Genomic DNA, 137,727 nt, shown 5'->3' with positions numbered 1-137,727 from the left:
TGTGCAGACATCCAGTGAGAGCTGGACAGACTGGAGAGCTGGGCACAGAGGAACCAGATGAGGTTCAACAAGGACAAGTGCAGGGTCCTGCACCTGGGAAGGAATAATAAACTGCACCAGGAGAGTTTGGGAGGTGATGTGCTGGAGAGCAGCCCTGTGGAGAGGGATCTGGGAGTCCTGGTGCATAACAAGTTAACTATGGGGCACCAATGTGCCCTTGTGACCAAGAAGGCCAATGGGACCCTGGGATGTATTAAGAAGAGTGTGTCCAGCATATCAAGAGAGGTTCTTCTTTCACTCTAGTCTGCCCTGGTGAGACCTCATCTTGAATGTTGCCTTACATTTTGGGCTCCTCAGTTTAAGATGAACAGAGATCTGCTGGAGAGGGTCCAGCAGAGAGCTACAAGGATGATTAGGGGACTGGAGGGTATGCCTTATAAGTAGAGGCTGAGGGACCTGGGACTTTATAGTCTGGAGAAGAGAAGACTGAGAGGGGATTTAATAAATGTTTATAAACACCTGAGGGCTGTCCAGGAGAGGGGGACAGGCTCTTCTCACTTGCTCCCTATGATAGGACAAGGAGCAATGGGTGTAAGTTGCAGCACAAGAGGTTTCACCTCAACACAAGGAGGAACTTCTTTACTGTAAGGGTCACAGAGCACTGGAACAGGCTCCCTAGAGAAGTTGTGGAGTCTCCTTCTCTGGAGACTTTCAAGGCCTGTCTGGATGCCTTCCTCTGTGATCTGTGCTAGATTGTGTGGTCCGGCTCTGGCAGGGGGAGTTGGACTCGATGATCTCCTTGGGTCCTTTCCAACCCCTAACATCCTGTGATCCTGTGAACAACATACAACTCCTCCTCAACATTTTCTTTCTATTTCATGTATACTACATCTTACTGAATGGGATACCAGATTATAGCCATTTCCACAGTACAAACAGCTGCTTGCTACTGTGGGATAGAGAAGTTGAATGAGTTGCTCAGCTGGAAATGTAACCTGTTCCAGCACTTAACAGCAGAAAGTCTCGAGGAAAACATAATTTGCCATTAGATTTTTCACTTTATGGCATGATGTGAATAAATTTTTAAAAAGTATTCAGTGTCTACATTATTCTCTTATTAAACATCAAAGTCAGGCATAGAAACTAATTTAATTTTCACTTTGACCTCTGCCTCTCTAAATGAAATTAATGATCCTTTTCTTCCTTTGTTCCCTATGTGCTAATTGGGTGTAGGAGTTTTCACTAGCCTCTTGCCCACAGGTGCTACCTGCTTTTTTTGCCATGACAATCTAATTGTTCACTACAAACATGTTTTACTAAGAACAACTGCTTCTAACTTGTGTTCATCTTGGATTTTGCTGTGAGTATTGAAAGTCTGAGATAAGTACTTTATTTTCGACTAAGGAAAGATGTACAGGGCATGCAATATTTTTTTATTAAATCAAGCAAGATATCCACCAACTTTAAAAAAATGCTTAATTACATTGAACATTCAAAAGTTGCATCTCACTTGTGTATCAGTAGCTGTTGTTTGGATTAAGTGTGGTAAAAGAACCACTAACATTCTAAGCAAAATTTCTTGGAGAGAAAACTGTTGACAGCAAAGGGACAGTTTCTTGCAGGTGTGATATATAAGTACATTAATTCAAATTAATGTCATATTTTAATTAACTTATTTTTCATTAAGATTTACTAAAGGATGGGGGTAAAGACCTGTCCCAGAACAATATTTGTTATTTATTTAGATATTTTTTTACTGATTTATTAAATAAGTTCCACACTATATATCTGTTTAACTTTTAGACTAATTTTAAAACTCATTTTTAGGATTATTTCACAAGAGTTACAGCTTAATTTACAAAAAGCATTTGGCACAAATTCTGGTTAGGAGATTACTTTAAATTGCAAGTATTACCTTATTTACCTTAAAGCTTTATACAGTTTCTATTAATACTAAATAACATAAACCCTTTTTTGAAACTGTCATAGATCTGATGGATGGGGAAGGAGGGCAGAGTCCTGCCAAGATTATGGCATTTATTCCTTTGACTAAGTTTGAAAATGTGAAAGAGGTCTTTTTCTTAGACATCTTATTTTATAGCACTGCACCAGACAGTTACTTTTCTTTTCCTTCTAAGTTATTTTAGGTAGCTGTAACATAGAAGTCCTTGATGTTTTCTAACTTCCTTTTCATTGGAACGCTAGCAAGCCCTGGCATATATGTTCCTGGAGTGGGCTATTCCTGCAGTTGTAATATACTTTAATAGAGGCATAAGCTTGGGTTTTTTTCTTTTCTGTCAGTGTAGATTGTACTATGGCCTGGAGCAGGAAAAGAGGGTATGTAGGATTTTTGCACTCTGGACAGGTTTGATATGTAGGTAGTGGAAATACTTTAAAAGGAAGCAGACGTCCTTTGAAGTTTACACAGAGGCCTCTGTAGAAAACCTAGACATAATATGATTGTAAATCTAATTATAGTAAGCTGTCTAAAAAGACTTCAGTCAATCAGCCCATTTTGCTGGGGAGTTCATTTTATCAAGAGGCTGCAATGCCTATTTAGTAGAATCCTCCTAGCAAGGCATTCTAGTGCCTAAAGGATCTCTTTACTTGAAAGGTGCTCTTTGCTGTCACTCACCTTTCTGCCTTAAAAGAGTTGGCCTCTTTTTAATTATAAAATTAGAAAATCTGATATCACTGGAACAAATATTTAAAATATTAATTGGGGAGAAAAGACCATAGATAATTGCTTTCTTGTTTTTGTGAATCACTTTGAGACACACATGCCACATGCTTTTACAGATATGCAATGAATATGAAAAAATGGATCCTGAACCATGTCTGGTTTTTATTTAGATGAGTATGAATATCAACATCAGTGGTGTGAAAATAGAACTAAATCAACTTTAAGCCAGTATTGCTGAGCAGTGTAAAATGTGCATAACAAAGTGTCTAAAATCTCTTTGCTAGTTTTGTCCAATTACCTCCAGAACTTTCTGCTTTCTGCTCCCTCTCTATCTCACTCTAAAAGCCTGGGCCCTGTGCAACAAAGCCATATCTGTAATTGTTCAGTGAAATGCCTGTTTTCTGGCAATACAGCTAACCCCAGAAGGATGGAGCAGGTGGGAACTGCAGAAGAAATTAACACAGCAAAGAGCTGGTAGAAGGAGTGAATGTCAGATAATAGGAAAAGGAAAGAAAGGGTGAGGAGGAGGGAAGGACAGAGGGAGATGAGGAATGCTGTCCTGCAATAGTGAAGTCTTTTGACACTACCATTACAGAATGCTTTCCTGTTTGCTTTTAAGACAGACGTTTTAAATTAATTCTGAAATGTCAGTATATCCTCCACACATCTGTAGAGCAGCAATTAAACAGGTTTGACATTTTTAGTGCTTCTGGAAGTGACTACTGCTCCAGCAACACTGAAACCTAAGTTTTCTGTCCACAAGGCTGTGAAACAAAGAGCTACAGGGACAGGCTTCCTTTCACCATACTGCTGATATCTCAGTCCTCGCCAAAGGGTTTAGAAAGATCTGAGACAACCCTCTCTCAGCCACTGCTTATTTTTATGTTTTTTCTGCAAATGTTGTCAGAAAATACTTGAATTTGTGGTAGTTTCTGTGAAAATCTTAAAGCATGTTTCAGCATTGGAACCACACAGGCTTCAGAAATCAAGCTGTAGTCTTTGATCATGCCTGACTCAGACTTTAGCTGGAATTTTACCAGGGAGGCTCATGGTTTTTATATCACGTTACCTTTTGAATATTTAATAATTCTGGAAATAAATTACATTGGGTGCAGTAACAGAAAACAATATTTATTTTCTGCTTTTCCTAGGTTTAAATATTTAAAATACCTTAACAGCAGTTAGAAAAATGGAAAGGAGTCCACTCTTTCTTTAGGCCATACTTGCCTTTGAATTTCAGCTTGTGAGAATTGTAAAAGGCATCTATTTGTCAGGCTCACATCTTTTAAATGTATAACCCATCTGATCTGTGCTGCTGACGAGCTCTTTAGTCAGGAAACTCTGGACTGTCAGTGCCAATTATAAACAACTTAAGATGCTTGTGTGTCATTTTCTTTCTATGTTTCCTGGGGTTTTAAGGACATAGCAGTATGCTTGGAAATACAATTAACAAACTCTGAAGCAAAGTAACCTATGTTTTTATATGTTTCTTTCATTCACATATATGTGTATATGTATATTACACACACATAGAATTCCATGATTTTGGGGGTTTTATGTTGGTCATTAAGCACAGCTAACATTGATTTTTGTACAAGCTTTTCTGTACCTAGCTATTGTCTTTTTGTACACAACCAAAACTACAGTGATAAACAAGAATCACTACATTGTGGGCAACTATAAACAACATCAGTGTTATGCAGTTTAACTGTTCCTTCCCAATTTCTGGTTAGATGTTACAATTCAAAATCAGTATTTCTAAATCTACTGAGCAGTGACATCAACTTAGTAAACATTTGATTTAGTTGCTTTTTCAAATATAAGTTTCATAGTTCTCAGATTAAGAGATCTGCACAAGTGCAGTTTTCTGAGTGTAAGAAAGCCACTAGGTGGGAGCATGTTATCTCAGAAGAAGGCCCCAGCCCTTTGCATTTGCTTTTTTTTTCTTTTTCTTTTTTTCAACCAGGTTGGAAGAGACCTCCAAGATCATCCAGTCCAACCTAGCACCCAGCCCTATCCAGTCAACTGGACCATGGCACTAAGTGCCTCAGCCAGTCTTTTCTTGAACACCTCCAGGGACTCCACCACCTCCCTGGGCAGCCCATTCCAATGCCAATCACTCTCTCTGGCAAGAACTTCCTCCTAACATCCAGCCTATACTTTCCCTGGCACAACTTGAGACTGTGTCCCCTTGTTCTGTTGATGATTGCATGGGAGAAGAGACCAACCCCCACCTGGCTACAGCCTCCCTTCATATGGTTGTAGACAGCAATGAGGTCACTCCTGAGCCTCCTCTTCTTCAGGCTAAACAACCCCAGCTCCTTCTGCCTCTCCTCACAGGGTTGTGTTCCAGGCCCCTCATCAGCTTTGTCATCCTTTCTCTGGACATGTTCCAGTATCTCAACATCTCTCTTGAACTGAGTGGCCCAGAACTGGACACAGTACTCAGGGTGTAGCCTGACCAGTGTTGAGTACAGGGGAAGAATAACCTCCCTTGTCCTACTGGCCACACTGTTCCTGATACAGGCCATTGGCTCTCCTGGCCACCTGGGCACACTGCTGGCTCATGTTCAGCCTACTACCTACCAGTAGTCCCAGGACCCTTTCTTCCTGGCTGCTTTCCAGCCACTCTGTCCCCAGCCTGTAGCTCTGCTTGGGGTTGTTGTGGCTAAATTGTAGAAGCCTGCACTTAGGCTTGTAAATCTCATCTCATTGGCCTCTGCCTACCCATCCAGCCTGTCAAGGTCCCTCTGCAGGGCTCTCCTACACTCCAACAGATCTACACCTGCTCCTAGCTTGGTGTCATCTGCAAACTTACAGATGCTGGACTCAATCTCCTGTTTCAGGTCATCAATAAAGATGTTGAACAAGACTGGGTCCAGCACTGATCCCTGGGGGACACCACTAGTAACTGGCTTCCTGGGCCTGGCCCTCCAGCCAGTTCTTGACCCATATCAGAGTGAACCTGTCCAAGCCATGAGCTGCCAGCTTTGCCAGGAGCTGCTTGTGGCAGACGGTGTCAAAGGCTTTGCTGAAGTCCAGGTAGACTACATCCACAGCCTTCCCTACATTCACCAAGCAGGTAACCTGATCATAAAAGGAGATCAGGTTGGTCAGGCAGGACCTGCCCTTCCTTAACCCATGCTGGCTAGGCCTGATCCCTTGGCCATCCTGTAGGTGCTTTGTGATGGCACTCAGGATGACCTGTTCCATGACCTTGCCTTGCACTGAGGTCAGGCTGACAAGTCTGAAATTTCCTGGTTCCTCTCTCTCTCCCTTCTTATGGATGGGCATCACATTGGCCAGCTTCCAGTCTTCAGGTACCTCTCCAGTGAGCCAGGACTGTTGATAAATGGTGGAGAGCAGCTTGGCCAGCTCATCTGCAAGCTCTCTCAGCACCCTAGGATTGATCTGATCTGGTCCCATGGACTTGTAAGGATCCAAGTGGCTCAAACTTACTTCTTCCTCCTGGATTACAGGGGAACTATACTGGTCCCTGACTCCATCTGCCAGTTCAGGAGGCCCACTATTGAAGATTGAGGCAAAGAAGGTGTTAAGTACCTCTGCCTTTTCCCCATCTTTTGTTGCTATATCCCCCTCTGCATCTAATAAGGACTAGAGGTTGTCCTTGCCCCTTCTTTTGCCATTTATTTTGCCCATTCATTTTGCCATTTTGAAGGAGCTCTGTGCTGCCCTTTTCCCAGCATCCAGAAGATGCTGTAACACCATTCACATCATGTCAAGTTGGGGATAAATCTGGGATTCCTCAAGGCTCATATCCACACTGGGTGCTGGGGAGACATTGCCTGCCTTGCTGCTCCATCAGCCCAGGAGGATTTGAGCTGCAGTAAAGCAGAGGAAAAGTCTTAATATTAAGTTATACCCTCCAAAAATATCTCATATCCAAATAAGAACCACAAGCACTCTGCTTAAGATAGTTATGTAGAAAGCCCCAAAGACCCAGATAAATAAATAAAATTTTAAAAAGGCAATATTCAATGCAATAACTACAGAGAGGTTTTCAAAGTAAGTCCACCTGCCCTTTTTTTGTTTGTTTGTTTTACAGGAAATACATCCTCACATTAGTGCTAACCTGAGGAGATCAGTAAGAAACATTGTAGGGCTGATGAGTAAACTCAGAGTAGCCAACTGACAAGTCTGTGTTTAGTCAATTCTAAAGAAACTCTAGGATGATATTTTTGGACTGAGGTGTAATGTGCAATAAATTTCTAAGGGTAGCTTTGGTACAGAGAGATGGTGCCAAATGAGCTACTTTCAGAAGAATTTCAGCACTGAACTGGAAAAAAAAAAATCTGACTTCCACAGCAGGAGTATCTGAGAGCTGGAAAACTGTACGTGGAAAAAATGAACACAAAATGATTTTTCATTGTTCCCTGGAGTATGAGAAAGGGAGGAACAGCTAATGTAATCATCAGGCAGCCAATGCAAATCAAAGTGCTTTTTCATACATCATAATTAATCTTGCCATAGAACCTGTCAGAGGTTACCAGACAGGTAAGCTGGAAAAAAAAAGTAAGCCAAGTTCACATAGGGTGAGATTATTAAACATGATGAAATGAATGCAAGCTTTAAAGCTGGAGGCTTGTGAATTGTTGCTTATGGAAATTTTTGAGACTATAAGCAAGACTATCTGTGCCTGTACCCTGTCCCCAGGTTCTTGTTGTTGCTTATTGGTGAATTATGACACAGAGCTAAACTGATGTTCAGATATTGCCAAGTTCATTCCTGTGTTTCTATGACACTGAAAATTTTGGCCCTTGTCTATAAGCTCCAAGGCACTCAAAGGTAATTAACAGTGACTGGTTGTCTTGGATTGTGAGTCTAGTACTCTTGAAGATTAATGGGAGTACTTGTGTTCAGAGAAAAAGATCTCAGAAGCCAGCTGAAGTGTGCATTGCTTAGAATTACTTAGAAATACTGGTGGCAGCACAGAAGCAACTACCCATAGGCAGGTGTCTGAATAAATTTGAAGAAGTAGGGGAAAAAAAAGCTGCATGGTTCATGACCTGTAGGACTCTGTAAAATTCTTCAAATCATAAATTTGGTATAAAGTTTGTAGTGATTGGTGGCTCGTTTCTGAGTATCATTATTAAAGTTCCACAGCTACAAGATTCTGTAGGGACCAGAGAGTGGCTGGCAAAACTACAAACTTAATCTTGCTCTGCGTAGAGACAGTGGCAAAGGTTATGCTGATTTTAGCTAGAAGCATAACCCAATGATGCTCTTGCAATAAAGCCTGGAGTACTGTGTACTCAATTACTGACAACCTGTCCTAATGGGATAATTTTAAAATATGCAGTACTAGTAAAGTGATTTTTAAGTAACTTCTGGGGTTTTTTTTATTAGGATCAAATATCTTTTTGTATCAGCAGATGTCTTGCTCACCTCCCATGTTCTCTTCCTGCCCAATTATATAGCGAGTTCACAATTTATTCACAAACTCAGTGTCTTTCCCATAAGAACAGACTGCAGTTGGATTGATCTGTAAGAGACCTTTTAGCAAAACAACAAATGCAAACTAGAAAGTTACTGAGGGAAAGTAATTTCTGTAACTGGTTTGGGTGGATATTTTCAGTTAGCTTGTAAAAAAGACCTCTTTGCAAGTCATAAAAACTTCATTATAATTTTGAAACACATTTCATGTCTGTGCATCAGGCCTACTGCCTGTGCAATTCTCCATGCTTTAACAGTATTAGTTACTGGAATTACTCAAGACATCAGAAATAGAAACACTCTGCTCCTCACTGGAATTTTAGTTCATTGGACAAGCAGAATTACTGCTTTCTCCAGGCAAGTTTTTGAAATGTCATTCCCAGCCTACACCCTATCAATAAATGATCAAATTGTCATTCTGAAATGCTTAACTGTACAGCTGATTGATTTTTCCTTACATACAGCATGACTAAACCTACTGTCAGAAATTTGGAGTAATTACTACAGCAAAATAAAAAGTTGTCTTTTCTCTGTGATTCAGTGCTATGTGGCTGATGTGCTTGGTGAAGAACTGTTACTTTTGTCTCTATTCTTCAAAGCTTTGTCCTAGTTTATTACACATTTGGATTTCCAGAGGAACTAAGTTTTGTGCATGTCCTGAGCTTGATGAAGGACCGTGGGAAATGAGACATGGCAGTATGACTATGGATACTATGGGTTACATCTTCATATCTACTTTAAGCATTGCAATCTTACATACCTACCAATCTGAAGTCATCCTCAGGCTTTCAGGTCACTCTTCCAAAGTCTGGGAAGAGTTAGATGCTTCAGGGAAGACTCCTCAGGAACTGGCAGAGCTGGAACCTCTGTGAATTAACCTGTGAATACAATGAGGCTTGGCATGGAATTTAAACAGTCTGGGGCATGTCTGTCTATCTGCTTCAGGTGAATCAATGTGACTGCAAAAGAGGACAGGATCATGAGGCACTTCCTATTCAGGCTCCAACAGTGACAGAGCTGTAACAGCATGATACTGAACCAAACAGCCTTTTTCTCCCTAGGGCTAAATGCAGTTCTGATTCTTTTTCAGTTATGCCATTTCTGGTTCTGGAGGCAACCAAGTCATTGCTAGCTCTAGGCTACTCAACAGTACCACATCGCTTACACAGACTCCAAATTAATGAGGTTGAAACCAGATGCTTCCCTCCTCCTGAGCATTCACTTGGAGCTACAATCTTGTCTGCAGATAACAAAAGTTACTCTGCTTAATATCTATTTTTAGCACCAGGGCTGCAGGAGACCTGTTGTTATCCTCACACCTATCGTTCTTTACTTATGATTAGAATTACCTACTAACTTATTACCTACTGTGTGGCAGTGGCAGACCCACCCCTCCCTGTGTTTCTCTGCATACTAGAAGAAAATGTCCGGGCACTTTCTGTAAAATTGCAAGAAATGCAGGTGCAAATCTAAGCTGAGTCTTAAGACTTTGTAGAAGCAGAGGATAAAAGGTGGCTTGGCAAGTTTAGCAGAGCATAACCCTTCATTTACATATATTCTTCATTACACAAAATAGTGCACCTCCTTAGCCTCACAGCAAACTCTGGTTTCACAGGCAGGGAAGCTGCCTTCTGCTAAGGAACCACATATTATGTTGATTTGGTACATCCAATGTGAGGGACCTGCAAAGGCTAACATAGTCTTGCAGCTAGCCAGAAAAGAGAGACAATTGTTGTCCCAGGTACAGAAACAGGAAAAAAAATACAATGAGAAACTGTAGGCAATAGAGACACAGCAGATATTTGCTTTAATAAAAGGTGATTGCTTTAACTGAAACAGCACTGCAGCAATGCAGCACCTGACTGTTTCTCCTTTTATTTTTACCTGAAAGTGTTCTCCGTGCATTTTGTGTTGTGTCAAAGGCAGAAATATCAGAATTTTAGCATTTCTAATTCCTGGCTGCATCTAGGGATCTGGCTCCAATCAGAACCTCACTGAGGCCCATAAACCATGAGAAGTGACACTTCCCTTGGAGGGAAGAAGTATGTGAAGCCCACAAGGAGTGTCCAGAGCCACTTTTACCTTCAAACTCGAAGCCACAGGTGTTGCTCAACTTGATTTAAAACAAAACCAAACCAGACAAAACAAAACACTGTTCAATAATCACTGTCCTAATAATGAGGTAAAATTAGAAAAGGTGAAGGGGTCACCACCTCCTAACATTATGCAAAGGCTGGTGAGTCTGCTGCAGGATGAACTGAGAAGGTCACAGGAACAGGTCTCCCAAATCCCCAGAAATACTGTAGCTGTCACATTTTCTCTTTATAAAATGGCATTGCCGTTTCCATTCAGTGTACTGCTCAATCAGGAAGAGACTCAAGGCTTTGGGTAAAAAATGGAGATGTCTGACTTACAACTCTGGCTTGGTTAATCAACTAAACAAGGTCACAGAATAAGTTTGCACATCCATGTGCATGTTCACGTGGATACTGTTTGCAGGATGCCAGTTGTGGCTGCTGGTAACCAAGTGCTGTCTTGGAGTGCGGCTTAGGGTAAGGCAGGCTGGGGACAAATAGCCACCAGAGGTGAAGCTACACTGTAGTGGTGAGGGAGTTCAGCTATACAGACATGAGTCATAGTGCACACCACATGGAAGGAATATGAACCCTAGCCCATTCTATTTACTAGCTTATATTACAGCTTGTGTCAGTGTTTAAGGGAAGGCGAGTTGATCCAATTAATCTCAGCCCCAATGCAATCCTGTCTGAAGTCCCCTAAACTCCACCTTGGAGAGGACAGCAGACACACCACTGTGCACAGCTAAGCAGCATCTGGGCCTTCGCAGGCACTGCTTCTGCATTCACTGGCTGGTCTTTCAACATGATATGCCCTACCCTTGCAAGTAAAACAAATGTACATCTGTGTGTCACTTTTCACTGCCTCATTCAAACCAAGCACCTACTTGTAGGTATTGTGATGTGGTTGTAGGGGACCATGAGGCTGATTTGCTCCAAACTGAGCACAGAGAGCAACCACCAATCATTTTCCAGTTCACAGATAACACTATAGAGAAGAGGAAATTACTAAAACAAGGTGACAGGGCTAAATAAAATTCCCCAATAAACAGGGAAAGCATTTTAAAGCTATAGAACATCCTACAGAAAGTTTTCCATCCTATGAGAGGCAGAAATAGTAAACATAAATCATCACTTTCAAGAAACAAAATTGTGGTATTGCAATCAGCCTAAAGATCACCCCACTTCCTCTTTTCTCCCAGTCTCTGAGCACTCAGAACTGTATCCTACATGTTCCTTGACTTCAGAAGTGAAGCTAAGACACAAAACACAACACAGGATCGATTTTTAAGAAATTATGCCTAAAATAGCCCTCAAATACTCTTAGTAGTCTATTCTTACAGTTTATTTTACCAGCACAGTGTTCTGAAAGACTTACAGAACAGTACAATGCACTGAAAAGCCTCAAGACTACTAAGCTTTTGTATCATCATTTCCTCTCACAAAGCCCACTCAGGACAGTTAAGTGCTCAGAGGAATCAGGTCTTAAGCTGTCACAAAGCTTAAGGTACTCTGAGTCACCTGAGAATTGTTTATTTAAAAACCTAATCGATGGATAAAGGGTGTGCTAACTGATGACTGCCTAACACAGTTCTGTACCATTCAGTGGTGTGTGATGCTTTATTTAATGTGAGAACATGCAATAAATAACACACCACCATGTCATTTCTAGAGATCACAGTTGTAACGTTTCTTGTTGCTGCAGCTTGCTCTCTAAAACCTGTCTGGATGATGTCAAGTCACACACAAGTTTAATTCCCTCTTCCCTACCCCCTCAGACTTTAACAAGTATTGCTATGATTTTGTTTTCATTAAAAGCCTCTAATGGTATTTATATGCAGCATTCTTCTTCAGCACAGGAGGACCCAAAGGTGAAATCAAGCAGCAGAGGACTGTTCACCACAAAATGAGTAATCATTTATGTTCCGAGCTAAAACAAATACAAACAGAAAGGTCACTGTTCTAATGTCATTTAGCAACTTCAGGTTTTGTAAAAACATTTCAAGCCTTGTGAATGCTCATTTTGTTTTCTTTGGAAAGCCTGAACTGAAACATCTATGCTTTTAACTTGATGTCTTCACTACTTTCCTTTCCCAGTGGCACAGGGCTGACAGTTATACTCCTTCATTACGTATTCTGGTTCAACTTTTCAAAACAGCCCTACCACTAAAATGAGCTGCACCTCTAGATTTACACTCCCCATCACCGTCACTTACAGTTACCTACAAACAATTAGCTCACACAGTTCTGAACAGCTGAACTGCCCCAGTTTTCTGTGTTTTTCTTATTATAACTAGTTCCTTCATTTCAGTGGCATCATGGATGAGCTCAAGTACGAAAGGCAATGCTCCACCTAGGGCAAGTGCTTATTTTTACTCAAGTAATTACAGAAAAAAGTTGACACTGACATTTACCAAAATATGTCAGAGCACAAACACCACCCGCTGAGCTGAACATGAGAATTCATGCCTGCCAGTCTTGTTTTTCCCCTCAGAGTATGACTGATTTTACTTATGCCTGCTTTTAACAAAATTTCCAAATCTCTGCTAGAATTCTAGTTGGTAGGAAAAACTCCTAAACATGCATCTGAATTTGTTGCTGTGCTCGCATTACTACCTGTCTTTGATGAAAAGATACTTCAAAACATTCTATATTATTTCAGTGTTTCATGAAGATTCACATGTTGAAGGAAATTTATCTACTAATACAGCTGGATATCAACTGGAACTCAAAATTTTAATTTCCTTCACAGGCACCTATGAAAACCCCAGTTTAGTTCCCCAACCTCAACGCATTTGCTCAACAGCATTAGCAAAGCATTGGTCCTTTGATATTGAAGCTACGGCACAAACGTTTCTCTGCCTTCCAACAATCCCACTTATGATTTGGTTACTGGTCATGACCCTGTTGTTTATTGTATAAGTGAATTGTAAGAATTAGTGGAATTCTTATAAATCCCAAGTAAATAAAGAGGAAAAGCAAAGCCAACCTGTAATCAGATACCATGTAACTGCATGTTAATGGACTGTTCAGTGCCCTACTGGGATATGTTAGTGAAATGCTACAGCATTATACTCAGTTTCATCAGGACAGTAAATGTTTTCAGTGAATAAATTCTATTTATATAATTACAGTAATGACTAAGTTCATACCTTACACATAGCAAGTAAAGAACCCACACTGGAATGGATGTAAATATTACTAAGGCATACACTATAAAAACATAATTAATTTTAATTAAAAAACATCTTAATGTGGAAAGTTTACCAGAAACAGTTACACTCAGCATTGCAGCCTTTCAGAGCAGAACAGAAGCTGTTTACAAGGATCAAACAGTAATTGATATCCAGCTGCTTGGAGCTGGGCTGCTGACTGAACGTGTACTGAAAGCTGGGCTGAAATCCCCTCTCAGCTGATGGCAGTGGTCATGCTGCTGTTTCCTATGAGTCTGGAATTTCATCCCAGTCTGTACATTCTTTGTCGTTTATAGTGGAGCAGCCAGAAGAAGAAAGATGATTAGAGAGCAGTCAAGTAGACTCATAGTTCAAGAATCCAATCTTCAAGCAGCTGTATGGTGTAGAGAAAGAGGTTTGTAGCACAGTTAAAATGAGTATCTCTAAAAATGGGGTAAGTGGTCATGTCATTTAAGTAGCAGAGCTGATGATGGGATACTGACCACCACTCATAGAAAGAAGTAAATCAGAGATTCAATCCTTGGTGATGACATTGTATTTGCCTTTGACTAGAAGGCAGGCAAGCATTGCATGAGACCACGTGTAAGTGTGTGTATCACACACAAGGCATTCCAGAAGCTGGTTTCTCTGCGTACATCATGAAATTGCTAACAGAAAACACAGCAAAGGTTTTGAGCACTCGAACAATTGGCTAGATGAACTTGAATTCAAATCCAACTTTACATGTTCTTTATAAAGAAAAAAGCCCCAACAGTGAAGATGAAACATTTTTAGCACCAACTGCTGGCTTGCAAGTGAATACTTATTCACAACAGAAGAGTATAGATGGACATCATCTCTCACCAAGAGGCATATTGTGTTAAGGCAATATCCAGAAGGACGATATAGCCACTACAGAAACTGCTCAAATGATGTCTGATGCTTTATGGCACCCAGAGCTGAGGAAATAGGAACTAAACTGGCATCTGTCTTCCTCCTCCCCACCATGGGCCCTGGAACGCAGGAAACTTATCGACATTTGTGTGTCACCAGTTGTCATAAAACAAGATTGTTGCTTCCTGTGTCCCCTAAAATCTTCTGTAGCTGTTTACGTTAGCCATACTAATTACTACCAGTAGCAAGAAAAAAGGCTGAGGAATTGTCTTTCCTCACCACTAACCAAATTAAGACGTTGTTTGATATGGTAGCAAGTGCTTAAGCAATTAATATGAATGAGTGATTTGCAAACATTTCCCAGAAGGGAAATGACTGTAGCCATCCTGGCCAGATGTGCTCCTGCAGCACCTAGACTAGGGTTGGGTTTATTTCTTTGTTATCAAAACCAGTCATTTTACTTGTGTCTCCACTAAACAGTATTTCAGGAACAGAGACAATAACTTCTAAACATACACTGTATCTATAAAAGGAAGTAGTACTGTCTCAGTATCCAACACTTTGAAAATTCCATCATCCATCTTTATTAATAGTTACAGCACCTGGGTATGCAGCTAAGGAACTGAAGAACAAGAAGGATATTGCTGGAATCACGGCAAAAGAAAGGCAAGGAGCAGAACTGCATCACATCCCTACTTTTTCATGATTTAAAAGTGTGTTAAAATGTACCAACTGAGATTTTCAGGAAATCTGTTATTTGGCTTACATAGTAAGCTATGCCCTGTGCACTGTATTATAGACAAAGTTGCATTTAAACGTGGCACACAAGGTTAAGACACCGATGAGTAATCTGTGCTGTCATAAATACAGTAGTATACATCCTATATACAGATAAGCTGTGAACTTCCAGGAAGGCTGTTAGCCAGCCATCCACAGAAAGAAGGGAACAAAGATAGTGGGGAGTGTGGTGGAAGGTGCCAAACCGAGGCAGACTATTGATGCTAATCCCACAAGCATCGAAGCAAGAACACTCCTCTGGTCCCGAATAATCATCTTCACAGTCTCACAGAACTGAAACAGAGAAAAATAAAAAAAAGAAAAAAAGGAACAAAAAAGAAAACGGTTAAAGAGAAGAGCTCTAACTGGACAGCTGGAGAGGCCCACACCCTGTTACAAGCCAGCGGTTGCTACCCAGGATCTCAGGCGGGCTCTGCACGGTGAAGTCTGGCACCAGCTCATGACCCAAGCTGACTGGGTCTAACCCAGTACTGCCTGCGGCTTCGGCAGTAGTTCCTGAGCATTTTGAGAGCGTTTGTCCTAGGAATTCAGCTTCATTTTCCTCGCCGCTTGAAGCCACAGAGGCCAGCCCACCCGCCCTCCCGAGCAGCTCCGCGGCGGCGGCGGCGGCAGTACCCGCTGCGGGGAGCGCGGCCGTCTGCTCCGTCCGGGAGCGGCATGCGGCACCGGGAAGCAGTGTCCCGGACCGCCGCCGGCGGCTGCCCGAGTTTCGGGGAGCGGAGCGCCCAGCAGAGCCGCCGACGCCTCCCCTGCCGCCTTCCCAGAGGAGCGGCTCCTCGCGGGGCTCCCGAGCGCCCACAGCCGGGCCGTACCTTGTCGGTCTGGAAGCTGACGGGAGCTCCGTACCGGCAGTAGGTGACAAAGTGCTCGCAGTTGTTCCAGAGCAGGCTGTAGGCCGTGGCTCCCACCAGCTTCTCCGCCCGGCGGGCCGCCTCCTCGCTGCCCAGCACCTGGTCCTCGAAGAGCCGGTCCATGTGGTTGACCAGGATGCTGCCGCCGTAGGCGAAGTCCTCCACCGTGTCCACGCGGATGCTGGCCGTTTTGGTGATGACGCCCAAGATGAGCCGCTTGTTGGTCACTACCTGCTGGATCTGCTGGCGGTCACCGGTAACAGCGGGCAAGATATCGGGCATCAAGTGAGCGACGCGGTTCTCGCCCAGGTAGATGCCGAAGTGGATGAAGAGGGTGCGGGGCACCTCTAGCAGGTCACCTCGCTTGAAGCAGCTGGTGTCGTAGTACCCAGGGGCCGGCGGTGGCTCGTCGCGGGAGCCCGCGGGAAGGGGCCGGACGTGAACGAGGAACAGCAGCTTCTCTAGCAGCGACGCCGCCGCCTGCGCCACCGGGTTCTTCATCATCGGCGAGGGGCGCCCTCGCTGCCGCCGAGCAGCCCCCACCCTCCGGGCCCGCTTTTCTAGGCTACCGGGCGGGGCGGGGCGGCCACCCGGGCCAGCCCACCGGCTGAGCGGCGTGCGGGGAGCGCCCGCCCCGAGGAGCGGCCGCATTTTACTGGGAAGCACGACGGGGACACTGTGCGCACCCCGCGGGTCGCGGCCCGGTATCGGCGCTGGCTCGGCCCTCGCAGTACCGGTGTACCCGCGGCCCGGACGCGCCCGCCACCCAGGGCTCTGTCCGTCCCTCGGGGCTACCCAGGCAGAAGGGCAAGAAGAGTGCCTTTAAAGCTTTTATCCGACCCAGCCACCTCAAAGAGTGGTCCACGGGCTGCAGGCGCTTCCTTTACCTCCCCCGGGTGACGGGAGCCAAGGAGCTCTGGGCACTGGCCCCGGCAGCAGCCCCGCGGGGCGAGTGGGACAGGCGGCGCCCGTCTCGAAGACGAGCGGGGCACTGACAGAGCTGCCGCAGTAGTCGCTTGGCGGCGGGAGAGTGGAGCGACTCCCTAGCTCCGGAACGCGCTTTTTCTGCCTCGGAAGAAAACAGGGTTCCGAGGGAGAGAGGGAAGTCACGTTTATAAATGAACTCGCCCGAAAGGTCCGCCAGCTAAGAAAGAGTGGGAAAAGGCGGAGAGGCATTCTGCGTTTTGGTTTATGCTAATCCATTATGTAAATGGATAAATCCTGGCAACAGAGCACACAAAAGAAGAGCCCTGTCAGGTCAACAAAGCCGCCCCGTCTGAGGCTCAGAAGTTTCAGTAGCCAGGCAAATTCTCGCCGCATAAGGGACTGCGAGATGATGAATGGGAAAACATTCCTCTTACCTGGAAGATGGCAAGGCCTGGAGAGTCGCAGGGGAGGGGGCCGCCCTCCCGACCCCTCAGCCGCCGCCGCCAAAGCCTTTCACCGAGCCATCGCTGCTACTGCCGTCTCGCCCCGTCCCGCTGCCAAGGGCTTCTCTCGGTGCCGTTGACGCTCCTGCCCCAGCGCTGCCGCTTCGGCTGCGAGGCTGAGTTTCTGTGGGGAACTCGGAGTGGGCGGGGAAGGAAGCAATACGGGTGAAGTGTAGTGTGTTAAAACATCTTCACCCAAAACCAGGCACTAAAGCTGCCAACTTGCCTGATCTGCCCTACAAGTTGTGGATGCTTCGGCAAACACGGCAACATACTCGATACCAAGCACAAAACAGGGAAGCAAGGAGAGGAGTGTGTAACAGCTTGGCATGTCTCCACAGTCAAACCGTGTTTAAACACCACATTATTTTTCCCACCTTAGTCACGTTTAAACCCGAGAACCTGTGGATCAATAATGAGATCCCTAGATCACCCTTGAGACGGTCACACCAGCAAAAAAAAATATTCACCATCCTTTTTCTTTCCGTCAGGGATCAGCTCTGCTAGGACTAGAAAGGCTAAAGGGAGGTGGTGGACCCAGCAGGTGAGTCATCCTACCACCACGGACGCTGAAACAGGGTTCTGGCAGGATTTTGTGCACAGGAATGATGAGGCTTATCAATGACCAATGACCCAAAGCAAGTGTTCCACTCAGTTAAAAGTATTTCAGGGAAGCAGGTTACCTCACTGCTTGCCAGCATGAAAAAGGATGGCTGGTGTGGCTCTCCAATTTCCTTCTGCTTGAAGTAGAGAGCAGTTTCCTAGTGAAGTACTCTCTGCAGAGAGCCCACCATAACCTCTTGTATGTTTGTTGGTTGCAGACCAGAGCCTCAGTACTTCTTAGCAGGGAGATCAGGCATTGGGGATTTTCTCTGGAGCCTCAGCCAAATTTTTATACAACAGAGGCTTAGCCCTCTCAAGCCTCCAGTTCAAATCACATCACTTACAAAAGAGAAAATACAGATACAGCTTATGATGCTGCCAAGAACCCTGTGGATTAGCCATCGGCCATGCATAACACTACCTTTTAAAATCCCAATTTTTAAGTGTATTTGGGAAGTTCAAAGCTTTTCCTAATAGTCAATAGAAATGGAGAGGAGGGGGAGCTTTTCTCATTTTTAAATAGTGCAGGGACAAGAAGAAGAAATATATACTAGAACCCTTCATCATGATAAAGGGGTTTACCCATTTGGTGATGGTCACAGCAGCTGGTCCAGACCTGGTGCACTGTGCCACAGCGAGGTAGTTTGATAACAGATTCCACAGAAAGTCCTGGCACAGAAAGGTTCACCTCTCCGTCTTGTGATGCAAGCACTGGGCCTGCCCTGGGCCGCTGTTTCAAGACAGTCCCCACACCTCCCCCAGCCCCCCACTTCCTCCTCCCCAAAGCCGTCAAGGGAGCATCTGGATGGCCCTTTATTGATTGAAGTAGGTGTTAGAGATGCTTTGGTCCTGCAGTTCAGATTCCTCTACCCTGCTCTAAGACAGGGAGATTTCAGCTGGCAGAAAAAGGCATTTCCCAACGGGATCTTTTACTTCGAGGCATTCTTTGTTCTCCTGACGCCAGTTAGCTTTAATCCCAAAATCACCAGGGTCCATTTCAAGTAAATCCGTAAAGGAAAACAGGATGAAACTGAAAAGGAATCTCCATTAAGAGGACACTAAGAGCCTTACTGCATGGGCGTGTTTCAAAGACCTAAGGTGAGAGGTGTGGCATTTCTTCAGTGCAATTTCCTCATACCTGAGGCACTAATGAGGCTCCTTTCTCCCTTCCCCCAAACCACTCTTTCACCACCAAGCCTGAACACCCCAATCCTAATGGAACAAGCACAAAAGGACACAACAGACAGATCTGTGAAATGGCTTCACTCCTCCAGCCAACACATGTACCCAGTTGCAGTTAAGTGAAACCCACCTAGGTGATGCTTTGCCACTAATTTGCAGCTGTTGAGCATTACTGCCTGCAAAGCACTTAATACAACATCCCAGAGTCGTTTCTGAATGAAACTATTGAGGTTTTTAAAAGCTAATCTGCAACCCAACATTTTCTGCTTTCAGACCTTAAAAGGCTGCACTCTATTACTTTCAAACTTGCTCTGAAGAGGAAAAAAGCATTTCCCATATTTTAGTGGAAAAATTATAAATTATTTCACTGGAGATGGCTAAACAGAAAATACACCTTGTGCCTCAAACAGGCTGGCACACCCTTTGTCTTGGAGCACTTTTGTAAAAACTGCTTTTGTACCTTTAATACACAAATTGCAGTGGGAAAATCACTTTGAAATGTTAAACAGCAAACATTGAAAAAACATGTCTATACCACTAGCTGTGTGCAGAATAGTTTAATGATAACCCTCATGATTTGAAAGTTAGGCAGGATGCAGTAGGAAAGCTGTGAGGTAAGAGAATGCAGCCTTTGTTTTGTAGTGCAGAGAAGGCAAAGCACAAAAACTTCCCAGGTAAGGGGTGAGCCAGTTTCCATTACACTGAAACTCCTGTATTAGACGGAACCTTATTTAATATGTTAGGAATTGTCACTATTTCCATCCTGCCCTCACAGCTAGCACAGTGGGGAAAAATCAGGAAAGAAAGGCAATTGGAAGCAGCCCTAGTTTAACAAGCAGACAAAATGCATTTTTTTAACTGACTGAAGGTTCATGGATGCAAAAAACATGTTAAGGAGGTCAAGGAGAATAAAAACTTTGGATAGGGATTTTTAGAGGCTGTAATTTGCAAGAGACATTATTTGAAAAGCAATGCGACTTGCTTTTACATAGCACACTGAAATAAACAATAGACAGAAAACATGCGTGTGAAGGATGGTTTCACTGCATCCAAAAGGGCAATTCCAGAGATAAAATGTAATACATACCTTTTATTCCCACATCAAATCCACTTGAACACTGTACCATTCTTTTCATCAAATTACAGCTTCCACTGTGGAGCTGCAAATGACCATCTCTGTCTAGATTGAAATCTTTTTTGATTTTCACATTTAACAAAGGCTATGGACACACAAAGTCTGAAGGAAAATAAGAACCAGCTAGACAATGCACAAAACTGCAGGCAAGCGAAACAACCTCAAAACAAATAACCTTTAAAGTATCATTATTCCAGCAGAAGAAACAACATAAATGACTAAAACAAATTTACTCTTTATAAATGTTCACTTTTATTCAAACATTATTGCATATGCATTTACAGAGTCACTTAGGCAGCATATTGAGTGAATTGCAAATATTTACTGTAGTGTTTTTATCCCTGTAGGTCTGCTGCTGAGGTCTACCACATTATTTCTTCTGAATGCTTTTCTTTTGTTAAACTAACAGGCTTCCAAATTATTAACAATGGTTTTCTAACTAAGACTGTAAACATCATAAAACCAGTAAGATGATTTCTCTTCAAAGTTATTAAACTGTCTATTTTTGTGCAGTGATGGCTCATTTTTTACAACTAGATTGATCTGTACTGTATACACAGACAGTCTTTATGACTTGCTAAGAGAATAGTAAGCTTAGATGGATCTAACATTCACTTATGATACCTTCACTTCAAATTAACAAAACCACAGAAAAGATGGGAATACTTCCTTGTATAGTTCTCATTAGCAAACAAGAGGCTAGGAAACCAGTAATAATGGTAGCACAGATTGAGATTTAGGCATGACTAAGAGATGCTTCTGGTGACAATTGAAGAATACTTCTTTTCATAAATTGATGTTAATAATGTCTCATTTTGTCAGCACTAAACAATTACCAGACTGACCAAAATAAAGACAGATATTAATTTCTGAATATAAAATGCCTGAGCATGCAGTTTAATATTTATACAGCTTCTGCAGAGGAAATACTGACAATTATTAGCCTGTGATTTCCACCTCAATATTGTCCCAGTAAATACAACTCAGATTTTTTAAGTCTCTGCTTTATCAGGTGCAGTTTAGGAGCATCCTAATTTAAAGATGTTAGTCATATTCTGCAGGAAGGGAGATGGAGAGATGATAACTGGGAGTCAGAAGAGAAAGGGAGCACAGAGCATTCACCATGGTATTTGTTCACAGCAGGAGACAGATCTTTCTGTGGCAGGGATAATGCAGGACTCTGCCGCACAAAATGAGGACGTACAGCCCTGAAACAAAACAAGGTATTCTTCCACCACCCAGCCCCCACCCACGCTAACAGGATTGCACTATCACAAGAAAGTGAACAGGCAGGCTAGATCACAGCACTCTCCTTTACTCCCATGCCAATATCTGCAACTTACTACTAGTGCTTTCAGCAATGGATTAATTAATAAGAGATGTGGGAAACTGTAATAATAAAGTCTGTCATTAATTGGACAAAGTGCTGGAAGTTTAATGGATCACCACCAAAGGTCAGCATTTACTACTCGTCACTCTATAACAGTAACAATTATTACTTTATTGCCCAATGGTGAAAGCTGTTCCCCAGTATCAGGCAGTGCTAACTTCATAGCAATGCACAGCAGGTTACTCAGTCTCACAAACACAGCCAAAGGAGCTCAACAATATTGGTCCATTTGTTTTTCAAATAAAGACTGACAGAAGAAAAAGAAAGGTGGACTAAGCAGGAGGGGATTTCCATTTTGAAACAAAGATTATTTTGTCTCATAATTAAATGTTATGTTGCAATTTGAGTAATTCTACTGTACAGGAAATTAATTAATTCTTCATCCAACGTACTATCTAGACAGGAAGTGTTATCAGTCACAGACAAAGCTATTAGACTGATATTACTCAAAACATTTGCTAATCTGTGCCATACAGCTAAGACTCTGCAAGATAATTGTCAGTAATTTCTTCTCTTTGACTTTAAAAAACCTCTCACTCAAGAAACCAGCTCTTGTTTATAACATGTTTTTCTACCACTCACTGTTAAAAGCACATATAATAAACACCTGTTACTCTATCAGTGATTTTAAATCAGGAACATTTTTAATCTGGAAGTCCAACAGCATCTGTCCAAATGCTTTGCCCTGTAAGAAAAAAAACATTTTCAGGTGATTTTTTTTCCCAAACCTTGAGCTGTTGGTTATCCAAAGTTATATATACCTTTTCCATTGATTTGGCTTTCTCACCTGTGAATTGATATACTTAAGAAAAACTCTACAGTTGAGTTTTCAAGCATCTAAACCTGAACAGATTGAAGAGCTTCAATTTATTTGGTGCCTAGTGCTAAATTACATTCATTTTGTATTCAGTTCTGCTATCTGATTCATACATCAGCCTAAATAACCATCAATCTTATTAAATAAGCATAATCTCACTTTTTGAACAGTCTTCTTGACTACGCTGAGGTGATTTGTACATGTAAGCATTCTCAGCCTAGGGTGGCAAAACTGTGGTCTCATGGAGCCATAGGATTGCTACATTAAGGCACTTCTAGGTTTACATGTTTAAAATATTGAATACTCATTGCACAATTGCAAAAGAAAAGTTGTTTCAGTTTCACCTAATGTTACCAAGATAAAAGGTATGTCCTATCTATCTAGTTTTCTCTTTCAGATTTATATTAATTATCAGTAGAATAATTAACATAACTGTTAGGAGTCACAGGCTGAGAGGTGCTGTCATAGAGTTAACAGTTCTGTATGCACAAGGAGACACTTCATCAGAAGTGTCTGGTAAATCTGTATTCTCTAAGACACAACAGCTTTTCCGAGAAGCTGATTTTGCTGGTCAATCTAGAAACACAGGTAGCACACAATAAAGAGCACAACTGATCTGAAGACTCCTTAACAGTTTCTTGTACGTATCTTTTTCACTAAATACTCTAAATCGACTTTCTACCTCTCTGTGTTAGCTGTTCAAGGCAAGGTTGGACGTGGCACTTGATGCCATGGTCTAGCCTTGAGCTCTGTGGTAAAGGGTTGGACTTGATGGTCTGTGAGGTCTCTTCCAACTCTGATGATACTGTGATACTGTGATAGACAATGTATATTACCATGAAATTTAAAAGGAAATAAAGAGTCAAAACCCAAAGTTTGCTGTTCTAGCTCAAAAAGTCATTATAAAGAGACTGTAACACACAGTTATAAATGGTAACTACATTAAACCCAGGGGTTTGATACATGCCTGTGGGTCACTTCTTAGCGATGCTACGCCACCACCACCAAGGGCATTCTTCAGAACGAAATTTAATCCATGGATTCCTGGCAGCTCATATCTGTAAAATAAAATCTACACATTGTTTTTCAGGAGATTTTGCAAGGTACTTGCACAGAACATCAAATCAAAAGACAGCATGCAAAAATGTTATGCTTCTGATGGCATTCCACTGCTGAGTCAAGCCTAGAAGTTAACTCAAGATTTAACCCACCGCCATCCCTGCCTTCTTACGCCTTCCCCTTTCCCCAGATCAGCAGTCCTTAATAGTTTTAAGCTAGGACCATAACACAATCATTCTCCTCTTATTCAACTTCAAAATCCATTACTTTCTAATCAGACTGGTTTCTACATTGATTTATTTATTTTCTAAGAGGTAAAGTTCCATAGACAAGAAGTTCAAGATCCAATATGAACTTGGGCAGAGGTAAGTATTTTTAATATTTCTTGTTCCTGATACTGAAAAATACTATCACATAATTCCTAGAACTCGCCTTTGCTAAAGAAGGTTCCCAGCTAATTGGGAAGGTTTCCTCTTCATTATTGAGAAATGAGTCACTAGATCAAACTATTAAAACTAATTACAGGTAAAATTTGTAATAAATTAAAAGCAGAGCTGTGTTTCAGTGCTTTCTTGGAGCCAGGTACTTTGTTCAGATAAAATCTGAGTTTAGTGTGACAGACCTATTTTTCCTGTTCCATTGCTACTATAAGCATTTTTCCATCCTTGCTTTTCACTGGTACAGTTCCAATTTGGAAACTTGTAGAAGTTTAGCAAATGGCTCTGTGGTTTCCTCACAAAGCTCTTTAAAATCCTATAAATAGGTCTATGGCATATTTCCATTTGCCTCTCCTTGCACAGGTTTTCAGTGTTTTGTCATCTTCCTTACATTCTTCTTGTTTTCCTTTGTTTTTGTTTTCCTCCAACGTTTTCTTTGCCAAAGGACTTGACTCCTTTTTTTCCATAGGAGAAGATTTAATCAGAACATCAGCAAAACATGGTGAATAACAGTGAAAGATGATACCCAATTCTTGCTCTGTTTCCAGATGTTTGACTGCTGTAATTTAAATCAAGCCTCCTCCAACACTACCTACTTTCCTTCAGTTACCTATCTGGATCTTCATCTGTTTGGGACAGATTCTTCAAAGCTACCCTCTGAAATGGCTGGAATTTCTTGCAGTGTCCTTGTACTGCCTGCTTTGTCACTCTGAGGATTATCTTTTCCAGTTCCTTTGTAGCATTATGAAAATTATGTCTGTTATTGATATTCACAACTCTTGTATCTTAGCCATGTGACCCAAACCTATTGGAGGAGATCATCCTGCTGAGTGGCCTGGCAAAAACTAGTTTGCTCTTGCAAGCAGTCAAGGAGTGTCAGTGCCTGTCTCCCAGGCAAGGAGTTTTCACTGTTCCTTCTACTCTTTTCATTACCACACTGCACTGTAGCATTAGAATTATTAGTTGTTATTAAGAAAAAAACCTGGTATTAGCATTCTGTTACCTTCCTTGAGAACTAGTTTGCCAGGCAACATTACCATGCTTAAAGGATAATCAATGGGAAGTCAGGAAAGTTCAATGAATCCAACAGTGCTCTACTGGACAGCAGGAATAGAAAGAATAAAGCAAATTCCACAATAAGCTTTCCACACAATTTACTTAATTTAACAGAATAATCAGCTACATAGCAGGATCAGAGTAGCCCACAAACATTTTGGCTAAAAAAGAAAATCAATACAAATTACCAACAACCATATACTATGAGAACTAGAGAGATACCAAAACACTACAATGTAAATTTTGCTCTCAAAAAACCTGACCAAAACTCCCAGGCAGCAGATTTCATAATTGGCAGATCTCTCCACAACAATTAGACTACTGGAATATGCACCCTACAAGCTAACAGCTCTCAGAACAAGTTTCATGAAAATCCATCATTAAAAAAGATCAGGAGATAAACTGAGTAATCTACAAAAGCAGAAGCAAATGGCAAGAGTTGAAGAATTTAATTTCACTTTCTTCAGTTAATTCTGCCAGAGTATGTACCACAGGCAACAGATCTTAAATTGGAACCTTACAGAATGGCACGCTGACTTCAAGTACTTTGAAGAAACAGTTGCAGTGAGATACTCTATCTAAAACTAGGGTCATGAAATAACCTACAGAAGGTCAGCATTTTCAGTATTTAAGGGCTGTTTGAAGCACCTCAGCATCTAAGATACTTCTGCACACAACAAAAATACACTCCCACAATAAAACAGAAATCCACAAACACCATTATAACCACCTTACCAGTCTTAAGCAGCAGCAATATATTAACCAAAATGCTGCCATGCATTTACCCAGCATAATTACACAATGTAAGTTTATTTAACTGAGATCTAAAGGAATCGAATATTATCTAATTGTACAATTCAATCACAGGTTTTAAGAGCTGCTTTTAAAAAGCACAGAAAACAAATAAACCCTTCAAAGAATACCAAGTCTGTGACAGAAGCCAGTAAAACAAGGAAAATTCACTGTTCTAGCTAAACTCCTATGCTTATGCACAATGGGGTGCCTGCTTAACTACTTCCTTTGAAGTGCTCTCTGCACATACTCAAAGAAGTCAGGTTTCTCTGTGAATTTCCTGTTAAAATGCATGGAAATAATAATGGAACAAAAAACTGTTTAATGCATTTGAATGAAGGAAAAGATAAGATTCCTCCTATCAGAGTGAAGCAGAAACTGAGTCCATAGGCTTAAAGAGGTGTTTGAATATGAGATACATGGTGGAGAATTCCTGTCCCTATCCCCAGATATACAAAAGCAATCTATCCACAGTTCTTTTTCATCAACTTTTAGTAAAAATATCCCATAAGAAGAAAATCAGAATACTCTCAAAGCATAAAGAAGATAATCATATTTCAGAAGATGAAACAGCAAATTCTCACAGGGTAATTTTACTGTCCTTCTTAAATGACTAACTCAATACCACCAAATGAAAAGTTGTTTAACTTAAGATGTATCTTAAGATATCAGATGTATTAAGAACGTACTCCACACAAGGAAGGAAGCAGTCACATAAGTTTGGGCTTTGTGAATATGAGGGAATTATCTGAAAGTCCATTTTTTGTTAGTATGTTATCTGAAAATCTGAAGGTTTATGAGTTTTCAGTGTTCTCTACCATAATAATCCCACCTTTTCTCTGTTTACTACACCTATTTAATAGCTTTAATGAAAAAGATTGAAAGGGAGCTGGCTGACAATCTCTATTCTGTAGAGGGGCAGAACCACAGTTGCTATGGTTTTAGTAGCAAAACTAATACACATATTTTAGCCAGTCACAATTTAAATAAAAGAAAGGAAGGGGAATGAAAAGAGTGAGACAGTTCTTTCTATGACAGTCAAAACTAAAAAATAAACAAGCAATTTAAAAAGAAACTATACAATCTGAAACACATGAGCATAATCCTTATAATCCTAAATATTTCCACAAAAGGGTTTATTCTTTTTCTCCAGTAGTTTTTCAATTCACTCACAGAGCTCCATTATCACATCATTAAAGAGCCAAACCCAGGAACAGATAATCTAATTAATCAAAATAAATTCGCTTTATCCAGATACAGCAAATTTCAACTTGTATTAAACAACATTAAGTAACAACAACTGATCAATTTCTAGAAGCATCATTATGAGGCATAACATTTTTTATTCCTTTCTGTGCCCTGTTTCAGAGGAAAATCAATTATGTGTCTTGCTATGGATTTATTAGATACATAGATTTGTTAGCACTTAGGAAACAGTGTGTGAGATTTGCACTGAGCTGCTTATGAAGACAAAGAACAGCACTTACAGCTAAAAGATCAGGGGTCAAAACAACTCCGAACTTGCTCTGAGGTTGGAGCTGCACCTTTCTGACTCAGTCTCTTTGAACAAGCAAAGAGATACTTAATAGTTTATCCACTACCCATGGAAATACAGAATGATGTTGGCAAAGACTGTATCTGCAGAACAACTTACATTATATCTAACAGGTTTTAGAAGAGTGAATGCTTTGTTGCAGTACTAAGCTTTTGTTTGTTTCTGAGGAGAGAGAAAGGTTTAAAATCTGTTGACTGATTAATTGGAGAATGAGTTAGGCCTATCACCTCATGCTAGGAGAGCAGTTTGTGTCTCACTTGCCAGTCCCCAGGAAGGACCCTGTGCATCAGCTGAGGATACCATGAAAACAAGAATGTAACATATCCTGACTGCTGGCAGAGGATATTCTTTGGAAGAGGAACAGCAGGTAAATGTGTCCTGGCTAGGGCAACTTCTCTTTCATACTTTAAAAAGGGCAATTAGCTGTGGTTTTACCTTTAAAATTGTGTTTTAGTATACGTCACAAAAAAATCAGGTGAGAGTGAATGCCTTCTCTGAGTGAATTTCATAAAGATTAAGATGTTTTCAGAGATAGGGATAGGCATGTTTCTGATGGATCATCAGGTAAGTTTGGGCTCCAGTCTATATTGGCTGTATAAATGTTTTTCAGGTGATGTTTCAGGGATTTCAAACTCCCAGTTCTGCAACGGATCTGAGGCTTGGGAAGCTTCACTAGGGATGCTGCACTCTCCAACAGTGTAGAACCACTGGAAAGATAAGTTTCTCAAAGGACATTAGAAGCTATTGCTATTATGTATTTTGTATTACTATTCTGTGCAGGAACAAAATGAAAAAGTAACTCCAACACTAACATGCTAATTCTGGAAAATGCCTTCACTAACTGGTTCACTGCCTTTGTTCAGCTTCAGGAGAGGTCCAAGTTCATGTTCATTTTCAATGCCCACTGCTCAAGTTGATATTTAAAAATGCAAAGGAAAATACACAAAAATATTGAAGATGAGACACACAGGTTTGCAATATTGATGTTAACATACTTTAAGATAACTTCTGACACCATCACCTATCTACCATATAAATGTGGACTACACAGTGAGCAACTCACCTTGTTACTAGTTCTTCTTCAGGTGTTCCTTGCTCTAAAAGATGTTGGAAGTAATTCTGCAGGGCTTCAGCGGTCAAAGTTTTCTTCAGGTATGGGTAGTAGAGGGGATGCCGTGCTATCACACCTGTTAGGTGTACATGGTGTTAGCTGGAATAGAACCTGTTAAAACCAATTTGTATTTATCCTTTCAAAACTGATTTGAGATTCTCCTCTTAACTAACACTGTATGTATGGATCCTCTTTTAATGAGCTCCTGAATAAAAAAGCCCAACAGTGTAACAGCTTCCCCCGTCCACAGAGAGAGAGTGTGGGGCATGACATGAAAGACTGCTCCCAGACTAAGCAGACTTTTTTCTTGCAGTAAAAAGTCCCTGCCACCAAAAGACACCTAAAGGACAACATCGTAACAAACAGCCCACAGGTAGCTGCCTACCCCTCAATGGTTTGCAAGACTTAGGTAAGTAATTACAATTAAGCATAACAAGGCTTGATGAGTGACTGAAGGACTGGTCCTTGCCCCAGCCCTTGCATGAGATCCTGACCTAAGTGTGAGAAACTGCAATTACATTTTTATTGCTGTAAATAGGCTTTCATAAGCTTCAGATAACTTTATGCTGAAGTTCCACAACAGGATCAGGAAAGTAGATTTGTGTCACAGGGATCTTTTTATCTGTGGACTTCAAAGCTAAATTAACCTTGAAGGTCAAGTTTGTTTTGTTACTCTTTAATAAAGAAATAGTGTCTTTACATCTGAGGAAGTCTATTAGCTACGCATCTTTCATCATTTGTCAATCCTACAGTGCAACAGTGGTTAACCATTGGGAAACAAAATAAAAAAGAAAAAAACAACAACATTCCTTCATTATTCAACCCAAAAAGTTTCAAACAAAGACAAGAACACGATATTCCTAAATGAACATAATTCATCCATTTTAGCATCACAGCTAATAAGCAAATCAAGTCCCAAACGCACCTTTAATTCATACTGAGCTTTGAACACCACACACTCTCATCTTCCAACAAGTGAGAGAGCCAATTGTTGCATGCAGAAGTAAGGAACAGAAGGAATTATTAAACAATGCAAGAAGCAGCAGAATCAATGTAAAGAGACAAAGAGACTGCCCACTGAAATACACCATTTGGATTAACAATGTAAGAAAAGCTTTGTCTTACATGCAAGGACACCATTGGTATTTCCCAACACCATCAATGTTTTAGCCATATACATGTATGGAAATATTATGCATGAGATCAGACAACCAAGAGATTATATAACATAACACATACACAAGAAGGAGTGGCAAGTAACATTTAAAGGAATCCCTAAGCATGTCTTAACCTGGGGGAGCTTGACTTTGCAAACCTCAAGAAAAATCTTTATAGCATGACATGGAAGTATTTTTTCTTAAGTACCTTTGATTCTAACAGCTGCTAGACCAAAAACTACAGATACTTAATTAGTAAAGCTCTTGGTTTATAACGATTATTTTTTGTTTTGGCACAAACACATAAAAAAAACAAATCACCTGGCATGAGATTTCAAAAGAACTAAGAGCACTTGATATGTAGTAACTCTTAGGTGAAAATCTTACATCACTTCAGCAAACCAGAAAAAAATACCTATGTTTGCAGAGTTGCCTTTGTCTCCACTTCTAGTATAGGCAAGGTCTTCTAAGCGGTAAGTATGTGGACCACTTGGGAGATCTGTGCAGTAGATAAATGAATGGGTTTTAGTGATAACTACAGACAATAGTGCATTTTGAAGAAGTTAACTGTCATTTTAAATAAATACCTTCTGCACTGTTTGTAGTACTCCTGAAAGCATTTCCAAAGCTTTCTTCCCACAAGAAAATCCAGAGAACGTGAGGTGAGGCTGGAGGCCAAAATTATGAAACTGATCTCTCCTGCTCCATCTCCCAAATTCCTTTTACCTTTTTAAAGCTGAATACTATGACAGACATCTCTCTTCCACCACCTCTGAATGTGAAAATTCATCTTGGTCTTAGCAACGTGGTATTTCTGAAGGATGCATAGCAGCTACTTGTAATCTCTAGATTAGCTGACAACTTTTGTCTCCTACACACACCCATCTCCCTGCTTCCTGTGCAAGTGGAAAATACATATAGTTGCTACTGTCTTGGTAATTCTGTAATGTTTGGTTATTCTGATAATGTCTGTAGAAAACAGTCACAATTTAAGGTTCCATTTCAAGGCAACATGTGTCTCTCATTTTCATATGCACTGCTGTAGCAGTTACTTATTCACCTGCACAGAATAAAATCAAGATTTTTTTTTTCCTGAGTTACTAATTTTGCAAATATCTTAGTACTATATAAGAAGAGGTCATAAGTGGTCATAAATGTATTCACTATAGGAAGTCAATCTTAATTTGTTACCTTGTCAATCTCTAAGAAATAGACTTTCAAGCCTTTAGGAATGTTGCAATTCACCAAACAAAATCTGTATTATTTTAATCCATATACACATAAAAAAAGCCAACCCTCTTCCTGTCCAAATCTTGAAATTCAGTCTTGTGGTATCCACACAGTTTATACTGAGGTATGATGGTTAAGACACTGAGCACAGATGCCTTGCAGTCACTGATTACTACAAGTAGTAGGCTGTCACTGCCTAGTTTCTGTCTCCTAAAACTGGCAGAAGTTGCATCTCTCGCAGTCTCTGCTCCTTGAACACCATCAGGGGGAACATTCAGCAAAGGGAAACGACAGCCTTCTTGCTTTCGTCTGTGAAAACTGCTGCTGCTACAGCCACAGAGGGTGAATGTCCTCAATTTCCTTTTTTTTTTTTTTAGTAAAATACAAAAAAATGTGTGCTCTGGGCACATGCTTGTCACAGACAATTTATGTCTAGTAAGTTAACAGCTGTCAAATTTAAAAGGAAGTGAAAAGAGGGTCTCATAAATCAATTATGTTGGATGAATACATTGTAAGCCAACAATGCAATTTGAAAATGCATCAGTCTGTCTTCTGCTATGGATACAAACTATTGTTCTGTTTCTGTGATTTGTTCTTAATTTTAGGGATTAAGAGACCCATATTAATGATGTTATGCTCTAAATGCTGGCCAAAGACAGACCGTACTAAGTAGTGTAGTTGTATCAATTTAAATTAATCCCCAAGATGCAAATGAATGCTTATATGATACTTAAAAATATAATTAACACTGTGACAAGTTCAAGTACGATCTAAAATGCACCTACTATTAAGGCATGGGTAGATACTCTCCCTGTGAACTTTATTAGGCAAAAACAGAGCTATCCAAATCAACATTATATTTAACTCTTTCCTGCCCTTGACTCCTCAAGACATGAGAAAAGCTGGCCTGAAGAGCTTTGGCAAAGGAAGAAACCATGTCCAAATCATACTGGCTGCATTTTTCACCATTCCCTATCAGAAAGAGTGGCTGCAAATCTATGGCAGTGGAAGATAGACAGATCTCAGAAGCTCAATTGAGTATGGCATTGAAGACACCATGGATGCAAAAATGCCTCACCACAAGATGAGGCATTTGTATAGTGCATCCTGTTACTTGGTTGAAACAGATGAGGCAACGCCTATGAGAACAGATTTGCTGGCACATCTCAGCAATAGTAACAGGGAAAACAATAACCAACAACTAGAGGCTTGCTGCAGGAGCTGCACAGTACTGGGGCATAGCTAGATCAACCCACACACCAGACAACAATATATCAGCATTAAACTGCTTTAACTAAGACCTAACATTTTAGAACATATACTAGGATGCTGCCAAAGATTATGTGGTACAACAGTTCATCATTGGTGTTTGTGTCATAGTAGCATGAAATCTGAAAAGGTGAAAACATACAATGAAAGAGGTGACACGAGGTGTTTGCTTTGAGTTGGATGCCCAGTCTTTTCCATGTTCACTCCCATGTGAAATGCAAACAGAAATGTGCCATGAAACTCTGCAGAAAATATTAGAGTGTATTTATTTAATTGGAGAATATTATTTTTTATGAAACATCTCCACTGACAGAGGATCTGAAAAAGTCTGGCTAAAGCTCACTGTTAATTTTAGACAAGACTACCACACTTCACACACCACAGAAATCACACTATTTTAAATAATTTCATTCAATCCAGAATTCAAGAAAAAAAATTTAGTGCTTTCCAAAGTCTGAAAGATGGCAATGTTTAAATTGTCTAAGATGTAGAAGCCTTTTCTCCATGAGACACTTTACACAGTTCTTGACAATCTCCCTTTAAACAAAACCAGTTCAAGAGTATTCTGGTGGTCTTATTTATTATTACCCTAATTGATTTATCTTTCATGATCTGTTTATCAGGAAATTGTTTTAATTTAATAAACATCTTAAATGAATCTACAAAAGAATTCCCTTCCAAGCTAGGGCAAATGGTAAATTCAAATCCCACTCTCCCAGAACCACATCTAGCAGCATTTTTGAAATCCATTTTCACATATTTCTCTTATCTGTTCCAAGACAACTAACAGTCCCTCACACTTGAGATAATCATGAAACTAAAAATATTTCCCTCTTTACTAAATGCTGACAGAAAATGTTTTGGAATAAGTTGCTCTTTTTACAACCCAACCCATTTGTCTCTTTCTCATCCCTGCTGGCCATGTGTTAAGCCACAGAAGTAGGTAAGCTCTTTTTCACATACAGGAAACAATTCTATTTACAACTAAGAGCAAAAGTTTAGAGAACCTTCACAGGGGAAGCAAGCAGGGGAGCTGCCCCTCAGAAGTGGTGTTTTGCCTGCTTAAATGCTGATGTCAGGCATCTCAGAAAGTCTTCTCAAACAGTACAAAAAAGGGAGTTTAATAGCTTTTTGTTTCACCAGTAGCTGGCATTGTAGTCGTCTTGAAAAAAAAAAAACAGAATAACAAAAACAAACCAAGACCTTTGCTAACCTCTTTATTAAACAGAACAATGACTTCCTATTCCTTAACCAGTCTAATGCAGCAAATTCCCCACTGCCCTCCTAGGAACTCCCAGGTATCAAATGTGACATTAGATTTGCAATAGATGCAACAGCTGAAAAAATACTTAAGGGTTTGTTTCTACCCAAAACAAATCATTGCACTGAAGACATGTTTGAATAGACAGGGAAAATGAGCTTGTGCATGGCCATCAGGCATCCAGGATCAGTGACTTTCAAATGGCAATAAACACATAGCTATCTGTGTACCACAAAATTTGTCTACATGATAAAGACCATTCCCCATTAACTTACAGGCAATTGTTACACTATTTCATTGCCAGTTTTGACATATACTACTCAGTTATATCTGGGAGTCAAAATAAATCTTAATACTGTGAAGGCTCCAATACATTAACCTTTTTGAGTATACACAGACTTAAATGACTGAATTACTCTTTCAGCATCAGTATTGTTTTTAGAACTATTTCTAACAAGTAATCTTTAAGCACAGTCGCCTGATTTAGATTTGAAAATAGCTATCCACAGCTTTAACTTAATTCTCATTTTTCTCGTGAGCAGGAGTAAGGTAATTAAGATTCTGTCTGAACTAAAAGGGAATTATGAAGTGTGCTATACATGAGGAATTAGTGTTTATAGTTCTTCCATTAGAATGAATATAAACATTTTCAAGTGTTTAGCACTTCTAAAAATCCATAATGCAGTGCCTAGCTTGTATGAACAACTCTGAACATTTTCTTTTCACTACAGACAACCTGATATGCTCTATTCAGTGCCTTGGTTTACTCCTCTCAAGTTTCTCATTTTCTTTCTGCAGAGAATTTAGTTAGACAAGTCTAACAGCAACACAGAAATTACCATGCTGGATCATTACTCAAGTGCATTTGTCTTGCTAAGTCCCTAGTTCCAGGTTGATACCATTCTTGTTTTATTTGTGAAGGCTGCCATATGAAATGAGGCCAAATTTTAATTATTTAGGTGTTAAGTATTCTGTAAGTCTGTCCTCCACACTGAACATGATTAGTCTGATATAAGGTAAAGCAAATATTTCCCAGGATTAACAAAGATTGCAGTACACTTCGAAACCATGTCTCAATTTCAAGGCAGTATTCAACTATCTTCAGTTCTGTCTAACTAAGGCTTAGGATTTTTGAATCACAACTTCCTTGCATACTCATTATAGTCTCAAACACATTTTATACCGCATGATGCTAACCTCCTTTCTTCTGAGGAAAGTATTTTATGTGTTTTATAGCATACTTGAAAATCTATAGTATGAAGAGGTAAAATGTATTTCACAGCCAAAAACTAGCCCATGTTCCAGGTTAAAGATAGCAAATAGATTCACAAATAAAAAGATGAACATACCTTTCAATTCACTGCTTATCTTAGGTGGATCACACGAAACAACTTTATCTGCTGTAAATGTGAGATCCTCCTCAAATCTCTCGACGTGCTGCCCATTTAAAAACAGGTTGATCTGGAAAAGGTACCCATTTTCAAATTAAATTAGAAATCCAGTATAATAGCAATAAATATGGCTATTTCTAATTAAGTAGTACTGATCTTGCTTTCAGTAGGCTTGTTGGAATTTTTCTCCCTAGGGAAAAGTTTGGGATACTTTTTAAACATGAAAACACACATGCACTGTAAAACCACTGGTTGATCTATGATAAAATTGGGACAATTGCATAAGAGCAGTGGAAACAACAAACAATTTACTGAATCCAAACTGATACCCTGAAAGTTGTTATCAAACACAAAACAAAAGAACCCACTGTAGCAATGTTAACATACCTGACAATCTCCTTACGGAGGCTTTTTGGTTTTAGGTCAAATGCAGAACAAGAGCAACTAGACTCTTTATAACTGAAATTCCAATCTAGAAAAGCAGATAATTCATACCTTACTTTGTAATATCTAGCTAGGCCGTTGTTGTTAATACGTGGCTAAAACTTTCATGCAGGACTTGAATCACTTACACCACATTTTTACACAACCTTTATTAGCGTAGTATGACACTGATGGGTCACATGGCTTGCTGCTAATAGTGTATCAGTGCATTCATCACATTAGCTACATAGAGCAAAGGCTTTGATTTTCTGAATGGGAAAGCATACATGAGACATTGCTTTCCTTCCCTGCTAAATCAGGTTACTAACTGGATCACAGAGCTAGTTAGTAAGATCACATTTAATGACCAAAGCGTCACTAGGCTAAGCTTCCATAACAATATTAATTTCACACTAAACTTGGCAATGACAGCCCATTTGTGTAATGCAAAACATAAAGGACCATAAAAATAACTACCTGAACCTCTTTTGTAAGAAGAAAGACTAAGATTTTAAAAATGCTTTTCTACAATACCGTTTATAATCTTAGTTTTAATAACTGAATAGCATCTCCTCTGTGAAATTAACCTTAAATGATCTCCCACTCAAATCTGGGGCTGTACATGCATGTTAGTAAATGGAGATGAAACATGCCTTTTCTAAAATGCTTAGAACATGTCTATTGACTGCTGATGATAGTTTTGCACAGTTGTTTTTTTAATCAACTGTTTTTTGTTTGTTTCCTGTGCTCCTAAGGCTTCCATTCACCACTCTAAGCAGAAGCCTGTTACAGTATATGTGGTTCAACTGTTGTAAAATGTTCTGTGTGAATAATTTTAGTCTATGGGAGAATACTCTTTAATCAAAGTTACCAGAATCATTTTCAGTTCTAGAATTCAGAGCCACCAAAAAATGTCAAAGTCAACAGAACTTTTCATGTTACTTCAAATTGAAAAGGGAAGGCTTTAAGCACTAAGTCTTACCTGAACATTGCTTTTTGGATAATAGAAGAAAAACGGCCTCAAAACTGGAGACCTGGACACATAAAACAAACATAAATTCAGAAATTAATTAATATAATAGATCATACATCTTTGGACTATTCACACTCCATACAAACACCTGGGAAATCAAAAGCTGTGCAGCCATAATTAGCAATGCTTATCCAGACAATTCTGGGAAGTCTGAGAAACATTATTAAGAAAGTAAATATTAACTGAGGGGAGAGGGAGGAAGAGTAGCCAAAACAGCGAAAATATTTTCTTGTCAAAGGATGTACTTCATGACAGTGAAGTCTATTCTATCATCAGCCCCACATTAATAGCTAGGGTAGTTACACAGAGCTACTGGATATATATCCAGAGTCTCCTCCCCAACTTTTACATGCAAGACATGACATAATAGAGAAAACAAAACATTTCAGATGCTCTCATGATTAACTATGAAAATGTGAGCATATATATCAACAGCAGATTTTAACCGTATGTAGAAAAACACTGTAACAAACCAATACTATTCTTTTTTCATGTTCAACATCATTATGTTTAAGATCACTCACATAATCGGTTCATGCTAGCTATTTGTAGGATGTTTGGGGAGATTTAACCTCTAATTTCTGGGTGAAGTGGGCTGGTAGAGATATAAACTTGCCATAGCTATATCCCAAACTAAGTGATTCAAGAGATATCCCAAACTAACAGATCCAAGAGGTACCTGTTTCAGAAATCTGCACGTGTTAACATATGCTCAAGCTACTGCCCTTCCATAAAGCCACATTTGAAGCTCTCCCTACAGTTCACTAAGCCAAGAGCTGATTGGAAACTTACATAAGTCATACTCCATAAAGAATTTTATTATTTGCATACATATCTTGTAATGCTCACTATTATCTTCCCATCGGTTATTAAGCAAAGGAAAGACTTTAGCTACTTCTGTGGTTGCAGTTTCAAGGTGGAGAAGCCTATGAGAGTGAGAGGTAAGAATATTCCCACAGTACATTACAAGTTAATAATGATCAGGAGTTGACTCACACTCTGGGGCGCCCCCCAACAACTGCAGTGAGGCCAGGTGCTGGAAATGGAAATTAAAGAACTGTTAAAGCCATATTCAATATATAAGCACTAATAGCTTAACCATTGCTTGAACTGCTATTATAATATACATTTAATCAACAGCAGGAAATCTCTAACGAATAATTACCTATGCTCCCATAAATTAATACATCCGAGCATTTTATACAACAACTACAATGGCAAAACATGAAAAAGGTATTGTAAATTAAAAACAAAAGGAAAAAAACAATCTCTTTCAAAATGTGCAAAGTATAAACCAAACATTTTGGGTTTTTTTTGGTGAGCATTTTGTATACCTATGTCACTTAACAGAACTTAGCTTTGGGCTTTTTGTTGCTGTTTTATTTACTTTCTAAAGAAAGCAAAGAAACAAGCTGAACTTGAACCATGGTCTTCTTTAGTACTTGTTTAATATGACTTCACTTATAAATTGTTTCTGAGTGACTTGCATTTTTTCAGGATTTTCACTGGCTAGCAGCTTTTTTAAGGTGCTGAGTACTGCAGATGACACTGCCTCTCTTTGGTAGATAGGAAATTTAGGGGCTTAAGTCACTGGCATGATTCCAGATTTGCTGTAAGTCAGCACTGTGATTAGATTCTGGCTTCTCAATACCAAGTGGCCAGGCTTCACTGTCATTCTACTCCTTGCAGCATTTCTGAAAGAAATAGTTCTGCTCTCCTCATCCTGAGCATATCATCTCAGGCATTTTCTGGCACGGAAAGCAAGCATACACAATACACCAGAGCTCCATATAGTACTGCAGGAGAAAGAAATAGTAAAGTGCATAGATTAAATCAGTCTAGGAATTAACAGGCATGTTAGGCAGTCCCATGAAAACAAAGTATATGTAAAGCTGCCCACATTGTATCCTCAATTTAATGCTGGCTAAAACTGGCTTCATGCTTCCTCCAGGTATGAATTCTCTCTGTGCTCCAAACAGACTAGAAGCCATGTAACCATGCTGCTGTGGTGCTCAACTCACACTGACAATCTCTGCTTCTCAGCTTCAACTTGCATTCAATGCCTTGGTAATGCATACACAGACTAGTGGCAGCACAGATGGTACAACACAGCATGGATTATAGAGTCTTACTGAATTCATATTCATTGAAAGTGATTTCCATGAAATAATGGCTAAAAAGGCATTTTAAGGAAGTTTTTGAAGAGAGATGCTGTTACATTGTCCTTCCTACCTTGATCATGCTGCTTTTTAATTGGAGACGTGTTTGGAATCAACAAGACTAAAATTCAGTGTACATCTGAATGCCTGATTCAGAGATGGTTATTACAGTGAATCAACCTATACAGAAGAGGTCTTTTGCCTGAGCCTAGTCCATAATCACTCTGCTAGCCTGGCTGGTGTGCTAGTACAGTACTCACACACTGTAACTACTTCGCAAGATAAACAGACCTCACTGACTGTATTTGTAGCCGGATGCTGGAAAAAAACAAACCAACCAACTTCATAACACACCAACCTTTAAAAGGGGCTACAGTTGAGAACAACTGGAAAGGATTAGAGGTATTAGTATTAATGCCCTCTCTTTTCCCCTGGAAGTCTATGTTCTTTTGTGTAGGAAAAAAATAATACTGACAACAGTAACAACAACGACAAGCGATGAAGAACCGCCTCCCTACCTACTAATTTCTGTTGCAAAAAATGTAGTAGCAGATAAAATGTGAAATAAACCCTTAGTGTTACACAATTTTAAATGTCTCAGTGAAGACTGACTCCTATACCAGAGCAGCCTGAAGCAGAACACTGCCATTCAACAGTAAAACCAACTGGAATTATTTTACTGAATTACATGCTTTGTTTATTTAGGTTGTTGGAGGACAAGGCTAGATATGGTAAGGTCATGTTGAAAATATAGGTTCATGAAGTTAGTTAATTTAAATTATCTGTGGATTGTCACAGGGCTCACTTCCTGCTGTGCAGCTGACCTGCTCATTAAGGATACCAGATTTTGCTCTAACATCAATTTTAACTTCCTGAAAGGTCTCAAAGAAAGCTCTTCACTTGCCTGCTCTCACACAGCAGAACTTGCTTCCTACAACAAAGCACTTTCCTAAATACTGACAAGAAAACAATCTATGTAAGAGAAACCACTGCTTACACTTCAAGGTTATGATAATGTAATGTTGCCTGCTATCAGTAGTGTTGCAAGTAGCACAAGATAGCAGTAACATCGGATCTGCCTCTGGACATACTACAGCTACCCCTGCGCATATATGCAATTGCAGAGCAAAGGTACACCAGTATTCCAGATGCAACAGTATTAATTTCTATCTTACAATTATCCAATCCATGTTTTATGGTAATGTAAGTAAGATGTAGTATCTATTTAGAGTTCAGGCAGAGAAGATGAAGCAAATTTTAAAGGGCTTATAATCAGTGATTGACTTGTGTAGACAACTCTAGCCTGCAGCACCTCACCTCAACCCAGGGCTCAGATCCTCATTACATTTCTCTAGTAAAATTGAAAGAAGGCAATGGAAGGTGAAGCAAAGTCAGGTTAACAGTGAGTTTGTCACTGTGGTCAGACCTACTTCTCCTAAGTTAACTGTGATACCCTTAGATCAAGTGTTGTCCCAAGACACCTTTTTTGAAAAGACCTACCTGTGCTGTACTTCTTTTTTACTTTACATTTTTTGCTTAAATACCTGCACAGACACTCTACCACCTTCCTTTCTGGAAAAAAATATCTTTAGCTACAATGACAGGAATAATTTGTGATACTTGTAGTATGAGTATCAATCAGGCTGCAGTATCAAGTTGATTAGATTATCCACTAAATTGAAGATCTCTCCCAGACACTTTCCATGATTACTGTTTCCTGCTGGAGCTCCTGTTCATTAGTTTCTCAAGACAGATAAAGTATCACTAAGCACAGGGTCATCCTCTCTGTCACCACTCACTCTCTTGAACAAGTTGCTTCACTTGGAGCTGATGAACAACTCACCCACTACCTGCCAGCTTCTGTGCTTCAAAATGGCACTAGACAATGCACTGCAAAATAAGCTAAACGACTTTGAGACCCTCCTTTTAATCTGTTTATGTTCTGACCATGTTCATCTGTAGGTACAGTATTTGTCTGGTCTATATAATTATGTTTACTTTGCTTCAAGTATACATGATCCAAAAGCTCACCATTTCCAAGAACGTCTTCCCTCACAGTGCCTGAGGAGCTAGCCCAGAAACTGCAAATTCTTCAGGTGACTCAGCATTTGAAAGCAATGAGTCAGTACTGGGGGTGACGGCTGATGGCCATCTGAACATAAGCCAGACATGGGCTCAGGTGACCAAGAAGGCCAACAGCATCCTTGCCTGGATGAGGAATAGTGTGACCAGCAGGAGCAGAGAAGTGATCACACCCCTGCATTCAGCATTGGTGAGGTCACACTTCAAATACTGTGTTCAGTTTTGGGCCTCTAACTACAAGAAGGACACTGAGTTGCTGAGTAGTGTCCAGAGAGAGCAACAAAGCTGATAAAGGGTCTAGAGAACCAGTCTTAAGAGGAATGGCAGAAAGAATTGGGATTGTTTAGTCTCGAGGAGACCTAGCTGCTCTCTACAATTCCCTGAAAGGAATGTGGATGGTAAGAACGCCCTGTGTTTTGCCTCCTTGATAGATGCTCTATCCCATTCAAATTCTACTTTAATAACCACACCCAAGTTTGCTTTATTACTTCTTACTTTTTAATCTATCTATGTCTCTACAAATCTCTGTATTTTTCAACAGAATAAAAAGCTACACAATATATGGGAAAAAAAAGACTGCATAAAACATTTTGTAAAGTGTTTTGGAATAAAACATCAGAAAAATGCTATGACTACTAGAAATCTAAAAAGCTTTAAGTACTTTAAATTCAACAGGTGGCACTTACTTATTTGAGACTTGACTGAGATCCAAAATCTCTCCTGCTCCTCAGTTTACAGTTTTTTATCCTAAATGGCTTATTCCTTTTATTTCCAATAGCTATATTAAGTCTACCAAAATGTTATCTATTTACTGCATGTTCTAAGGAATTATATATATATATATATGATGTCTTTATATACAAAGAAACAGATAAAGTAGCAGAAGGGTTTTTAAGTGATTAAACCAGACAAATCTGAAATCCACTGTTTTCATTTCTTCAGTATAGTTGAGTACAGGCACGAAATACCTAACATCTTTGTTATGTGCAGGGGTCAATTGTGTGATCTTAATTATTCTACGTCTTCTGAATACAACAGATAAACTATTCCCTGAAATATTATTCTAAAAAAAATAAAATAAAATAAATAAATAACTGCAGCAAATGCTTACTTCCAGAAATGTCCTTGTTCTATCTTCCAACACACTTAGGAGATCAGTCATAATATTTACATATACTCAAGCACTTTAAAATCTCAAGTTGTATTAAACAGCTGTCATCTTAGTGTCAAACTCCGGTCATTTTAATGTGAAATAAGGGTCAGCACATGATTTTAGCCATTAGTAAGACACTACTTTGCTACTGAACCCCTATTAAACTACAAATTCCAGTTTCCCACAGAAAGTGTCTTCTTGAGCCTCTTCTATATTGCATTTTATTCAGGAAAAAAAAATCTGAATTTTAAAAAGACAAAATAAATGCACTGCATCAACACAATTACTTCAACACTAACTATACAGTTAACTGGACAGTATGTAATAACATTTTCACTGTGGAATACAAATCTGGTGTGTGACTCCAGAAACAGGCTCTTTCCCATTGCTGCTCATTAGCAGCAGTTCTACGAATTGAAGCAGACTTATTTTTCCTTTTAGGAATACATGTTACAGGATGTTAGAAAAAGTTTAAGCTGTTCCTTTAGGAAACAAAACCAGCACCCTCAGCATTGTCCACAGAGACTGCCTGATTCTTCACAGGAATGTATCTGTTTCATCAGAAAGAGCTCTAATAACATGAACTGTAAGCTTGCTAGCCACATTAAGACATATTCTGGTAACTCAATTTCAGTACTGGACATAATTCACCCAACCCAGGTAGCAAAGATTTTTTGATGATGAAGAACAATAAAGAAAGGGAAATAAAACCTTAATAAACATAGCACTTTCAGACTTCAAACAAAGTTTAAATGCACGCCAGTTGCTTTATGCAAGAAGAGGAACAGATTAAGAATTTGGAGATACAAACCTGTGTCCATTAACACCCATTAGGGTCAATGTAGGTCCACTGCTAAATGTAGTGGGTGCCCTGATGACAAAGGACACAAACAAGGCAGAGCTACTGAATGTTTTCTTTGTCTGTCTATATTGCTGGAGATTGACCTCAGGAGTTGCAGACCACTGAGGCACTAGAGCAAGTCAGGATAAAGTAGGAGTTTGCTTTGGTTGATGAGCCCTGGGCTAGGGATCAGTTGAGCGACCTGGACATCCATAAATCCATGGGTCCTGATGGGATGCACCCACAAGTACTGAGGAAGCTGGCATAAGCCATTGCTAGACCACTCTTCATTATCTTTGTTAAGTGATGGGGAAAAGGAGAGGTGCCTCAGGACTAAAGGAAATGTCACTCCAGTCTTAAAAAAACACAAGAAGGGGGGCCCAGGTAACTACAGACCAGTCAGCCTCACCTTCATCCCTGGAAAGGCTATGGAACAACTTACCCTTGGTGCTGCTTCTAGGCATATCAAGGATAAGAAGGTCACTGGGGGCAACCAACGCAGTTTCACCAAGGGGAAGTCATGTTTAATCAACCAGATAGCCTTTTATGATGACATAATCAGGCATTCCTCAGTTTTAATAACATGCTAAAACAGAATAGCAAACTTTTGCACATCAGTGTAACCATGGATAGGAAAACAAAGAAGTGAGGAAACAGAAAAAAAGGCAGGGCAGGAGCAGCAAAAGGATAGTCTCAAAGAAATAAAAAAATGGAGTTCCAGAACTTTCATTTTATCATTTTCTTCATGTCTGGAGGTCTCCCTTTTGCATCAGATACCTTTTGAAAAAAGTATGATCTCACTATATACAGCACAATGAAACTGAACACAATTAGTTCCCTGGGTTCTAGTCATGTTCAGGAAAAAAAAATTAAAAATGAATCCTTGTAAGATGGTGTGAATACTTACCCATGCCAGTTCCAGCTGCTGCTATCTCTCTGGAGAAGATTTCTACAGCTTCTTTCTGTTTATGGTGCACAGCAAGCCAAATAACAGCTTCCCGAGGACTCTGCTTCAAAAAAGTAGAAATGAGATTAGCTTTTGTGCCTCTCAACTAGACTCCGCTGCACAAGGCTTTATCCAACCTGGACTTAAACACCCCCAGGGAGGAGGCAGCCACAACCTCCTGAGGCAGCCCATTCCAATGTCCCACCATCCTCACAATGAAGAACTTCTTCCTAAAATCCAGTCTAAACTTACTCACCCTCAGCTTAAAACCATTCCCCCTTGTCCTGTATCTAGACACTCTTAGGAAAAGTCCCTCTCCAGCCTTTTCATAGTAACCATTCAGGTATTGAAAGGCAGCTATGAGGTCTCTCTGGAATCTTCCCTTCCCCAGGCTGAACAACCCCAGCTCCCTCATCCTGTCCTCACAGCAGAGGCAGTTTAGCCCTCAGACAATCACTGTAGTTCAGCATGCAAGTTAAATCTAATGGAAATGCTTGGTGCTTACTGCAACAGTCTCTAAATGCCCTCTAAAAATCTGTTGAAGATCTGGAAGCTGTTCTATCAAAAATGTAGAGAAGTAAAAGCAAAAGTGATCATATAGCTGGTTAGGATACTGCAGAGGACATCTTCCTGTTGGAAAGGAACAGCTGGATTTTGGAAGTTCCAAGTCCTTCTGAATCTATGTCAGATGCTTGGAGTATCAGGAAATGAATATGCATGACTAAATAACCTATGTTAGTTTATTCCAACTTTTTTCCTTACATGTAGAAACTTCAGAAGCATTTAATAACTTCCTAGTTGTGCACAAAAATCACAAAGAGTATTTCAAAATACTGTTTTTCTTCCTTGGTAACATTTTAACAGATGTTAGCAAAACCCCTATTTCTTTACAAATACATAAACCAGTGACATTTCTGAAACTATGCTGCTAGAATTCCCTAGCCCCCAACTTCAAAATGTAGCAGCTGAGACGTGGAGCAGAAGGAATATGGGAGATTTTTAGTCAGATGAAAAGAATGGAGCCGTGACTCTACAGGAGTTCCTCCTTCCTCTGGGGTAAGAAATAGCATTTTACAGAGCACCAAATTTTGGATGAGTTAACACTGGATATGAACTGTTAAACTGCCAGTCTTTTAAATCACCTCCTAACTCTACTGCTAATTAACTGCCCACATTTCTGTAAAGCTGCATTCTTTACAAACACTACATAAACCTGCAAATTGAGTAACAGCCTTTGAAATACTGAGATCTAGCTTGCATATTAGCATCAATTTCCTGTATGCCTACAATAGTTTTTTTTTCCCAAAAGTAGTACTGCTGAACATGTCCACATTAGAAAATCTTAAGCCAACTTCAAGAATTTGAGTAACTTCAGCAATGCAGGAACATGGATCTATTTCCTAGTAGCAGTTGCTGAAATGGTGTTTATCATAAATGTAATACTCTGCAACAAGCATTCTGGCTACTCTAAAAGTATCCCAAAGAGACCATTATGCTAACAGAGTACTAAATCCTCTATTCCAACTCAAGTACATAACAAAATCCCAATGCAAACAAGCTCACTTTGCCAGCTTACACCAAGAGGAAAAACTTTCTGACTTTATAGCTGGTGCTGAGCTAAAAATTCCATAATGAAGAGCCTAGTTGTTTTAGTATATTTAAATCAAAGTCCTAAATATTCATGAAGTTGAAAAATGACTTTTCTCTCCTTCCTATTCTAGTAGCATATCCAAAGAAAGGTACTCAGAGGCACCATGACAATAAATGTAACTGTTTTCATCTCGTCTTAACTACCCCTGTGTAGCCATACTCACAGGGAGACACACAGTTCATTTGTCAGCCTCCAAGCTCCCAGACTGGAACATATCTACCACAATACTACCACGTAGGAAATACTGCAAACTTGTTTCACATTACTTTATCTTGATACTCATGTAAGCAAAGCCTAAAATAAAACTTTATCAGAGCCACAGCAGAAGAGGTTATATTACTCCAGCAGATCATGTATCACTAAAAGTACAGATATTTCCTTCTGTGAATACAGAAACAGATGTCCTGATCAAGATATTATAAATAAGGAAGCAATCAGCTTTCCAACTGAAAACAAGCTTCACTAGATTGCTGTAAAAAACCTGTTGCTACACAGAAAATATGCAACCACGCCACAAACTCAACAAATGTTTTACTTTCTTTTAAAAAACATTCAGTGTTCATAAAGCTACCATCAGCTTCATTAAATTGCTCTAAACAGTCCTTAATAGGAAATATTGAGGAAAACATACTTCAGCATTCACATTTGCCTCCTGGTTCTAAACTGTACCATGTCTTCAACGTTCCCTAAGTTCTAAGTTTACTTCTTCACCCAAAGGGGTAAGAGACAATGGTCTATGAAAACAGCAAGCTCAATCCTGTCCTGAGTTTGTGAATTCAGTATCAAAACTAGCTATATAGACTATTTCAAAGACATTTCTCTTATGGTATCATAATTGGGGGGGAGAAAAGGCATACCAAAGTTACACTTTATCACTTCATAACAATGTGTTGTAAATTGATTAGCAAAGGGTAAGTAGAAAACTAAATACCTAGCAGACTAAGTTTTTCTACAGCAAACACTTATACCTTATAGGCTGCCCTCAGACACTTTCCACATGAAATACACCCAGTATTTCTAAACCATTAACTCATTGACACAGTGGCACTGTCATAACCCCTTCTTCCTCCTCAACAGAAAAACACAGAGCAGGAGGTATTAAAAATTAACTACCACTAGGGTTACCCAGTGTAGATTCAGGTCCCTTTCTTGCTTGAGCTGGGCTGCAAGATATCAGCAAGAAACAATTGCATAAACAGGTGGGGAAGGCTGAGAAAAGAGTCAAGCATTCCTTGATTTCTCAAGGATACTCTGAGTTGCCCACAGAGTCAATACTCTACACAGCAGCTCAGACTACAGTATAAAGGCCTAGATAAGTCTAAGATATACAATGATTTCACCCAGTCCAGCTACACCAGACACCTACACTGAGCCTCAGATACTGCTCAACTTATCCTGCCTCTGTTCTTATACATATTTGCTTCTCCTCTTTAAATTTAGATGGTACAACCTCCAAAGCAGGAACTGCTTCCCTTTTGTGTTAATATGCTGCCTAACATAACACAGTTCTCATTTTGAGCCCTCTTACTGCAACCCAAATAGCCATGTCCCGTTTGGTATGCAAACATACAGTAGGAAAGTGTTTCAAAGCCTACATGCTTTCTACTTGAAGCCTCAACAGGCAGATGTTTTCCTTAGGATACTACAACTTTGTGTTTTAAATGGAACAGCAAATCCCACTTCTCATTCATTTTTCTCAAGCTGCTGTGGCTGTATTTCAGATCAAGACTTTCTGGTTAGTTTCTTCTAAACTATTGGGAGGAACCCAGCAAAGGTGATATAGCCACTTCTTGTATTTCAGCCTTAGCTCTCACAACCCACTCCAGGCATGTATGGGAAGCAAACCACAATAGAAGTAACAGCCTATTCACTTTCAGTGAAGGACCTGGGAGTTGAGGCTGGAAATACAGGAATTCATACAAACAGTTAATCTCATTTGGAAAATTAATGCAATGAATTCTGTAAACAAGGAAAACTGAACAATAAAGAAGGAGAAACTGCTCTTTTTCAGGTCATTATTCATTCCCTACAGTGAGAGAGAAAAGTTTCTACGCAGCAATTTAATTGAAGAATATATTACAATGCAATAATCACAAAGAGTTGGTACAAACAGAACATGGACAAGTTCAACATATGGAACATATGTTCCCTATGCTTCAAAATTCTGATTCTGCAATCTAGGCACCACATTTAACATTGGAGGGTTTATGGGCCTAAAATGAAAAGTGACCACATTATAAGGCTTATTCCTTAGGAAGCACGTCTTGTTGCTATTCAGAATGAAACTGAAGCTTTAAAATGAACAGCTGCAAACATAATTTGCCTAATTTCTACGAACATTTCATTTCTACAGTAAGAAGCTTGCTGTCTTCTACTCATTATGTTCTTGTTTCATATAAACATTCAGCTCTCTGAAGTGTTGGCACTCTTAAGATCAAACTCTCAGCTGACTTGTGCCACGTGTACCTTAAGAGTTTTGCAAGACTACCACTGACAAAGAAGAATTAAATGCTACTGGCTTGGAACAAACTAAACTGTCTAAATATTTAAAGTGCATGTAAGCAAGGACAAAATTTACAGTCCTCTCCCTTTAGAAAAGGATTTCCATATTCTAGATTGGGTAAACAGACCATGGATATCACAGCAGCAGTAGCTACAGCTATCATTCATATTCTTACAAATTAATGTACTATGTAGATGAAGAATTACTTAGTTGAGAAGAGAATTTCACAAATGGTGCCCACAAATAGTTTTAAAGTTGGCTGGCAACAATAATTATGCCATTTCCTGACTCCCTAATCTCTTTAACGTGGTCTGTTAGAAGTTACATCTAATGCAATTTAAGTCTCCATCATAATAACTTTTGTAAGAAGTTATTTCTTTAGACAAGCAAGATCAGAATAGACTATAACAACATTTTTGTAAGATTTCATATCAATGTTTCTGGAAGATCCAACACTGCAAAGACCTTGTCAGTGTTAATTCTGACACTGAATTCTCTGCAGAATAATGGATCGAAATTCCCAAGATTGTGGTGACTTTCTTTGAAGTTGTGGAAAAGATAACAATATGAAGAGATTAAAAGAGGTCAGAAAAAGTTTAAGAACACTCCACTGAATACTTACACCATCTATACTCCTTCTAGCATGAGGTCCATATGTATCTTCAGACCCTAAAACCTGTATGTTAACTGCACTGTAATCTTCATACCCAAGCTGACTGAAAATGAGACGAGTCCTGCAACAAATGATTTTTTTAATTAGTAAGCTGCCTCAAAATGATTATCTGAAGTAGCCCTGTGGACCACACAGAAATTAGCTCTGTTATGTAAACTGGACTATGAATACTTTACATTAAACAAATACATCTGAATACTGCAAATCAAGCAACTACCAACAAGGAAGTTTTATGCCTCTGAATTTATCCCTAGGTTTCAAGTTGAGCCTTTTGTTTATTCAAATGGTTTGAAAGATGACAGGCAAAAACAAGCTCTATCTTTAAAACAAATACAGCCTGAAATGTTATTACAGTATCTGCAGCCTCCCTGGTTTTTATACTGATAGTTCAGTTCTTAACTTTGTTTCTGCTATAAGGCATTATGAACTACCAATAAATAAATGAAAATACTTCATTACACCACAGGCACCAACAAAGAAAAACTGAACTGAAGAAGGAACTTTTATTCAAATCTTCAGGGTGTATATTTGGGGTTAATGAATACAAAACTCAAATGTCTGAAATTTTTAAAGAGAACATTTCTTCATTATTCACAACTTTCCAGTCTGGCACTGAAATCACTCCAACTCTATAAGGATATTTCCACTAAAAGCACACTGTATCAAGAGTGCCACATTTGTCCAATCACAATCAGTAAGAGGGATGAACACTGCCTTCTTTTATACACCACAAAAACCACACACTGCTTTAAGAGAGGCATAAATTAATTCTGGGTTTTGACAAATACTAAATTTGGATTAAATAGATGTCTCATTGTCAAAAACTCTTACTAAAACCAGCTCAACCTTCAAGCACCAAAACTGAAAATGACCCCTGTAATTTAAAAGAAACCAATAGTATGTGGACTCTAAACTAAATGAAAACAAACAAACAAAACCCACAGGAAAAAAAAAAAACTGGAAAAAAGCTGAAAAAGAATTCAGCTATTATAACCAGTCCAACTTATTAACATGTTGCAGATCGGAAAAAGAAGTTTAATTCTGAAGCACCTAAACTGATTTCCCAATTATCCTAATCTGTCATCTTTTTATCAGTGTAAAAGCTTTTTTCAATTGAAAAATCTGAATTATGTTAGGATGAGAAAAATACTTTCCATCAGCAGAACATTATGAAGGCATTGTTAATGTCATTGTTGTTGTAAGTGTTAGCATAGTATCTGAAAAAATAAGCAGCACAGAGGACTTAAACACAGAATGTAATTTTCTACTTGTTGCAAAGAGATGAAGGTGGCCCATGTGCCACAAACGTGGCCATCTTTATTTTGGTAACCAGAAAAAGACAGATATTTGATTTAATGTACATAAATTTTCAAGCCATGTCTGTAAGAAGTTATTTACTGTATCTATAAACATTGCAGTTCAAGATATTAGAGTTCAAAATACATTCTGTGGGTAATTTTTAGCCCTTTCATCTGTCTTTGTCATCATCAAAAATGAAAAGGACACCAACGATTCCTTCAAAGCAACTTCATCAGACATACTGCCTTGCATTCAAAAACAAACAAACAATTAAAGAAGCATGTAAGAGAGAAGTTACAAGAAGTCACATTGCAAGCAAAGTGACTTAATGTCTTAAGCTGCCAATTAATTTCACCTGTACAACTGAAGCACCTTAAATTTGAGCACCTTAATTCTGTACTTATTGCAAATAAGACTACTGGACTAGAATGTACTAGAAGCTGGATATCTGCAAGACCATGTCCTCACAACATTCTCCTGGAAAAGAAATTAGCAGAAAGACTGAAATCTCCTTAGGAGATGCAGTTCTAGATGCAGTCAGTATTAGATGTAGTCAGTTTAGTATTAGATATAGTCAGATGTAGTTAGAATGTTGATAGAGCATTCTCTGATAGTGATCAAAATACTATGATTCTTTATCTGTGCTGCCATACAAAAATCTTTCAAATATGCTGAATAAACAATTCCACACATAGAAGCTGTTTAAGACTTTCTTTAGAGGGAAAATATATTTATTAAAAAAACTGATATTTTGTGAACTTTAATGCACAAAACAAGCCATAGCTGCTCCAGGCACATCTTATAGCATAGAGACCACTGATTAAGCCAGTTAACCAGACTGCCTGTCTCCCATCAGCCCTCTTCAGATGATCACTTGGGACAGCACAGTAAGCAGGCTGAACTAATGTTCTAATGGTCATGGAGGCAGCAGCAGTACAAGTTGCTTCAATCAGCAGGACTGTTATGGTCTGGTCTGAAATAACGTCTAAGAGAAAACATGAAAGAAAATACACCATTCTACTTTTTTTTTATACTTAGCTTTCAGAATGATTGCTTTTTGAATGATTGCTTTTTGGAGTCCTCTGAGTCTGTGTATTTAACATCTCTTGACTTCTTTTTTAAAATTTAATTCATTTTCTCAGTAGCCCCTGAACATGTAACACATCTAGCATTTGAACACCTCTGAGGAAAGGGATTCCATACCTTAATTATGCATCCCCAATCACCTGCTATTTCTTGAGGGAAGTCACACAGCTCCTCCTTTATCACAGTATTGTACATGGGGACATGAGCATTAAATCACTCTAAGTCCACTGTAAACCATGCACTTCTGACAGGTGTCCATCCTAATATACTTGCTGCATAAGTCTGTAACAGGGTGGGGGTGAAGTTTAATATGATACATGGCAAAAAGTATATCTCTTCCATGGAGTAAATGCTCAGAGACTTTTGTGAAGATATGGAATTATATTTAAAAGAAATCCTTCCTCACTCAAATACACTGGCATGGCAATATGACTAGAAGTGTATCAATTCTACAACTGATTTAGAATTACCATGCTAAAGTTTTCCTAGCAAACAAGGTATTAAGATACTCTTGTTTAAAACACAGATTTGGTAAACTATCTACATTTTAGAACATTGTGATTTTTTGTAAGAAAAGAAGGTCTGTGAAGTCAGTGAAAATTAGTTTTGCCTGGGTTTCTTCTTGGCACTTAATAAATTGAGCTTGTCCCTGCTATCCAGCCATGTAGCCTTAATATTTGAGACTCTTTTTACCTCTGCCAAATGTAGCTGAATTGGAGATTTCATTAACAGGCTACTTAAGTCTTGAAATGTTCCTCCTAACTGAAAGATTATCATCATTTAGTGTTGTTAGAAGGTTGACATGGTTGCCATCATATGTCACTGTTCTACTTTCATTAACTCTGAAGAGAAAAACTTGAAACAACCTCACAAAACTCAAACACTAACCTTTGCAGAATACTTTCCGCAGTGCGTTTTCCTTTTAGTACTGCCCTTGGACCTCCCACTGGACAGACAGCAGTAGCTCTGAAACCATCAAGGTAAGTGGCATTTACCTAAAAACAAGAGATTATGAAATACATGGGATTCGGTACTGATATGCTCTGAATGCTCTCTGACAATCACTACCCATACCTTAAGCAGAACTGGAACAGAGCAAGAAATCATCACCACAAAAATTACCTCATTATTTAAAATTAAAAATTCTATTAGAGGAAACAGATTGAAATTTGCAAACCTGAAACTGAAATAGTTGTTCTTGTCATCTTTAAATTCTCCTGTACTTACATACTTTGTTACATAGCACACATTGAAGCTGAAAAGCTGAGTAATGTATCCCAGTGAAACAGATCAAACATGCTTCCCACCAGAATATGGGAAACTATCAAATACACACACAAAAGAACATGCTATGCACTGCAAACACTTGACTAATATGCATTTTATTAGACTTCTGGTGCTATAGCTGCTGAACAGAGTACTAAACTAGTGAAAGTAATGACCATAATGCATGGCCATAAATAGTGGAAAAGCTTTAAAAGATCTATCTAAGAAGGATGAGCATTTTTAAAGTTTGTCACCTAACAGAACAACAAAACAAGAAATCACACACTCAGCATAACTCTCTACAACCAGAAATGGTTTTCCTACAGTCAATTTTCAAACACCTTACTCAGTTTACTTTTCACTGTTGCAAAACACAGTGTTTCAGCAACTTCTTTTGTGAAGCTATTTCACAGGTAATTTAGTTCTTTTTCCCTCTCAAATTTATCTCATCTCTCACAATCTCTTATCACTGTTTTACTACATTTCACATTTAATGCAGCAATTCTTTTCACCTATGCTTACTGTAAAGATACCATAAGGTGTAACACATGTATTTCTAGCTTGTTATGCCTATTCAGTCACTTCCTAGCCAAGCTAACATAGAAAGTTCATTTCATAAAAATTATCCATATATCCATTTATCACTGACAGTCAATTCAACAGCTAAAAAAAATACTTTGCAGGAAGTCTGAAGTGTTTCAGAACATAATTACACTGTTTAATATACAGAGGATATATTTTAAAAAAATACTCTTAAACACTTAAATTTCAAGTGTCCTACTTAAGGCATAACAATAAATAAATTAAAATTTGTTTTTATTGTACTGCTACGTAAAATCCCAAACTGTCATTCTGTTTTGTTTATTTCATTTCATAGTTCGACAACTAAGAAATCTCAAATCTCACTTATTTCCTTTAGATATGCAGAAGTATGGAAATACGAAGTCAAGAATGAAAACTGCAGAAAGGCAAGTCTACTGAACACATCAGTTTCAGGAAGCTGTTGAGAAGCAGCAACCATTCTGCTTCAAGTCACACACAAAGTCCAAGAAAGAAAGAGTATTTTCTGCTTCACACATTCCCTCTCTTCTGTATCTGTTCATATCAAATTCAACTATTCACTACAGGAATACTAAAAGCATTAGCAAAGTTATCATTTGCTTGATGGAATCAGATTTTTTGTGCAGAAGTATATTCTTCATTCGATGTCACTTTTCAGAAGTTACTTCTAAACTGCCTTCTGTCAATTCCACAAAAATCCATCTTTTAGCAATGTGCTTATAATTTGAGTTTTAAGACATTTATGTTGTTGTCTCAAATACAACAAAAACACGTTTTCAAATTAAAATAGTTATTCTCAGATGCAGATAATGCAGACAGATCACTCAAGATAGAGGAAAATTGTTGTTCCAGTATTATGTAACTAGAACTCTTGAACTAGTAACTAACATGTTGAGGAAATGAAAAAAGGCAACAAGACAATACTGCGCAGAAATTGCAGACAGCCTGCTCCCACTTCCCAAAAAAAGAAAAGGTTTAGAAAAAGTTGTGTTCAGGTTACAGAGTAATTTTGAAATATCAAAGCCCCTTTCCATAAAGCTGATACAAACATGATTCCTATAAAGTTGACAGAAGTGAAAAACCAAGAGCATGAGAAGTGACCTGTGGTCTGCCACTCGATTCCCAAAATGCTGCTGTCAGTATGCTTCAATTACAGAGACTTTAGAGAGCTCTCTTATTGTTGACTTCACAACTCGGTAAAAACAAACCTACTTGGTGATATTATTACTTACCTTTGAAATACTGTGTCTCTACTGAAACTCTATCTTACATAAAACCTGTTTTTTAAACTGTGATCTTTTTTATTTCTGTAACATTTCAAAGAAAAATTCTGCTCAGACATACATTATTTGAACAGAAATATAGTTACGTCATTATTTACCTTTTGAAAACTACCTGGCAGATAATTTTCACAGTGAAACACAACAAAAATTAACAGGCTAGTAAAAAAAATCAGCAAGTGTTAGTGGTCTAAGATGTTTTAGAAGTTACTATTATTCTCTAAAAGAACTATGCCAGTCTTGCCTGAAGACTTGTGGATAAGCCTGTTACACAAATTTAAATGGTTTTGCCTATCAAATAAGATTTATGGTTTTTTCCTCTCCCCTCCTCTTTCTTTCACTCTGAGGGCAAGAGAAGTGGTAGATTTTGGTAGAAAACCTCCCTCAAAAAAAAAAATCAAAAATACTTTAAACTCCACATAAAAAGATAGTACCTTATAAAACTTTGAAGGAGGCAATCCTTTTGCTCCATGAACTTTCACTGCCCCACCATCAAAACCTATAGTGGTTAAAAAAAAGAAGAAAATGCCAATAAAAATCAAGCTTCCTCAATATAATTTCAAAGTAATTCTTCTTTGATATGTATTAATCAAATGCACATCATTAAAAAGCAAATCATTGAACGCTGTATTGACACAGCTCTCCCTGCCTTAGAAACACAAACGGTAAATTAGTGACTAAATTTATGACTTCAATGAGCCTTTTAAATGAGCACTCGAAATGTTTATTCATGTACTTAAAAACTACTTAACACAGAAAGTAGCCTTAGGACTTCAGACCCATTTTCCTCTTAACAACCAGTTATTACACACACACAGAGATCATACGATTTACTATAGCTGGTTGGAGTGGACTGCACTCCTCCACTTGGTAAAGAAACAAAACATGAAAGATGAGAAACCAATAAGAGCTCAATTGCTGATAGCTTAGTAAATGAAAGGGTAACTTAAATTCAGCCTTCTTCTCAATCAGAGAAACAAAACAGTGTGACTGTATGTTTTAGAGCAACTACTATGTTCAGTATTAGGAATATTAGTGCCCAAAAAAATGGAGAAAATTGCTGTCATGGCATCAGGTTCAAGCTTGAACTGGAGAAAATCAATACATGCAACAACTTGCAGATTAGCAGTGCAGGATCAGCATCTCATCTCAGAGATTCATAATGTAACTCACCTGTATCTAACCTGTGCTTCCAAATATTTAGGAAGCAGATCAAAGCTTTACACAGAATGTAACTGAAAAAGTGATTGCGACTAGCAGAAATTTTACACATCATTCAAACATGAGCAAGATGGAAAGAAGGTTAATTTAATTCTTCCAATACAGAACAATACCCATACAGTGACAGTGAAGAGTTTTGTGTTCCAGGTGAAGGAGCAACATAAACAAAAAACTCTGTGAAACGAAATGCATAGCATCCATTGACAAAAAGAAAACAGAAGCACCTCTCTGTTCGAACATTGCAAGTAATCCAGCAATAAAATCAACAATGTAAACAGCAAAAATAGATAGCTTGCCTGTTTCAACTGGTGTGCGTGTCAAAGCACTTCAAACTAAAAATATTTGAGAAATCTGCCCATTTTCCATCTGTTATATTTCTAAGAAGGCTAACTGAAAGTTCATGTGAAAGTTCATTTTAAGTTCAAACATGTCATTTTGGGTCATTTGCAAGCTAAAAGTTCATAGGAAGGTTAGGGCTTCTTTTTTTTTACAGAAGACGAGTGGCTAAGAACAGCAAGCTGGCCTTATCAGACTGCCATTTGCTTGCGTTGCATGAGCAAAAAGTTCAGTGCACAACTTTTTAAGCTATGTAGTACTTCTGTTACTGCAGCAATGTTTGATGCTACAGTGCTTTGCATTTTATCACTGCAAGTCAATTTGAGATTTTAACTGTTTTCAGTTTTATAAAGATGCTCAGCATATTGTCACAGAAAAGTTTCATTAGAATGAAAAAGAGTAATACAGATACAGTAAAAAAGCCTTCGAATTACTTCAGCTAAATGTTGGGATTTTTTCAAGCTGTTTTATCCAACCTACATATCCTCAAATCTGTTGTGCCTGGGGTTTTTTGTCTGTTTTACTGTTAAAGTTAAATCCAGACCATATATTATTTTCATCTTTAGTCTACTAACTGTTGAGAGTTTTGAGGATAGCTAATGCATTTTTCAAACAGAGATCTTCTGGTGAAAATCTTGTACCTCATCACGCTTCTACCACTTAAGGTCATTCACCTAGATGCCTAAGAAAAACACCATTACCAAGTAGTGCTTTGAAAGACAGTTTTCCATTGTTGTTAATATTTCAAATCTTGTATGAGAAAATATGTACAAAGCATACTTTTTTTTTTTTTGAGCAAATAAATTAAACTGCAAATCTAAAATATATCAAAATCGTAGTGGAGCTGTTTCAGTGTTCCTCACACAGAACACATAATTGAAAGATGTGGTAGGTACAAGGCATGCATTAAAATTAAGGCAAAAGGAGCAGTGATAAGATTTATGGTAGTCAGCTAGCAAGGTAATGACAGTACAGTTAAAATTACTGAAGGCAGTTCCAGCAAAAGCCCTTGAAAAGACCTGTTTAATACATACTGTATCACACTTGATGGGACAAAGTTAATATGAGGTATGCAGAGAAAAGATGGACATTAAAATAACTCTGTTAGTTTGATAACTCAGCTTCTTTACAGAAATCTCTTAACATGTAACATGACTTACCTGGAATTTCAGTGATGGAAACATTAGAAAAGTCACATGTGACATCTGGTAAAAGATAGCACTGAGGATTGCCCAATTCATACACCAACTGTTCTGCTACAGTGCCAAAAGAGATTAGCCCCCCTGTATCTGGTGCTTTGGAAAGAATAAGGTCTCCTTCAGAGGAACATTCTACAATGGGAAAGCCTATGTTGTGCCTAGAACAAGAAAAACATTGGAAAAAAAGCTATAAATAAAGGGAAAGTGGAAAGAAAAAATGAGTTCAAATACACCAAAATGTTACGGTATTGACTAACAAAATAAAACTGTCCAAGAGTTATAACATATCTGGCTGTTTCTGCAGAAATATACACATGAAAATGCACTGGACAAACTGCTCAAGCTAAACAGCAAGAGAATGCATTTTAATCACACCCATTAAGGACAATTTCGGGTTAATAATTAATTATACATAGAAAAGTTATGAGAAAAGAGAAAGCCTTATGAAAGTTCAGCCCAGAACAACAGTAAAAGATAAAATAAACATAAAATGATGAGACACAGCAAAAAAAAACCAACAACCCAGTACACCAGAAAATTATATACATATTTGTAACTTAAAATATTCCTTCTCACACTCTCACAAGAGTAATACAGGAAAAGTGAACAACTCATAGTAAGAGGCACATGCTGTTCATTACAGTAGCACTGTAGAATTTCAGGGTTATGTGAGATCAAGATACCTGCTTTCCCAGCTAAAAAGCTTTTATTTGCTGACAACGTGAGAAAAAACAAACAAGCAAACAAAAGCACAAACAACTCACATACACACATGCCTTCTAAAAAAAGACTTCAGAATCTTTAAAAATACCTGAAAATTAAAATAAAGCCTTAACACTCTAAAAATGCTACCTGGATTGCTCCCCTCTTTCACAGCAAGATGGAAATTAGTCCAGAGACATAAAAAGAGGTGAGAAGAAACAGCCCCTTGCAAAACCAAAATTGTTTTAAACATGTCCTAATAATGAAAGGTGGTGAACATTGCCACTCTAAAGTCAATGACCTTCAAGTCCATCCTTGAAATTGTTTTTGTGTGCTAGTGGTAACAATGTGCTGAACATACAACTAAACTGGTTATCAGTAAATGTTAGATTAACATGATTTGTGTAACTTAAATCCACAACATTTTGAAGGAAGGAAGCAAGGAAACCACTGAACTTTTAAGTGACATCTGTAAAAGTTCATGGAAGTTTGGACAGATTCCTTATCATTGGGAAGCTTCAAACATAACCCCTTTATTTAAAAAAAAAAAGGATTAAGAGACAAGCTCTGTTGCCAGAGATCAGCAACTTTAATACTGATAGTGTACAAAACTTGGTAAGTACAGTAGTTGTAGGACACCTAGAAAAGCCCACATTCAATCAGTAGAGATAATACTTCATTAGACTGCTCTTTGAAACTACTTAAACAACTAAACAGATAAAGTGAAAAACACCCCACACCCTACCCTGGTAAATACACAGATTTGCATGGAATCCATGTTTTACACAAGTTATTCCGGGGTTGTTGGCTTTTTCAAGGGGAAGTGGAGAGAGAAAATACAGTGGCAAGAAATATATAACTTATAATGTTTTCAAGTGTGACAGAATAAAAATCAACACCAAAAAAACCTCTCCAATCTTGGTCTTGAACATTATTGCAGGTAACAAACTAGCATATATGATTATCCCAGTTTTACTGATACCAAGACACATACAGGAAGCCTCAGAATTTGCTCAGGATCAATGACTGAACAAGGCTAGAATTAAGGAGCTATGCTTGTGTGCTTTGACCCTACCTTGCCAGCAGGCTCAACACAGCTTATCTGAATCACCTACTCGAAGAAGAAATCAATTTCATCAAGGCAGATTACTCAGTACAGTCCATCCCACTGAAGTGACAACTGGTACTCTTGCCCACTTTATCTAAATCATCAGCACATGCAACTTTTATGACACATTCCTGCACCTACTCCCCAGTGACCTTTGTTTTGAAGGAATAGGACATAAACTGCAGACACACAACTTTCTACTCTGAACCACTGAGCCTACTAACATTGATTAAACCTAAGTTAGTCCAAGCACTCAAAAGACCTGAACTACTTAAAAACAAAAACCTACACCGTAGTGAGGCAAAGAGAAAAATTCCACCCCCTAAAATGGTCAAAACCTGGCAAACATTTAAGTCATTAAATCACCACTCACAGAAGACAGCAGATAAACAATATCCATGTAAATAATTTTGTTATTCAGATCTCTTAGTATGCACAAGGAAGGGCAGACTCTGATTTTACTGTTATCTTGAGGCCAAAGTCAGAGATCTGGTGGAATTTTTTTATCCTGCCAGGATAGCTGGAAGGAGACCATAGAGGTACAACTGTGCTTTCAGGAACAGCTTCTAAACAGCCTGTAAGGTTGAGACATACTTGCTATACAGAAAAAGATGCTCAGACCTTTTTTAGCAAAGTGTTGACCCAAAGTTTCTAAGAAAGTTGTGTGAATGACAGAACGACATTCTAGCACACAAAACCACTCCTGAACAACAGACAAAACAAGCTTGCCCTCTGCCTCCCCCTGAAACCTCTCCACAAACCAGAAAACAATGGAGAAACACAGAAGACTTTCTAGGAAAGGCATGCTGACACAAGATGCTAGCATGTATTAGCAAGATAACCATTTCTAGATATATTTAAACCATTCTGAAATCCACAACCCGGGTCAATGAAAAGCACATTAAGTGACTCACTCTTCCGTCATCCCCTTCAAAGTTACTCTGTTACCAAAGGCGTCAAGGAAGAGTTCTGCCCTTTTAAGTGCAAGGGATGGCTCCTCCTGAACTACAACACCACTCAGTGAACTTTCTTGAGCACTCAGTTAGTTGCAGAAAATGTGCTTTGTCCCAGGTCACATCAGCTCTGAAAGCTTCCCTTACTTTTTAACAATTCCAAACAGAGATGCAATGAATCATGCAAGAAGCCTCTGGATTCCATCTGTATTGTAACTGGATGACTATGAAAATACACACATCCTGCACTACCTCATAGCAAACACCAGTAAAAAAACTACATTAAGATTTGCAAGCTTAGGAGAAAAATGTATTCTGTATATTGCCAGAAGTCAATACTTAAAATTAATTTTCAGCTTGGAAACAAAACTGGGTAAGTCACTCCTACAGCATGATTCAGTAAAGGGACAGCTACTTAAGCCTGGTGTTGGAGCTCCTGAGCAGCAACAGCTACCCAGATGGGGTGTTACAGCACATACCACAGGCACTGCATTCAGCACCTTATCAGCACTCCCACCGAAGGAATAAATCTCTTCCCACTTCACCAGTCTGTAACTTGGAACTTTACGCTGGGCATAACCCATAGCCAAGCTGCAGTTTTGTGCAGTGTAGCAGGGGAGTTAAACCATAGAAGTGTTTACTTGAATTTCATCAGCAACAACAATCATGGCACACAAAGTGGCACTGTAGCCAAGTGGCACCCTTCAGTAATAAAAGAACTGCACCAGTTTAGTGCTAAACTACCCTAGTAGGATAGGGCAGTATCAAGCGATGCAAATAATCCTAACAGGAAACTACTAAAATTAATTCTAATTAAATTCTGTGATTGTGAAATTAATAGAATACTGGAGAAAAATATGGAAGAACTACTTCTAAAATATTTTTAACAGTTTAACAGTTCTTTTAACACAGAGTTAAAATACTGGAAGAAATATACCTCAGTTTGTGAAAGGATGTGACAACTACCATTCTTTTATCCAAAATATCTGGTTTGGTTTGCAGGTTTGGTATTTAACAATTAAATAAATTATGTACATTAGAGCACTGAATACATCCAGGCCATGATTAAACTTCGAAAACATTCTCCAAGGTTAGGCTAGGTGAGGAGTTAACAGTTGAAACAGGTCCTCCACTGACTGCGACACAGAAGTAACCAAGCTCCAAAGCTAGATTTCCTGCTGAAACCACTTTCTCAACCACCACCTATGGCTGCTCTCCTACTCCAGCCAAGAACCAGGATTCTGAAAGTCAGTCTCCTGTCAGTCCTCTGTCAGCCAACAACTTACTCTTGGGTTATTTTCTCCCCTGTAAGACGCTGGGGTTTCCTGAATTTTGACTCTCAAAAATGTTAGAGTTTCTGGGCATGCCACAGGTGATATAACAAGAACTTCTTAATCAGAGATGTCATATCTGCCTGCTCTGAGACAATGCACTATTCCGTCTCTGGCCAGCTGTGAAGATAGCCTTCCCTCCTGCTTTGCTGCCTATCTTACACCATTTGCATCATAAAAAAAGCAACACCCATGGTCGCACTAGATTCTGTTGGGCCCAAGGAGAAAGACGCTGTCTGAGATAAAACGGGCATTTTTTTCCCTCATTATGGCCACCAGTGATAGAATGATGATATTACTGGCAATAAAAGATGGGGCCATCAGTACAGTACTTGCAGAGGAAGATGTTGAAAGAAAGAAAACAAACAACAAAAAAGCCACAGCAGCATGTGTGGTATGGAACTGAACCAGGGTCCAAGTACACTGCGGTATGAATTCTTAAGCTTTATAGCTAATGCAGTTTTCAGGGATGCGTGACTCAATGCATGTCACACAGAAGAGAGCTCTAAGCCATGCTTCTCAACTCCCTAAGCAAGTACTTTAACCACAAAAAGTAGGAACTGCTGCCACTACTAGCACTGTCTTTACAGTGAATTCAAAACTGCTAACAGATGTCAAGCAAATATTTGGGTGAGTTATATGCATCTCTTCATGTACCAGCATCTTTCTTAACACATGCTGCAATTCTGATTTAAGAAAAATCTACTAACTACATCACTGATCTTCTCTGACTAGAGCATTTCAGAACATGTCTTGAATGTAAACTCTTCATGCCTAAACCAACTGCACTGCAGTCAGACTGCCTGGTATTTTCAGCTGCCTGGGATAAATGGTGCTAAAGAGAAAAAAGGATTCCACACTGCTGAGACTGGGACTCACATGATGATTCTGTTCAAGTCCCAAATTAAGCAATCTGGATCCAGCCCTTAAAAGAGACTACAACTATTGACTTACCCTTTTGGTCATCCTCGGCCAGAGGATTATGAAGTCTCAACCATTGTACACTCCTGGCTTAGGGCAAAATGTCAGTGTTTATCATCTCCTCAAAATGATTACTCTACTGATCAGCATTAGCTTATTCTCTCCTGCATTTCAAAACAAAACAAAACAATGTTTTGGCACTAAATAGTCTCAAAAGACATGAATGTCTGGGGTTTAAAGACAATTAAAATACAGAGATGTGCATTATCAATGTATTTCTGTCACCACACTTCATTTTTACACATTACATGATTCCTCATTGAATGCTGTAAGCTAGACATTAAATAGGGAGCAATGATGGATTATCACTACTTCTGCCATCTGCTGATATATTTTACTACACAAATAACAGAAAAGGGTAACACTTTGATAACACAATCAGTCATTCCAGAATGCTTATTAATCCTCTATGAACTGTAATCTATTATTTCTTGTGGGGGTTTTCTGCTAAACAAATAATCCACAACAAGCAGCCTTCCTCCCACTGGAAGAGCAAGCATCTGTTCTCTCTACCTGTCTGCCCATTTTCAGGAAAGCTAGATGAAACTTCACAGCTTTAAGATTCCTGTATTTAAGCCAAATATATTACAGAGATACACCCAGCACAATTAAAGAAATCCTAGAATTCTAACTTGTCTTAGGTCAGCAGACTGTGTCCAGCTCTGGGCTCCTCAATTCAAGAGAGATGTTGAGGTACTGGAATGTGTCCAGAGAAGGATGACAAAGCTGGTGAGGGGCCTGGAACACAAGTCCTATGAGGAGAAGCTGAGGCAGCTGGGGTTGTTTAGCCTGAAGAAGAGGAGGCTCAGGGGGGACCTCATTGCTGTCTACAACTACCTGAAGGGAGGCTGTAGCCAGGTGGGGGTTGGTCTCTTCTCCCAGGCAATCAGCAACAGAACAAGGGGACACAGTCTCAAGTTGTGCTGGGGGAGGTATAGGCTGGATGTTAGGAGGAAGTTCTTACCAGAGAGAGTGATTTGCCGTTGGAATGGGCTACCCAGGGACGTGGTGGAGTCACTGTCCCTGGAGGTGATCAAGTAAAGCCTGGATGAGGCACTTAGTGCCATGGTCTAGTCGACTAGATATGACTGGGTGCTAGGTTGGACTGGACGATCTTGGAGGTCTCTTCCAACCTGGTTGATTCTATGATTCTATTCTATGGTAAGTCTAGATTGTATCAATAAAAGTAATTAAAAGGTCACAAGTTGGACTAGGAAACTTTGCTAAAAACTTCATTTTGACAATAAAAAAAATACAGGTTTCCATAGCTAAGTATTTGATTGCTACAATATACCAACACGAACATTCCTGAGACATAAAGCTCCCTTCTGCACTGGAACTGAGCTCCCTAAAGTGGTTTACACCAAACATTTCAAGAAAACTACGTTAGAAGAATTAAGTGGGTCCAATCCAGTGCCTTAATAATTACAGACACATAATAATACATGCATGGAATGCCAGTTCTGGCTCTGAATTTCCTGGCTTTACTCAGTTTAAAGTGCTCCTGTTTACACAGTTTATTATTTTTGCTTATGCATAAACTGTACACAGATGTGGTTTATGAGCCTAAAATTTGCTAAGTTCTTCCTTTTTTTGCTCACAAGTTAGAAAAACTCATACCCATCCGTCCTTAAGAGTACACTTACATCTTTTACAGCAGCCAAAGACAGAAGAGCAGCATGGACTACAGCTCTTGGGGAGGGAAAAACAAACCTGAAAAACAGGCAATAAATGATCTAAATCTAATCATAGCCAAGCCTACCCTCTGCAACAGGATGTGAGAAGAGACACTGCCCTCTAGTGTTTCATCACCAGAGCACGGCGTAAAAGCTGTAAAAGCATCTGCAGAACTAAATGACAAGTGGTCTTGGCTGCATGAACACACCCACGGCAGTGAGAAACCTGCGTGTGGAAGGCACTTTAATGGCAAACACAGAGATCTGACTTGGCTTCCTCCCCCCACATTAACCAACTTTATTGGTCTGGTCTGAATTTAACATTTGTATCACAGATACTATGATAGATGGAAGTCTCAATTATGCACACTTGCTTTCAGGAGACTGCTAAAAACATAGCTTTTCCTAAATGAGGGAGAACAACTTCTGCCAACTCTGTCAGAGCTTTGTTGACCTACTAGTAATATAACTGCCATCGGTGGTAGCAAGTATTGCATGGCTTGGCCATCACCAAAACTGAATTATCATATTATTACTGTGCATCACTATGCAATGTGTTATCTGCATGCACTGAAGATGGATTTGGACTGTCTAAATAACAAAAAAAACCACTTTTTTTAACTCAAGTTAAAAAATCAGGTCATCAAGTTTTTTTTAACTCAAGGAGTCAACACGTTGTTACTAAGCTATCAAATGGAAAATGGATTTCTCTGCAGCCCAAAAGCTTTCACAGTATTTCACTTCTGTGCATTTGAGCCTAAATACAGTAAAAAACTACTTATAAGGGAAAGAACTAAGATTTTTTTAAAGGGAGAGGGAAAAAAAAGGCAGTAAAGCTCTCTAACAAATCACCTTCTCTTTCTCCCTCCCCTATATCTTATACAGATGTGGCTAGACCACAAGCCCACTTGTTCAGTAATTCTCTGCCTCTCAAAATGCATTAAAGCTCACAAACTATTTTGTGTTGGACTGGTTTGGAAGCTAACACATCAGTCTAACAAGCTTTTACTTCAAGAATGTCATTAACTAAATGCCCAAGATGTTTTGAATTTGCCATCAAAATCACTAGTTCTTAAAGGTACCATGATTAATTCTTTGGTAGACATAACCTAAAGGAAAATAATTACTGTTATATTAGCACAGAGACAGTCATGCATGATTCAGAAGTATGCATGCATATTGATGAGGACAAGATATTGGGTGCTAACCCTCTGTATTTTTTAGCAGTGATTCAGGTCAGCACCAGGCAGCCCTAAACCACAAGAATACAATCTTAGACACAGTTACACAGCTTTAATAAATATATAGATGAGTATTAGCTATGCATCTGTAACATAAAAATGTCTGTAAAAGTGGCTACTCCCACTTTGGTAGCTCATAGTTTAATATACACTCAAACTTCCTTTTACATTTTTATAACCAGACACTGCCACTTCTCACAGAAAAAGCCTTAAAAATTAAGAACAACAACACATGTTACTAAGAAAACTAGTATTCAATCTGACCCTGACCTTTCCAAGGCTTTCCGTGCCTTCACCTGTAAATAAGCAATGTTCAGGAACTCAGAAAAGCAACCCACTCTGAATTTAAAAGTCACTACAAGCAGGAGGAAAAAAGCTTGGCAGCCCTAGGGAACTAACTCAGAAGAGCAGCTCCTCTACTGAGCCCTCCTCAAGGGCACAGTGTCCTGCTGGTTCAATCACCAGGGCTATGGGCTGGCCCTGGTGGCCTCCTTCCTGGGGACAGTATTTGAGCAGGAACACATCTAATTAAAGCTTCAAGCTTCCCTCTTGCATCACTCCCATTGCTCTACAGTCCTTTTATCCATTACGTAAAGGAAGCACTGCCATTCTCAGAACATCACAGAACAAGATTCCTCCCTTTCATCCCGAGGAAAACAGGAATAAACTGCAGCCAGAATTACTCATTCTGCACAAAACACATTCACTGACTACTTTTAAACTACTCTTAATAAAAGAAGGTGGTCAACAGTAGACTATATTAGTCCTTCCTTGTGGTATTTCTCAGCTGGTGGAAAGACATTTCTATATGAAAATCTAATTCAGCATGCCTGAACTCAAGATAAGCATGTAAGTTTCTGTAAGGACTGACAGCTCAACACCTTTGTGGAGATCAGGTTATACAGCAGGAGAGCACTGTCACATACACTCATACTACCCAAAGCAAATGGCATAAAATTAGTGACTGAACAGTAGTAGATCTGACATAATAGAAGAAACAATGTTCAAAATATGCATCCTGTCTTTTCTAATATAATCACACATGAAAGCCAGTAATAAATCCTTTTAAAAAGCAGAAGACGAAAAACAGGAACAGAAATCTAATGGGAAAAAAAGGAAACAGAATCAAAATCAAGGGACTTTTTTTTTCCAAATCATCTGTTTCTTATGTTAACAAAGAAGAGTCTCCAGTCAAACAGAAAAGAACACAGCAATAGGGTAACAGACTTTGTAGAAAAACAGCATTAAAACAGAAATCCATCAAGAGGCACATACTGACTACTCCAAAAGAATAAAGTAAAGGCAGTTTTCACAATTGATGCCATTGTTACATACCAGTCTGGTACTGCATGCCAGTCAGTGAATATTCCACCTGTACACTGAGCACCACATTCAATGAGATGACCTGCAAGGCTGGGAAAGTGGCATTCAAATAACTAAACATTCCACAAAGACCAAGCTTCACAAATCCAGCTTTAAAATATAATAGCACAACAAAGCTAAATAGCAGAACAAGCAGGGGTTCTTTTTTTCCTTTCTAACTCCACAGGTAACCAACACATTGATAAAACACACATTTAGAGATTCTGAAACATGAATTTAAGAAGAGTAGAAAGGAGTAACATTTACATGAGGAATCAATTTCCTGAAAATAAAAATGAACACCTAAGGATATCAAGGACATAAAACCCCAAGTCTCATTAGTCTTCATCTAAAGTCAGTATCTTAGTAGTCTACACTGTATGTAACTAAATATGTAAAACTCATTTTTAAACCAAAAGATACAAAGTTTTACTTTCAGTTATTATTATTAGAAATTAGGATTTTGAATCCTTCATTATGATAGTCCATACATCATCCCCAATTCAGCAGAGCTGGAGTTTCTCTCCACATTTATTCTCAAGCTACAGAAATTCAAGCATAGGTATTCTCAGGTCACCTAAATAGTCATTCATTTTTATGGACTTTGAATCAGTCAGATGATGCAAAAAGTTGGTGTAGGTGACAGAATTTTACCCTATACTGTTTCAGATGCCTAACTTCAGGACTTATGACTAGTGTTTGCAAACAGGACAGAAACTGAGCTTCTGCAAAACCATGAATCTTTGAGGATATGACCTGTAACCTTTTCAAGTATCAACAGTCAGGTCTAAACAGAAAAAGAGGGCAATTACTGGTCTGTACTGCGAGGTTTCACCCCTTGACACAAAAAGGACAGGAAGACAAGGATAACTTGTTAAAGTAATTCACTTCTTTCCTTGTTTTGTTGTTTCAGAATGAAGTTTCTACAACTTCAGTCGCAAATGAGAAACTAGTAAGTGGCCTCAAAAACACAAACTCTAATAAAAACATTCAAATAAACAAATTCAATAACAATATGCAAAATCACTAAGTGCTTGGAAAGTTCTCTTATGCTTACATTATATGGTATGCAACATAGATTTAACCATTTCCTCTTATATCATTTACCTTCCTGCAGCTAGCAAGTCAAATTCATCCCTATTCCAGCCAAACTACAAGAAAAATACAAGTATGTTACACATATAAAAGTTTCATACAGTAGATAACATTGTACATATTATGTTCACTGTTGTAACAACACATCAAATACATTTTTACTTAACTGCATATACCTAAAGGACAATAATTGACAGGTGCTGTACATGGATTTGAATTGCTATATGGTAAATGAGTAGAAGCACTCTACGTATTTCAGTGTCACTCTTACTGATACACTCAGAAAAGAAGAAATTCTCAATCAGATCCTCTTCAAAAAGCTCTATGTACAAGGTACCTATTATTCAAAATTTGCATAATCCCAAGGTTTAAAAGTCTAGCACCTATTTTGTGTTGTGTGAACAAACCGCTGTGTTTTTCAGCTTCTGCAAATGATCAGTTCCTGGAGTACAACCTGTCATCCTTAAAAACCCCAAGTATGTTTTCTGTTTAACTAGAAATTAGTTTTCCCAAGTCCAAGCAATACATTGCTTCTTCTTTAGAACCTAAAATCTTTATCTGATTTATTGAAGTCCCTCAGGTGTAAATAACACAAACTGAAGACAGTTTTGAGAATGCAAACAGCCAGGAATAAAACAACACCTTGAATACACAGGTGAAAGTTTAATTCTAGATTAGGCAATGGTGGACACACATGAAATCACAGGAGTATGAAGTTTGAAAAAGTATGTTTGTAACTAGACACTATCACATACCCTCATATTGTTCGAGTACGTCCCCCAAAAAAGCTTCTACATTTCAGTGTAGGTCATTCACCTACTCAAAATACTTCAGAAAACCACACATCCTGCTTGTATAATTTGGTGAAATTCAAGGAATTTGAGAAATGTTGCACTGAAACTCAACGACTTAAAACTGCTTATCCCCTGAAAAAGACCAGGGGTTTAGAGCACCTCATGGGCTTCCCCTCCATCAAAAGCCACCGGAGCTCCGCTGTCGCCACCTTGCGGTAAAGGAGAACTGTTTCTTGTTAACTTTGCACTCTACATTTTAAAGGGGGTGAGTGGGTGGGAAAATCAAGACTGAAACACTGGTAAAACATGATTAGGCTTCCTTAATCTTTACCAGAACGCCTTCCTGCTTCATGATACACAAGTTCATAAATACTCCTGCCATAAATTCAGGAGAAATGAAAGCTGGCAACTTTTCACACATGCAAGGAGGGGAAAAGAAGATAAACAAAGATGCTCATTATTTTAAATTTATTATTATCTGTGTTTTCATAAGGAACAAAAATTGTTCTTTTGTCCATATTCAGCAGCAATGATTGCTGAATATGCATCCACATATGTTCATTATCATTTAGAAATTAACTTGTACTTACAGAATGAATGAGTGGGCCTAATACAATCCCACTGTCAACACATCGACCTGTCACAACAATATCAGCTCCGAGGTCAAGAGCCCTGCTTATCGGTCTTGCACTGAAGATTACAAAAGGCAACACTAAGTACTTTTACTTTTTAAAGCACTGTTTAAAAATACTGGTTCCCTGCCACATATGATAATCAATCACACAGGAAATCAATGAAAACATCTTTAGCATACATATATACACACATACATAAAACATATATATATATGTATATACAACAGGAGTATTTTTAAAAGCAATCAACAGATTTGATCACGCTGTCAAATTCCAGTACCTAAATGACAAATTAAACACTTATCTTGATGCTCACAGAAACAGGTAAAATGACTCAGTCTTCAAAATATTCACCCAGGTGATTTGCTAATCAACTTTGAACAGCATGTGTGGTCCCTGGCTTCTAAACCCATGCTATCTGCAGAAGCCTTCTATTCTCCATGAAATGGGCATCTTGGAAACACAAACCATATAAGCCATGTGTCTTGAACAGCAAAAACAGAGCAGTGTTTTCCTATAGTTTCTATAGACTTATCCCTGGTTAATAAATCTTGAATCATCAAAACTGGAATGAACACTTTCTCACAATTACCTATCTCAAAACATGAGCTTTTAATTTACAGCTACTCATGATCTGCAAGTGTTGCAATCCAAAGTTTAACAAACAGAAATACCAGCAACAACAGAACAATTTAAAAATACTTGCCTATTAAAAGGCTCTTATCTTACAGATACAAATGCATGCTATGTTAGGTACAGCCTACTCTGTGTCTGCCAGTGATGCAATTTTGGAAAGAAGTACATAGCATTTTTTCCATAAAGATTAATGTAAAAGATGGGGAGCTGTGTGCACAGACTTTAGAAATACACCAAACAGAAATGCATGAAGGATTGTATATATGCTATGGAGGATGGAAAAGCAAAACCAGGATCACCATCTGAAGAGATACTGGCTTTTGGGAACACCTGACCACTGTCCCTTTTCTCAGTCCTTCCCCTGACAGATGTGACTGATTCTTCTGAAGAAGTTGTTGGTGACAATGAAAATGACAACTGTTCATGATCAGGTAGCTACAACATCAGTATTTAGTGATTTATGGAAACTCTTTAGTGTGGTAAAGGAGACAAGTAAGATATTGTAAAAAAGTGATCCATCCTGGAAAGAGTTTCCAAAATTGCAATGGTACAAAACCTGTAACACAACGCAATGAAACCAAATGGATCCTCCTAAGTGTGTCAGAGCATCTCAATGCTTGAATTTCTCTGTTGCACATCTCTATCTCTAGTGACACACCCTGAATAACTGCTCCATGCATCCTGCAACAGGATACTTATCATATGAGAAAGGATTTTTGCCGTTGTTGTTGTCGTCACTAAACTAAAACTATTTTGATTTGAACGAAAAACTGAAGACCCACAGGAGATGTAATGCTAAGGAGTCACAACCAACAAGGTTCTAACTTAAGAGTTACAATCAATTTTTTTTCTTGTTTTCTGAATAATCCAAAGGTGAACCTCACATACCAGGTAGATCTACTTGCAAACAAAAAAAAAAAAAATGTAGAAAATGTGTTATAATTATTTTTCCATAATAAAAAATAGTTCAAATAACTCACCCAAGATATACATTCATGCTGTGGATGCTCTCTGGAAATTGTTTGCCACTCTCTATATCAGTGATACCAGCTCCTTTTAGATTCTCTTTCTGTTACAAAACAAAGAAAAGCCAAATCTTTTAGTATTATTTATTTTCTACTACAAGTTTTTCGTTAATTACAAACAACACATCCACTTCATCACAACTCTAAGCAAAGTATAATCATTAAAATTATCAGTGATACAAATCAGTTAAAAGGCTAAGAGCTCTAGACAGACTTCAAACTATAGTTTGCCAACAGACACAAAAGTACATCAGTCTTTACAGAATGCTAGCTCGCTCAGAGATGATTAACTACAATGAACTGGTATATTCTATTCCCTGTGCTCCTCATCTGTCTTCAACTGCTCTAAGACTGCATAAATCAACCCCTGCAAACAGAAACACGTCTTCCACAACTGCAGTAGTGGTGTGGCCAGGAAACAAGGCTAATTCTGCAGCTCCAGGTGATACTTAGAACACACTGTGTTTCCAGAGAGATAGGTAGGGGTGCAGGTGGTTTTGATTACATAATAGGCAGCTTGGGAAACCAGTGGATCCAGGGACCAACGACTGCGTAGAGTCAATGTCTAATGCTAGCTACAGGAGAGATCTATAGCATGGTAAAAAACCTTCTACTTCAAATTAATTTGGTACCCTATGGTAAGGACTAAAGTGTTCCAAAATACAAATAACATTTCCTAGTGTAATTTATGATGTTTGGTATCAACAGTTCAAATTATCTGTAGGCAGTAGAAGTTGCTTCATTTTGTTCCTTTAAGTTAGGTTCTGACAGCAGTATGAAAACTAATTCATTTCATATCAGAAATGTCCATGCCAAGCTCAAACTGTTGTACCAATAGTAAAATTCCAGACACTTATGATAAAGTAATTTTAGCAGGGGAGAACTTTCTTGAAAGGAAGTTCATACATTGCACATAATTTGCAAATGAAAAAAACACAAAATTCTTACTTGACTACCTTCTACACTCAATAGCATGGAAGGAGTAACAAAGCTTATACATATAAATATTTTTAGAAGTTACAAGCAGAGATTTAATTATAGTGCAAATCTATTTGCATATCATGGTCATAAACATTCTTAACAACAGAAAAACAGCTACCTGTATACTAAGTAACAAAAAATGCCTGGAAACTTCTAAGAAAAGCTAGAAATGATGAATATTTGAACACATATAACTACCTCACGTTTAAATTTAAGACATACAACATTCAGGATTATTTAGTTTAGGCAGAAGCAATAAGTAGCAGCACATCCTAGCTCCTCCTTAAGAGCATGCCAAACCTAGACTGGACTTGCTTCAAAACAATAAACAGCAGATGCACAGCCTGATAAAATTCACCCCAATCACACACCAAGACATATGCTAAGAGAAAAAAAAAATAGAGAAAATTAAGCAACATTTTTTTAGATGTCTTTGAGGGTAGAAGGCTACTTGCATGAAGATATACAAAATAAGCTCCAATAGACATTAAGTGCCACCTCGCTATACAAACTGTAATTTCCATAATGCTATCAAGACTTAAGACAAAGCAAAATACCTCACTCATTAGGTCATCTCCAGCAACAACAGCTATTTTCAAATCAACATCTGCTTTCTTCGCCACCTCCTGAAGAGCAGCTGCACAAGCAAGTGGATTAATTCCACCAGCATTACTGATGACACGAACACCTAAACAAAATAAACAAATAAAATTCAGCAGCCTCAATCACTTCCACCAGGTACTACCTTTGCAAGGTGTCAAACATCTAATCAAGTAAAGCAGTAAAAATCACATCATATTAAGAACACTGTTTAATTTGTGACAGGATCAGAATAAGCCAATGCAAAAGTGTTCACTAAAAAATATTTTTTATAGATACTCATCTGTCCTTTATGCATAGAAACAGAAAGTGACCAAAAAGACATAGATGATAAGACAGAATCAAAACAACTCCTTCAGAATGCCATCAGTCATTCAGGCACCCATGCTCTCTAAATAATCGCATTTTTGCAGAAATACACATCTATCTCCATAAATTCCAGACCCTATTAGCAAGGTACTGGGTACACAGAAGGAATTCCCTTTCTTTTCTCAACCCCAGAAAGCTGTGAAGCTGTACAAACAGACCAAAAACAAGCAATGAGAAAATAACTGTTATTCTAAAACTACATGGGAATGTTGCAAAACTTTTAGATGGCATTGAAAATGTCTTTTAAGAAAGAACTGTAAAGCAAGCTTCCATTCACAAAAGCTACAATCAGAAATGCATAGAAATACATGTAGATAGTCTAATTATAGCAAACATTTCAAATTAACCCAATTTAAATGTCACCATTAGACGTGAACTTCACGACGGGATTTTTGCTCAAGTTTAAACATTATTCCTAGAGGACAGCAACACACTGGGGTAAAATACCCCAGCTATTTATAGCAATAAAAGTCAGCAAAACTCCTCTAGGCAAGTTAACTCAATTTTAACAAACTCATGTGAAGAGTGGCATACCTTTCCTGTGAATATCTTTTATATAGGGAGCCATGGCAGTGGAGACAAAATCTGGAGTGTAACCCAAAGCCTGGAAGAATTAAAAGCTGTAACAGTTTGTTACGGTTAAATCAGCCCAATCCCTGTTCTTGGTTAACGGAAAAGAGAAATCAAGGAAGAACAACTACAATGCTATAGAAAAGCATGTGAACGCTTTTACTAGATGAAACACAATATACGGAACTAAACACATTCAAGTAATTAGAGCAGCAAATGTGCCCACATAACCTGTGTTAAAGGGACTCGCAGCGTGATGCGGGTCAGATGAGAGACGGGCAAGTACGTAGGGTACTTACGGGAGACCGGGCTTTGGCAGCCGTCAGCAACGACATGGTGATCTCGGAGAGATAATCGAAGACGAGGAAATCCAGCTTCCCTCCGTACAGCAACTGCGGCACTGTCGGAGAAGGGACGGACCCACCATTAGCACCCCGGTACCACGGCCCGGCCGCAGCAGCACGCAGAGACAAGCCGGGCTGTCCCGCCTTTGCCACTCTCCAGACGGCCCGCCCCGTCCGGGCGTGCGGCAGCAGCCCGGCCCGGGCCGCTTACGCAACGGGGCTGCTTGCGGCGCTACACAGCCACCGCCCCACAGCTTCGTTAGACCAACTCGCCAGGCCTCGGTGTCCCGGCGACCACCGACCGGACAGGTCACCCTGCCGCGCCTGCGGACAGCTTCCGCCGTCGCTGGCCCCGCGCCGCCCCTACCTGCGGCCGCCGTGTCCCCCCAGAACCCCGAAGCGCAGCCGATGCGCACCGCGGCGCCTGCGGGAGGCTCGCAACCGGCACTACGCCGCCTGCTCCAGCGGGGCTGGCGAGCCGCTGCCCCCAGGAGCCGCGGCCCCCGGACTCCCAGGAGCGCGGTGCAGCTCATCGTAGTGGCGGCGGGAGGGCTCCTACGCGCCGCCCCTGGCTGAGGCCCGAGCCCGCCCAAGCCCAACCCGCGGCAGCAGTGCGACAGATCGCCGGGAAAGCGCTGGGGGCGTGTGCGGGTGATTAGAAGAAGAGGCTGAAGAGAATTTAGAAACCCCGAGATTGCTGGGGCACTGAAAGTACCTGTTCTTCCCGACTGGCTTGCTTAGTTCAGTGCGTAACGTCTGGCAGATGAATGGCAGTGGTGGCTGTGCTGCAGGACGTGCTTAAATGATTTGGCGTCTAGTTTTATTCCAGACCACGCCGAACACAGATCAATGCCAGGCAGGGCTGGAGCTACCGCATCTTCGGGGTGCTGCAAGGCTGACAAAGCGCTCGTGTTCTTATGGCACTACTGGGTACCTTAGGTGAAGCGGTGGGGTTAAAAGTGCAGCCTTCTTTGAGGGTCACAGAATTCTAGAACCACAGAATCAACCAGGTTGGAAGAGACCTCCAAGATCATCCAGTTCAACCTAGCACCCAGCCCTGTCCAATCACCTAGACCATGGCACTAAGTGCCTCATCCAGTCTTACTTGAACACCTCCAGGGACGGTGACTGCACCTCCCTGGGCAGCCATTCCAACGACAGATCACTCTCTGAAGAACTTCCTCCTAACATCCAGCCTATGCCTCCCCCGGCACACCTTGAGACTCTGTCCCCTTGTTGTGTTGCTGCTCCTGGTAATATCAAAAGCATGGCAGATGGTCTGCTTACGAAATGTTTATTGAATTTCCCCCTCCTCTCCTAAATGAAAAGTACGTTTATTTAAAAAAACCAAGAATTTCTATAGGGAGGACGTGTAAAGGAGGGGTTTGAATCTGGGTTAGGAGTGAATTGTGACAAGGCCGATGCCAAAAATTATTAATTAGTTTATTATACAAAGAAAGCTTCCCCAAATTTATTTACAATGAACATGCACAGATTCTATGATGCGGTTGGTAGAACTGTTTTTTGCAGAATGTGTATATAGGGAGTCAAATGATTTAGGAAAAATCTTTAGAAACGTTTTTAAGTAGAGAGCCTTGCAGCACAAACTGCCGCTGAAAGTTTATGTATAAACCTTTACAAGCTTGAGTAAAGCGGGTTAGGCTACTCACTGGTCAAAAGTCTCAGTATTTGCGCTCCAAGAGCATGACCAGGAAAATCTATACAGGGAAAGCCGGGTGGTGGACTTCACGTGGAAATGATGTGATGTGGCTGTGCTGCCTGTTCAGTCCAAATTGGGCACGCCGTCTGATGAGAAGGCCCACGGACACGAGAGAGGTCTTCCGTGGCTCTCAGGAAGTCATGAGGTGGTCAGCAGCTCCCTGGGCAAAGCAGGGTCCAGGTTTGCGGGCTGGAGCAGTCCGGCTGAGAGCTGTGTATAGCAAGGAGTCGGCCCTCGGGCGGGCCGGAGCGGCGGGCCGGCAAGTCGCAATGACGAAACTCGTTGCTAGGTCGTTACCTATCTTCGGGCTCGATCAGGCGGGGTCAGGCTGCCGGTCCTAGGCAAGTCGCTACGTAGGCGCAATGCGAAGTGTCGTGGCACACGAGGGTAGCGAGCAAAGCAAAAGCAGCAGCGGCAAACGAGCAAGTTTGCTGGAGTTTTAAGCATTTTGGCGAGCGTCTTTGAGCAACAGCAAGAGATAAAAGCACCCCTAAACCAATCCCGCATTATTTCTCCCAAACAGGAAGATGCACAGGCCTAGCTGGGATCGTGAGCTGTGTGTAGCACAAAACAAAGCAAGCTGGAAAACAAGGCCAAATGCGGAGTCTCTGACAGACTGAGAGGCGCCAAAGCTTTTGTCTGCTTTCCTGCTTCTTCCACACGGGAAGAAAAAGCGGGAAAGGGAGGCCCAGAATGGGTATTTGGGCAGGTGTTTAGGGCGTGTGATGGAATATGCGTTCTAGGCATAATTTGGACCTTCCACCACAGCACGTCTCAGTTTTGACAGGAAGGGTTTCTCAGATCCCAGACTAAATTTCTAAGTCAATAGACATGAGGTGAATGTCACCAAATTCCCAGTTACATGTGGAGGAACAATAGCCAAGTCCTGAGCTTTGAATTAGGGGCCTGTCTTTGAACATCTCCACAGAGGGCTAATCATGCAGAGATACTGGAGAATGACTCACTGGCTAGAGAAAAATCCATGTCAGTCATCTGATGTGACAAGAAGTGTGACTAAGTCACAGCCTGATGCTGATCTGATGCACTAACTGCTAGCTCTAGCTGCTCTGTTTTTTTTATTTGAGCTGATTCTGAACAATCTCTTGCAAATGAAACAGCTGTAAAATGTGGGGTGTCTGCAGGAATGCTGAAAATAGGCTGTCCAGTGTGACACAGGTGATGCTAAGTATATGACAATGACAGGTGGTTTTACATGTAGCCATGTTGAAATGATTTAAGTAAGTACTTTTGAAAATTATTGATGAAGTGTCCAGTTGTCCTGATTTCTAACTGCACTTGGAAATTATGCAGTTGAGAGAACAGAGAAAATAGTCATGCTGTGTGCTAAATAAGCAAGCTGATTGCTTATTTAGGGTGCTGCAGTGTTTCCCTATTGCAAAAAGGCCATGAAGCTCCAACTTCTAAGTGCCAAGAAATTATGAACACTTACTGCACTAAGTTATTAAACAGACTGAACCAAGGAGGCCACAGAGAAAGAAAAGCTGTTTCCCTACACACAGAGAGGGCTAACTTTTGATTATAAAACAATGAGTATGATGAAAGCTTGCAGGTTTTGAAGCCCTGTAAGCTAATAAACATCCAAATAATCACAGTGGAGGGAAAAGACTTAACTTGTATACACAGCTGGCTCCAGATAGCTTTGTCCTAAACATACCAATGTGTCTTTACTGTAGCTCCTTAAACTTGAAAGTAAGAACCAGAGGAGCTCTTTCTGATACAAAATACACGGATATCAGTATAGCCAAAAAGACAAACACATTCTGCAGCTGAAGTTGAAAGTGTCATCTATTGCAATATGGCATTTCAATGGGGAATACATTGCAGTGAGATTTCAACACACTATAATGTAGCAGAAAACATGACTCATCCTCAGCAAGTCTTGCAATGGTCTCAAATCCTGTGGTGGAATTCAAAGGCAGTTTACCTTGGCTGAGACTCCATCATCAGCATCACTCACATCTGTGCTTAAACATATCAAAAATAAAAGCCAATCAATATCAAACATAATCATTTATAACCCATGAACATAAGTAAGACCCCTGATGAAATGAGTTGGGCCAAGATGCTGAAAAACTGATTTTCAGGACATGAGAAGACAAGGTTGCTTAAACAACCAGTGGAACCAGAGGCCAGCAGATGGCTGTGTTTCACCACTCTGCACCTGCCTCTTTTGCAAAGCTATCCCCAACTCCAAGAAGCGTCATCTACTCCTGCTAGCATCCCCTGTGCTGTCTGCACTATGCAGGGAGGTAAATGTGTGCATGTTGCCCTGTGTGAACAAATACATTTTATCTATACTAAGATATATAAATATTCACATGTGCAGGTGTAACTTGGTAGAGCAGCCTTGGAACATAGAAGGTTGTTTATTCTTCCAATTTCTTTCAAGCATTTTTGTAGAGCAGATTTTGACAGCAACTGCTCATGGTTCTGCAATAGGCTGGATCTTGCTTTGTCAGAAAACATTTTAAAGCACTTATGGAACATTAATACAATTAGTAGACTTGTGTAGGCTGTTTACATGTGTGTGAGAGAATGCATGTCCAACATGTAAGATACAAAGACAGTGCTGCTGTAATGGTTAGCTCAGAGCCCATCGTTTCATAGGAAATGTTAGGATTGTTTTGATGAAAGCAAAGGCAAGTTGTTTAGAGGCTCTTTTCCGGGTAGGCTGTGGGAAGCAATGTTCTGTGATGGTCAAGTTGTAACTGAGATTTTGACCTTTATGTGATTTAACAGATTTTATAAGACGTTTATTACTCTTTAAGGACAACAGATGGCAGTGTGAGATTGTTGATGAAGCCTGGAAGAAGCTACAGATGGTAACAAGCCTATGAAAAATTGATATGTGAAGGTGCCAGCAGGAAAAAAAATAAGTGACTGTGTTTGTGGCCTAAGTAGAGAGGGTAAGTGTCAAAAATAATAGATGCCATAAGCTATTGCATGGGAGGAATCCACTTCTGTTGACTTAATATTTTTAATTCCTTTCACAGATTTTGAGAAGGAAAGGTAAAAAGAAAAAAATACTTCTGGGTTTAATTTTTGTGTTGGAGAAAGGAAAAAAAATTACAAGGTAAAAAAATTAATTAAAGAATACATTTTTCCTCCCCTTGGTCATGGTTCAGATGTAGTTCACTCTGACTTTTGGTTTCTTCCGTAAACCTACTCAGATTTAGTTTTACTATGCTAGTGCCATTAATGTCCCATATGTAGGCCTACACTTTTCTCCCTGTGAACAGATTTGTGCAGTATCACAGAACACAGATGATGTGTAAAAGAAATGTGAAAGGCATTCTTCTACTACTGCCATCCTGAATTCATAGTATTCAGAGCTAATCCTGCAAGTCAGGGGGGACAATACAGAGTACATACACTTTCCATTCTTTTTTCTAGAATTTTTTTCTAACAACTTTCTTCTGATTGCTTAAAAAAGTACAAGCAAAGCATATCAGTATATACACAGGCTTTTATTGTTAAATACATTACATTTTTTGCTACTTTCTTTAATGTCACAGTAAATAAGTTCCTGTCCTAAGCAATAGTATAAGCAGACATTTGAAAATTTTTAGTTTATTGAGTAGGCTCTGTTTAGTTTATGGAGGCTTTGTACTCCCAACTAATTACAAAATATTCAGCAAATATTTGAATGTATTACTTATCTCATTCCCACAAATTAGTGCATCTCTTTGTTTAACAAATGGAGTTCACTGCTCTTGCCCTCAAGGTAAAGCATACATTGCAATCTCTCTTCTGCAGACAGTCTGAAAACCAATCTTTCCTAAGTGAATCAACAGTAGAAAAATATCTCTGTAAATCAGTAAAGGAAGAGATTTGCCATGTTGTATCAAATACCCCAGTATAAAGCATAAATAACTCAAAGATCAATAATGATGTTTGACTGAAACACGAGGTTTGGAAGTTTTGTAGTAGAAGATTTCTTCTGTATTCACAGTGTTCATGAATCAAAATATCCCATTAATTCTTTCCAACACAGGAAGTTATTGCTTACACAAGTACTTCCATTTCCTACTTTTTCTCAGAAGAATTCGCAGCTTGTATTCAATTTGCAGGATAGCAAATGTCTGTCCTGGTTTCCTGAGTGAAAAGAAATAAAATCTCCTTCCATGCAGAGCAACTGAGAGCTGATTTTTGCTGACTCATGAATCCTCCAGGCATTTCACTTCAGGAAGGGTGGCAAAGAACTGTTGCACTGAGTGGACTATCAGATTGGCAAAAACGTTGCCATTTACCTTTTGTCCAAGTGCTGAATATTGAAAGAGAAAGAGAAAGATGAGTTACAAAATGCTTTTTTTTTTTTTCATTTTCACTTTTTTGCCTTTGTTCGCAAAGCAGTTGGTGCAGGAGGTTTTGCCCACTAATCTGTATAGCTTGCTAATGCTACAAGCAGGGTAATGCATATTGATAAAGGATTGAAAAGCAAAGTAGACATTTTTTTTCAGTATTTAGCTTTGAGTGTTTTCAAAATTTTTGGTGTTTATTTTTCCATATGAAAATCAATATTAAAAACAAAAGGCAAGTTCCAGTCAGTTAAAAAAATACACTGATTTTTCAAGTTAGATTCTTAAGACATTTAAGTATGGCTCAAATGTTTAAAAAACAGCTGGTTTTCTGACACCTGTAAGAACACTCTGATATTCAGGAAACAGTTTACAAACACAAGCCTATTTCTTCTGATTTGTATTTCTGAGAGAAGTTTTACCATGAATAATGGGAAGGTGTTGGATAGTCTCCTAGTAGCTGTTTGAAAAAAAATAATCAAAATGTAGCTGAAGTGATTTTAATCAAATAGTAATTCACCTTTGTGAAGGGCAAGAAAACATTGAACCAAATTTGAGAACTCATCCTTCTGCCTGTGCTACACAAATTGTTCCTTGTTTGTTGCCAAATCAGCAAACAGACTTACTGGAAAGAAAAAAACTGTCCAGAAAATCAACACAGTTGAGTTATGTTGGTCACATCTCAGGGTACAACTAGGTCTCTAGCACATTTGTTTGGTAAATGGGTTAGCTGTTTTGGAGCCAGAAACAATACTACATAGCCATTCCACTAAGAATGCATCTTGTTTTCAACTTAACAAAAAGATTAATTTCTAAGGTGCAACCACAGAAAGTAGAAGGAAGGGAAGGATTATCCAAGACTAAATCATGACCACGTAATAAGTAAACCAAACAAAAATATGAATTTTAATTATTTACTTCTGCTAAGAAATAGAAGAGGTGGGAATCAGAAATACAACTAGGCAACACTGATAAATACAGCGTACAGAGGTTGGGATAATCATCAATTGAGTGTTTAAAATTGATTCCTTCATCAGTGTAAATCTGCACCCTGATTAATTTTGTTACTGTTTTTAACTGTGAAAGAGTTGCAAACCTGTATGAACTATTATTAGTGAAAAAAAGGGAAGGATACGCTCTTTACTCTGTTAAAGTGGTTCACTTGTGTCACACACATTGTGTGCCCATCTACACTCTTGAGTGTGTACCTCTGTGATTGAAACTGGGCCAGTTATTTTACTAAGTTCATACTAGCAACCTACTCATACTATATAATCATATCTAAGGGAATCCTGGTGGTGCACAGCCACTGATATTACACCTCCAGGATCCACTGGGCTCTGTGTCATTTGTATGCCAACAAATAGCATGCAGCCAGTGAAGCTGCAAAGCAAGCCCAAGTAATGAGTGGGTAGCAGTGGCAGGGAGATTCACTGGTAGTTTCTTGAGTCCATGTTAACAGAATTAATGAAACAACCACAGAAGACACAATAGCAGATAGATTTTTATTCAGTTCTACTTACTTAATTTTCACTCTTTATGAAAGAACTAACCATGTAAAATGTGGATCCGTGTCCTATTTGTATCCCTAAGGACAATAAAAGCACATTCAGCACATGGATCTTGAAGGTAATTGATGCCAGATTTGGAAGGACAAACTTCTAGTATTGGTCATTCTTTGGAAAGAACTTTTGGCAGCCTGACACTGGTCATCAGTACAGTTACTGGAAAGCTGACCTTCTCATGAATAGTGCTTCAGTTTCACATAAGTGTCCCATAAATTTGGGGTTTACCGACGTAAATGCTAGATTTTCTTCTAGAAATATGTGTCTGGATCCTCAAAGGTGATGGGAACCCTCAGTTTGACCAGATGTGACCAGCTGAAAAGAGGATATACAGACATTCCACATTTCAGGACATAATCTTGTCTAATTTTGTAGTAATATAACTTCTACCATGTGTATGTTTTTTTCTGTCCATTGGTTTTAAATACTGATTAGGCAAACTAGAAGCACTGGTCCTCCTATGTAGAGGTGAAATTACAATGAGAGCTGGATCTTGCTTTCTCTGTAGAAGCTACAGACTAAAGATCAGGTGCAGGAGATGAGTAGAAAGCTGTTAATGCTATTAATACAGATAGGAAGCAGAAACACATACATAAATATTTTGACTGGGACAAAGCCCATGGCAGAAAGTGGAGCCTGTCACCAGTTTTGCAGATCTGACAAGATTCAATCTCCAGCAAGGAAGATTTCACCAAAGTAGTTAAATTGAGTTCTTGAGTGAATTATAGGGAAAATTCCTGCTTTTGTTGCCTGTGAGAAATACCACAGGCTTCTTTTCAAGATATGCCACTGCCCAACATGACTTTTACCTTTCTCAGCCCTCATTTTTCCATCTACTGTAAAAGGAAAATGATGCTGATTCTCTTTGCAAAGCACTTTGAGTTCAGTGGTGAGAACGTATACGTGTAACCACAAAGCAGTGTTAATCATTAGGCTATTGTTTGTTGTTACGCATAATTCAGATTGCTTCTGTGATTCTTCCTTGTGCTGTTTGAGTGAAAATTCTGAAGTCGTGTAAATTTTGTTATGCTCAAGTTACTAGAAGTAGCATCTTCATGCCTTGTTTCACGCCTCTGCCTCTATTAAAACTTCCTAGCTGGAGGAGAGATCAAGTGGGTAACTGAGAAGCAAGTTCTGAAACTGGGAGGAGTGAGAGGTGTGCAAATTCTGGGAATCCACCTCAACCCTCTACCCCACCTCTTCCCACCACCTCCCAGTGCCCGCCCCCAGCTTCAGCCTGAGCCCTTTAACTGCTGTCACCCTGTGCTGGGTGGAACATTTTCAGCTGCTAACTGCACGACTGGTGGACAGACATGATGGTGCTGAGATTAAGCAGCTGGGCTCCTCTGGGACCTTTCCTCTCCCTGCTCTTTTCCACTAGCATGGCGGTAAGTGGAGAGACAGTGTTATAAAACACATCGGTGTGGAAAGTGCTGTCAGAGAAAATGGTCTGAAATGTCACTGAAAATGGTCTTCTTTCTTCTCTTCAGTATGTTGCTACCAGAGAAAACTGCTGCATTTTAGATGAACGATTTGTAAGTATCTGAACAACTTAATCTTTTATCTTAAGGGTACAACTAAAGCTTTCCTATGCTGATTATAAACTACCATCATCACTTGTACCTTTATGCAATCTTCACTGATATTTTGATAGTCCTTAAATGTGCTGAGCTTAAGCCCCTTTCCATTAATAGATGTGTGTGCTGGTAAAAATGTAAGGGTGGCTGCGCTGTTGACAAAAGAATATACCTTGAAGATGCTATAAGTAATAGTATGAACTATTTTCTTTCTTTGTATATGTACATAGTGTGAAAGTTAACTGCCTCTGTAAATTAAAATACAGCAGGCAAAGTGGGAAACGCCTGCACTTTTTTATATACAGTAGTTTGTACAAGGGACACCTAAAAGTTCCCCTGCCCACATATTCTGCTCCCATTTTTTGCTCCTGAAACATTGCCAATTATTATTCTTTCCACTTCAGGGTAGCTACTGCCCAACGACCTGTGGCATTGCAGATTTCTTTAATAAGTACCATCTCACTGTGGATGGTGAGCTGCAGGAAATTGAGAGAATGTTGCGGCAAATTACTAACTCTACAGGAACAACCGAACATGTGATTCAGCACATCCAAGGCCTCTATCCTGCAGAGAAGCAGACACTACCAAGTGAGAATATAAAAATTACACAACTGAAAAAAATACATTGTTTTCTTGCTTTTTAATTTGCCTAATCACAATAATTTTATACCTTTGTTTTACAGATTCAATTGATGATTTTACTAAAAAGTCCAAGAAAATAATTGAAGAGATTATCAGATATGAAAACACTATTTTGTCTCATGAAAGTACTATACAGTAGGTATCTTCCACCTTTTATATCACTTGACAATCCAAATATTTTTCTTTCTGCTCTTCTATCAAGTGCAGCTAAGTCTCCCTCAGAAAGGTTTTTATGCTCATTTGGATCATTGTGTCCACACTGTTATTAGTAGACGCCTAGCTAGGATCACAATCTGATATTGCATTCTCTGCTCACCTTCATAAACCACTAATTGTGCAAGAAGTGCAAGGCAAGAATGTTAGGAAGCACAACAGTATATATATTTTTGGGGGTTTTTTGCTGCTCTATCTGTGCCTAACATTTTTTTCATGACATTTGGAGACTTTTGTTTGTTTGTGCTGTAATGCAGAGTGTGGAATCTTGGTACAATCCTTCATTCTGACTAATTTTACTGCACCTGAAAAATGAGCTCAGTTACATTAAAGTAATAAGTAGGTGTAAAGTCAGTCTTTTGCATATTGACATTAAAAATAAAATTGAAAACATCATGACCTTTTTTAAATCTTAAGGATTTTTTTTTTAACCTGAACATAGAGAAATCTCCACTTCCATAACATTGTATCAAAATGGATTCAGGTGTTCTGACACTTGCAGCATTGTGTGCTTTCCCATTTTGTCTAGCTTCAGTAGCTTTACCTATCAGTGCCAATATAGGCACCTCCTTTTACAGAGGTGTATCATAGCAATGTGCTACATAGGAGAGGCATGTATGCAAGGGAATGTGCATTACACATTCAGAAAAGGCTGAAACAACAAATGATTTTTATGTCTCTCTCTGTGCAGACAGTTGACAGATACACATATACTGAACAGCAACAAGATTGCACAGCTGAAAGAGAAGATTTCCCATCTTGAGACACTGTGTCAAGAGCCTTGCAGAGACACGGCTGAAATCCAGGAGACAACTGGAAGAGGTACACAAAACGCTTGTTCTGTGGTGGATGTTTCATTCAGTTACAAGTATTGCAGTGCCGATGAGTTATTTGCAATCTGATGGCCCATAGACTTCTGCAAAGATACATAAGATTGCAAGTTTTGGAACCAGTGCTTGAATCAATAGGAGTGCTAGGTAGATGCTCTGCAAACAAGGCATTCAGATGGAACAGAGGTCTCTGGCCTTTTTTTCCAGAAAAAAGGATTTTCCTGAAATGGATGCTAAGTGTGATGGACATGAGTAGAGTTTTGTCATCTTACACAAGTCATGTGGCCTTCAGTAGGATTGTTTTGTTTCAGTGACATTACAGTATGTGAATTAAATAGCTAAAAGTGTTTTTCTTATAAAATTAAGATAGCAAATAACTGTACATATAGAATTGTTGTTAGATTAATAATAATCCTTTGGATATTGTTACTTCAGATTGTCAAGACATTGCAAACAAAGGTGCCAGGAAAAGTGGTCTTTACTTTATCAAGCCTCAAAAAGCCAAGCAGTCATTCCTTGTCTACTGTGAGATTGACTCATATGGCAACGGCTGGACGGTGTTACAGAGGGTATGCTGCTTATGTATTATTACTATGAGCAAGCTTATTGCACCAGCACTGTTTTTATTTGCCTATGTAAGATACATATCCTTTTGACTAAGTATTCAGTTTTGTGGCTTTTTTATTTTTCTTTGCCTAGAGACTGGATGGGAGTGAAGACTTCAAGAAAAACTGGGTTCAGTACAAGGAAGGATTTGGTCATCTGTCTCCAGATGACACCACAGAATTCTGGCTGGGCAATGAAAAGATTCATTTAATAACTACACAGTCCGCTCTACCATACACGTTACGAGTAGAACTGGAGGACTGGAATGGCAAAAAAAGGTATTTTCTTATGTTGCTTCTGAAAATGGCAGCTTAAAACCTACAGTTTGCACAGCTCTCTGATAAAATAATGAGCCCTTAGACCTGCTAACATGCACAGACACTGCTTTGGCTCCTGAACTCACAGCCATGACAGTGGTCACCATGTGTAACTTGTTTGCAGGCACATGCATGTGTTTGAAGGCCACATGCTAGCAGCCCTGTTTTATTTGGCAGAAGTAATTGATTTAGTCTCTTTAATCTTTTTCACACCTTATGCATGGCCTAGATAAGCATTGTGGATGCCTTCCAACTGAACTATTCCACTCCATTCCATTCTACAGGAGGGCTTACAGCCCCTGCCATTTCTTGAGTCATCTGCTCCTTCCTCCACCAAGTATTTCCTTGTGACCTCAACAAACTTCAGCATTATGAACCTAGGAGATATATATGGGTGTGTTTTATAATGTGCATCTTTCCCACATCACTGAAAACTAGCAGTATCAGAGAACATGTCTGATAAGGGAGCAGAAAAGTTGGTTGGATGTGTGTCACTAAAGTGAGGAACACAGTTACGCAAACCCAGTTCTTTTTTGTCCATGTCCAGGGAATGCAGCATGCTTATATTCACCATTCTTCATTGTTTACAGCACTGCTGACTATGCTGTATTCAAAGTGGGAAGTGAAGATGACAAGTACCGACTGACTTATGCCTACTTTATCGGTGGTGAAGCTGGGGATGCCTTTGATGGCTTTCATTTTGGAGATGACCCAAGTGACAAATCCTTTACCTTTCATAATGGCATGCGGTTCAGTACCTATGATAACGACAATGATAACTATGCTGGCAACTGTGCTGAGCAAGATGGATCTGGATGGTGGATGAACAGATGTCACGCTGCCCACCTCAATGGCAAATATTATATAGGTGAAGTATCTTCTAAGTACCTATAACCCAGGACACCACCATGTTTCAGTGACAAAGAAACATGGATCACGTTCATTAAAAATGTTTTGCCATCTGGATTTCCCAAAGCTGCTAGAGCCCATATTTTACAATAATTGTTAGCATCCCCTGTAGGAACTTAGAGCTGCTCTCCAGCCCAAAATTGGACAGTTAGTCCTGAGAGAAGCAAACTAAGGAAATAAGGGCAGTGAACAGGGACTGTTAGCACACCTGGGGATGCAATGGAGATGTTAGTACCAGAAAAATATCTGAGTGTACTCACTCTTTGGGAAAGCAACTAACTGTTTTGCTCCAACTGATATTTTTTAGGTGGTGTGTACACATCAAATGATGCTGGTCCTTCTGGATATGACAATGGCATTATCTGGGCAACCTGGCGTGACCGCTGGTACTCTATGAAGAAAACTGCAATGAAAATCATTCCATTCAACAGACTATCAGTAGATGGACAGCAGCACAACTTAGGCAGTGCCAAACAGGTGTGAACACAGGCCCTATGAGATATTTTAAATGACAACAGAATATAAGTATCATTTCAAACACTGAGCATGGACTGTTGAAGTATTAAGCTCACTGCATCTTAGAAAAGTTGGGTCTGTTTACCATTTTGTCACAGAAATGTTTTGTAATATTTGTACTTTGATCTTAGTATACCTTCCATGTTACTGTTTCTTTTAATCTAGAGGTAAATAGTCTTATGATCAGAAGTAATCCTTTGCCTTCATGTGTTTCAAATGCTGCATTTTTAATTTGTAACTAGTGTAACTATGAATACTGTCAATATGTCAGCATAAACTTGTGTACCTCTTTCTTTAGAAGATGATTAAAGTGCTTTCTTTTTTCTGTTACAGGTTGGAGACTCGTAAGGGGACAATTTCACAAAGACTGGTCTGACAAATATTTTGTCTTAGTCACCAAACTAACATAATACTACACAGTTCAGCTTTGACGATAAAACACTGTTGACTGTAGAATGCCCAGGCCTGTTCCCTGAGCAGTGCTTACCTCCCTACATGGTTGTTATTTTTTTGGTGTACAAATTCTCAATAAAATTTTGATTATTACAAAACAATCTGAGCTTGTTATCTCTGCTCTTCAGTTGGCCAAACAAGACAAAGTGAACTTTATGATGGTTACAAGGAATCAAATCTGTTTGATTCAGTCATTCCTATAGTAGTTTCTGCTCTTTGTTTAGTAGTGAGTGTTGGAGCTATTCCTCCATGGAAGTGTGGCTTGTTTTCATTTTGTTTTCTGATGAAACTGATCTTTGGCATTGATCAAAGTACACAGCAACTTGAAAGAGGCCTAGTTTACTGCTGAAACCTATGTAACTGAGCTTACCATGAACTAATGAACACATTTTCAATCAGGCTGTGTTAGGAGGTACACTACCAATAACCAATAACAGATATTTTACTCCAGAGTATACATAATAATGAGTTTCACGAATACTACTCAGTTTCATTTGTTGCATAGCACACAGTATTACACTGCACAACTGTTTAAAAAAACTAACACATCTAGTGGCAATATTAAAAAAAAATAGCTAAAATTTTCAGCAAATCCATTGTGTTCTACTTGCATTTTCTTTTTCTAGATCTGTTAATAATTTTCCATGTGACCCACATAAGTAAACTCACAACACAGATCAAGAACAGCAAAAAGTTTGTGATGCTGTCTGAATGTAGTCACTCAGAATATCTGAGTTGTTTTGAGGGGTGCACTGGCAAATGAGATTAGGATTGTGAATAAATTGCTAAACAAAACTTGCATTCAGAGCTTATATATGTATGTATGTATGTCCATATCTGTATTTCCATCTCAGATTTATATATTAATAAGTGTTGTTCTGGGTTAACACAGCCCACTTTCACAAGGCCCTCTTCCCCAACACAGACAGGAGGAAGAGTAACACATTAAAAAACCCCTGGGTTGAGAGAGAGAGTTGACATAGCGTTTTACTGGAAATGCTACAATGCACAATGACCTTAGCCTATTTGCAGAGAAGTGCAGCAAAATACAGAAGCAGCAGCAGAAGTCAGTGACAAAGTTGTTCCCCCAACTCAAGCAGGCAGCAGCCAGCCTAATGGAAAAGAACAACAACCACCAAAACTGGAAACCAGAGGCAGCAACCAGAACAGGAAGCCTCTCATATTACAATCTCAACTTCCTTTTGAAGCTGGCATGATAGCTGGCATGGTATTGAATGTCAGCAGCAGATTTGATTCAACCCATGACAAATGTATCCCTGATCTTTAATTTTAGCTACTAGAGAGAGGCCAGATGTTCACCTGGTTATTTCTGAATAGCACATTCAGTGGATTTAATGTGGGGAGACATTAATAAAGGGTGATCCTTAAAGATAGTGTATGGCACCTCAAAACTTGAACAGCTTTGTTGCCCAGGTCTCTAGCAGGGTTGCTGCTGAGCCTCTTTCCCTGGATCAGTCTCCGTAGCACAATAAACTGCTGTCCTTGTCATTTTTACCAAGGTTGTTTTGGTTTTGGCCCATTTTACAGTTGGGCCAAAATCAAAGAGGAAGGCAGGTTTCTCAAGAGTAGGCAAGTTAGTGGCATCATTAGCATAGGGGCAGTATGGGGTTAACAGTTATTTGGGATGAGAGACAACTTCCTCACTCCACTAAACTAGCATATTTGTATTGTTTTGTTGCATGCATGCAACCAGCTAAGCTGCACAACTCACTCCCAGTCTTGGCACCCAATTCCTCACCAAGTAAGGCAATTTTCCTGATCATTTTGTGTCATGAGGTCTCGCCTCTGTTTTTCTGTAATCGAAGCAGTAGGTGTAGAGAGCTTTGGGGGAGGGATATGAGCTCAGGGTTGACAAGCCCAGTGTGATCTTGGTTCTCCAAACAGCCATTGAGTGGCATTGGCCAACTCCCTTCCACTTTCTGTTTTCACTTTTTCCCACCTACAACATGACTTTAAGGTTGTTATTATTGATATATTTTATTTGCAACATGGAATTAAAAAGAAATATTTTTCCCCTCTGTCACTTTAACTTCTGTGTCCACACTCTGCTGGGTCTGAACTGAGATTTGTCTCTCCCTGTTTAGCTTTTGGCCACAGTGACTTATTTAATAACAATCTGCTGTAACTACATACATTTCACTGGTGTGAGCTGACATTTTACGGGTTGCTCACTGTGCTAGTTTGAAGCTAGCTAGAATGTTTTGGTGAGAAGAACTAGATTACAGGCTGTGAAAAGGAAAACAGAATGATGTCTACTTCACTCGTAGGCTTACTGAGAGATACAAGAACAAGAATCCTAACATAGATAGGAGCCATACTGCTGGGGAACTGGCTGAGCTGCACTTCTCTCTAGGCTCTCTGCTGTTTCTCTGATTAATCGGCTTTGCTTCCTAACCCCCTGGCCAAACTTCCTTGGGACTGGGGTAAGGTTGAGGGGCGGTCCATTCTTCCTTGGGACTGGGGTAAGGTTGAGGGGGGGGTGGGGGAAGAATGTGGAAGGGCAGTTGGAAGCCCCTCCTGGGGACTCAGGTTTCTGGGAGGGGTGTAGAAAGAGGACAGTGATGTGGATGGACTGGAGGACTTGCTGGGTCCCACAGTCCCTGAGCAAAATGTGGGACCAACTGCTGTGACTGGCTAGTATAGAATGCGAAAATACAGTCTCGGGAGCATATGATGAGAAGTGGAGCAGAGAGCTGGAACTGAAGGACAGATGAGTCTAAGAAGATATTCAGAGGAGGGACTTGAATGAGCAAGTAAGATGAGAAGGCACCACCTGGAAGCTGCTGGTGGGTACTGGTGGTACGTCAAGAGACAGTGCTGGGCAAACAAGGACTGAATTTCATCTAGGACACACAAACCAGAGTTAAATCCCAGACTCCGCAGCTATTTCTCTGTCAACCTGCCATGAGCAAAGCAGCTGAAACAGTGAACTGTACTTCTGTCCTTTGATCATTAATTAAAGATAAATCCAAAGTTTATCTAGATCTTGGCTTTTAGCTTTTCAAACAAACACAGTGAGTAGTGACTGGATGATTGCAACATAAAAGCAAAGGTATAGGCTGAAGGTCAGGCCCAGAAGCAGCCATCAACTGGAAAGCCTGAGAAGCTCCTCCTTCACCCCAGCCTCACCTAGCAATCCCCTCCAAATGAAGCAGGAAAGCCCTTTTAGCTCACCTAATGTTTATGACTGGGCTTTTTCCAGTGCCTGTAGCCCTACTGGCCAAGTTTTACTTGGACCAAAGCTTAACTAGTCTGAATTTGAAGGTCACCAGAAAGCTGCTCCCTCCATCAGGGTCAGAGGAGGCCTGGCACATGCTGCCAGTGTTGCACTGGCAGCCAGTACCTGGGACACCACTGAGCAAATTCTTGCACCCTCTGTTAACATGATTAAACAGACAGAAATTCTTCTGCCTGATATGCTCTGACTACTCTTGATTTTTAAGGCCTCCTAAATTATAAACATAACTTTCAGAGATTATGGAAGATCACAAAATCAAGGTGTTATAAATAAGCACCATAGGAAAATCATTAACTCTTTAAACAGCCTGCAAACCATCATCATGCAAAGAAAAGGGGGCATAGCTCTTTTCTGCTGCTTGCCTACAGAGCCCCACCCATGCTCAATGTGCAGAGGAAGGCATCTGGGATGAGATTTAACAAGGCCAAGTGCAGGGTTCTGCACTTTGGCCACAACAACCCCAAGCAGCACTACAGGCTGGGGACAGAGTAGCTGAAGAGCAGCCAGGCAGAGAGGGACCAGGGGGTACTGATAGATAGTAGACTGAAGAAGAGCCAGCAGTGTGCCCAGGTAGCCAGGAGAGCCAATGGCATCCTGGCCTGGATCAGGAACAGTGTGGCCATCAGGACAAAGGAGGTTATTCTGGTCAGGCCACACCTTGAGTACTGTGTCCAGCTCTGGGCTCCTCAATTCCAGAGAGATGTTGAGGTGCTGGAACGTGTCCAGAGAAGGGCAACAAAGCTGGTGAGGGGCCTGGAACGCAGCCCTGTGAGGAGAGGCTGAGGGAGCTGGGGGTGGTTAGCCTGGAGAAGAGGAGGCTCAGGGGGGACCTCATTGCTGTCTACAACTACCTGAAGGGAGGTTGTAGCCAGATGGGGGGTGGCCTCTTCTGCCAGGCAACCAGCAACAGAACAAGGGGACACAGTCTCAAGTTGTGCCGGGGGAGGTCTAGGCTGGATGTTAGGAGGAAGTTCTTGCCAGAGAGAGTGATTGGCATTGGAATGGGCTGCCCAGGGAGGTGGTGGAATCACTGTCCCTGGAGGTGTTGAAGACAAGACTGGCTGAGGCACTTAGTGCCATGGTCTAGTTGACTGGCTAGGGCTGGGAGCTAGGTTGGACTGGATGATCTTGGAGGTCTCTTCCAACCTGGTTGATTCTGCGATTCTGTGTGGTTCTGTGGTAGTCCATGACTGTACACAGAAGGTGTTTCTAAGCATGCAGATCCTGAGGTTGGGATCTTTGAGCAGAGGTTTTTGTCTATCATGTAACTTAAATTAGAGCTTGCTGGGTTGAGTTGGGGTCCCTCCATGGAGTCCAGTTTATTTTAGGTGAAATCCATTTTGCTCTGCTCTGTAAAATAATTAATCCTAATCCTGAAAGTCTTCCTCTTATTATGATCTTTGTCTCCATTAAGCATTTTATTGTCCTTTGAGCTTTTCAGAATTCTTTCACAGAGTGAACAAAACAGTGTAGGATTTGGTAACACATCACCTACCTTACTTCTGCTGAAGTTAGCATCTGAGAATTTTGGTAAATATATTGATTATCTGCTTTGAGTTTAGGAACTGCTTCGTGGACATTTATCAACCAAACCACACAGCTGTGGCTGGCTGATCTTCAAGCTGAGCAAAGGTAATATATGGGCTGTTTGGACATTTGTAGCTGGAGTTAGTTGAGGTGTCTTGTTGCTAAAATCAGAAGTAATTTGTTGCATCATAGTATTACTGGCACTGCATGTGATTCCACAGAAGGCTTTACAAAGCCTGTTGCAGGGAACTGAAACAAACAAAACATTTTGTTTGCTTCAGAATGTGCACAGATAAGATAATACTAAGCCTTAAATATAATAAAAAAGCATTTGTCATACAAAATCAGATCCTGGTGTAAGTGTTAATCAATGTAGCACAATTTTATTGACCTCCTCTGCTGAGGATATGACTGCTAGTTATATTGCTGTAAGTTGCTAGGTTTAAGAGGGTACTCCTGGATAAGAAAAGCATGAAATGCAAGGCAAGAATTGGGAGGAAACAAAGGCTCCCATTCAACTGCAGTAAACTTTACATGCAGAGGTCCAAGCCTCCTGAAGGCTTGGATCCACACCTAACACTATTTTGAATTAAATATGTCCTGCAATGGCAGAGTCAAGCCTAAACATGTCTTTCTAAAGCAAAAAAGTTTGGTGAATATCATGTTGCTTTAAAAAGCTGAGAGACAATTCATTCTTTCCACTGATTAGGCCCACTTTTGCTCTAGCAGAGGTTTTCTTGGTCCTTTCTGATCAGTGTGGTGGCACCTTTTGAGTTGGACAGCATCTTTCAAGTGTCTAACAGTCATATATAACATCAGTAACAGTAAGGCTTGTTATAAGAGCTCACAGCAGCAGCACATTATCACCAATTGCCACATGCAAACTATACCTGTTACACAAACATTCAAGGAGACACAATTATGCTTAACATCTGTTCCTTGACATTTTCAAGTACGATTCTACTCTGCTTTTGATAAACAAGTGTTCATTTCAAATGAATCCCACTTGATAACAGAAGTAAAATATACCTTTTGTGGAAGAGACAGCAAAAAATGTTAAACACATCTGCATTATACAAATACCAGTAAGGTCTGGCTGTAAAAACTGATGTAAACTTGACTCTTCACTCCTCAAGAATTATTTTGACTTGAAGACCACATGCTCACAAATAGACTGCATCAACCTTTCTGAGACTAGTACTTGATTTAGAAAGGTTAGTGGACTTCACAGCAGTGGAGCACAGTCACATAGAAAGGGCAAATCACTGACTTTGATTTTTCAAATAGATAGCATCTCTCTGATTATGCCAGTTAAATGCCCATCACAGACTGTGTCTTCCAGAAGGTAAACATGGCCAGATCCTGCTACATCCTGCATATACCTTAGCTGAACATCCAGTTATGAGAAACTAAGCTTTAGACAGATTGTTTCCTGGAATATACGGTGCTGCCTGCACGTTAGTGTTGTACAAACTTATCTGGAGCAAACAGCACCAGAAACTTGTGCAAGAGGCCTTAAGTAATCACCTAAGGGGGAGGGAGGAATTTGGCATGTTTTGTCTCCAAATAGAAGGGAGCATAATGATTAATCTCTGCTTTGCATTAAGGTTTAAATTGCACCAAAAGACCCGGGAAAGAGCACCCTTTCAGTCAGAGTTCTGCTCACTCTTCTCCTGAAGATGATATCTACAAGGATCATCTGTGTGTTGCTGTCCCTCAACATAGCTTGGGTATGAGTTTGCTTATTTGATTCTTTTCCTCTCTTTCTGTTTTTAAGAGTAAGCATTTATTTAATGTTTGTTCATTAGATAGATACAGTTTGGCAGTTGCCTAGTTCATAAAATTCAATGCACACCCCTATATGCAAGCATACTATCACCACTTCACTGCTGGACTTTTACCAGTACTTCTTGAGTGTCCAGCTCTGTAGTTTTACTTAATTAAGTTTTGCTGAATCTGCCTGGCTTCAGGAGCAGTAAAGCATATACATTATAAAGATTTCATAGTTCATGCTGTAAGTCTTAAACCTGGGTGACTGGATACTATTGGCTGCAGGCAGTTAGGAATGTTCATGTTTATTAGGGTGAATTCTACTCTCCTTTGTGTCATACTTCATCAGAGTTTTCCACTTACAAATGACACATAATTATTTTGTCATCAAATACACCAAGTAGCAGCACCAGGTTAAACTAGAGCTAAGTAAGAATCAAGGGCAGTGACAGACCTGATGTGCAACTATTCTAACATAAACTTGGTTTTCTCTCATTGAGATCTCAGGCTATAATCTTATATGAGGTCCTTTTATGTTTCTATTTGTGATAATTTATTGAAGAATGTGTATGTGCTAACAAATTACAGAAATTATAGGAAGCAGATGGGATAAAACAGGAGCAGTTGCATTTGATCTGTCAATGCTGAAAGGGCACAGACCATCTAAAAATAAGTTTTTATTTGTAACTTTAAAGAGGTACTTGGGCCAGATCCTTAGGATGAAACAAACCAGTATGAATCAGCTGCTTTTAATAATGACATTCCTTTTCAGTAGGGCTGAGGTTCTGGCTCTAGAGGCTAGAATCAGGAAATTTTTATCTACCTCAGAATTAGTCATTACTCATAATAATCACTTTTAATTAATATTTTCAAGCATTTATTATGATGCTTGAAAAGAATATAAGAGACACAGAATAATCCAATCAGACTTAATTGTATCTCAAGCTCTAAAACAGGGGTATCTTTTAAGAAAAATGATTATTCCCCAGTCTTTTATTACATACTAACACAGTAGTCATCCTTACAGTGTTTTGACTTAGAACCGGCTGAATATATTCATATTGTCAGGTTTGAAGAAAAAGCTCAGTATATTTATTTCTCTTCCACTAGCACAGTGGAATCCATCCAACACTGACATTATTATTTTTATCAGGATGTTACTAACTTTTTCTGCTCTTTAAGCCAGGAAAAATGGTTCTATGAGCTCACAGCAGCTGTGATTGAAATCAGAAACTCTCTTCATATATATCTTTAAGCCATTTTTTTAATAGACTGAAGGTGGTAGAATGAAAATAAAAATTTACAAGTATTGCAGCAAGTGGAAATAGAACATAGACCTTTTAAATGATTTGCTTTAACTTGACCATCTTTAATCTAATTTCAAGTTAATTCTATATTCACATAGAGAACACGATTTCTGTGGAATGATATTATCATAACATGCGCTGAGTATCAGCAGCTCCCAACAAAGCAACATTAATTTTAAGAGATTAAGAGTTTCATTTCAATTAAACAAACAAAATTATATATTACAAGAAATGTTAGGAATAAAATCCCTGAACTGTTTGGTGTGATGATTTCCAGATGGCCGTAACTGCCACAGGTCAACTATGCCACTAAGCATTTGAGGATGTCAGTGTTGTGTTTCTGTTCTCTTTGTAGCTGTTTAGTTCATCTTGGTTGTGCCTTTCCCTCTTTTTGATCCTGGCAGGCACAAGATGAAAAGACTGCTTTTGAAAAGGTGGGTGCAATCCGTGGTCCCAGGATTGTGGAGCACATGTCCCAGTCCACCTGCCAGTATGAGAAGAACTGGCCCATCTGTGCAGATGATGACTGGGTGAGTAATGAACTCTGGGGGCAAAAGCAGGGTCCATCAGTAGGGTGCTTATGGACCTCAGCCTTGACCGCACTTATGAGTGTCGTGCAGCCAATACGACTGGGGTTTAGGTCTGAGAGAAAACAGGCAACACTTCAGCTTGGAGCAGCAGAGTTGCTGTGGGAAAGAACAAATGAACAAACGAAAGAAAGAAAATAATCAAGAGAATGAAAGAGGGAGTAGAAGTGTACAGAGGTGCAGAATCAGAACAAAAAGTAAATATGGAAAAGAAAGACAAAGAAGGCTAATTCCTAATAAAAATAAGAAGGATTTCTTTTTGGAATTTTGATATTTCCATTTTTGGAGTTGCTTCTCAGGAAGTCAGATGATGAAAGGTTCAGTAAAAGATTCATAATAATTGACTGTAAGTATTTGCATATAAACTGTTAATTTATTTTCCTCATGGCTCTTTCATCTCAGCCTATCTATATGTTATATTCATTTGATGAAATCTTGGCAAAGAGCTTTAGTCTGTTAGAACATGAAGCTTTTCTGATTAAAATTTTGCTTAAATATGTTGGCCTCTAACATATGTGCTCAAACTGGACAACAGGTCTTGCCTTACAGCAGCCCTTTGGGAAATAGGTGTATGTGTGTGTGTCTGTGTGTTATTTCACCCCTGAGTATCACAGGAGAGAGAAGATTAAGCATTTACTGGTACCTTACCATCTGCTATGTCATTTTTCTAAGGGTGTGTTTTACTGATTCTATCACATCAGTGACAGAAGCACAAGAGGTAAAGGATCGCCCCCCATGTGGCTTGCTCTAAGTCGTACAAGTCCTTGGTGAAGTCAGTAGATGAATAGGAAAGGGCTCCTGAAGAGAACTTGCCCTAGTATTGTGTGTGTGTGTGTGTGTGTGTGTGTTTTCAGTGTTGCCCAAAAATCTGGAAACGTAATGTTTAAAAATACATTTACTTGCAAAAATTATAGCACAATTATTTCCCTCTTTCAATTTCAGGGCACAAAGTGTCCATCAGGCTGCAGAATGCAAGGGCTGATTGAGGAGACAGATAAGGATTATAGTCATAGAATAGAAAAAATCAAGAATTTGCTAGCAGAAAACCAAAACAACTACAAAAAGTCCAATCGGATAATTACAGAAACCATAAACATAATAAAACCAGACCTGGACAGTGCTCAGCGTGAGTATTTTTTACCTTGGTTTATTACCTATTCCTGAACTGTGAATGATTTCTTTAGTGCATAAGCAACATGCAGTGGAAATATATGCTACACTGGACCTTATCAAGAGCCAGAAGAAACACAGCAATATAAGACTCTTAACTGTTAACTAATAAAATCTAATGTGATTTTTAGCTGCTCGGTCCTATGAGAAATATGTGCATGAGAAATATCTTCTTATTTACATCTTTTAACCACATATTTTAAAATATGCTACACTTTTAGGAAAGAAACTTACATCTGTATAACTGACTGTGAGGCAATTCTGTTTCAGAGATTGATGAGACTTATGGCCACGTGTCAGGAGAACTGAGACGAAGAATTGTGACATTAAAACAGAGAGTCATCAATCAAGTAAACAGAATAAAAGCTCTGCAGAGCAGCATCCAGGAACAGGTGGTGGAGATGAAGCGCTTGGAGGTAGGTAGCTGCTATGTAATTTCCACTGTTTCCAGGGCTTAGCTACAGAAAGAGGGTCTATACATAATATGATAACTTCAAAATATGATGCAACTCTCACATGATCTGACTTGCTGAGACAGTGAGCTGCCTTCTGTGCAGCTTGGTTTTCTTTTCCTGATTTGCAGGAGCCAACATGAGCTTGAGAGGACTCTCGTTCTCATCTGCCACTTATGCTATCAGACAGAGAGCAAGGATGTTATATCTGGTGATAACTATCCCTGTATGAGGCATTTCCCCTCCTGTAAAAAGTTACTGAGGAGCTAGGATGAGCGGAACATGTCCTGTACTTTTGCAGTGCTGCAACCGCTGCCCACAGCCAGTGCTGACATTAGAGCCTGTATTCCCAGGTTGCAGCCAATTCTTCTGATGGTAATGCTAGGCAAAGTACTAGCATGAGCAGCAATTTTGCTCCAAAACCCCTTCTGATCCCTGGATCAGAGATCTGGTTTTTTGGATCATTTGGGAAAAGAATCATAGAGTCAGAATTGGTTTGGTTGGAAAAGACCTCTAATATCGAGTCCAACCATCAAATATCATCTCTAGGAGGGCAGGTCTCACAGCAGGGTCATGACAGGCTCTGTGATAAGTCCAGTGTCTTCCCCTTTCCTTGGAGGACTCATTTCTGCCCTGGTCCCCGGGGAGTGTATCCAGCTCTGCACTGCTCCTTTCAAACTCAGCAAGACACCCCTATGCCCTGAGAATAAAGGGAGCAGAGATTGTGGACGTGCTTCAATACACATCTCCATGGGGATCATGTGCACTGCGCTATTATGCAGTGTTGTATTTATAGTGGGAGCAAGCCCAGGGATGACTTCAAAACTCAGTTTTCAAAAAGCTCAGCTGTAGGTGGGAGGTATCAGGGCAGCTCCCACGTTTCCCCAGTCCAGTTAAAGAATGTACTTGCTTGGGAAAGTCAGAAAAGTTCCCTAACCAAATTATTTCTCTCTTTTTATGTAGGTGGACATTGATATTAAAATACGAGCTTGCAAAGGAACCTGTGCTAGAGGTTTTGATTACCAGGTGGACAAAGAAAGCTATGACAACATCCAGAAGCAGCTTACCCAAGCCAACTCCATTGACTTGCACCCAGAGCTTCAAACAACCACCTTGAGTACACTGAAAATGAGGCCACTTAAGGACTCCAATGTTCCTGATCATTTTAAGCATAAGCCTCTGCCAGAAATGCAGGCTCTGAACATAGTAAATAACATCAGACAGATGCAAGCAGTATTAGAAAGATCAGAAGCAGACACAAAACCCTCCCGAGGTGACAGCTCCTATCACCTGGCAGAATCAAGGGGGGATGGACATACCACCAAATTTGTTACTCCTACTCATGGGAGAGAAACCCTTGGTCTGGGAGACAAAACCTCCTCCTCCACTGTTCGCAGATGCACCAAGACTACCACCACAAAATTTACCACTGGTCCTGATGGCCCCAGAGAAGAAGTAGTTGAAAAAATGGTTTCTTCTGATGGCTCAGACTGCTCCTATTTACATGGAACAGGAAATGCTGGAGGGGAAGGGAGCGTGTACCATGTTGGCGGAACAGAAGTCCACAAGCTAGAGAGGTTATTCCCTGAACTAGAGTCATTTTTCAAACCTGGTACTGGAGCATCCAGTCATTCAGGGAAAGGCATATTTACAGACTTAGGAGAGGATGAAGACGATGACTTTAGAGCAATCCACGCTCAGCCGCCTGAATTCTCATCTAGCAGTGCAAGTCACTCCAAGACTGTAGTGACCAGTTCCTCTTCTAGTTTCAACAAAGGAGGTTCCACTTTTGAAACCAAGTCACTAAAGACCCGTGAAGTATCTGATCAGCTAGGTGGGGTTCACCATGATCAGAGTGCAGAGGATATCCCAGACTTTCAGGCACGAAGCTTCAGAGGATTAGTGAAGCAAAGGACAGCCAACACTGGGAAAGGTACACGGGCATCACAGAAGTAGTTATTGAGGTAGTGGAGCCAAATTCCATCCATAATCAAACTGACAGATTTGGTTTGGATACTGCAGTACAACAGTGTGATGGTAAAAAGCTAGCACTGTGTCTGTTTGTTGCCACCTTGGAAACAAAACTATTTCATTAATACTTGGGTATGACATAGACAATTCACAATTTAAGTATGTAAAGTTTCCTTCTATGAATTTTTCTTAATGTTGCCTGTCACTATACCTATTGTAGTTCAAGACATGATTAAAAATTTTCAGCAGAGCTATTGGTACTTGGATTCCTCTGAACCTTTTATTAAATTTTGCTGATAACTCCTGTCAAACCAGATCAACTTTTTTTTTTAGACTGTGATGATATCCGCCAGAAACACACTTCTGGTGCCAAAAGTGGCATTTTCAAAATCAAGCCAGCGGGATCCAATAAGGTTTTGTCAACATATTGCGACCAAGAGACCACTTTGGGAGGATGGCTATTGATCCAACAGAGAATGGATGGATCAGTGAATTTTAACCGGACCTGGCAAGACTACAAGAGAGGTTTCGGCAGCGTGGATGGCAAAGGGCAAGGAGAGTTCTGGCTGGGCAATGAAAACATACACTTGCTGACTCAGAATGACACGCTCCTGCGAGTAGAGTTAGAGGACTGGGATGGAAATTCTGCATATGCAGAGTATGTCATACAGGTAGGGTCTGAAGCAGAAGGGTACCCCCTTGCCGTGTCCTCCTACGAGGGGACTGCTGGGGACGCACTGATCACCGGCTGGCTGGAAGAAGGCACAGAATATACATCCCATGCCCAGATGCGCTTCAGCACCTTTGACCGGGACCAGGACCGCTGGGAGGAGAGCTGTGCAGAGATGTATGGGGGTGGCTGGTGGTACAATAGTTGCCAGGCAGCCAACCTCAATGGTATTTACTACCTGGGGGGCCACTATGACCCCAGGTACAACATTCCTTATGAGATTGAAAATGGTGTGGTCTGGCTGCCGTTTAGAGCCTCTGATTATTCACTCAAAACTGTTAGAATGAAAATCAGGCCCATAGAAACCCTTTAGGACAGGCCTTTCATATCTATGTTACAACTTCAAGTTGAATATATGTTTTTTTAAGTACATATGTATCATGTACCTTTGCTCTGTGAATTTGAAGGCAACTGGGCACATCTGTGGCTTGAAAAATAAACACTGATTAATTATCAATAAACCAGTTATTTCCTTTTATTCAAAACTGACAAACCTGTTCAAGGAAGCACTGATTTTAAACCCCTTTTTACATAATACTTTTGTTTATGCCTTTGGCAGCTCAAAGTTAGACTGGAGAGAAAAGTATTTACATTTTGAATTAAGGGGCAAAAGAATCTAGAAGTATGTTCACCACAAACTCCTGTCTCCATTAACACAAACTATGGAAGTCTGTTCAAGTTAGCCATGGTTGTGGGCCGTCTCCTCTCATGTCCATTTAAAAAAGGGGCACAATAGTGGCAGGAGGTAGTCCTTAGGCAGAGCTGAGGATAGTTTGGGTTCTCATTTTTGCCACACACCTAAGATGGAGTAAACTTTGATAAATGGTACATGCCTAAGCTTTCATTTTACAAATAGGGAGGTAGACCTTCCATCCTGATGGATTCTAGGTAGTATGCAATGCATACTGTAGCTTCAAAAGAAGAGAGTTCATGGTAACTTACCAAACTACAACTCCCCCAAAAGGCTACTATTTTCTACTGGGCACTAAAAGGTTATGGTAGTAACCAGCACAAGCAACATGAAGAGCACCTGCATGGCTGTAGTATGTTTCCTTGATGTAGAATGTGTCTCAGTGCAAGCAAGAATTACTCTACAGAAAGGGGGTTTGCATCAGCAACTTGCTGACTGTGTGGTAAGGATTTTTTCATGAAATTCTGGCTGTATGGAAACCAGCTACATTACACCATCACACGACAAACATAAAGTTACACAAGTATCTATACTGTTTAATATTTCTGTGCTTTTACTGAGAAATAAGCATGAGTAACCTTCCTTGCCTCTAATTTCACTGGTCAGCATGTTTCATACCATTTAACAAAGTCATCATGAGCCAGCAGTGGGTTCATGCAGCCCAGAAGAAAAATCATACCCTGGGCTGCATCAAGAGAAGCATGGCCAGCAGGTCAAGAGAGGTGATTCTTCCATTTTACCCTGCTCTTGTGAGACCTCACCTCGATTACTGCATCCAGTTCTGGTGTCCCCATCATAAGAGGGACACAGCTGTTGAAGCAAGTCCAGAGAAGGGTCACAAAGATGTTTCAAGGGCTGGCACACCTCTGCCATGAGGATAGGCTGAGGGAGCTGGAAATGTTCAGATTGTTAGAGAAGACTCCAGGGTGACCTTAGAGCTGCCTTTCAACACCTGAAGGGATCCTACAGGAAGGCTGGAGAGGGACTTTTTATAAGGACATCAAGCAACAGGACCAGAAGAAATGGTTTTAAGCTGAGAAGGGTAGATTTAGACTGAATCTTAGGCAGAAGTTCTTCAGTATGAAGGTGCTGAGACTCCTGAATAGGTTAGATGCCTCTGTGCTAGTTTAAGACTCATTGGAATATTCTAGTGAGAAAAATTAGGTCATTGGTTGCAAAATAAAAATAGTGATCAAGTCTGTATCATTCATTGGTTTGCTAAAAGTTGTAACAAGCCAAAGTATAAACAATTCTTTCTCCTTTGCTTCGCAGTGCTGGATCTCTTTGCTTCTCTCTCTCATCTCTTCCACTAACCTTGGCTAACCAGACAGCCCATAAGCTTTGCTGGTTGTTTTCTGTCTGGTGAGAGAGGGTGGCATGGGTCCCTTCTGGACTTTCTTTGCCTGGGGGGGGGAAGTCTGGATTTCTGTATTATTTCTAAATTGTATATAATTGTAAATACATGTAAATATATGGGCACACAAATCTAGCTCAGAAGCATCCCAGCCCACGGCAGGGAGGTTGAAATAGATGATCTCTCAGGTCCCTTCCAACCTAAACTGTTCTATAATTTTATGTTTCTCTGTGTAGAGAAGTGTCTGTGCTTTTGAAAAATGGTCTTCTGCTTTATGCCTTGTATTTTTGCTCCCTAGCTTCAGGGGAAGCCTGCCTGTGGAGATGCTGAACATTTGCACTTATATAAGAGATGCTGCTATGATGTCTCTTCCTTGCCCTCCAGTGCTTCACAGACTAAATCAACACAAGAGATTTCAGATAGGACCCATCTACCACTAGTGATTCAGGTCCCTTCCTTTATGGAGGAAGGCAGTCCCTCAGAGAGATGCTTGATCCTGCCTACCAGAGTGGGGAAGTCCTGCCACTGGGGTAATCTTTGCTCTTGGCTACAGAGGTAGCCTAAAGCACTAGCTTCAGTGAAATAGCCACCACCTGTCCCCTGAGTGGAGTGCTTTAGTCCCATTGTAATGATTGTGTGAAAGACATACCAGCCATGTCTTCTAATGCTGTATTTTATTCTGTAATAAAAGTCTGTGGGACGGTGGAAAGGCTATTAAGAAGCACATAATGTGAACTAGGACCCCTGAAAGAGCATATTTTATCCAGCATATGGGATTTGAACTAAGTGATTGGTGGCCTATCCATTTGTTAGATACTATCTTTTCAATTTGTTCATTCTCAACTTGTTACACAGGTAGTTACCATTGCCTTTGTAACATAAAATTGTTGTCCCTTACTTAGTGGAATGTGTTTGCTTCTCCCCATATAATGCATAGCCACTTATGAATCACATGAAGAAACCTTCAGGTTTAAGGCTTTATTTAATTTTTAGAAAACTTGTGGTCTAGAAGGCCTTTGTAAAAGACTGAAACAAGCTGGATTTGAGGTCTTTTTTAGAAGTGTTTTTCTCTACTTGTTATATCTGTCTTGGAAACCAATGAAAAATGTAACAAAATACACACGTGAGCTATTTTCTTCAGTCAGATTTTGATTTGCAATTGGCACAGCACGTAGCTTTTCACTTTTAGTCACAATATGCTCATGGGAACATACTTGGCTCTCACATGTAAGACAAACTTGAATATTGTGGACAAAAAGATAACAATGTACAAATATTAAAAGAAAACTTGTGATTCTGTACATTTTTATAATGGTTAATGTGGAAAGTATGGTCTGATTTTCATGCTCATCTTCTTCATTGAGTACCATGACCCTTTCCAGTTCATCCATACAACACCATCATCTGTGCCATGTTTTGCCATATCCCAGCTGTAGGTCCCTCCCCAGTAGTATCTGCCATTGGGATTGGCTGCGTGGCAGCGATTGTACCACCATCCACCACCATCTTCTTTGGAGCACTGTTTTCTGGGATCTGCAGTTAACCTGATAAAGGAAAAAGACGTTGAGAGTGAAAGATGAACTATAAGCAAACAGGTCAACACAGTACATATACCTGCTCCTGTACTGAAATCTTCAAACCACAATAAACATTTAAAGTCCTCTCTGTACTTTCTGTATAAGACTGAGCATCATGAGTGTGTGCTATACAGTGCCATTGGGAGATCCAGGTATTAAAATAAAGTTCAGAGATAGATTGTTAAATTATGTACTTTACAGCTGAGCTCTTGTCTTCTGAGTAGGCAGAACTTTATTTTCTAAAATGTGACATGCTATCTGTCTCTTTCCTCAGGACCCATTATGGGTTACTAGACTCAGTAACCAATATTCCTACTTAAGCAATACAATGTTCTCAGCACTGCCACCATCATTCTCTTAGCAATTAATATACTATGTCCAGATTTGCTGATTTGTCTATGATAAAGTAATTCTCACTTCTTATTTGGTTGCAGAAAAGTGCTAACTTCATATATTTTTACGTGCCCTTGGAATTGCCAGGAGAACTGCATGGATAACTGGGTGGTAACTCACAGCAATTTAGACGAATATTCTATACTGATCTGTATTTTAAGCTCTATTTTTGAATTTAACTGTCTAATGCAAGTACATACCATCCGTCATTGTCTCTGTCGTAAGTACTGAAGAACATGCCATTGTGAATTGTCATTGTCCTGTTTTCTCCATGCAGCTGTGAAGCTCCATCCATTAGCGCGTTGCCTGCATTGCCTTTGTAGTTACTAACTGAAAGCTGATACTTGTTTCCTTCATTCTGTATGGTGAAACCTCCATAATGAGCTGATACTTTATCACCATTCCAGTCCTCCATTTCAATTAAAACTTCAGTGGGCCCTATTTTGGTAAGTTGGCTGATCCTGTCATTTCCAAGCCAATATTCACCTGAGAAACAAGAAGTGAGAGCTCTGTGATGTAGACTTCACAATATACTTCAAGGCAACTTTATGATTTGTCTATAGTTCTGCTGAAGTGGGTTAGCTGATTTCTAACAATCAAAAAGCTTCAACAGATATGAGAAAACAGTTTCACTAAGAAGAGTTCTTTGTGTGCCATGCTCGGTGTTTTACCTGGTGTGTCACAGTAGTTCTTCCCCCCACTCTTGGCAACATTTCCAAATCCTTTCCTGTACCGATCCCATACTCTTCCGAAGTTAACACTGCCATCCTGACGGTTCTGAATCAAAGTCCAGCCTGCAGGAGCAATGGTTCTTAGATCAAACTACCATTAAGAAAGGTGCACGAAGAATTGAGGTTTACAGCCCTTTTATCTTCATTTCAAGACAAGCAGAGATTATAATTTCCTTGCAGCAAGTCTGAATTTTCACTGCTTACAAGCTCAGCCTTGTCATTTTTACTCATAATGCCCCACTTGCTTCATAAAGAAAAGTTGAAAAAGCAGAATTTGAAGGACTGCCTCAGTCTTTTGTCTAGCACATAGTGGCAGGGTTAGAAATGAACCAGGCTGTCCTTGCCTGCCCACCCCATGCATTGTCCATTCTATTCATAGTGCTTATGGGTTTATTTGCTAACCCTATCACACAATTTATTTCCAGTATTATTATGGAGGTATTCTGTGACCAGCAAGACTCTTCTGAGTGAGTCAGTCAGACTTAATTCCCAAGTAATTAGAAAAGTTACAACTTCATAGTAGATTGTATAACATGCACACCACTAAAATGAATTTTTTGTAGCATCCACATTAATATTTTAACAATATAGTTATTTCACACTAACCTCCATTATCTGTTTCCATGTCACAGTATACTCTGTATGGTTTGCTGAAGGAATCTGGCTGGATGAGATACATTTCTGATACCTCACCTCCCTTTCTGATAATATCTTCACATTCTGCAAGAATAAATCAGAGACCCAGTTACTGAAGAACTGTGGACATACTCAACAATCTTGTTTTCCTTTGGTTTGCTGATTATAAGGGAACAATTTAAAATATACATAGATTTGTTTTCTTTCATGTGAAAGAAGCATGGAAGGAGCAACACTGCACCTGTATTGTTCTACTTTTCCAAACAGGAATTTCTTAAAGCTGAGTGATGAATGACTACACTTTCCAGTCACTTTTTAAACTAGACAAGATTGTGAAAAGAAAACTTTCCTGACTGAAAAAAAAAATCAAGAGTATAATGAAGATAGTCACAAATCTCCAACTTACAAAGCTCCTGGAGCATGTGTTTCTTTAAAATGCTACTGCCACTAACGATGACTGATGCTGGGTAAAAGGAGCTTTGGTCTGAGCAGTACAGACATCCATAACAGATAACCTTCCATCTTTTATCTTATCATAATCAGTGGCACGGTCTTGGGAGGTATGTTTAAACTAACTAAATGATGGAAGTATCACTTTGCACAGTGACAGTTAGAAGAAGAGATGTCATTTTAGTTGAGTGATTACCTCTGCCTGAAACCACTGGAATATTACAGGAAACAACACATGGGGAACGACAGTAGTCCACCTGGGTTGCAATGGCATTTTCCAGCTTTTGTATCTTCTTGTGTAAAGAATCCACAACTGCACGAAGGACCCTGAGGCTAGATGGGATGTTATTGTCCAGGTTATCCTTGATATAATTATAATGCAGTTCCACTTCTGAGTTGTACTGTGAAAATATATCATCGTTGTCTAGAGGAGCAAAGAGATCAAAAGCAGATTAGTTTTCAATGTATTTTCTAGTTATGAAATAAGGAAGAGTAATCTGCAAGCACAATTTGAGAAGCCACTACTTCCCTTAGCAAGCAGGAAAGACAGGTATTTCTTTAGCTTACTTTTCCACAATGTCTGAAGACTACACAGAAGTTGTCAGGAAAGAGATACATTTGTATTGATATGTCTTTGCTAGCTAGTGGATTTACCAGTTGTGCTAGTTAGAAGCAAGCTGGAATGTTTTGGTAAAAGAACTAGATAACAGGCAGTGGAATGAAAACATGGTGTCTCCTTCTCTCACAGTTATGCTGAGAACTCTGGGAAGAAGAAAGACTTTTTCTCCATTTTTGTCTTTTTCTTCTGCCTTTGCCTTCAGACCTGGTCACATCTCATTAACCTTGCTCCCACTAACCTTGCTCCCTAACCTCTTGGCCGCACCTCTCTTCTTCCTGACAACTGGGGTAAGGTTGAGAGGGCTGGGGGAGGTGTTGGGATGGTTTGAAAGCCCCTCCTGGGGACTCAGGTTTCTGGGAGGGGAGTTGTGCTTTTGTATTGTTTATCCTTTGTATATTTCTGTATATAATTGTATATAACTGTATATATTGTAAATAGCTGCTTGTACATTCTGCTAGCTGTAAATAAATTGCTTCATCTATATTCCCAGAGGCCGTCTGAGTTAGCTGGGGCAAATACAAAGTGTTGGGGGGTGGGTAAGAGCCCAAACCATCACACCAGTGCTGCTAAAGAACTGTAATTAGCTTCTTTCCAGGGAGTCCTGGTGCCAAGCCAGGATGTGGGCATAAAGGGACTGGATGGACATAGGAAAGGAGGCAAGAGAGAAGCAAATGACCCTTACATTTAGGGGGGGTGTTAGTATGAGATCCATTCCACTGCCTATCACAACAGATATTTTTTAAGACTTAAGAGGACATGATCACGGAACCCTACTTTGCTTGATATTACACTGCAACGGTGCCAATAGCAGTAGAACTACAAGATAATTTACACTAGCAATACCTTTTCTTTGTTTTTGCCTCTTTATCAGTTTATCTTCTAGAACAGTCACATATTCATAGAATGTTGCAGAGCTTTCAGACAGCTTGCTCACTTTGTCCTTTAGGTCGCGAACAACTGGTTTCACATTTTTTTCCTGTTTCAGCAGTATGGTTTGAAGCTCACATCCTGTTGGACACAGCACTCCCTTAAAAACAAAATCGAAACCAGCAAGGGCTGTGAATAAAAGTCGGGATAAGAAGCTTCTAATTTAATCTGTGAGTGCCCATATCTTTGAACACACTGAACAGTTAGTAATGTGAGACTGCATTTTTAAGCATTTGGACTCAAGGTATTCAGTTTCTACAAAGAAGATGCACTGTGAAGATCAGGAAGAAGCCCTGAATCCATAGGAAGAGTCTTGTTGAAGCTCTTGGGCAAAGTCCTCTTTCTTCACAGTTTGTTTTTTTGTTTTTTTTTTTGCCACTACCTGCTTTTCACTTTCTTGCACTGTTAAATCTTCACAGTGTTCGAGTCACTGGAATTATGCTGAAGCCTGTCAAAAACTACCTGGTGCCTGTGCACGTTTATATCTATCTCTTTCCTCTTTCTCTGACCTCAGAGGATCAGCCATGTTCTCTACACCTTGTTGTGATTATCTCTTGTGAAATGATCATATGATTTGTTGGAAGCAAATCACTGCAAGAGGCTGAATGCCACTACTTTGGCACCAAGCTCTGCACCATCAAGCACAGCAGTGTCTGCAAAAGAAGTGGGAAACGCTGGCATCCTGTGAGAATCCAAATACCCAGGCAGCAGTGAAAAATCTATGCATTAAGCTTTAAGAGGCTTAATTTGTTGGAAACTTCCCCACTCAAATTTTCTCTCAGACACTAGGATGCCACTCAGCACTGTCAAAGCTTGCGTTTTCTGGCAGAGAGCACAGAAGGGACACTGTGATAGACTACTGCAAGGCAGCAAGGAGTGTACTAGGTGTCAGCATGCTGGCATACTGCTTTGTAAAGAGCTGGGGCAGTGACTGAGAGCAGACTGCGACTGCAATCTGAAACAAATGTTAAGAAAGACGCAGGAGGTATCTTTTGGTCCCTCTTCTGAATGCCATCTTACCAAGCTCACAGAAAAAGAAGCAAGGTTAGGCTGCTTTAAATGAACGACTGTCTCTTACTTAGCAAAGAGAACTCCATCTTGGAGTTTTTGCCACAGGTACCTACCAGCTCATCTAAAGGATGCTTGCAGCCACCCTCGTCAGGGTAGGTGATGCGTTCTTTCTTGTCCTCTGTCCTCCCTCGCTTTGGGGGCCGGGGCTGGTATCCAGCTCCACTGATGGGAGGTGCCACTGGTCGGGGTGTGGAGGCTGATTCCCGCCTTTTGTCCAGGGGTCGGTGGCCTCGAACCCCAGGCACAGGGATGTCGTCCTGCAAAGCCAAGGGGAGAGGAAACTCTCTAAGTCAGGAATTACTGTTGTAAAATGGGATGCACAGGGTGGAGACATCTGTTTAATAACCCTTAGTATATCAAGCAGCAATGTAAACCAGGAATGGAAGGAAAACAGCAATGATGGAAATGTTATATTGACATTGTGCAAAAGTCATTGCTGAGCTCCCCCCCCCACACACACCTTTTAGGACTAGTTGCATGACATTCATCTAGATATAGACACACTAAAAAGCCTTCAAACCAAAGCAAAACAAGGTTTCAGTAGTTCATTCTGACCAAGGAATGTAGTTTAGAGTCACTAGGCAACATGAAAATTGAAAGAGTAGGATAGGAACAAATGAAGTAAACATCCTTTGGGATAAGAATAATATTCAGCATCATGTTATCAATGTCACTGGGCTACAGGAAAATGTCTAAGGACTCTAGAAAAGGCCACAGTCAAATACATTATCAGGTCACAGGCTATTAAGTGATGGTCACCAGCTATTAATTGATGGAAGTAAGAAAAGCATTCAATAATAACTCTCTGGGTAGGCTTTTAGAGCTTCCTCTGATGCATACATACCCCATGTCTGCAAGAAATGGAAAGCCTAAGAGGCTGAGAAAGGAAAGCAGGCCTGTTCCTTAAGCACTTGTTGAAGCTAAATAATTTGAAATAATAGCTGTTCTGTACTACTGAATCAAACTCCTTCAGCACCTCCAACCCCACTCAGACTTAGCTACAAACAACAACCATTTGCAAGGATCTGGAATCAATGGGTACAAAAAGTTTCAAATGTCAGCATAAAAGGCACAAAACTGCTGAAAATGAGCTATCAGTAGTCAATGTACAGACATGAATGCTCTGGCTGTGCAAGAGAAAGTCATCTCATTTCTGATTACCCTGGCCCACTTCATTTTTGCAGAGAGTTTCAGAATGAAAAAAAAAAAAATAAAAAAAAAGGAAAAAAGAAAAAAGAAAGAAAAAAGTACTGAAATTCTTTGTAATTCCAATAAAAATATTTTACTTAAACAAAACTAAATATAGGCTACATTGTTATTTTAGACTGATCCTCATTGCTTGCCTCTTTATTTAACAATTATGACCTCTCCTTTTCCAGTACAAAGCTATATGAATTAGCAGTTAATTGTAGGAGGTTTTTTTTTATCACCTACTGAATCCATAGAAAAGTTTTTACTGTCTTTGAGACAGGCCATGATTAATTTCTACTCCTCTGCATGTGATATTGTCTATAATATCATATGTCAACATTGCTGCATTAGTATCTTTAAGTAAATTCACCTAGATAACTAATCTTACTATTAGACATTCTTCATTCTCTACAGAAAAAAAAAGAATAAAAAGAAAAGAAAAAGGAAGAAAATATACCCAAACTCAGAAAATAACTACTGTACATTTACATATACACAAAAATGCAAAGGCTGCTTCTTTGAACACTTCAAGCAGATGAATACGCACTAGATAATCTTCCCTACAGCTTCTAACTTAGCTAACTTGCAAAAGCTAAGTCATGCATGCTATTAAATGAAATTAACAACTTTTGCTATTATTATTCTTATTAATTACGATCAGTATTACCACATCATCATCATAGTCAGTAGAAGCCTGGGATTTAACAGAGGAAACACAGAGCAGGAACAACAGGAGCAGTTTCATGGTGCTGTCTTGCTTGAGCAACTCAGTGACCTTCTCCCACCAACAGCTCTGACAGGGAGAAGTTCTCTCTGTTCCTATATATATCAGCAGCAGTCTTCACTTCCAGCTTGATGGTGACAGAACCAACCCATCTGAGCAATCATTGTATCTCTGTTAATATTCAACCTTTCTCCTCTCTGTGTGCCTGAATACATATGTTGTTGAGTAATTTAGCTGGACAACTCTTATCTAAATGTCCCAGAGACCTCTGTCGATGCTGGCATCAAATATATGTTTAAATCCTTACAAGTACTTCCAGCTCAGATTTCACAAGGTTACCATTTTCTCAAAAATCACAAGTCTCTCAATGCATCTGAAAATGTGTGTATCTAGAAAAAGAAACCCCCTCTGCTGTCACTCTGCAACGTCTCCTTTTGCTCTCTCTGCTGACAATATGAACGCTTCAGAAATAACACATGAAATTTGAATTAAAACTCACACCACACAAATTCCTACCTTCTTCTAAAGAGTTCTGAGTATGTGTGCAAGACTTTGGGTCTCTTTTAGTTCAAAGTTTTAAAAAAGGTATATTATGTCCTTTACATTAATAATTATGAATGAAAATGTTGCTATGATCTAATTTAAGATCAGATTAATATTGTAGGCATAAAAAAGCAAAGCCTGGATGAGGCACTTAGTGTCATGGTCTAGATGACTGGATGGGGCTGGGTGATAGGTTGGAGTGAATGATCTTGGAGGTCTCTTCCAACCTGGTTGATTCTATGATTAGTAATATGACATTGTAAATGGATTAACATAACTAAATTTTACCTATTATTTTGCTGGTTATCAATATAAAAACACATCTGTCAAACATTATTTTAATATTTTTAATACTGTTTTAAAAGAATACAGTATGAAATTATTTGTAATCACAGTGGAATATTCAAACCTGCTTTCTAATGCTTTGTAAGAGCATGGCCTATCACTGTTCTCACATTGGCAGAGTTTTAACATTTCGGTGTCACTATATCCTGTGATTTTCTTTTGCATTATAAATGATCATAACATACTGAATTAAAATTTGCCAAGTGAAGGCCAGCACACTTTTTTGAACTAACTCATACTGATGTCTGAAGATGTGAAGGGAGAAATAGACCGAGATTCCATTTCAAAGACCAACATGAGGGAGCGGGAAATCTTATGCTAAGAAAAGATGAGAACAGCTAAAATTGCTTGGTTTAGGCCTGTTCCCTGTTTTTTTTCATTCTGTTGTCAGAATTCTTGTAACCTATGGAGATTCCTGAAATACTGAAACTGTTTAACCTGAACAGTTTAATTATTAAACAGGACCAAAATCAGCTATGGCTCAAGGAGCTCTAAATCCACTGAATTTGATCCCTTGCATGAGGACATCACCAACACTATTAGATTTGGAAGAACATAAACTTCTAGACATTAAAGAAATCTACTTAGGGCCAAAACTGACATCATTAACATGTTATTTTCACATAAAGAAGGTAGCCAAGATATTATCACTGATTCTGAGCATCTCCCAGTCTTAAATCATTTTCCTGGCATCTACCTCTGAGGGAAGTTCAGCCATCATCATTTGACATAAAAGGAAAAGACACAGTGATGCTGAACCCTTGCCAAGGGCTTGCAGGTAGCTTGTGATATAGTGGAACTAAAACAAAGTTTCACTGGTCTTGAACTAGAAACTTACTCTTAAATTGTCAGCTCTGTCCACTCTGAAACTGTCACCATGATCTGCAATAACTCATGGTTTCAGTAACATAACTTCAGACATCACATATTCTTCGTTCCCCTTGAAAAAGTGTGGCTGTGGCTGTGCAGAGGGTGTTGCAGACTGGATGCTGAGTGCTGGCACAGGATCCCACATGGCTGGAGCAGAGTCCCAGCACAGGAAACACCCAGGTTTCATCCACCTTCAGATGGGATTCCCCTTTTGAAACTCAGCCTTTGACCCTTCCATATTCAGTACTTTTCATTGGCTTCCCCAGTAGAGTAGAGTGGTTGTGTCTCCCTGGGGATTTACCACAAACACCACATGTGCATAATACTACAGCGGGTTTGCAGCTTTGTGTTGAATGATCAGGTGTGCTAAGATGGTCTGACCACTCCTCTGGTAAGCAGAGGTTTTACCTGGAGACTTTTACCTGCCAAACCCAGTTCAAATCTGGAACTGCATACGAAGCAATCTATACTAACAAATGTGTGTGGCCACACGTTGGCTACATTTACTAGCATGCTGGTTTATGAAATGTGATTTTTCTCTCACACTTGCAACCGTTACAGTTAGGCTGACGCTTTCTAAGGATTGAACAAAGCCTTATGAACAATCAAAACTATAGCTTAAATTTCTTCTAAAAATTATATCAAAGAGGCTTTCTCTTCAAAACAGGATACCTTTTTTTTTTTTCTTTTTTCCTTTCATATGCCCCCCTCCAACTCATATGTTTAAACAGAAACTCTTCCCAGAATAAACGTGGTAGTGATACTGCGACACATCTGCTATTAGAACTGTAATAATGCAACGTGGACTTGATGGTGTTCCAGGACATCCCTTTGTACAGTATTTTTGTACTGAAAAGGCACTTCCTGGCAGAGGCGTGTGTGTGTGCTTTGAGGAACTGACTGTTTGCTTGCTGTCCCTTTGTGTTTGTTGTGCTGACATTTGCAAGTGGTGCAACTCTCTTTACACAAACTCATGTCAGGCAAGTTACAGTCGCTCGATCACAGCTCTTCAGAGCTGAATGTGCCCTCCAAGGTGGTGCTGGAGTAGAGGAACAGAACCTTGGACAATGATGACTTATGGTGTTTACTTAAATTTTAAAACAGGTAAACAGCTCCTGGTGTAATAGTGTCTTGCCTTACCATGAAAATAATACTGTAAACTTAAATGTTGTCTCTGGGGAGATGAACACCCTCTTAACTTGCTTGTACCGGTAGCAACTATTACTTCAAAGGTTTCTCGTAAACAACAAGTAATGTTTTCTTGATATTCTGAGAGCAAGCAAGTTCTTAAATATTAAATGAATGAAGCTGTTCACTTTGGCCTTAATAGAATCATAGAATCAACCAGGTTGGAAGAGACCTCCAAGATCATCCAGTCCAACCTAGCACCCAGCCCTATCCAGTCATCTAGACCATGGCACTAAGTGCCTCATGCAGTCTTTCCTTGAACACCTCCAGGGATGGGAATATTGCACTAAAAGAACATGCACCATACTAATTAGTAGTGGTTTATTTTTAAATTGCAGTTGGTTATTTCCAGAATTGCAGCTGCAGCTGGCATACAAGAAAGCATCAAGTAGTTCCTTGAAATGAAAAGCTAAATTTCACCTTAGATGAAATCCTCTAGAAAACATGAAGTCACTAGAGAGATTAATCTGTCCTCTGATTTTCTGAAGCATTATAAGGATATCAGGAAAATAAACTGAGATTATAAAAAGAACAACTTTGGGGCCACAATGAACACTGATAATCATCATCATCAACACATATAAGTTAAGTTTATTGCAAAATTTTAATGGATTTTTTCCCTTGCACTTCTTATTAAAGTTCAATTTATTAAAAAAAAAAAAAAAAGGCAGTACAAATAAGCCTGATTTCTTTCAACAGAAAATAGAAAGAACTGTATCACGACACTTTACATGTTGCCAGAGATTAGTCCTTAGACCATTTCCACACATCAAGTCCACCAATCAGTCAATCAACCAGTCATCAGGCAAACATGACTGTGTGTACACTTCAAAAGAAAAACAACCAGGTTTAAATCCCTTGCCCCCAATATCTCCTTTTAAACCTTGTGTATCTTCAGTCTAACCTCACCAGCCTGGGAAGATGTAACAGATTTGCCCCACTTTGACACACTGCCCCATGGAATTTGCACTCTAGGTTGGAATTTAAGCTAGGGCAGATGATGCTCCCGCTCCTCCAGATGCTGTGTTGACCTTTGCCCAAGGTTGTGAAAACGACCGGGGATCCCCAGCATCACCAGAAGGACTACCAAAAATAGGTTCTCATGTTAAACATGAAACCTAGGTGTCAATGCTCTTCACAGTTAGTGGCACAGTGTAATCCACACCTCACCCCACTTCAACCCCAGCTGTCAAAGCCAATTGGATTTCATGTCTAGCTGTCATCATACCTAAAATAACTAAATATAAACCACCAATGCAGCTACCAGAAACAACCCAACAAATCCAGAAACAAGATGGCTATTTCAAGGAGGCAGTACATGTTCCAGACATAATCCCAGGCCAATGCCATCCTGTGGCTAAGAAACAAGACAGGCTTGAAATAACTGACGTTGGAGTGGATCACTTTTAACCCAGATCTGTTTGCAGCCCGTTTGCAGCTTGGACACGCACACATACATTGGAAGTGGCTGGTGGAATGGTAAAGAAGAGCGACGTGACAGTGGATCTACCAAAGATGTGCTTGCCAAGCACCAGCTTTAGGCTTGGGAGGACAAGACTCCCTAAATTTAAGATCAGATAAGCATATGCAAAGATCGTGCATGTTGCACTTTGCACATGTGCATTTGCTTATTCTGCTTATGAAGGAAAGAGAAAACTCAGAGGGAGTATCAGGATACTCTTGGAATAAACCCTGCCCCACCACACTGTGAGATGCAGGGATTGCCTGTGCCTCCAGGCACACCAGCCTGTATTGAAGGGAGGTCTTGTGGACCCAAATTAAGCATCCTTTTTCTAAAAGACCAGGCAAACCGGCTAACATGCCTTATCGTGCTTTCCCCTCTTGTTTAAAGGTGACATTTCAGTCCTGGGACTATTGTAACACATCCCATCATTCTGTGTGCTCCTTGAACAGGCTTACTTAACCGTGAGAGCTGCCGAAGAATACAAGACTCAGCAGTTGTTGCTGCGCGAACCTGAGCAATTGCAAAAGCCAAGAACGTCTACAAAAGGAGGCTGACCAGAGCGTACTGGCCAGCGTGGGGAACCGCTGCACAGACGCCATCCACGCCCCCGTGGCCCTGCAGCGGGCAAAAGGGAAGCGCTGGGTCCATTGCACAAAGCTGAATGCTGCCCTCTTGTGGTGGGTACGCGTTCCTGCAGCCCCTCTGCCTCTCGGGCCGCCGCCTGGGGAGGGGCCGCCCCGCCGCAGCTGAAGCCCCAGACCAATAGGGTGCTTCGCCTCACGGCCTTCAGCTGAGCCGCCCGCGGCGCGTCACTTCCGGCGCGGCGCGGGGTGCTCTCCGGAAGGACCTCCATAGCGGGCCAGGGAGTGCTGTGGCCCTGGGACATCATCGGCGCCATGGTGGAGGTGAGAGGCGTCTGGGGCGGGTTAGACTTGTCGCTAAGTCCCTTTCGTAGTCCCAGCCTCGCCGTTGCGGCGCCTCGGGCGACACTGGAGATCGCTGTCGGGACATGGGGGCCAGTTGAGCCCAGGATGGGGTTAAGGGGAAGAGCGTGCGCAGACCACCCATCGCCGTACCGCAGCCCTCACTTTCCCTTCCCCCTTAGTACCAAACTGCTACGGTGGGGATGGGCTGTGACGGTCCTTATGCCTTCCCAGCCCCTGCCCCATCCGCCCTGTGGGACAGCGAGTTGCGGAGAGGAAACGAGAGATGTTTCTCGTCGGTCTGAGGCGGTGGCCTCTGCCTCGCATAGGCCGCGGTGGGCGTTATGGGAATGGGGCAGGAGTAAGTAGCAGGTAGCAGTTTTGGTTTGCTAAACTTAGGCCGAGTTTGGTGTAGGGTCCTGGGGAAGTGATGCCGTGATACTCGACCACCAGCGACTTGCTAGCTTTGTCAGATATCCAGTGAAACGTTAGCTTTGAGGTGGGGAGGAGAGGTTGGTATTTTTGTTCGTGAGGGCTTGGAATTAAAGGTGGGGAAAAGGTCACTTTTTATAGGCCATGTTATAGTTACTGCAGATGAATAAAACACAGTATTGTAGTATTGTTGTCAGGAGTATATAAGAAGGTGAAATGACTGCTGTCCCATGCAAGAGTGTTAGTGATCCTTTTACAGAGAGCACAAGTCAAAAATGTAAACGCTTCTTCCTTCTTGTGAAGGCGTTAAGTTACCTGCTATTCATGTGGTGATTTCAACAGCCACTCTCACTGAATAGTAATTAGCTCTGTAATTCCTATTTGATTTTTTAGATGTATGAAATTCTTAATCCAGTTCCAAATGCTGACAGTTTTTTTTTTTTCACTTAGTATCTGGAGCTTGCATGGGCTCACTCAGCCAGAGCAAAAACGTTTATGTAGGTGCCACTGAGTTAGGAGGGTAACAGCCACTGCAAAGTGGGCCAGCAAGGGGACAAACAACTTCCAGAACAGGAACACAGAACCTAAAGTGAGCTTAATAGGAATACCACCTCTGTAATGTATCTTGAAGACTGATTAGTTGAGTGATAGCCAGTGCCAAAAGTTATTAATGTAACTTCTGGTTTATTGTTGTTCTTTGTGACACATTCATACAGAGGGGTTTTGTACCTAAGCAGACAGGCTCAGATTTCTAATGATACTTTTACTCAAGAGGAAAATATTAATACAAAATTAATTGTGCTGTTGACAAGCAAATATTCTATATAAGTTAATAGTTTTTCAGTTCTGCTTCTTAGTTCCTGAATGGGATTTTAAGTAAACTCTGCTTGTAGTAACAAGCAAAAATAATAAAAGGAAAACAAGTTTTGTCAGGTTAGATCCCAAGTTCTTTTGGGAAACTGCAGCACTTATGTAAGGCAGCACAGTGCACAGAAACTGATGATTGACCTTGTTCTTTTTATGGTGGTAGTGAAACAAAATTTACAGGAGTGTTTTCAGAATTGTATATTGTCCACATATAAAAACAGAAGGGGAAAGGATAAAGGGGTAAAAGCCTTACACACTAGTGCATTTGTCATGTAGATGGTAGTGCAGAAAGTTCAAAGTTTTTTTTCTTGTTTTTCAAGGTCTTGGCATTTACCAAGAAAGATAGTGTTATTTTGAGTAAATACTCAATTAAAACAACTAACAGATAATGTTTTGTTTCCAAGAACAGAAAGTGTTTCCTGTGAACTAAATACTGCCTTGTCATCTAACAGTACTGAAGTTTGAAATTGCTTCTCAGTTCAATTTATATTTCTGTTAGCAACTTTTCATTTACTGATGTCCAAATATATTTAATATTTTTTATTTTAGGAAGTCCAGAAGCATTCTGTGCACACACTTGTGTTCAGATCTTTGAAGAGAACCCATGATATGTTTGTAGCTGATAATGCCAAGCCTATCCCATTAGATGAAGAAAGGTAAATACTGTCATGAGTACGCCTCAGATGTTTTCAGTTGTCAGTCATTGCTCCATCCAAGTCAGAAGTTTGGATGCTCCTGTAGAGTTAACTGTAGTTTTGAGGGGAAAAAAATAGTACATTGTCAAGAAGGTTGTATAAAACCTTCTCTAAAGTACTTCGTAACAATAATTGAAAATTATAATTGAATTGTGCTTCACTCATCCAACAGTCACAAGGTAAAGATGGCAGTCAAGCTGCGTACAGAGTATGGCTCAGTGTTGCACATGCCCACACTTAAAGAAAACTTGAGAGAGAAAGGAGGCCCAAACACTGGAGATCCTTATGGACACAAGCAGTTTTCTGGAAACCAAGGTTAGTTTGTTCTTAGTGGTATATTTGTCCTTTATTTGGTAACAGTTTCACTGTTGTAAAATCTCAAGAATGCAGTACAGTATTAATCCATCTGAGATAAATACAGAAATGAAAATACATTTTTTTGGATTCTTTGAGACTTTTCTCACAGGACATAAGTGAATCAGAACAAGGAGGAAGTTATTTTAACAAAGAGGTAGTAGAGTACTGTGAAATGTTCACAGTAATTAGTGAAAAGAATATTCTTTGTGATAACAGTATGTGCTGTACTTGGGTGTTAGAAAGGTAACAACAACTTCTATCACGTCATGGTGGCTAAGGACATGCTCTTCTGTTCTTCTTTCATGTTTCATAGTTTGTTTTTTTTTTTTTGTTTAGCCTTGTAGATCTTAAACCAGAAGAATTTTTTATTTTAAATTTATTTTTCAATATGTCTGGTTATACATAAACCATGTATGTATTAGGTAGATCCCACATGGAAAGTTCTCTTATAAGGAGTACCCAATGTTGGCTTACTTTAGGTGAGATTTTGATTTTTTCCAAAGGTACTTTATTTGGAAGTATCCTGAAAGTAACAAATCTTGAGACATAATGAAAAATATCATCTAAGAGAAAGGAATCTTTTTCTTTTTTGAAACCACAGGCAATCAGTTGTCTTAACTAGCTTGCATTTCACATACCTGTGGGATTTGTATACTTGAATCCTTTTTGTAATACTGCCTCAAAAGGCATTTTTGACAGTACAGAGATTTTTTCTTGAGAGTCCTTCTTGATAACAGGTAGCTTCAGCATTTTAAAAATGTTGGTTTATGATTGAGGTTTAGAAAACAGAACACAAGAACAAATGAAATAATTCTTTTAACAAGTACTTTAGAAAGTGTTTGCTATGTGTTTTCTTCTGCTGTGTGTGACCTGCTCTGTTTTTCTCCTTCCTGTTTGAGTCATTTGGAGTGCAGTATAAATTGTAATTAATAAAATATTGTGTTACTCTTTAGGACAAGAACTTGAGTATTTGATAACTGGCACACATCCATACCCACCTGGGCCTGGTAAGTAAAATTCTGTGTTTGCCAGGGTTTATTGACTTCTGTAGGAGGAAGGCATCTTCCATCTTAGCAGAGGCAGCCTTCCTCTTCCTTTGAATCCCTGTCTGATAGTAGTGGCTTGATGCAGCGTAGTTTATGGCTCATAAATGTTCTGGTGTAGGAGGAGGATTTAGGTACAGATGAGTGTTTTCTCACTAAGCCTTTGTGTATGTGAGTTGCTGAGGGATGGTTATTCATTTCTGTAAGACTTCATCTCCCATGGTAACATCATCACAAAAATGTTACAGAAATTTTGCCTGTGATATCATGGTCCCTTTTCTTTTGGAGAGTTTGCTGACACTCACACACCCTGATGTTCCACTATTATGGCAGAGCTACTCTAAGAATTTTGTTGTGAACAAAAAGTGAGGGTATATCCAGATTAAAAATCAGTTTTCTTTTGGTGATGTTTCTCTATTTAACCTGGGCATCTCAGCCATTGTTTTTGTTGTCAACTGTCAGAACTTTGGTTAGGAAAAGAAACAGAGAATGGGATAAATTCACAACTCTGCACTAAAACTAAACTTTGTAGTGGGGTGATTTTGGTTTGTTTGTTTGTGGGGTTTTGTTTTCTTTTTCTAAAGTGATCTACTGTTCTTAGAGTGAAAATTATAAATCATAAGTTGTAGTCTGAAATGTTCACTTCAGTAGGACTGAACTTTTTGCAGTTCTGCCACCACTACATGATGCCAACCACAACATAGGGATGGCATAATAAAGTGCAATAAAGGGCTTGAATTAGCAAATATTTCCCAAGATCATGTTTGGATTTAGGTAATAGTTTAAGCTAGATCAAAAGATGGACAGTGTGCCTAGTTAGACTTTTTGTTTGTTTGTTTCTAATGACAGAATCATGCTGTTTTCTACTCTAGAAATTATGTACCTATTGTGTAGTAGAATTGTGGTGGAAAGGATTCATGCTAAAATAAAAAATCCTGATGGTGGAATTTAATATTACAGTTTGTGTGTGTATGTTTATATGTATGTATGTATAGATGCATACATTTGTAAAATACATCTTTCTGGATTTTGTTCTTAATAGTTGACTTTTGCACTTGCCTTGTTAATTCTTTTTTTTCAAGGTGTGGCTCTGACAGCAGATACTAAGGTCCAGAGGATGCCTAGTGAGTCTGCGGCACAGTCCTTAGCTGTTGCACTTCCTGCTTCTCAGGCCAGGTACCGCTGTGTTACTTCGTTAAGACTTTTGTTAATCTGTGAGAATTTCAAGGTGAAACACAGAAGTCAGAATAAGATCTACTTTGAGTATTTTGAATGTTTTAATTCATAAAAACATTTGTAAAACATGTTTGAACTACTTTTAGTGTGACCAGGCATAATTTTTCTGTACATTTGGTTTTTTGCTTGTTGTTTTTTTTCCCTTGGATGTCATGAGAGGCAATAGGCAGAAGTTGGAAGAATGGAAGTCTTCTGTTTAAGTAGAGAAGAAGAAAATGTGGCTTGCTTTGTGGGTGTCTTTTTTTACCTTGAGGTGGTCAGGCACTGAAACAGGTTGTCCAAAAAGGGGGTGGAGTCTCCATTCTTCGAGGTGTGCAACACTTGACTCAATGAAGTCTTGCAATTCGTTATCACTTAGTGATCATCAGAAAGTTGATGCTAATTCATCATCCATTTTCATTCAACCTAGGATGGATGCAAATCGGACAGCTGCTGGTGTGGGTGATATTTACAGACATGCTGGAATATCTGAGCGTTCGCAGCCTCCTGGGATGTCTGTGGTGAGTTTCTTTGTATGTAATGCAAAAATGTTTGTGGCATTTGCTAGATTGGACAGCTCTTGACTGACTTACTATTCTTGAGATGTTGAGAAGGCTTTTGGTTTTAGGCAAAGAGGTGAGAGTAACTTTCCTCTTAACCTACAGGCTATGGTGGAAGCTGGTGGAAACAAAAACTCTGCATTAATGGCAAAGAAGGCTCCAACCATGCCCAAGCCTCAGTGGCATCCACCTTGGAAACTGTACAGAGTAAGTTACAAATGTTTGACATGAAGATGCATATAAACATAAATGAATATTTTATGTTCTATGAAGACCTAAAAGCGTATTGAAATCAAACAAAAAGGATCACATCTAAGTTATATACACACACTCATTTAAAGTTAGAAATAGGTTAGATTATAAGCATTTATTTCATTCTATTTAGTAAATTATTTTTGTGATGTTATTAGTTTTTACCCTCCTGTTTTTGTTGGTGGAGTTCATTGAGGATAAATTCATTAGAGTTTGTTTTTTAATTTTCTAGTCAGATTCTTTGGTAGAGGAACTCAGGAACAAAGTGCAAAATTTGGAAGTGATGTATGAAATAAGTAGTCTAGCAATGTTAATGCTTAAAGGCAGTCAGTGCCTGAGTTAGCCAGACTTCTATTTGGTATGAAAATAGGCAAAAAAAGATTAATACTTCAATCACAGATTATCTCTGCAGTTTAGATAGCTTGACTCCTATTGTTTTTTTATTAGTCTAACTTGCCTTTTAATTTTCTTAGGGAGCATTGATATCCATTCCTCCAGAATCTCATACAATTTTTTAACAACGGTGACAAGTATGGCAGGATAACTGAGCTGAGGGGAAAAAATCTCTTAAGTATATTTACTGGAAATGAGGATTTCAACTTATCTTTTGCTGAAGAGCTACATTTTAACTGGTATTCCTAAGATTATGTAGACATCATTTGTAAAAGACGGAAGCTTAAAATAGTTCAGATGAGTTATTTCTTAGATTCTTTGCCTGAAAATGCCCATTTCTATTACTTAGACTATGAAGAGATGTAGACAGCTGTCTTAAATACATGTAATTATGGTCTCATTGTCAGAAGAATATTTAGCTTTCAAAAGTCAATACCTTTGTTAGTTTAGGTCTTTTGAAATGAGCTGTTTGACAATACATAAAATAATGACATGCCTTGAAACCAAGTAGAGATTTTGATTTCAGCTGTCTGACTTCAGACAAATTAGAAACAAAGAGGCTGCAGTAAACAAGCCGTGTATTGGTAGAGTTGTTCTTGTGAGATCTGTCTCCAGTATTTTGTTACCAGAAAGCTTTGGACAAACTCGTATTCCCCTTCTTATTTGGGAGAAAAGAGATGGTGGTGTGCTTTAAGAGATTATTTCATGGCAGTGTGATTTAGGCACTGTACAGCAGCACAGGAAACTTGTGTTTCAATACATTCTTTCTCTGCAAATCCTCAAGTGTTGAGCCACAGTGCTAAGGACTCAAAAGATATGAGTAAGTTAGTTAGGGAAGCAGTCTTTACATATTTCAAGTTCACTGCATCTGGTCTGATACATACATTTCTAGTAGTCTCTTTATTGAACTCAAGTAGAAATCAAGATCTCTTCAGATACAATTTCATTTCATATTTGACTTTTAGTATTTACTAAGAAACATATATTCCCCCTCGTCTTCCAGTGTTGGAGAATAAAAATTATATTGACAGGTGGATGTGTATGATTTACGATTGAGAAATAATTTTGTGTTTTTTCTGCAGGTAATCAGTGGTCACTTGGGCTGGGTAAGATGTATTGCAGTAGAACCAGGAAATCAGTGGTTTGTTACTGGCTCTGCTGATAGAACCATAAAGGTAAGGGGCTGGAAAAAAATCACTGACAAAGTTTCAGAGGCTGTGGTTTGGTTTTTTTTCCTTCTCTTGTTACTTAAAAGTGTCTTCATCCCTTGGAAATGATTTGTCAGTTACATGTGCAGAATAATGAACTGCAGAAAGTTTCTTCTTTCGTTACCTTGTCAGAAAGGATTTGTGGAGTCTTACTACTTGAGATTTCATTTATTACATGGTAATAGCTGGATGGTAGAGCCAAATATTTGTTACTATGATTTTTAAGTTAAAATGCATCAGGATCAGTTACATCTGGGCTGTTTACCCAAACTGTCACTGTGTAGCTTTTAACCCATCTACTTCAAAATATCTTTTTGACACAGATTTGGGACCTCGCTAGTGGCAAATTGAAATTGTCTTTGACGGGACACATCAGCACTGTACGAGGGGTGATAGTAAGTGCAAGAAGTCCATACCTCTTTTCTTGTGGAGAAGACAAACAAGTGAAATGCTGGGATCTCGAATACAACAAGGTAAGCTGTAGTGTCTTCAGTTGGAATTAATTGATGATGGCAATACACAATTCAAAAGCATTTAGAGTATTCTTTCAAACACCCAGTTAATGTGTGTGTCTTTTTTAACTAGGTTATCAGACATTACCATGGTCATCTAAGTGCTGTCTATGGTTTAGACTTGCATCCAACAATAGATGTACTGGTAACATGCAGCAGAGATTCAACAGCACGAGTAAGTATAGCATTGTTAAATTTTAACACATTTATATCAGTGTGTTTTAACATCTTCCATATGTAAAAGTTGATGGTTACTGAACGTTAACATGAATCAAGATGTAAATAGTAAGATGATTTATGGCAGCTTTGTCTTCTACTGTTGGTAAAACTGAAGTCCAAATACACAAAAATGTTGTGGCATATCAGGATAACGTTTTATTTCTTAATTTAGTGGGTAGATTATGTAGTGTATGTATAAGATCAGTTAGTATAGGGATGATGGTGTGGTTTTATGGTGACTTAGCTGCATGTCCAGAAATTCAGCATGAGGCTCACTGCTCCTCTTAAAATTTGCCATCTGTGGCAGTTGTGTGATGAATTGTTGGATTAAAAATACAGCCTAAATAACATTGTTTGAAATTTGTAGCACTATGGTAAATAATTAATCTAGTTAATGATAGTGTCTAAAATACATTGAATGTGACACTTGACTTGCTTACTGTGCATTCATAGATCTGGGATGTAAGGACAAAAGCCAGTGTGCACACACTGTCAGGACACACGAATGCAGTAGCAACAGTGAAATGTCAAGCTGCAGAACCACAAATTATTACAGGTATAGTAAAGGTGATTTTACAAGTAACTTAATTGAAAAACATAATGGCTGAACAAACATGTTCATGACTAGGTAAGGTTCATAATGCTATCTGTCCTGATTTACTCAATTTCTCTTACTGGTTTTGCATTAAAAATGAGCCATGCAATGGTTACTTCGTGTATTCATGGCATGTTTAAGCAAATAGGGCTCTGCATTGTTTGAACATTTCCCTGCACTCTTTTGTTTCTGTGTTCACATTTTTTGGTTGCAATATGTATTGAGACATGTTTTCTGTGATATTTCACTTCTCTACCAATTCAGTTAAGTCCAGTACCATGGTTAAATAGAAAGTTAATCGTCTTTCCTTTTAAGTAAAAAACCTTGCTCTTCGGCCTTAACTATATAGCTCTTGAATTTCAAACTGCATAAAAGTCTACTACAACCCAACATATTTTGTCCAAGAAGGCATTTGTATCCTCTTTTCACAAAAAGTTAATATTTTTGTCTCTTTTCACGTGCAGAGGTTTGGCTGCCTTATCAAAGTAGTAATGGTGGTAGAATTGATATGCGGGTTTCTGCTATTTTTTATTTTCTTTTCATTGCAGGCAGTCATGATACTACCATACGGCTCTGGGACTTAGTGGCAGGAAAAACTCGTGTTACCTTAACAAATCATAAGAAGTCTGTACGAGCAGTAGTCCTCCATCCAAGACAGTGAGTTTTCCTCATTCTTTTATGCTTGGGGTGGTGGCAAAGCCAGTGTGAGTGATGATTCAGAGTAACAGGTGAAAAGCAATGAAGAGCAGTAAAAACAATTAGAGTGCAGTAAAAATGGACCTGTCAGTTCTCAAATACATTTAACTACACTAATTGTGCTCCTAAAGTATTGGCATTGGTGTACATTACCAATATTGAGAATATCTTAATCTTCCACAGAACTTCTGATACATGTGCCTTTGCAGTGCTTGAGAAATCAGCAACATGGGCTTGAAAGGCTAATAGTAAACATGTGCCAATGCAGAGTAGCCACTACTGGGGCCTTTTGCTGGGAGTTGCTGCTTTTTTTGCCCTTTTTTCTTGATTCATTTGCTGCTGATGCCCTCTTTCCTGAACAACTGACAAGAACTTGATACCTGTGTTTCATGATTATTTGCCTGTTAACATCCTATATAGCATAGGATTTATCAAGTTTAGGTAGTGTCTGAAACAGAAAGGAAACAGTAGAAATACTTTGTGACTTCATAAAACAGCTTCATTATATGTAAAGTAAAAATGCTAGAAAAGCAGTTTTAGTATTAAGTTAACTTTGCAGATAGCATTTAACAGTTGTTTCAGTGATGGATGTTTACTATTCCTACAGCTGTTTGAACTTTAATATACTGTGCTTCCTTTTTTTTTTTCAGTTATACATTTGCATCTGGTTCTCCAGATAATATTAAGCAGTGGAAATTCCCAGATGGAAACTTCATTCAGAACCTCTCTGGTCACAATGCTATTATCAATACACTGGCTGTCAATTCCGATGGTGTTCTGGTCTCAGGAGGTAAAAATGAGACTTTTGTATTCATATTCCACCTCTCCACTCCTCCATATACTCACTGAGCTTTCCTTTGTCTGGGCCTATAAGCTTGCTACAGTGTGTAATTTCATTTAGTGGTGAGTAGGGCCCCTGAGCTTCATGGACAAAAATGTATTTGAAATAACTTCTACCAAGCTGTAGGGAAGAGATTTCCTTTTCTCAGATGGCTGCTACCATCTGAGGTGGTGGAGTCACTGACCCTGGATGTGTTTAAGGGTCATTTGGATGTACACAGAAGTAGTGTTAGTGATCTGTGTGCCTGCAGAGTCTGAGAACTATTAGTTTGTATTCATGCATCTGTGTTGTGGGAGTAGGAAGAAAATTCTCAATGCTTAGTGTATATGGTTGTGAATAATTCTATGAAAGAATATTTATCTCCTGTTCCAGGTAGCATTTTTCTATATATTAGTTACCTGAGCACTATAGAAAAATATTTTGTTGAAAGATTATATTACTAAAGCTGTAATTTGTGATGTTTCTGAGAGTTTTATGTTTATAAAAGACAAAGGACATTTTTTAGTGACGAGTTTTTTTCTGAATGTGGCTTCTAGAAATCTCAACTACATTCTGATCCTTTTGTTAAGACATTGTGTCTGCCTAATAGGGAATTGAAGTATGTTTTTAACATATATGCTGTTATGAAAAGGAAATTAATAAACAGTTTAGAAAGTGCTAATTTTATGGATTGAGAGGTGAACAGAGATAGAGAAACAGTTCCAAGATAGCTTGGAAAATCAGAGTTAAAACAGGAGGTTGAACCCAGATCTTTGAGGTCCTAGACCAGTTCCTTAGTCATGGGATTGTCTTGGGAGAGCTCTAGCAGTCAGAGGAAAGTGAATGAAGAGTCTAGATTGTATTTCTCCATATAACTCACAGAGTTTGTCTAATCTTTCGTGTAGTTGTGAACAAGGACAGGCCTAAATTCATAGCATCACACATAAGCCAGTTAAAGTGAGTTTTGAGCTTACAGAAGCAGATGCTTACAAAAAACATTGCTGTATTTGTCACTAGTCCATAACAAAAAAAGAGAGTAACACTTGCACATTGAAATACTGAAGTGCGTTTAGTGTGTTTGATACATTATGTCATGTGTGAGGTAAAAGCTGTAGCTGATGCCACTAGCAGTGATAACTGGCAGTGTTTTAAACTGTACTTGAAATAAAACTTCTGCAAATATTAAGCTAATGTCCTGTTAGAAATTCCTTAATGTCTGTTGTGTCTCTAACAGAATGATGCCTCTTTGTTCAGTTTTAGTGAGGGCACTGAACAGGGAGTTTGATATTCAGAGTGCCAGCCCTGCCTGTGCTTCCACAGCAGTTTGCTGCAATTGACTTGTGATGCAGTGTATATTTCTCTGGTGATGTCATGAAAAACGGGATGAGATTCTGAGAAGACTTCTATCCACTGCCTTATAAAATATCAGCCTTTCTTAACTGAGAATGAAACCTTGTGGGATGTGCTGAGATAGTCTACATGAATGTCATAGCTGATAAATTACTGATGTATTAATTAGTTATTCATGGTACTGATTTTAGAAAAAATGATAAAAATTAACTCGTTTAAATGCTGAATATATTTGTTGGTTTATTTTAGCTGATAATGGTACTATGCATCTTTGGGACTGGAGAACTGGATACAATTTCCAGAGGGTGCATGCAGCTGTACAGCCAGGTTCTTTGGACAGTGAATCGGGAATATTTGCCTGTGTTTTTGACCAGTCAGAAAGCAGATTGCTAACTGCTGAAGCTGATAAAACCATAAAAGTGTACAAAGAAGACGATACTGCGGTATGTCAAAGGGCCTTTTTAGTGTATTTCACAACATCAAAAAATTGCAGAACTCTTAATGCACTCATGTACATTGTATGTTGTAGCTGGTAGGGGACTGTCCATGCTTGTGTTGATTTGAAATGTAATTGAGAAAAAGACTGCGTTTTAAGGATGTATTTTACTTCTGTATGTGATCTAGATTAGTCATTTGCCTTGACAAGTTTTAGAATTCAGAGTAAATATTTTGTTTTCAAACTACACTTCTCAAATCTGTATCCATTTACTAATGGAGAAGAAAACAGTATTGTGTAGTTCAGCAGAGTATGTCTTCAATATAAAGAATGTAAAAAATTGTATTAAACCTTGGTGAGTTTGCACTGAATTATACTTGGAGTGATGCAGAATAAGGAATGCTTTATGCATTTTTCAGTTGGGCAAACTGTAGACTCCTTGGCATCTGTCAAGGCTGATGTATAGCACATGAAGGAGTGTCTCTGGAATTTCAGTTCCTTTGCATTGATACTATGGTGTTGTTCCTGAAATGCCACTAGCAACCTTATTTTGTTTTGTTGAATAAAACAAAAACCCCTCCAAAAAAACGGAGCAACTCTTGTCTCATACTTCAGACAGTGAGATGACACAAAAATTTAATTTAGATAAACTAATTACATAGTCAGTTAGGTAATTATAGTGTTACATATGAAACAGAGTGTGTGTATATATATATATACTATGAGTAATATTTTAAACTAAACCCTAATGACAGATCAATTTAAAGTTAAAAATAATCCTTACGTGATTTTTCTTTTTCTTTCTCTTCAGACTGAAGAAACTCACCCAGTCAGCTGGAAACCAGAAATTATCAAGAGGAAGCGATTTTAGTGTGGCAGCATATCTGTTCTGTAATTTTGTTTCGATTTTCCTGCGAGCATTCAGTCAAATTTTGCTCTGCCTAGAGCAGCAGAGCAGAAAGTCAGCTAAGTCATGGCCACTTCAACATGTTTTATAATAAATTTTATTTCTCTTTCCTTTTGTCTTTTTTTGGTGTGATCCCAGCTAAGCGCTTGCAGCTGTTAACTTTCTCTTTGTGGAACATGTATAGTTCATGGAGAGGAAAGTTGTGCAGGTGTTTGCTTTTTTTATATGACTCTATTGAGTGCAAGTCTAAAGATACTGTGATGAGCCAGGTTTTCTGAAAGGCCCTTGCATGACTCCAAAAGTTAATTGCAAATTTATGCACAGAAGCCATCTACTGGAAATTTCTTGAGTAACACTTTCAGATTTTAGACAGTATTGTTTACTGTATATATCTTAAGTATATACTGTAATGGAACAGTGTATACTAAATTAGAGTAATGAAGAAAGAAGCAGGGCAATATGAAGATAATGATGGAGTTTGCTTTTATAAACACAGCCACTGAGCATTGTGAGTGCTGTGTTACTGAATGAATTGCATCTTCAAAGTGCTTATTTCCCTAGGAAAGCATTCGTATGCAACTACTCATCTTCACTTGCTCTCTTTCACATCCTTCTATAGCAAGGATCACTGTCAAATCATGTTGTCCCCAGGCACTACAGGGTTAGAACTAGTTAACATTTTTTCTGAATCACCTGCTTTTTTATCCCCAGTAATCCAAATCATATAATGACACAAGTACATCAAACTTTTATGACTGAGTTCTAAGAGGAAAAGCTCTTGATTCCAGCCTTAATTTTATGTATTGCTGTCTCCCCATGATCTTCTACAGGAATTTAAAAGAAATTAAATACTAATGAGAGATAATCTGTGGTCTTGATGGGCCAAATCTTTCATCGTGTTTGCAGTCAGGTAACAAGCAGTAAACATGCAAGCCTCCTTGCTACAGCTTACCTCTGGTGTCTGTGCTGCTCTAAAGCACTTTTCACAGAGGAGTCATCAAACCATTCAGTTGTTGACAGCTTTGTTAGTGGTACTAATAGCTGCAAGTTTCATGCTGGGTGGATGTGGAGAATTGTCATGCGACTACAGCAATGATAGCAGGTAGTTCAAAATACTTATTTCTATTCTCTTAGTCCGATTTTTTTCGAATCTGGGATTTATGTTAGAGAAATGACAGTTATTGCAATGTAACTTTAAAAAGCTAGTAAAACTAGGTGATGTTTCTGTTAGGATAATTTTTGTCTTGTCTTTTGTGATGCACAGAAAGTCTTGTATTTGTCATTTTAAGGGAGTCTATGCTGCATAAATAGCCGATTTTTGATTGACAACTGTTGTCTGAAATGTCTGCACAAAAACACAAGGAGAGGCTTTGGTATTTATAAGTTGGATTAAGCATCTTTTTTTTTTTAATTTCAGTGATCATTTGATCTTTTATTCCTTTTTTCTAGATCTTCATTACAGCTGTTTTGATTTTAACTAGGATAATGGGGGAAGATATAGATTTATGTGTATTTTATACTGCTACTAGTGCTTCATTCAAGAAATTTATGAAATACTGGTGTTATACAGAATTTTCTTGTTCACAGTGAAATCCACCAGAGGAGACCCCAGTGGAGAGGAATAACTTATTTGAATAGGGGTGAGATTGTTGTGAGCTTTCTTATTTGGTTTGTTTGTGGGATTTTCTCTTTCTTTTGTTTTAGGGGTTTGTTTTGTTTCTGGTTTTTATTTCTCTTCATAATATGTAATGAGGAAGCACTGCATTTCTTCCAATGTTTATCACTTGGAAGAGACACCAGCACGTTGCAAAAAAACATGTTTCTTCCCTGGACTTCTGCAGGGGTTGGCCAGCATGGGGCAGTGGTTGCCAGGGCATTCTTTCTGTGCCCTAGTGAAAATCTGGCTTTCAGAGTAAAGTTTGCACACTGTTATTTGGATTAGTACTTCATTTTGACTAACATTTTGTGCCAGTTCTCTGTGATTTGTTTTGTTATTACTAATTTTTTGTTTGTATTAATTAACATCTGTTAATTTCCTTCCTAGCAGTTTTTTATTCCACTTTACAGTAGTGTATCATCACAAGTACTTCTGTAAGTGTTATTTATGACACATCAAGATTATAAGGTTTCATTTAAGTGCTTCTTTAGTGCGAAGAAAGCCTAGGTAGTGAGTCGAAATACACATATATCCTGTAGTTTAGGTTAGACAGTGACATGACAACTTACATGGACAAATTTAAGGTGAAAACAACAGAGGAATATTTGGTCTGTTGGATGTATTTTCCATGCTTCTGAAAAGTCACACTGTAATGTCACTTAAAATAATCTTGAACAGAAGTCTAAACTCAGAAAACAATTCCTGTCATTTATTTCATACAATTTGATGTCTTCTGTATATGATCAAATTTCTACCATGAGCAGTGGGTTTTGTTTTATACTGTACATAGTAGCACAGAAATAAGAAAATGGGTTTTGTTTGTAACATAATGCAAAAAAATGTAACTGGTAAAAGTGATAAAAGTGATTTAAAGATCACTCTGCTGTATACTAAAGCATACAATGTAAGCTATGCAGCTACAATGCTGTCATTTGCTGGCAGCATGAAAGTTGTGCAGAAAAGTATGTCTTCAGCAACTGAAAGGCTTACAGAAGTAAATCTTTAATAGTCAATTTCTTTCTAGTCCTGTTAGATAAGAATTAAAGCGCTATGCCTAATTTAAGTGACAGCAATTTATCCACCAATAAAACCTATACAATATAATTTCCTGTCTTTTTTTTTTTTTCTGGTTTGGGTTTTGTAGTAAGAAGAAAAAAAAATAAGCATATACTGAAAGTTGAAGTAATTTAGTGTTAAAATTAATAACTGTTTCCCATAGTACAGTAACAAAAGTGTAATGCTCTAATGGAGGGAGAAAATACTGATGGTTGTTTCATGACTATCAAGTGTAGAATTGTCCATGGGTTTTTTTTTTCCCAAATGCTTAGAAGAATCACATTGAAACCTCAGTGGGGTAAGTATGAGGTGTAGAACAGATTCTGGGACCTGTGTGGATGAAAAGAAGTTTATAGTTAAAACTAATTTTGTTATGTGTTACTAGGAGCAAATTAGAGGGATATTTCTGTCTATGGCACATAACTGAAAATTCAGTCACAATGAGATCCATAGGAGCTTTATCATGAAGTCAGGATTTCACTTAGTGAGGTATTTGGGGATTGTTTTTTTTTCTCCTGTTGAAATGACTTGGAAAAACTCTCAGTCTGGCATATCATGTAAGTAGCCACTCAAGCATTTTTTTGTGCACAAGGGTGCATCATTCCTTTTTAGATTAAGCTGCAAAAATTGTATTAGTACAGTGAAAGATCATCTAGGGCAGGTCACACAGGAACGCATCCAGATGGGTCTTAAAAGTCTCTAGAGGAGGAGGCTTCACAACCCCTCTGGGCAGCCTGTTCCTGTGTTCTGTCAGTGTTATAGTTGAGAAGTTTTCCCTCTTCTTGAGGTCAGTGTATCCACTGACCCTTGTCCTATCACAGGATGCTGCTGAAAAGAGACTAGCATCTCCTTGACACCCACCCTTCAGATGTTTGCAAAAATTAAGATCTTCTCTCAGTCTTCTGTTTTCCAGACTAAGCAGCCTCAGGTCTCTCAGCCTCTCCTCTTAAGACAGATGAAATTCAAATCCCTTAATCTTCATAGGCTCCACTGGACACGCTAGTATGTCCTTGACTCTATTGAACTGTCTCCACTGGACACGCTAGTATGTCCTTGACTCTCTTGAACTGGGAAGCCCAGAACCAGACACAATACTCCAGATATGGTCTAACCAGGACAGAGTGGAAGGGGAGGAGAGCCTCCTTTGACCTCCTGGCAGCCCTTTTCTTAACGGTAACCTGTGGAATGATAGGTGACTTTATCACCAGAGTATCATGCTGACAGGATGCATTGCTGGTAGGAGACTAATGTGATCAATAAGGGTGTAGCTTGTGCAATCAGAAAAAGCTTTTGTGCCACATCCAAAAGCTTTTCACTAGGAAAAGTGACCAGGAATCTTAATGTGACCTAACTATTGCAAGTAAATTCCCTTAACAAACAAGCTTCCTGCAATGAAAACTAGACATCTGCTCTCAATAAAGCTGCAGTATAGAGTATTAATAGAAAAAATCCACCAAAAAAAAAAAGTGAACAGGGCTTTAGTCACCAGATGAGTCAAATTTCAAGTCTTGTAAGTATACTAATTCTTCCCTGCTCATTCAGTTTCTTTTCTTCCCATGCAACGTGGTAATGACCATGCTTTGTTCAAGGAAAGCTTGGCAATACAAACCTACTGGATTCGATCAATTCTGTTAATAACATCATTCTATTTGGGAACTGACAATCCCAGTGAATGAGTGAGTTTTATTATTCCATGTTGCTGCAAATCAATGTTTGACACAACATTCAAATGTAATTAAAGCATCAAACTCGTCATGATAACCAAACAATTACAGATAAAAATGCTTGTTGCTAATGGAATTGAATGTAGTAGAGTGGAGTGTATTTCTCTTCCTTCTTTGTCAGCGTGGTTGTAAATTACCTATAGGGAAAGAAAACTGTTCCTGGTGTTACCAGTTTCTTAGGGATGTGGTTCATGTGGTTGCCAGGTCAGTGATGCAGTTTTTTCTTCAGCCATCAAAAGAGTCTGTGCTTAAAATGGGCAGTGTGTTTCAGACTTTTCAGACCCTGAAGAAAATGTCCACATGCTTCCAGTGATGTAGCCTTGTGGTCTATAGCAGTGCATTTTTTTAAAGCAGTATTCTCTAATATAGGTTTCAGTTTCTCTTTGGGTGTGGGTGTTTTGGGTTTTGTTTGTTTTTTTTAAGGCAACTGTAGCCTTTAATGGGGAAAATACTGCTGAGAAGTTGGAAGCTATCTCTAGCCTGTATCTTCAGCCTGGTTAATTGTGATCTGGCAACTCCTTTCCTGCAAATATGTTCTGGCCTTCCTCCATCAACAAGCTTCCCTGTGGAGCCTGTGACATTCTCAGCTGTTCTGGAGAACTTCATATTGCCCAGGTGCAGTGTGCAGTGCTATGGATTGCTTTTCCAGGTCCCTCCTTGTGGTTGTGCTTCCCTGCATCAGTGACAGAACTATGTGATAGGAGCATTTTGTGGTGGGAAGTTGTTCTTTCAAACAGGGAAATACTGACTGAATAAAACTGTATTTTCTCTCTTGATAGCTAAGCTAATGTTGATAGATAACTGTTCTCCCTCCATCCTCCAAATTCTTCTCTCTCTTGCTTGATCCTTGTGGTGATACCACACACTGCATATAAAATGCTTTGGTGGTTGCTAGTAATGTCACACTTTGTTCAGAATAAAAGAAGTGGTGAAAGCGCTGCCTAAATGAGAGATGCACCATGCGAATCTGAACCAAAGTCAGAAGAATGCTGAAGTAAATCATGCCTGTAGGCTTTTTCTCTTTAACCTCCTGTTCTGCTTGGCAGCATGCTCAGTAACAGTTTATTAGCTTCAGCTTACTCTAGGATGAAACTGACCCCAGTTGAGACTGTCCTGGCAATCCTTTGTAATTGGTGGAGCTGAACAGGGAAGATGAGGAATGCCAAAATCTATCTGCTAGCAAAGGACTGTCTTCTTTGTGGTGGGGGTACTAGCTCCTGAGTGATTCATATAGTGCTCTTTACTATTCTTAATTTCTTCAATCCCATAAATAGTTACAAATTATAGTTGCATACTTGGGAATATGGCCAGATCTATAAGGCTTGCCATGGTATCTCTTACTATTGAAAGTAGCTATCAAAAAGCCACTATCCTTAACGATCACAATGAGGACATGGGATAACTGTTTGCTCCTTGGAATATTGCATCTGCACCCATGCCTTTGAAGGACAATAAAAGCCTAGATATTGTTTTTCTGTTTAAAGAGGAAACAGAAGAGGTGATGGGATGGGTGGGTGTGTAGAAAATGAAAGGCCAGAGCAAGTGTATGCTTTAGATCCTGTTTGTACAGAGGTGGTTCATTTGAAACTGCCATGGTGAAAACTAATACCTACAGAGAAGCAGGTCGTGTGAGAAAAACAAAACTGGCAATTATCTGTGGGAGACACCTTAGAATTAAGCACCAGCAGACAGCACATGTTAAAAGAACACATCTGTTGTCATTCATACCCCAGGGCAATGCTGTCTCTTCACACTGTCCTTTTAAGGTATGTCACTTCACATGGTGCATTTCTCTGGTGTAGACAGGAACAAAGTAGTATAGGGTGGAATTTAGAAGTCTTCCTCTGTGAATTACATGATTTGCCAAGAACAGGAAACCTCATACTCTTTCATCTCTCTCTCGGGATTCTTGTTCAAAGGGTTTCCTGCCTCAGTAGAAGGGGGACAAAATTAGTATTAAGCAAGAGAGGGTAAAAGTATTGTTCCCTGAGACTTTGCATGGGAAATACTAAAAATTACTAGCTTCACTTCTTGTTGGTAAGCAGATATAGAATTATAGAATGATTTGGGTGCTTAGAGTGAGAAAGGAGAAGTAAAACACCTGCTGCAAATGCTTGAGCTGTGTTTATAGGCTCATATCTTCTAAAATTCATTAAGGAGTTGCTAGAAAGGCAAACTTCAGAGATGCTTTGCTGACAGCTTTGATGTTTCTCCTGACTCAGATTATTGCAACAATAGAAATAATGTTTGTGATCTATCATTTACCACTCCATTGAGTGTGAAGTTGGCATATGAAAATATGCTTTCCTCCAAAGTGTAGTTTTTAGCTTTCAAAAGTGGAATGAGCAGCATGCAGCATTGCCAATTCACTGCACTGGGTTTCTAAGTTGTTTGATAAGATCCTTGAGCACAAGCCCTATGAGGAGAGGCTGAGGGAGCTGGGATTGTTTAGCCTGGAGAAGAGGAGGCTCAGGGGTGACCTTATTGCTGTCTACAGCTACCTGAGGGGTGGTTGTGGCCAGGACGGGGTTGCTCTCTTCTCTCAGGTGGCCAGCACCAGAACGAGAGGGCACAGCCTCAGGCTGTGCCAGGGGAGATTTAGGCTGGAGGTGAGGAGAAAGTTCTTCACTGAGAGAGTCACTGGACACTGGAATGGGCTGCCCGGGGAGGTGGTGGAGTCACCGTCCCTGGGGCACTTCAAGGCAAGGTTGGACGTGGCACTTGGTGCCATGGTCTAGCCTTGAGCTCTGTGGTAAAGGGTTGGACTTGATGATCTGTGAGGTCTCTTCCAACCCTGATGATACTGTGATACTGTGATATAAAATGTATCTGGCTTTGCTCATTGCCTCCCTACAGCAATCACTGTCCCTAGCAAATACATAGAGTGAGCAGTAACTAAGCATAGCGTGACAGGATCTTGGTCCTATGGCTATAGGATCATAAGCCTGCAATTATCTGTAGAGCTTTTTCCTTACAAATTGCAGTGTCTTTGGTGGTTGCTGGGATGGTTTTGCATCCAGGCCATTGGTCTGAGATGCTAGTGTTGACAGTTGTTTTTATTTTCAAAACTCTTTTTCCTATAGTGCTGAGTTTAGTCTAACCCTATCAGTCTGGAGAGGGGGGGCGTGTGCCAGTTTGGAGGTGTCCTCACAGTTACAGAGGTAGGTTTGTCTGGTTTGTTCCATATGTGTTGCACCTCGTCTCATTTTTCTAAGGACAAGTGGCAGCAACAGCAGCTTGTGCAGTGCAGTGTGAACTATTTGGAAATGTGGCCATCTGTTCAGGCTGTTTGCTGTTAGCCTGGAGAAGAGGAGGCTCAGGGGAGACCTCATTGCTGTCTACAACTACCTGAAGGCAGGTTGTAGCCAGGTGGGGGTTCGTCTCTTCTCCCAGGCAACCAGCAACAGAACAAGGGGACACAGTCTCAAGTTGGGCCAGGGGAGGTATAGGCTGGATGTTAGGAGGAAGTTCTTACCAGAGAGAGAGTGACTTGCCATTGGAATGGGCTGCCCAGGGAGGTGGTGGAGTCACTGTCTCTGGAGGTGCTCAAGAAAAGCCTGGATGAGGCACTTAGTGCCATGGTCTAGTTGACTGGCTAGGGCTGGGTGCTAGGTTGGACTGGATGATCTTGGAGGTCTCTTCCAACCTGCTTGATTCTATGATTCTGTGATCATCTCTTCCCTCTCCTCTCTGGTAAAAGGATAGTAGACCAAATGAAGCACGTGCTGGATCCAGCCAGGCCAGCACTTTAGTCTGTGCTGCCAAACTTAGCTGGGAAGCAGAGGTCCACCAGGCACTCAAGAGTGACAGTCTGTGGACACCAAATTCCAAAAGTGCTGCTGGTGGACACCATGTCAAATTTGCATTGCTTCTTCTGGAGCAGCAAATCTTCTGGATTCCACAACTGAAATCCTGGAGCCTTTGAATTCTCACAAGGTCAGTTCTGAGTTCAGTGAAACAATTAGACAACTGACTCTGGCTGAAGCTGTGCTATCACAGACAAAAAGCCCAGCCCAATCTCCCTTTTCACTAAAAATGTGAGATCTTTATGCCAAACCTAGCGTCCTCTACAACTACTTTGCATGACAGACACTAAGCTAGAAAATTAAAGTGTAGGAGCATACCTGAGGAAATAAATTTAGGGAAACTAAGTTGACAACTGCTTTTTGCCTCCTTTTTTTGCTCATTTAAAATGAAGTCTCAGTACAGCAGTGCTCTGAGTTGGAGCATGTGTGGTGTTCCTTGCTGCTGCATCCCAGAGGGGAGGAGAGAAGTGTTGCTTGTATATGCTCTGCTCTGAAGTCCTCTTTGCCTTGCCAACATCTCTTCATTGGCATTTTCTCTATATCTGACTTTTTGGAGCCATGCATTTGTTTTACATTAGTTACCTCAGTTAATGCGATTGGTTTCTTCCTTATTATAGTGAAATATTGCATTGTAAATGACAAAATAATGCACTTCTTCAAAGATCTGATAAACTGCTGGAAGATGATTTCTTCCTTTTGTCTCATGCTCTTTGCTCATTTTCCTTCTTTTTTTCCCTTTTGAGCCAGTCTTGCTCTCGCACACAGCAAATTGAATGTGTTTTCACATACACTGTGCTGTACATAAGCTGTGAGGAGAAACATTTGATGCTTTCTCCCACTGTAAGCCATGTGACTGTCAGAGAGCCTAGCTGATCTATGTGCTGGGAACGAGGTACCAAGGACAAGAGGATGGTAAGGAAAACCAGCAGGGAGTGGTTAAGAAGCAGCATTATGATAAGTACCTATCTCAGCTGGTAACCTGACTCACCTATCTCTACTACATTCCATGTCTGTTGTAGGGTTTTGTCCGTTAGCAAGAGGAAGTTTAAATAACTAAATCAGCATGCACAAGAGAATGAGTATTGATAAATAATGCTGAAGTGAGATTTTTTTTGGGTGCTCTTTGTGTCCTATAAACCTGCCCACAGAAGTAGGACCACAACATCAAGCCTTACAAATGTCATACTATAAAGCTTCATCTATCGAGCTCTTAAGTTTTCCCCTTTTACCCTTTGCAAAGATTTAAGCAAACAGATGTGTCTTGCCTTACAGCCCAAAGTTCAATAAATCCACCCAATAAATCCACCTGTGGGGAAATTAAAAGGATCTTTTCTCAGCCGGTGCTTTTGGTCATAAGCCCTTAGCAGCAGATTCTGCAGTCGGATTTGTTCTTTGAAACTGTACAAGTAATAACAGGAGAGTTTGATTTCTACCATATTGAGTAGTTTCACTTTTCAAGGTATATTCAGTTACACTCAGTTAATAATTGAGGCGAGGCAGACAGAGAGGGCTAGCTAAACTTGCTGGGGTGGGATGTTTTCATTCCTTTTAAAGTCTTCTAACAGTATTTATGTTCTGTTCATTCTTTCATGTTTCCTCAGCTAAGAAAGCAATGAAACAAGGGATCAATATTGTTCTGTCTAAACACCTGTTTAAAAATCCTGCCTGAACCATCCCTTTGGTTTGTGCCCTTTCATTTCTTTGAAGAGAGAAAAATTCCCAGGCTGAGATTTTAGCCAAGCGTTTTATCTTTCTAACAGAGAGGTTAAGTAATGTGAACTAGCTTCTGAACTTAGGTGTGCAAAAATTCCCCGCATCAAATGGCTGCAGTTCCTAGATCTAGGTTAGGAAGAGGGAATTGCATCTCCCAG

At 39.6% G+C, this 137,727-nt stretch overlaps 6 protein-coding genes across 11 annotated transcripts; 3 read left to right on the top strand and 3 right to left on the bottom strand.

Annotated features, from left to right (window-relative positions):
- Positions 1-13,410: 13,410 nt before the first annotated feature.
- Positions 13,411-16,448, bottom strand: LRAT (lecithin retinol acyltransferase). The gene is made up of 2 exons (XM_064149381.1): positions 15,890-16,448; positions 13,411-15,350 (listed from the first exon to the last, which is right to left on the bottom strand). Exons 1-2 carry the CDS (start codon positions 16,430-16,432, stop codon positions 15,198-15,200), a joined length of 696 nt encoding a protein of 231 aa, XP_064005451.1. The 5' UTR covers positions 16,433-16,448; the 3' UTR covers positions 13,411-15,197.
- Positions 16,449-20,506: 4,058 nt separating this feature from the next.
- LOC135178116 (uncharacterized) lies at positions 20,507-73,468 on the bottom strand. 6 transcript variants are annotated; one of them, XM_064148689.1, is made up of 20 exons: positions 73,286-73,468; positions 72,874-72,974; positions 72,539-72,608; positions 71,593-71,723; positions 70,010-70,098; positions 68,349-68,448; positions 66,977-67,020; positions 65,843-65,920; positions 56,477-56,673; positions 54,194-54,258; positions 51,541-51,647; positions 48,217-48,328; positions 43,402-43,504; positions 37,256-37,295; positions 36,209-36,260; positions 34,762-34,873; positions 30,068-30,151; positions 28,448-28,571; positions 23,453-23,543; positions 20,507-22,353 (listed from the first exon to the last, which is right to left on the bottom strand). In XM_064148689.1, exons 1-20 carry the CDS (start codon positions 73,449-73,451, stop codon positions 22,279-22,281), a joined length of 1,941 nt encoding a protein of 646 aa, XP_064004759.1. In that variant the 5' UTR covers positions 73,452-73,468; the 3' UTR covers positions 20,507-22,278. The 6 variants fall into 6 exon arrangements, 5 of the variants coding, with proteins under 5 accessions (XP_064004759.1, XP_064004760.1, XP_064004762.1 ...); XM_064148690.1 differs by having other exon boundaries at positions 43,402-43,501; XR_010303361.1 differs by having other exon boundaries at positions 22,266-22,353; positions 23,453-23,557.
- An 8,362-nt stretch (positions 73,469-81,830) lies between these two features.
- FGG (fibrinogen gamma chain) lies at positions 81,831-86,686 on the top strand. The gene is made up of 10 exons (XM_064149380.1): positions 81,831-81,910; positions 82,013-82,057; positions 82,504-82,687; positions 82,783-82,876; positions 83,646-83,776; positions 84,220-84,353; positions 84,484-84,668; positions 85,298-85,575; positions 85,924-86,093; positions 86,466-86,686. The coding sequence occupies exons 1-10, from the start codon at positions 81,836-81,838 to the stop codon at positions 86,478-86,480; spliced, it is 1,311 nt and encodes a 436-aa protein (XP_064005450.1). The 5' UTR covers positions 81,831-81,835; the 3' UTR covers positions 86,481-86,686.
- A 6,342-nt stretch (positions 86,687-93,028) lies between these two features.
- On the top strand, positions 93,029-99,819 carry FGA (fibrinogen alpha chain). The gene is made up of 6 exons (XM_064149378.1): positions 93,029-93,101; positions 94,853-94,978; positions 95,978-96,161; positions 96,476-96,621; positions 97,621-98,590; positions 98,962-99,819. Exons 1-6 carry the CDS (start codon positions 93,051-93,053, stop codon positions 99,669-99,671), a joined length of 2,187 nt encoding a protein of 728 aa, XP_064005448.1. The 5' UTR covers positions 93,029-93,050; the 3' UTR covers positions 99,672-99,819.
- A 2,243-nt stretch (positions 99,820-102,062) lies between these two features.
- FGB (fibrinogen beta chain) lies at positions 102,063-109,771 on the bottom strand. The gene is made up of 8 exons (XM_064149377.1): positions 109,666-109,771; positions 107,861-108,064; positions 106,653-106,836; positions 105,387-105,614; positions 104,711-104,824; positions 104,045-104,167; positions 103,574-103,859; positions 102,063-102,947 (listed from the first exon to the last, which is right to left on the bottom strand). Exons 1-8 carry the CDS (start codon positions 109,741-109,743, stop codon positions 102,719-102,721), a joined length of 1,446 nt encoding a protein of 481 aa, XP_064005447.1. The 5' UTR covers positions 109,744-109,771; the 3' UTR covers positions 102,063-102,718.
- A 5,189-nt stretch (positions 109,772-114,960) lies between these two features.
- Positions 114,961-130,374, top strand: PLRG1 (pleiotropic regulator 1). The gene is made up of 15 exons (XM_064148688.1): positions 114,961-115,038; positions 116,905-117,011; positions 117,223-117,365; positions 118,361-118,414; positions 119,533-119,626; positions 120,096-120,186; positions 120,331-120,432; positions 121,953-122,045; positions 122,402-122,551; positions 122,664-122,765; positions 123,263-123,365; positions 123,953-124,061; positions 124,751-124,890; positions 126,520-126,713; positions 127,518-130,374. The coding sequence occupies exons 1-15, from the start codon at positions 115,030-115,032 to the stop codon at positions 127,575-127,577; spliced, it is 1,551 nt and encodes a 516-aa protein (XP_064004758.1). The 5' UTR covers positions 114,961-115,029; the 3' UTR covers positions 127,578-130,374.
- Positions 130,375-137,727: the final 7,353 nt, after the last annotated feature.

This window comes from Pogoniulus pusillus, chromosome 9 (genome assembly GCF_015220805.1).
Source record: "Pogoniulus pusillus isolate bPogPus1 chromosome 9, bPogPus1.pri, whole genome shotgun sequence".
NCBI lineage: Eukaryota > Metazoa > Chordata > Aves > Piciformes > Lybiidae > Pogoniulus > Pogoniulus pusillus.
This window is presented reverse-complemented; position numbering and strand designations above follow the sequence as displayed.

What these genes read in the sequence shown, in the direction of transcription:
- FGG (XM_064149380.1), top strand. Translation starts at nt 81,836, where the DNA reads ATGATGGTGCTGAGATTAAGCAGCTGGGCTCCTCTGGGACCTTTCCTC. An exon ending in AGAGAAGCAGACACTACCAA is followed by an intron (nt 82,688 to 82,782) that starts GTGAGAATATAA and finishes TTTGTTTTACAG; the next exon opens with ATTCAATTGATGATTTTACT. An exon ending in GCTGGACGGTGTTACAGAGG is followed by an intron (nt 84,354 to 84,483) that starts GTATGCTGCTTA and finishes TTCTTTGCCTAG; the next exon opens with AGACTGGATGGGAGTGAAGA.
- LOC135178116 (XM_064148689.1), bottom strand. Translation starts at nt 73,451, where the DNA reads ATGAGCTGCACCGCGCTCCTGGGAGTCCGGGGGCCGCGGCTCCTGGGG. An exon ending in AGCATGAATGTATATCTTGG is followed by an intron (nt 68,449 to 70,009) that starts GTGAGTTATTTG and finishes TGTAATCTTCAG; the next exon opens with TGCAAGACCGATAAGCAGGG. An exon ending in CTCCTTCAAAGTTTTATAAG is followed by an intron (nt 51,648 to 54,193) that starts GTACTATCTTTT and finishes TCTTGTTTTTAG; the next exon opens with GTAAATGCCACTTACCTTGA.
- LRAT (XM_064149381.1), bottom strand. Translation starts at nt 16,432, where the DNA reads ATGATGAAGAACCCGGTGGCGCAGGCGGCGGCGTCGCTGCTAGAGAAG. An exon ending in TCAGCTTCCAGACCGACAAG is followed by an intron (nt 15,351 to 15,889) that starts GTACGGCCCGGC and finishes TCTCTGTTTCAG; the next exon opens with TTCTGTGAGACTGTGAAGAT.
- FGA (XM_064149378.1), top strand. Translation starts at nt 93,051, where the DNA reads ATGATATCTACAAGGATCATCTGTGTGTTGCTGTCCCTCAACATAGCT. An exon ending in TGTCCCTCAACATAGCTTGG is followed by an intron (nt 93,102 to 94,852) that starts GTATGAGTTTGC and finishes TGATCCTGGCAG; the next exon opens with GCACAAGATGAAAAGACTGC. An exon ending in GACAGCCAACACTGGGAAAG is followed by an intron (nt 98,591 to 98,961) that starts GTACACGGGCAT and finishes TTTTTTTTTTAG; the next exon opens with ACTGTGATGATATCCGCCAG.
- FGB (XM_064149377.1), bottom strand. Translation starts at nt 109,743, where the DNA reads ATGAAACTGCTCCTGTTGTTCCTGCTCTGTGTTTCCTCTGTTAAATCC. An exon ending in CTGACTATGATGATGATGTG is followed by an intron (nt 108,065 to 109,665) that starts GTAATACTGATC and finishes TTGGCTTTGCAG; the next exon opens with GACGACATCCCTGTGCCTGG. An exon ending in CATGGAAACAGATAATGGAG is followed by an intron (nt 104,168 to 104,710) that starts GTTAGTGTGAAA and finishes TTGCTCCTGCAG; the next exon opens with GCTGGACTTTGATTCAGAAC.
- PLRG1 (XM_064148688.1), top strand. An exon ending in GCAGTTTTCTGGAAACCAAG is followed by an intron (nt 117,366 to 118,360) that starts GTTAGTTTGTTC and finishes GTTACTCTTTAG; the next exon opens with GACAAGAACTTGAGTATTTG. An exon ending in CTGCTGATAGAACCATAAAG is followed by an intron (nt 122,046 to 122,401) that starts GTAAGGGGCTGG and finishes TTTTTGACACAG; the next exon opens with ATTTGGGACCTCGCTAGTGG.